This window comes from Adiantum capillus-veneris, chromosome 15 (assembly GCF_014529385.1).
Source record: "Adiantum capillus-veneris isolate H3 chromosome 15, ASM1452938v2, whole genome shotgun sequence".
NCBI classification, from domain to species: Eukaryota; Viridiplantae; Streptophyta; class Polypodiopsida; order Polypodiales; family Pteridaceae; genus Adiantum; species Adiantum capillus-veneris.
Window position 1 is genome coordinate 123,474,589 of NC_140945.1, and position 144,179 is coordinate 123,618,767.

Genomic DNA, 144,179 nt, shown 5'->3' on the forward strand with positions numbered 1-144,179 from the left:
GAGTTGCGCGCACTTGCAATGGAGAATGGTACTTTAAGAGTTCTCGTTGTGGAGAATGAGCACCTCAAGAAGGTTCTTGAAATGCAAACAACGCGCTTGATGCACCTTGAGAATGAAGTTCAAGAATGTAAACGCTCTCTTATGGACATGAATGTAGTGAAAGAGCGCTTGAGCAAAGTTGAGAGTGATCATGTATTGAAAGAGGAAACGATAGATACAATACGACATGATGTATGTGAGATGAGAAATGCATCCAAATCATGGGCTGATATATGTAAGGATAATGTGGTTTCTACATCTCCTATCACGCAAGCCGTTGTCCAAGCAAAGAATGTAGAGAATGTGGACACTCAAGAATTGCAAGAACGACAAAAACGCTCAAAGAACATCGTCATTCGTGGAATCAAGGAGGAAAGCATGGAAACACCCCAATCTCTTGCGGTTGCTATTGAAGAGTTTTTTGCTACACACTTTGGCATGTCAGGAATCATGGCTTATGGTGCACATCGAGTTGGAAAACAAGGAGTCCCTCGCTCGGGAGAAAGACCTATTGTATGTACCATGGCTGATGAGGTAAAGAGAAAGATCATCATTGACAATGGTTGGATCTACCTCAAAGGAACGGGTTGTAATGTATATGAGGATCGCACTCTTATGCAACAAAATGTACGTCGCAAAGCATACGAGGAAAGAAGCAAGAAGGTTAAGGTATCATCTCAAGAAGAAAAGGCACTTGAGGAGGATGCAAGTCCACCCAACAAATAGGGACACATGATCTATGAGACCAACTCACGCTTGCGAATAAGCTTTTGGAATTGTAACGGGTATCCATGCAATGCGGGAATTGGCATTGATGAGCTTACCAATGACTCCGATGTGATACTTCTTGTCGAAACATGGGAGCATGATGCGCAACGAATTCTTGGATTTGACAAATACGATGTACATTCTTTGATGTGGGCCAAAAATGCAAAGCAACGAAGAGGCCAAGGAGGCATAGCATGTATGACCAAAAAGGGTTTGAAAGATGTTTCCATTGTCAAAGAAGATAAGTATAAACGCTACTTATGGCTGAAAATCAGCCCACCAAGTGGTCAAGTCATGTTTGTGGCCGGCTGCTACATTCCTCACTATGACTCCAACTTTTATGCTCGCTTGAATATGGATAGAGATCAGCCCTTTGTTGAACTAGAGGAAGACATTGCTTATTACAAGGATCAAGGTGAAGTCATTGTTTTTGGAGACATGAATGCTCGCACAAATATGTTACAACACGACACACAACAAGTCGACATGCCGCATGTATCAAGAAGAGCGGATGACTCATACATGTATAATCGAAGTTCTAATGATGCAAAAGAAGTGGATCACTATGGAAAGTCACTTCTACATATGTGCAATAGTACCGGAATGCTCATTGCAAATGGTGTATCTCTATGGCAAGGCACCAATGACTTTACATGTAGAAAGCACAATGGTGCTAGCGTGATTGACTATATGTTGTTCTCAGAAGCCACTCTAGAATGCATACAAAGCTTTACACTTGGTGAATGGAATCCGGAATCGGATCATAGGATGTTATGTATTGACCTCAAGTGTGGTAAACGGCCCGAGCATGTAGCCTCCAATCATGATGTGAATCATTTGTACCTACGTCTAGACTTCAAACGAGCACTTATATATGCTGATATGGTGGACCAAATGTTAAGCATGATAGAGCATCAAGGGAGCCCAACATTAGAATGCAAGTGGAAAGTTTTCAAAGAAGTAATTTTCTCTTGTGCGAAGGAATGCTTTTCGGCGAAACACATGTCTTGCAAAAGGTCTAAGAAGGGTAGCACCAAGAAGAAATGGTTTGACATGGAATGTAGTCAAGCCCGAAAACACTTGCTAAGATTGGATGCAATCAAAGACAAGGAAGTTTACTTGGAATGTTCACACACATACAAAGCACTTGTTCAAAAGAAGAGGAGAAGGTGGGAAGTCGAAAAACAACTTCTTTTAGCACAAGAGAAAGCACATGCATGTGGCAAGTTTTGGCAAAATCTAAAAGGCAAGCGCGTTGAGAGCTTTGGTGACTTGACTCTTGAGGATATGTATATGCATTGTAAGAACCTCTATGAGCAACCCAATGTTGATAAGATGGAGGGTTGTAGCTCCCTTCCATTTATGTCTCCCTTCTTTACCATTGAAGATGTATGCCGCGCGCTTGAGAAACTTGCTACTCGCAAGGCAGGTGACCTTCAAGGTGTCAAGGCTGAAATGATTAAATGGACAAGTAAGAAAACACGATATTGGATATGCGATATGTTTAACCTTGCGCTTCAGTATGGCATGCCTCATGATTGGAGTGCAAATTGGATCAAACCTTTGCACAAAGGAGGCGATGTAAACAATGTGAACAACTATCGCACTATAATGGTTGGTTCTTTGATGGCAAAGTTATTTGGATGTATCATGGAGATGAAGATAAGTGAATGGGCTGAAAAGAATGGCAAACGTGCGCTTGGCCAAGCAGGTTTTCGAAAGCATCATAGCACTATTGATCACCTTGTCACTCTTCGAGTTCTTATGGAAGCGTCTCGATTGAAAGGAAAAAAGTTGTATTGTTGCTTTGTGGATTTCAAGAAAGCTTTTGACATGGTACCGCGAGGAAATCTTTGGAGACGTATGCAAAGCCTTCAAGTGCCGAGAGAATTTATGCATGCAGTCTTTCGCATCTACCAAAAAGTGATATGTCGATTACGTATGGGAGATGGAATTTCAGAATTTTTTGCAAGCACTATTGGTGTCAAACAAGGATGCCCACTTTCCCCAACCCTCTTTGGGCTACTCATTGATGAATTGGAATACATGGTTCTTGATTTTATGCAGCAAGAAGGCATAGAAGAGGTTAAGATTGGAAATGCGGTGATCATGCTTTTGCTTTATGCCGATGATGTAGTGCTCTTGGCACATACCTTAGAAGATGCACAAAAGCTTATGAGTGTCTTGGAACGCTTTTGCCTACATAGCGGACTGATCGTGAATGGATCCAAAACCAAGGTTATGCTTGTAAAGACCCTCAATGACGAAAATCCATGCATTGTATACAACAATGAGAAACTTGAAGTGGTAGATCACTTCAAGTACCTTGGCCTTGAGGTTCCATCCAATCATAAATGGAAGGATTGTGCAATGCGTCGCTTGGAAGCCGGAAAGAGGGCTTATTATGCATTTGAGAACATGTGCAATGCAGGAGAGATCAAGTGTTGGGCTCTCAAAAAGTACCTCTTTGACACATTGGTGACACCGGTGCTTCTTTATGGAGTGGAGGTGTGGGGTGGAAGCATCGGGAAGTCTACTTGGAAAGAGTTTGAGAATGTCCAAAAGCGTTTTCTCACCAACTTTCTCCAAGTCAAGACACAAACACCCTACATGCTCTTACTTCTTGAGTCCGGATCGCTTCCCATTGAGGTCTTGGGCATGGAAAGGGTTGTGGAGTACATGCGTAAGACACAACGTAGCCCTTTGCATCGACTTCCTAGAATCGCATATGAAGCAAGTCAAAAGGTTCAAAAGACATGCAAGAGCAAAATACTAAGTTCGGGGTGGATGCTTGATATCAAGAAATGGTTTGGAAGATGGGATGCATGTCACTTGGTCAAGGATGCGTCGATCGACTCCCAAGTTAATGAGGCCTTCTTACAACGCCAATGTATCATGGCTTGGGAGAAATCTGGAGGTTCTCGCTTCAGCCATTACACCACACACGTTGCCCCAAACTACAAATCTCTCTTCTTCTCGGAACGAGGTAACCGAACCCATTCCTACATCCTTGAGCCCATCCCGTTGAGTGCGATCCGCACCATTGCCTCCATTCGTCTTAGCTCCCATTCTCTATGCTGCGAGACAGGACGTTGGGGCACTGGCGAGTCGTGTCATCGACTTTGCACCTTATGCCCTCGTCAAGTGCGAGAGAGTGAGTACCACACACTACTTGAGTGCTCAGCTTTTGACCACATTAGGTCCTCTTTTCCCCATATATTCAGCCATGAGCTCTCCCTACATACCTTCCTCTCCCAACCACGATGTGGACTCTCTATTGCGACGCTCATTTCAGCCATTTTTGAGCATCGAGAGTCACTTATGAACTCCACTCACACCACGTGACATGTTCATTTGGTCCCATAGGTCATATTTGACCTCCCAGGACGATAATAGAACTATCTATCTATCTATCTATCTCACTTCACGCCTGAAAATCCTCTCTCTCTCTCTCTCTCTCTCTCTCTCTCTCTCTCTCTCTCTCTCTCTCTCTCTCTCTCTCTCTCTCTCTCTCTCTATGTGTGTGTGTGTGTGTGCGTGTGTGTGTGCGCACAATTGGGAAGCCCTACAAGTACGTACACTCCATGATATTGTCCTATTTCTTGGGCGCTGAGAGGTAGCTCCTCTCTCTCTCTCCCTCTCTCTCTCTCTCTCTCTCTCTCTCTCTCTCTCTCTCTCTCTCTCTCTCTCTCTCTTTTCCTTCGCACCAAAGTTGTCATAGACTAGAAAAATTTTAATGTGCATGTCTCTCTCTTTGCACCAAAGTTGTCATACTAGACTAGAAGAATTCTAATGTGCATGTCTCTCTCTTCGCACCAACAATGTTGTCATAGACCAGAAGAATTGTAATGTGCATGTGTCACACATGCACATTACAATTCTTCTACTCTATGAGAACTTTAGAGAGAGAGAGAGAGAGGTTTGCCTTATAATTGGCGCAGGCTTCTTAGTGAATTTGTTATTACGGAGTTGTGGGCACATGCAGCCATGCTCCCCAGCATGTAGTGCCTAATGTGTTCTTGACTTTTGACACCAAGTAGCCCACAGGCTGCTTCAACGATCGACGTATATAGTGCGACCGACTACACAATTTCTTTGATGTACTTCGATAGCTTTCCATTGCCTTGCCTCGAAATCAGGTCTATTGCTGTAAATCTTACCATTGGAGAAAATTTAATTTTGCATCTTACGACTCAGGATTTTACGACAGCACAACGAAGCATTGATGTCTTAACCATGACTCAATAGGTGGACTTTTTTAGTTGGAGTAAGTTGGCAACCAAACTGGACAACCAATGCAACCAGCATTGCGAGTGAAGTTTGTTATGCAGTGAATGCTAGTGTGAGTGAAGCTTTTTATGCAGTCAGCGCTGGCAGAACCACTACATTAATCTTCGAATGAGACTTCTTTACACCGCTACCCAGTCAGCCAATCATCCTCAACCTGCAGACCAAGTTCACTCAGAACCTCTACTCCTTTCATAGTGTCCAATTTCCACCCATCTCAGGCTACCATTTAACTTCTTTCAAATAACCTCCATGTGGCCATCGAGATTGCCCTTGTGTCATGTGTCTGGCTTGTGTGTTGATTTTTTATGCAGAGAGAGAAGCTCCAGAAAGGATTTCTTCTGCAACCCCCTATTAACCACAAGGTCATTCTCAATGAAAAATCCAAAATGTTTTTCTAGCTCAATTAGTATGTGTACTCTATTCTTGATCTAAATTTTTTATTAGCTCACAGAGAGAGAGAGAGAGAGAGAGAGAGAGAGAGAGAGAGAGAGAGAGAGAGAGAGAGAGAGAGAGAGAGAGAGAGAGAGAGAGAGAGAGAGAGAAGCTTCATTCGCAAGTATTAGTGTAGCTGAGACCGAGGACAAGAGCTCTGAGCTTTGGTGCAAGGGAGCCATGGAGGTGCACATCCAAATTAGAAATCTCATAACATGGAGCTCCAGATTGGAACTAGGAGAAGGATGTATGTCATTAGAGGGAACCCTTTGAAGCTAATTCAGATGGGGTTCTGCATTGTGTTAAAAAAAAGCTTATAAGAGGGCACAGTCATCTAGAGAGAGGGAGTCCGCATGTGATTCAAGACCCACAAGTAGAAGTGTCAATGCAGTATGGAGGAAGGTCAAGGGCAATGTGGTATGTGGGGATGAGCTAGCAAAGGAGGCTGTCATACCCAACAATAGCAAAGATGAGCTACAATGGCCCGTGCCACCTCTGCTCTTTGTTAATTACTCCTCAATCATAAGCGAATTGCATTACCAATTAATGGAGAAGATTTTTGTAGAGAACGTATTTCTTCACAAGGAGATTAGGGAGCGAGGCCTCAATCCTATGCTTAAGACTTCTTCTGCATCATTTTCCTGTACTACTGAACATAGATCTAGCTGCATAGGCACAAACTTGGAGAGAGAGAGAGAGAGAGAGAGAGAGAGAGAGAGAGAGAGAGAGAGAGAGAGAGAGTGAGAGATGTAGTAGCAAGAAAGCTCAAGCAACAACTTTGAGAGAGAAAGAAACAAATATCTAAAAAATAAAAACAATATTGAATTGCACACACACACACACACACACACACACATATATATATATATAGAGAGAGAGAGAGAGAGAGATTTTGAGGAAAATATTTCAAAGTTGAATATAAGAGAGAGAAGGCAAAATGGATTTCTGAATAGAAACAACAAAATTTGAATTAAAGAGAAATAAAATGAAAAATGTTTATTTGCAATATCCCTCTCTCATGAGAGAAAGATACAATTGTAGACTTCAATCAATGAGCAGCATGCAACATAGTCATCAGGCAACACATATACCAAATTAAGCAAGGAAGTAGGCCCGGGCCCCAATCTCAGAAAAAGAAAAAGGTATGTGCAATATCATTGAAGGTTCCAAATCAAATGCAAATGGTAGTCATATCGTGAAGAAACTGGAAGGTGGAAAGCGTTGAAGAATTTAGAACGTTGCAGCTTGAAATGGGTACTAGCAAAAAAACTATTCATGATATTTTTTCTAAGGGTGCCTAACTACGAGTCAACGGGAGGCCAAGAGAGAAGTAAGACGAAGGTCAAGGGACAAGGCGGCACACAACGGAGGACCAAGGTGGTAGAGTGGCACTCAACTGAGGACCAAGGCGGCAAGGGCTTGCTGCAGGACAACCTTAGCAAAGGCATCATCGGAGTAGAAATCGAGCACAATGAGCTGAAGGGCAAAGGACACAGGGCAAAGCACTTGCACGAACAACGACGTACGTAAAAGGCGAGGATGAACGTAGAAGCAATCCAGCACAACAACGGCCAATTCTTTGACACAAAAGCTGGTGTGCACAATAGCACGCAATCCAATTAATGCAATAGCCTTAGATGAGAGAGAGAGAGAGAGAGAGATCCTCAACTTACGCTCGCCATACAGACAGAGAGGAATGGGAGTTGGGATGCTTTCTTTGGAGATGAAGAGCATGAAATATCCTACTTGCAAAAAACTGAATTTCGTTGGGCCTTTCATGCTCGTAGAACATGGCACACTGAAGGAAACGCTAATTGGAAAGTGTTTGGATAGTAGTGAAGAGTTCATGCTACTTCGAGTGTTTTAGCCTTTTAATTTTTTTTAAATCCATTAGGAATTATCTATAGGTAGAGGAGAAGGTTTAGCAAGAGAGAACAAAAGTGGTAGACCATTGTGGGTGGTGGAAACGTGTAGCATAGATATGAAGGAGATCAAAATACTTGCATGAATTTTTGTTTGTAAGGTTGTGGTCTACCATTCCTTGCCACAATATAGTCGTTTGCTACTATAGTGCATGGGGGCCCCTTGGGAGAAGGTGACTCAAATCCGTCTGAAGTGGGCCGCTTCTCATGTGTCATGTTCTCTCATATACCAGTTTGCAGCCAGTAATTGGTGATCCTTGCTATTGGCTTACTATGCACACTGCCGCATCATATTGTGGTTGCAAAGTCTACTTCATTATCTACACCCAATTGATAGTGTAGCAATGGCCAACGATACTCTCTCTCTCTCTCTCTCTCTCTCTCTCTCTCTCTCTCTCTCTCTCTCACACACACACACACACACACACACACCATGTGTCTCTATTGCTTCTTGACAAGAGGGAGAAGATAGCTCTATTGAGATACGCTCTCTCTCTTCTCCAAACATACATTTTCTTTACATTCATGTGTTGGTGTAAGATGCCTTCTCAAAATCTTCATCCCTGTTTGCAACCAAGCAAGTTTTCTTTTTGCACTTTTATACCCAACGCAATCATATATGCTTGCATCTTAACATGATGTGAAATTTTTAGCAAGATGATAAAATCAAAGAATTGCATGATGAGGGTGTTAGCCTTGGCCTCCTTTAAAAAAATCATTTCATTTTTAGGACTGTTTTCTCTATACCAGGGCTGTAGGATACATACATATATTTGTGACAAGGGTTCACTTTAGATACACTTGCAAGCTGGTAAGTACATATGCACATAAAGTGTAGCATATTTTGGGTTGCTTCAGTTTACTAAAGTAGGATGTTGTTTCTTGGAACCACTTATTGCAAGGCATGTTGTATGTAGTGTATTTTGGGTTGCTTTAGTTTAGAATGTTGTTTATTAGAAGCACTTATTGCACGGTACATACAACATTGGCAAGGTAGAGAAACTATGTGTTGATCCAAAGTAAGGGCCCATATATGATGCTTGCATCATTTGTGAACCTATGCATGATGAAATTATTGGTGAGCAGCAACGCTTTGTCCCACATGTATGTCAATGTTTGTTGAGTTTCCTGCTTGCAATGTGCTCTCTTGAAATGCAATGTTTGCATGACTTGCCCATTAAGGGCAAGGCCAAGCAGCATTGTGTGAATATATATCCATGCTTAGGGACACACATTTTTCAATATGTATGCACTTTGTAGTGTATCTTGGAGTGCTTTTTATTGATGATATTCTATTTTGGGTGGCATGACGAGATTTCTATTGTAACCTCATTAAAATCCAAGTGTGATGCACCTTCAAGACCAGAACATGTGGTTGAGGAGCTAACATGGGCAGGACAAAGAAGCTCTTGGTCTTATTTCAAGTTACCTCTTCGTGCATCTCTACACGCATGTGGCTTTATGCAAGAATTAGGAAAAAGATGTTGTGCTCAACATATACGCTATCGAGAATGTCATCGATTATGAGTGCATTTTTGGTAGGAAATTCCCAACATCTTTGAGGCAAGAGTGGACTAAAGCTGCTTCATTGTGGATGCATGTGGCATTATCCAAAATTTCATGATGAGTTTGTTAGTGTGGGCATGAATCATACACACAAACATCATTATCCCGACTTTTTTCTCTTCAAGAAGTTTCATAGGGAACCAATCTTTTCATGAGGTTGGAATAGCAGTCTTCTTGGGATCAATTTCTTTGTACCAACACAGCAAGATACATCCGGATATTTGTGATAGTTGGTACCTCAGGAGGAAGCATGCTCATTCGTCAGTATGTATGCCCCCCAGTTTAGGATATTTTTCAAGAGTACACTTATTGCATTCTATTTCAAGGTCTCATAGGGAAGACAAGGTATTGGTTGATGCAAAGTGAGTGCTCCTCTCCTATGCTTGCATCTCGGTGGACACATGTATGGTCCGATGAATGAAGAGGGGAAATGCTTTGGTCCACACATTTTCCGATGTGATGTACTCTTTAAAACCTAAAAATACCTTTAATGAGATCCATGTCCATAATGTGCTCACTTGAAACTCAGTGTTCACACAACATATGCAATAAGGGTAAAGGCAAGAAGCATTGACTATGTTATAGTTCATGCCTAGGGAACAAATTGGTCAATATGTATACCAATTGCAACGTATCTTGGACAATTTTTTAAAATTTTTGTTTCTTGGAAGGCACGAGAAGCTTTCTTTTATAGCATGTCATTGAAGAGCTACATTCAAGGATGTATGCTTTTTATGGCACATATTGTAGGCTGAGTGCAACATGGGCAGGATAAAGAATCTCTCGCTCTTTTTTTATGAATATAGAATGAGGGCCATTTAGAAAATATGATTCTCTATGATTGCATCTTAGTGACATTTGGCATATGAAAGAAGTGAGAAAAGATCGTTGTGTTAATTGAAGACCAATTAAGAGGGAATTGTATGTCATCTTTGCTCAAATCAAGTGAGTAAGAGAGAGAGAATATCCTTTTCTTTTTTCTCAAAGAGGCAAATATCATATCCATGGCATAGAATAGACCCTCTACAATGCACACTACGACATCAATTATATCCACTACCTAGCCCAACACATAGACGAGGGGTTCAATAAACTGACATCTTTATGATCAATTACTTTGAGACTAATGTCTTCCTTTTTATAAAAAAAATTTAATGTTTGAGCATCCCCTTTCCCTTGTGTGTGTGTGTGTGTGTGTGTGTGTGTGTGTGTGTGTGTGTGAGAGAGAGAGAGAGAGAGAGAGAGAGAGAGAGAGAGAGAGAGAGAGAGAGAGAGAGGGACAAAGAGATGAACTCATACATTAGCTATAGAACAACAAAAAATGGTGGCAAGGATTGTGTAAATGCATTTGACATATTCCATGTTGTATCGAGTGTTGTAGTGTTGTATGCATCTTCAAATTGTTATAGCGTATACACCAAGTTTATTGTTGTTATACACCATATCTACAAACCCTAAAAGCATTGGGTCATGCTAGGGGCTGCAGGTTGTAGCTTTATACTTTAACAATGATATAAAAACAAGTTAAATTGGCTCTTAGTTGGATTGTCTTTTGAGAGTTTCTAAATGCCTTCGCCTCTCTGCTTCATAAGATGTCAAAGATAGTTAGATGGAGCATTGCATTAGAGATTTGGAGAATGATCAAATTTAATAAAGAAGCATCAAAGATATTATACTTTTCACTATGCATAAAGCTAGAATGTTGTCACCAAGGCCACCAAAATTGGGCCTTGCCTCTTCTTGGCCGCAACAACGCGCGGGTCACATACTAGTACTAGCACTAGATATAATGCAGCTTAAAAATTCTAAGGAAGGAGAGAGCTTTCAAGTATCATTGGTTCACTTCGAAAAACAATTTACAAAACATCTAATTTAAAGTGCAAAAGTGATAAAATTTCTAAGGAAGGAGAGAGCTTTCAAGTGTCACTCATTGGTTCACTTCAAAGAACAATTTACAAAACATCTAATCTAAAGTGCAAAAGTGAAGGGGTCATTGTTGCTAGAATGACCTTTTGACAATCCTTTTGACAATGGAAGGTCAAAAAACTTACTTTCTTTCTTTAGCCAAGAGACTTTTTACTCTACACAGGGTAAATGTATCATGCTAAATATGCATCCTAGAAAATACGTAAATTGGAGGGGAATTTTACTTCTCAATGGAAAATTGACTTTTGAATTTGAAGATATATTTGGATTTTTTTCAAGGGATTTTTCAAGACCAATATTGATATTATTTTAACAAATTGTGTAATTTTGTATTCTAAAAATTTTGAACACTTATTCTAAAGAGGCACTCCTATACTCTTTCTTAAAATTCTTGAACAATTGACACCTCCATGTGTCGTGCGCAAATGTGCTACCCTTCCCCTCTCCCACCGCGTTGTTGATTGTTGCAATGAGTGTGTGTATGCACGAGACAGAGAGAGAGAGAGAGAGAGAGAGAGAGAGAGAGAGAGAGAGAGACTCAAAGGTTGAGCATGTTTTTATGAATAGACGGGGGTTTGCTTGCTTATCGCAAAGTTGAGCCAACCACATGCTAGCTCCAAATATAGTTCAAGTTTATCACTAGAGAGAGAGAGAGAGAGAGAGAGAGAGAGAGAGTTGGTAAAGAGAGGAGGTTTGTGGAAAGGCCATTATCATATTCGACAAGAGTGCCTTTCCTTGTGTGAATCTGCTTCTAAGATCATGGGTAGGCCACTACCAATGCACGAGCATGCATGTGTGTGTGTGTGTGCGTGTGTGTGTGTGTGTGTGTGAGAGAGAGAGAGAGAGAGAGAGAGAGAGAGAGAGAGATCAAAGGGGATCACTCAATGAGAAGAAGAGAGTAGAGAGAGATTGTGTGTGTTAAGTGAGAGAGCCAATCAACGAGAAGAAGAGAGAAAAGAGATGTTGTGTGATATATATATATATATATATATATATATATATAGATAGATAGATAGATAGATAGAGAGAGAGAGAGAGATTAAATTTGATATCCCCTCTTAGAGAACCATATATTGACACTTGACCAAACTATACAAGAAATAAAAGACAATAGACAATAGCCAGAGACAAAATGGACAGAAGACAAAATTCATTATTTCATGTTGGTACATTCGGTTCTGGTAGGAGAGCAATTGAGCTTCAGAACCCATGAAAGAATAGACCTATACTTGTCACCATCCAACACAAGCAGCCAGTTAGAGCATGGGCAACCTTGATGGGAAGACAGGTATCCAAACAGCTTATTCTGCTTGTTATTGTTGTCCCATATCCCTAAACCCCTTCACTCTCCTTATATGCATTTCGAATAAGTTTTTCTTTGCTTCTTTATCCGGCATGATCCATTTTTTAACGGTATTTTCTACAATATGTTTGTTTGGTAGACTTAATTTCAGTTGATACACCGGTTGTTTCTGGTTTGATTATGAAGACTGATTTGCATCCTTCCGGAAAATCACGTATGGCGGTTGGGCGTGGCTTTCCATTGGATAGGTAACACCTCTTGCGAGTTTTTGGGCTCGCATTCTCAAAGGATGGTATATCCCCCATAGTTTGGCTTCCGATAGAAAGCATCATACCTTGTAGTACAATTTCATAAATCAGATTCTGTCTATTAGTGGTCCATGCTAGATGCTAGCTTCTAGGAGTAGCTGGAGAAAACTAAGGCGGAAAGTAATATTTTTGTATAGTGATTACATGTGAAATTGAAAAACCTACCCCTCAAGTGGATAGAGTGAGGGCTTGAGAGGATAAAAAGAAAGATAAAGAGAGAAAAAGAGATAGAAAAGGAGCCTCATTTTGGGGTTATGTAGATTATCTGTTTAAATAGATAAGATATATACTACTTTTAAATAATAAGTAATGTATTTTGCCAAAATTTTGGTACAGTTTCGTTTGTAAGTAGACCCATTTTTCAAAAAGTAAACCGGCACTCCTTTTTTAGGAGCCTCGCATGAGGATTGTGTTTTAAATGATAAATCTAGAATTACCTGACATTGTACGTATGCAGTTTTGAAGACCCATTTAAGTCAGATTTTTAGAACTTAGAACAATCTTTTCCCTTTTGTCAAAATTTAGGCAGAGTTTTGTATTGTAATTAAACATGTTTTTCAAAAATAAACTTGCCCTCCTCTCTGAGGAGCTTCACGTCAGGATTTTCTTTTCAAAAAACCATTTTGGAAATCTTTCCCAAAAAAGTACATCAATAAGCATTAAAAAACAACTTCCTTCACTACAAGAGGCTATTCATATTAGCGACGCTCACACAGCGACGCTCAAAAAAAATATTCCCGGCGTCGCTATAAGCGTCGTAAATTTACAAGTAAATTTGCGACGCTCATAGCGACGCCGGCTGGGCTAAAAAAAATAACAGAGAGCGCCCAAAAACTCAGATCTCAGATCTGAGTTTTTCGGCGCCCTCAAGCAAGGAGCAGGTAACGCTCTCCCTCTCTCTCTCTCTCTCTCTCTCTTTCTTCTCCACACACACACACACACACACACACACACACACACACGAGGAGAGGAAGGAGAGCCAGGTATGCTCCTTCCCTCTCCTCACTCTCATGTTCCCTTCCCCTCTTTCTCTCTCCCTCTCTCTCTCTCTCTCTCTCTCACACACACACACACACATAGTGTTTTTGAGAGAGAGAGAGAGAGAGAGAGAAAGAGTACAAACATAAACAAAAACGCACACACACATACATAAACAAAGAATGCACACACACATTGAGAGAGGAAAAGAGAGAGAGAGCATGCATAAACAAAAAACGCACACATTGAGAGAGGAAAAGAGAGAGAGAACATGCATAAACAAAAAACCGAACATTGAGAGAGGAAAAGAGAGAGAAAACATGCATAAACAAAAAAACGCACACACATTGAGAGAGAAAGAGAGAGAAACTAATTTAACGTCGTAGGAAACTAATTAAAATTAAAAGACCTAAAGATCTAGCCGACGAGGAGTTGAACTCAAGACCTATTATTCAAGAGGGAAATGGCATAACCAATCTATCATACTTGGCATGGGTGATAGAAAGGTTATACCATTTATCTCTTTTTATTGGCACACACATCCACACACGTGCACACACACAAGAAGAAGAGAGTTATAACGTCGTAGGAAACTATCCTAAAAGACGTTAAAGATTAGGTTAGATGTAGACTTACGTTAAATTAGATTTAGGTTTATTTAAGTTAAATTAGATTAGATTTAGGTTTATTTTTAGTTAGATTTACGTTTATTTATGCTAGATTTAGATTTTCGTTATATTAGATTAGATTTAGGTCTCCATAGACTACGATGCCTGCATGAAGCGGGTGAAGAAAGCCCTCAATGGAATATAGGGTATTGCTGCCTTCACTCATGGTGGGTCCGTCGATCCAAAAGTACTGGTGAAATGTCTTCAGAAGATAGGGAAGAAGGTGGATCTTCAGGGCGGCAAGAGTCACTACATCCCCGACAATGACCATCTAGACAACCTCTAGTCATTCAACAGCAACTTCAAAGTTAGTAACAAGAGCAAGAACGGTCCAAAGGGCCAATTGCTGTCGTCAGATGTGGATGGAGATGAGGCAGCATCACCGCCGGAAGTTAACTCTCACATCTTTAGTGATGAGAATGCCAACTCTTGGCGAGTTATGTGAAAAATTATGTGTTAAATCAGTTTTAAGGTTCTTATAATCCCTGTTAGTTTAGTTCTTTGTTTTTAATATAACATAATTTACGTTAGATTTAGATTTATGTTATATTAGATTAGACTTAGGTTTATTTAGGTTTACCCACACACACACACACACACACACACACACACACAAGAAGAAGAGAGTTTTAACGTCGTAGGAAACTATCCCAAAAGACGTTAAAGATTAGGTTAGATGTAGACTTACGTTAAATTAAATTTAGGTTTATTTCTAGTTAGATTTACGTTTCTTTAGATTTATGCTTATTTACGTTAGATCGAGTCCACGCAAGAATTACTTACGGTTTAGGGTTTAGAGTTAGACGAACAGTGAAAAGATCTACTGTGAAAAGATGTTAAGATGCTGTGAAGTGCTACAGCTAGAGAAGAGGCAAAGGGGTTTTGTCCACTACATGCAGTATCATGTAGACGTGGGTCTGTAGATTTCTTGTACCCACAAATATAGGTATTGACCAATAAAGACGAGATTATAACCCGGTGGTTCTGATCTCCATGCACCTCTAGATCGAGGTGTGCGGGGATTGGACATGACTAGAGAATGTGAGGTAGAGAGAGAGAGAGAGAGAGAGAGAGAGATAAGACGAAGAATGCCAATAGAATATTAAATTTGTTGTCCAGGTTATAAGATTTTTATCCTCGTTATGAGTAGTGACGAGGATGTGGGACCGTCCAACCGAAACACCTATCTCTCAACGAGGGTCTTATGTCCTTGTAATCAATGCAAGCATGTTGTGCGACGGACAAGACGTGTTTCTTTGCAGCACGTTCGCGAATTTGGCGAGTTTGATCCATCACTTGCTTGATCCAATGCACATATTCAAGAATGTGGGTAATCTACTATGGGACCATCTGACCGACAAGAAAGATACTTTGGGAGCCAGAGTTGACCTTAGAAATGTGGATCGTATGGAGCAATATTGGCCGCAAACAGCGTCTGATGGATCGATAAAACTCCCTAAAGCACCATGGATTTTCACAGGAGCCCAAGAATGCAAAGTAAAAGAGACCATTCGATCTTTGCAGACCCCCACTGGCGTAATGCACTCGCTCCGAACGTGTTTTACTAAAGAAGGAAAGCTTACCGGTTTGAAGTCACACGATTGGCATAAAATGTGTCAGGTACGTTCATAGTGGACTTTAATATCATTGCATAAAATGTGGACTTTAATATCATTGCTGCACATACTTTATAGTTTATTTTACCGGTTGCCATTGAGGGATGTTTGTCTCTCGACATCCGTAACACAATCTACAAACTTGCAAAGCTAGTGCAATGGATCTCACAAAAGGAGATCAACGTAGACTCCATACCATTCTCCAAACTAAATGCTGCGGAGCTTGTGTGCATGTTTGAGAAACATTTTCCTACTACCATGCTAACCATTCAGGTGCATCTTCTTGTTCACATAGTTGATGAGGTGGAAATAGCTGGCACAGTTCATTCCAGATGGATGTTCTTCTTAGAACGTTTCATGAAAACGCTTAAGGGATATGTGCGTCAAAAGGCACGTCCGGAGGGTAGCATGGCAGAAGGTTGGTTGGTATCAGAGTCCCTAGTGTACATTGGAGAGTGGCAAGACGGATTTGATAAAGCCCGGGACATGCTATGGAGAACCATAGATGATGAGCAAATATCTGGGATTGTCATGTGCAATCTCGGTGTTGAGAAGAAGATGACGGAAGATCTAGAGGCTAAAATCAACCGATTTTGCATGCTTCACAATCCAGTGATGCAAAAGTGGATTTCACAATATGAGGATGCAAAGCAAGAGTGACAAAGGGCACGAATCGAGTGGAGACGGGGAAGACGACCACCGATGTACTATCCGATGGGTCTGGAGAGCCTACCAACATTCATGAGCTTAAGATGGTTGCACAACCAATTGAAAAGCGCACAACAATGCGGTGACAAAGTGACTAAGGAAGAGTGGGAGTACTCTCCGGGTTGCGCGACCAAGGTAAGTTTGCAATGCACGACTAGCTAGTGACTTTATTCTAAACGTTTGAACGGCCACTCATAATCTTTGTTCGTTGTAGTATAAGTCATACACAGCAACATGGTGTAAAGGTCGACATTTTAGGGTGGAACGGATCGACAAAAAGCGTTTTACTCAACGCTTTTAGGGTCGCAACGCTACTGTGCGTAGAGGAGAGTCTGGTTTTCTTGAGGTGGATTCTACTAAGAAATGGACTGACCTAAGAGACACTTTCGTACTACCCGAGCATCGTGAACAAGTAAGTATGTAAATAGTTAACATCCCCCTTTTACAAGTTATGTGCTTGAAAGCTCTCATGTAAGTTATGTGGCTCTGGCAGGTAATATTTCATCCTACAAAGTCTACATCAAACTGGTGGTACGTCATAGAGGTAGCCCCTCGTACTGCAAGGACGTATGAAGGCTACCATGTGCCAATCACAACGGCATCAATGGAGGAGATCAGAGAAGATGCTCAATCAGAAGCCCCTGCGGTGGTGCCAGACGAGCATCAAGATGCTACTACTCTATATGGGGTGCATGCAGAGGAGCTACAAAATGAAACAGAGGATATGTGTTTAAACGGAGAGCTCTATATAGATATAGGAAGTTATGCTGAGTTATGCGAGGATGAGAGAGAGATCTCTTAAAGCCACAAATATTGTATTTGAACAATTTTTTTCCGTGTTGTAAAAGCTGTGGCTCTCTAAGTACTTTCCATGGTGTATAACCCTCTTTTCTACTCGCGCTCACATCTTTTGATTGAAAATTCTAAGTTTTGGACTTGCCTCTTCTATCACTCAATTCATTGCGTCATTGTATTTATCTTTGCGTCATTGTCTACTCTATTCATTCAATGCAGGTATGGATGATGAGGAGTTTCTTTCTTCTTTGTCACCGCAGCAGAGACAGTGGTACGTGGAGCGTCATCGCTCTAGCGCATCATCGCGCGTTCCTACTCCATCCGCATCTCCCTCTCTTTCGGAGCATTCGGCGCGCTCCGAAGCTTCGGCGTCGACGAGACGATCTTCACACTCGGCTAGACACCGGCGCTCTAGTGGTGGCGGTGGCGGTTGTTGTGGGGATTCCGCCGCCGATGCCTCCACACCGCCTCGTGTTCGACGAGGCTATTTACCCTCCCCTTCTTTGCCCGCCCCCACACCAGCCACAGCATCGCCATCTACGCCAGGTTTTGCGCGGCTGACTGTTCCTAGCAGCTACACACCTCTACCTACTCCGCCAGGAGCCACCCCACTCGACACTCCTCGCTTCGGGGCCCAGACGCCGGTGGAGACACGTAACATCCGTACCCCCATCGACACGCCGCTAGAGACCCCTGCCGGGACACCCAGGTTCACGCGTCACAGGCCAGAGGGCTTGCCTTACTCCGTCGACTTCAGCGGCGGCATCATCATGGATGATGACGGCAAGAAGGTGATCTCGCGCATGCGTGGTCTTTGCTCTCAGCTGTTTAGACACTACATACTAAACAAATGGAGTGAAGTACCAAGTGATTTAAAAAACAGAGTCATCAGCATACTTCATGATAAGTTTCCCGTTCCAACACGGGATCAGCGCTTCAATGAAGACCTGATGAAGATTCGAATGCGCGAATACTGCAAACACAAGCGTTCCGAAGTGCAAAAAGCAATCAAGCATGGGTGGAACAGGCCAGATTGGCTGGCCAAAGAAGATTGGAAGAATGCGAAGAAAGCAGCGTGCGAGAATCCCGATAAGAGGAAGCAACAAAAGGATGCAGCCAGAGTGCGAGTAGAGGCAGGGAGCTTGCACCACTTGGGGAGCGGTGGATGGGCATCATTTGAGGCCGATTTTGTAAGTGTTTTCGCATTGCTCTTTATGTTCGATAGTTTAGGGTTTATGAGTTTTTTAATTCTAACATAATGAAATCTTTGTATGTTTTGACAGTGGTCGATGACAGGACGTGATCCCACACCGTACGAGCGCGAGTACGCAGGCAGGAAGGGCTTAAACGCCCTGATGGACATTCTCAGTTCCATGGTTAGTATTAGGGTTTACTCTTTTCTATTTTTTGTATTGTTTTATAAATGTCGTTATATGTTTATACTTACTGAAAGCTGTCTTATTGTCTTTTTTTGCAGAATCCGACAGATACGCCGCTTGGACGCGATGAGACGTCTGACTAGACGACGTCAATTTAGCCGTAGCTAGATAGCATTAGTTTAGGGTTTCTCATAGCTTATGTATCATGAGACGGATTTTATACGTCTTTTTGAACCATGTATATTATTACATTTGTCACCGCAGTTCATTTTGCCAATGAATTCTTTATGCCTATGATGTTGTACAATTGTCATTATTACATTTGCCAATCAATTCATTTTGCCTATGATGTGTACAATTGTCAATTTTACGCTTGTCAATTTTGCAAACAATGCGTCTTGTGGGTGACTATTTTGGGTCTATTATCTACCCTTGCACTTTTTTTAAAAAGTGAATCAAGTACAATATGGTTGATGGGTGGCAGGGCATTCAATGCCCTGTCACCAAAAAAAATTCTCTCGGGCGTCGCTATAACCGTCGCTATTTATGGCTCTGTAGCGTCGCTATGACCGTCGCTATAGACTCCTGTGTAAACGTCGCTATGAGCGTCTCTATATAGCGACGCTCTCGTAGCGACGCTATTAGCGACGCTATTAGCGACGGTTTTAGCGACGCCGGGGGTTATAAAAACCCAGTGTATTTCCGTCGCTAACAGCGTCACAAGAGCACACAACCTCTTGTAGTGCTTTTCAAGTAATTAAATCAATCCTTGAAGTGTAAGACAATCCCTTTTCCCATTTTCAAGATCAATTTCACTTAATAGTTTGTTCTATAAACTTAGTGTAAAAAATCAATAAGAAACTATTTTAAATATTGGTTGAACATCCTCTCAGTAGACTAAAAGCCTACCAAAAATCTCAGGGTCGTCATCCATATACTTTGTTTTGAGACCGTGCCAAATGATTTTCGATGTGAGGGTGCAAAATAGACCATACAAGATGCTATTTCATGAGCAAATGTTCATTATTATGTGACTTACAGTCACCCATTGTTCAAAAAAGTTTCTTTAGTTACGACCCATTATGTATATACTTATTTGCCAAGTTCTTCTCAAGATAATTCTTATTATCTTTCTGACTTTGTGTACTACCCAAAACAAACCAAAAAACTGGTATCTCATACGCATGCTCATGGATTTAAAAACATATATCCTAGTACACAATGCTAGCCTTTTTTGCATTACTTTATGATTGTTTTTCGGCTAGAGTGTTCTTTTCTTTATTGAATGTTTTGTTTTGGGAACTCAAGAGCTCTTTTGGCTTGCTACTTGCCTGTTTTTCTATCATCTATGTATCCCCAGCAAGTGTCTATTGTCATGCCGATGAGCGGTTCATTATACAGTGTTCCCGACTATGTGGATTATATAGTGTTCCGAATCATGTGGTCAGTGCTTCATACCATGCGGTTTTTTACCCATAGATTAATTCCCCCTGCTTATGCCTTTATTTGAATACTGAATAATTATAATGAACGCTAAGACAAACAAAGTCAATTTTCAGTTTACACAAAATCTATTAACTACAAAGTGTTAAAAGAACATAACATGAAAAAAAATTGTCTGATTACCTATGAGGAGTAGCACCAAGCCTTTATGTGTTGCAGTGCCACGACTCAAGGATGCTACCAATCAATGTTGGATGATTCCCTAGTTTTTTTGCGGTGAGGTAGAATGCTACAAGATGTGTGCAAAGTCCTTGTGTGTGTGTGTGTTTTTACGTACTGCAAAAGAGAAGAGCTGGGTATCAATCGCTTTGTGTGTGTGTGTGTGTGTGTGTGTGTGTGTGTGTGTGTGTGTGTGTGTGTGTGTGTGTGTGTGTGTGTGTGTGTGTGTGTGTGTGTGTGTGAGAGAGAGAGAGAGAGGATACTGCTACGTGCGTGGGTTAGAAGAGAGCCTTCAGGTACAACACTATGTGTGATTAGCACTATGCCTGTGCGTATGATCTTCTTGGTGGATTTTCGGTACTCCAGACTTGCATTTTTATAAGTGCAGCGCACCAGTTTCCAAAATGGTTCCTTCAATACAACCATGTGCTCAAGAGATTGAGTTAAAGGCGCCAGCGATTATATATTCCTTATCAGGCATGCACCATCCACAGTAAGTGATCCACTTGTAGTAAGGTAACATTCATTTTTAGCTTTGGATTTCCAATGTGTAAGAAAGAGAGAGAGAGAGAGAGAGAGGGAGAACAGCGGATGTAATAACACTTTTACCTTTTTTAAGAACTGTATTTTCAAAAAGTATTGACATAGATTTATCTCAGCAACGATACTCCGAGATAGAGATGGAGAGAGATGAACAAAGATAGATATAGAGCTAGACCAAAAAAATTTCTTTGCTAGTGTTTGTAAGTCGCCTAATATCATCCAAAAATGGATACAGTGAGATAACCAAGGGGGGTTTTTTAATACGGATATAACACCAGAAGTTTTGGCTAACAATTCTAGAGAGAGAGAGAGGGTAAAAAAGAAGGTACTGCTTATAATGCTAACATCCGGGATTGAGAGAGAGAGAGAGAGAGAGAGAGAGAGAGAGAGAGAGAGGCCCACCCCCCACCCTGGGAGTATGCCCACTTGGTGGGGGATAGCCCACCACGTGGACATATCCCCCGCCAATGCTTAAATTCGAGTTGTCTTTATGAATTTCTAACTTTCAATTCTTAAGTGACCTGTTTACTTGATAATGTATCAATCTTTCCTTTTCTTTCCAGACTCTGGTATTTTGGCAAATTATAATTTATCCAATAGTATACCGTATCCATGACTATGAAAACCATACTGTCCTCCATGACTAGTATTGTAACACATTAGGTGACAAATTGTCTTGCAATGTTTACTTTTTAGGAAAAAACTTTTGTACATATGTCATGGTATCCATTCCATTCTCCAAAGAAAATGTATGGTTATATACCAAACTTTTATTGAAAAAAAGGACATTAAACCATTACAAATGGGATAAAATGATGCCATCATGTTGTGTATTGGAACGATATGTATGCCCGTCATTCTTTCTTTTCATTGTGTGTCCTCGCTTTGCTGATTACTCCCCTGTATTCAAACTAGTTGTTTCAGAGATATTTGTCACAGTATTACCAGAATTATGTGTATCATGTTCTATTTCTTGTTCGTTTAGTAGATTTATCAAATATCTGGCCTTGAATTTTAAACCAGGGAAGTTACCTTTTAAGAGAAATTGTGTGATTAATGTTTTGATGCGGGCTTTTTTGAATCTTTTCGAAGTAGACATAAAGCTCAGCCATTGTAAATCATTAAATGTTGTAACTACGCATGAAGCATTATAAATGATGGGTAAGATCTGTGACACACACACACACACACTTTGTATGCTAATTATGTAGGGCAATTGCTGGCTGCCTGTATGAAAGTTACTTGGTGTCCTGGTAATGCGTCTTTTTTCCATGTTGTTTCCGTAGTATATTTCTCGATGAAAGGTCTTTGTAGAATTATTTTTGTGTTCAAATATGTAGAGCCAAACCTTGTATGAGTTGGTTTAACTGAAATGATATCCGATGGATATATTGTAAAGGGGTCCTCACGGGACAAAGGTTTGTTGTGATTCCTGCATTGCGTAATATATGTGTTATTAACGAATAGAAGATCATCCATATACCGATTAGAATGTATAAAAGCTAAAAGATATCAGTTTTTTTGAGTCTGGATAATTTTCTAACATACTCTAGCTCAAACCAAGCAAGGTATAGATTACACCATAAAGGAGAACATGAGTATCCCATTGGGATTCCTTTAGTTTGTCCGTATATATCCAACCCTAACCGTGAGAAGCAATTGTCTAACACAAAGCTATTTAAAGCATCAAAGAATTCGAACGACTATTTAACTTCCGATTTCTTTTTCGTAAGGTTCATTTTACTTCTAGATGGTTTAAAACCTTTATAACCTTGAGTAGTTATTAATCTTTTAATGTTTCTCAAAGAATCCATCGGGCTATGCTTCCCATGGTGAGGAATTGCTTCATAACAAGCTTTAATATTATATGTATGTAGAGAAAAAATCAATTTAGGAAGGTATATTAAAACTTTGTACTGGTTGTTAATCATCCAGTACGCGTTTGTTTTAACCTTTGAGAATGATTGAAGGTTTTTTTGAAAGTTCTTGATATATTCAATAAGCCCGCTAGATAAACCTTGCAAAAAATTAGTGATCATACTAGCCACTGGGGAGAAAACAAAATCATGGGCATTTGTTATCCAACAAAACTCTGATTTGTGAATTTTATAGTTTCCCATAATGTAGGGAAGGCTTTTATTAGGAGAAGGTATAACACCAAACTCTTTGCATCATGAATTAATGAGTGAGACGATGGTGTCATTGCATTCGTGTATAGACATGAATTTCAAAGAATTCAATATGTTCTTTGCATGCAATCTAATGATTCAATTACAAATAAAGACAGGAGTTTGGGCTGATTTGTCCAAACCACATATAAAAATGTGTTTTTGGATAAATTCTAATTTGTCTAAGATATCTTTTTCCATGAACCAGGGGATTTGGTTATGCCTATAGTTTGGGAAGGTGGACTGGAAAGAGTTTTCTAGTCTTTCTTCAATTAACTGAAAGTGAGATGGTGTACAATTCATATTTAGCAGTTGGCATAATTTTGCCCAACCTTCTTGAACTCGACCTTAACTGAATGCAGATGTACAGGGACAAGGGGGATATGGTTAAGGCCTTTGGATAAGTTAACCCTTAATGTGTGATGTCTAATGAAAGTTAGCTTAGTAAGAACATGCTCACCTAGATGGTCAAAATTTTCCAAGAAATTTTTAAATCGTTTTTGGGTATGGCACACACAAGGTTCACTAATATCAAAAGGTACCGCAAATGTGTCAAGTGGTTTATATACATATTGGCACGTGTTGTTCGTGTATTTCCATCCAAATTTTATGTGAAAGTGTTCAAGATTATTTTTTATTCCAATATCCTTTAACAATTTCTCAAAAAAAGTGTGGGGGTGCACAAACTCCATAAATTTATTCGTGAAAGTTAGGTGAATAAATCGATGTCTTCTTTTTTTACCTTGTTTAAACCATTGTAAATCATTAGTTCTAGTAATTAAATGTCATACCTTGTCATCTGTACTGTACTCTAGCATTCTTGGAGTTTTGCCAAAGTCCTCAGATCCGCGAAATTGTCGAGGTTGTTTTGATGATGATGTTGTATTGCTTGGTGTGCTAGCAATACGCTTTAGTTGTTCCCTACTTTTAAAAGGCTTGAAAATGGTGTCGATGGTCAAACCAACTGGGTGATGTTGGACTCGAGAGAGGAATGGAGTTCCTGGTGTATATAATACTAAACCTTTTGCTGCATCAATCAAATGTTCATGAAGAGCGTAAAAAACCACTACTGCATGTTGAACCTCAATGGGGAAGGATGTTACCCATCCAATGAAAGCATACACTTTTGTGGGTCCACAGGACTACGGAAAGAACCTTGGGAGATTTTGAAACACAAACCATAGAAGGCGATCAAACCATATGATCGTTGCTGGGCAGCTTGAAGCAGGGTTCTTCTTACAAGTGCACTTGATGAATGGTCTGTATGTGTTCCATCAATTCTTCAAGAACTTCTGAATGTCGTTTTCTTTCTCATTGATTGATAGTCACTTTGTACGGGCTACCATGGAAGTATTAGAGCACTTTTTACTGTCAATGTCTGACAGTTTTATTTGTTTTAGTGTAAAAGGTTTATCCTATGATAGTAGATGCTTAGATTGAAGTGTCGATGTTTTGCATTGTTCTACCACATCAAGCGGTAGACTACAACGAAGAGCTAAAGAATCAATAGTGAAAGGAGCACATTGATTCAGTATCTCAAAATCCCAGAGTTTGTTTTCAAGGCAAACAACATCAAGCTCAATTTGTCTGAAAGGGAGTAGTGGAATGACTTCAGAAAAATGTATGGGCATATACCTGTCAACTTTTTGACAAGAAGGGTCATTAGTTAGGCCTAGGTCTTCCTTTTATTATTGATCTAAAAGCTCTAGATCTAGAAGAGGGTTCACAATCTCTTGAGAATGTTTGATTGCAAGAGGAAGGATAGGGAGATTATTAATGAAATAAATAAATCTTATTAACTATGGAAGGTAGTGATGAGAAATAGAAGTCTAAATCCGAGCAATCTTGAGCATCAATAAAGCATAATGATAATAAAAAAGAGTTTAGTGCATTAATGAGTTGTGCAGGATCTTTTCTGGCAAGGGCTAAGAGTTTTAACCAATCATTAACAAAAGTTGTTTTTAAAGCTGAAACTTCTTGTTCTTGGATTGACTTTTTCTCATAGTCAAGAAGACTTTTATGAAAGTCAGTCCCCTTGAAGCAAGAGAGCAGGCATTGTGTACCAATAGGAGGGATATGAATCCTTTTATCATCGGAATACCCAAAACATGTAAAAGATACAATCTAGCCAACCTGAAGGATGTTTTCTAAAAAAAGAGACAAAATTAAACATGGTGTAGAATGAAGGCAAGTTCAATATATGGTAGTTGTCCAACCAAGGACAACTCGGGAAATAGAAAGAGAGAGATTAAATTTGATATCCCCTCTTAGAGAACCATATATTGACACTTGACCAAATTATACAAGAAATAAAAGACAGTAGACAATAGCTAGAGATAAAATAGGCAGAAGACAAAATTCATTATTTCATGTTGGTACATTCGGTTCTGGTAGGAGAACAATTGAGCTTTAGAACCCATGAAAGAATAGACCTATACTTGTCACCATCCAACACAAGCAGCCAGTTAGAGCATGGGCAACCTTGATGGGAAGACAGGTATCCCAACAGTCTATTTTGCTACTTATTGTTGTCCCATAGCCCTAAACCCCTTCACTCTCCTTATATGCATTTCGAGGAATTCTTTCTTTGCTTCTCTATCCGGTATGATCCGTTTTTTAAGGGTATTTTCTACAATATGTTTGTTTGGTAGACTTTCCTCTACCATAATTTCAGTTGATACACTGGTTCTTTCTGGTTTGATTATGAAGACTGATTTGCATCCTTCCAGAAAATCATGTATGGCGGTTGGACATGGCTTTCCATTGGATAGGTAACACCTCTTGCGAGTTTCTGGGCTCGCATTCTCAAAGGATGGTATATCCCCCATAGTTTGGCTTCCGATAGAAAGCATCATACCTTGTAGTACAATTTCATAAATCAGATTCTGTCTATTAGTGGTCCATGCTAGATGCTAGCTTCTAGGAGTAGCTGGAGAAAACTAAGGCGGAAAGTAATAATTTTGAATAGTGATTACATGTTAAATTGGAAAACCTACCCCTCAAGTGGATAGAGTGAGGGCCTGAGAGGATAAAAAGCAAGATAAAGAGAGATAGAGAGAAAAAGAGATAGAAAAGGAGCCTCATTTTGGGGTTATGTAGATTATCTGTTTAAAAAGATAAGATATATACTACTTTTAAATAATAAGTAATGTATTTTGCCAAAATTTTGGCAGAGTTTCATTTGTAAGTAGACCCATTTTTCAAAAAGTAAACCGGCACTCCTTTTTTAGGAGCCTCACATCAGGATTTTGTTTTAAATGATAAATCTAGAACTAACCAACAAAGTACGTACGCAGTTTTAAAGACCCGTTTATGTCAGACTTTTAAAACCTAGAACAATCTTTTCCCTTTTGTGAAAATTTAGGCAAAGTTTTGTTTGTAATTAGACATGTTTTTCAAAATAAACTTGCCCCCTCTTTGAGGAGCCTCACATGAGGATTTTCTTTTCAAAAAAACATTTTGGAAAGTTTTCCCAAAAAAGTACATCAATAAGCATAAAAAACAACTTCCTTTTCAAGTAATTAGATCAATCCTTGAAGTGTAAAACTATCCCTTTTCCCATTTTCAAGATCAATTTCACTTAATAGTTTTTTTTATAACCTTAGTGTAAAAAATCAGTAAGAAACTATTCTTAATATTGGTTGAACATCCTCTCAGTAGACTGAAAGTATACCTTAAATCTCGGGGTCGCCATCTGTATGCTTTGTGTTGAGACCGTGCCGAATGATTTCCAATGTGAGGCTGCAAAATAGACCATACAAGATGCTATTTCATGAGAAAATGTTAACCATTATGTGACTTACAGTCAACCATTGTTCAAAAAAGTCTCTTTAGTTATGACCTATTATGTATATACTTATTTTCCAAGTTCTTCTCAAAATAATTCTTATTATCTTTCTAACTTTGTGTAATACCCAAAACAAACAAAAGAATCTGGTATCTCATACGCATGCTCATGGATTTTTAGTACACAATGCTGGTCTTTTTTGCATTACTTTATAATTGTTTTTGCGACCAGAGTGTTCTTTTCTTTGTTGAATGTTTTCTTTTGGAACTCAAGAGATCTTTCGGCTTGCTACTTGCCTGTTTTTCTATCATCTATGTATCCCTAGCAAGTGTCTATTGTCATGCCGATGAGTGATTCATTATACAGTGTTCCGGACTATGCAGATTATATAGTGTTCTGGATCATGTGGTCAGTGTTCATACCATGCGGTTTTTTACCGATAGATTAATTCACCTCGCTTATGCCTTATATGAATACTTAACAAGTATACTGAATGCTAAGCCAAACAAAGTCGATTTCCCACTTTATCATAAGCTAATGGACATGTATTACACAAAATCTATTAACTGCAAAGTGTTAAAAGAACATAACATAAAAAACATTGTCTGATTACCTATGAGGAGTAGCACCAAGCCTTTATGTGTTGCAGTGCCGCGACTTAAGGATGCTACCAATCAATGCTGGATGATTCCCTGGTTTTTTTGTGCTGAGGTAGAATGCTGCAAGATGTGTGCAAAGTGCTTGTGTGTGTGTGTGTGTGTGTGTGTGTGTGTGTGTGTGTGTGTGTGTGTGTGTGTGTGTGTGTGTGTGTGTGTGTTTCACGTACTGTGAAAGAGAAGAGCCGGGTATCAATCGCCTTGTGTGTGTGTGTGTGTGTGTGTGTGTGTGTGTGTGTGTGTGTGTGTGTGTGTGTGTGTGTGTGTGTGTGTGTGTGTGTGTGTGTGTGTGTGTGTGTGTGTGTGTGTGTGTGTGTGTGTGTGTGTGTGTGAGAGAGAGAGAGAGAGAGAGAGGATACTGCTATTGATAGTCATTTTTCGGCTCTCTGTGATTGCCATAGTGAGTTATCCCCCCCTATCAAATCACTCAAACACTGTGGTTACCCTCACCCTTTCACTGTATATAGGTACGTGTGAGTTAGGGGACTTTTCCCATATCTCCTTACTGAAATAAAAAACCTTCAATTAGCTAGGCATTGGGCTAGTTGAACCAAAAAAATAAAAAATATAAAAAATATAAGTATAGTATGACCCATGCATATGTAAATATTTCTTTGTATATAGGGCCTAAATAAAAGATTTTTTCATAATTATTTTGGTATTTATTTAAATATTTTTACCTAGGTGTGTGTTATTTATGCTCTGTACATTGTCTCACCATTACCACAATTTTTCTTACCATTTTTCATACTCTTTATTCCATATAGAAATTTTTTCATGTAAGCTTCTCTTATATTTGGTGTAACTCCACCCCAACAAAAATCCAAAAAAACTAGTTTTATTTATGTGTATATTTTTTCACTATTGTGATTTTTCCCTTCCTACATCTATTTTGTTTTTTTTTCTAAAAAATTAGAACACCAAAAATATTTATCTTTTTATGGTAGCCTCATAATGAGAGAGATTTTTTTTGACCCCTTTATACTTTTTCCACTTATATTATTTATATTTGACATGTACATATTTTTTAGACCCCTCAATATTTGATTTTCTTAGTTGTACTATTCACTTATATCATGATCTCAACAATATATTCAATTATAGATCTACCAAATAAGGTCAAGGGTAGGTGGCATGCATACATGCACTATGGAGGGCTCACTCTTGGAGGTATTCAAAAGAATCATCCAAAGAAGGACCCCACAAGGACCTTGTGCAGTGGAAAAAAAGGTCGGTTTTGCTGAATTTTTAAAGTTCACTTGCTCTCCGAATTTGAAAAGGTGATACAAACAAAAGTTGTAGCTCGTGGGCTGAACTTTTGCCTCAAATTTTTTCATATTTTTTTGAGCTACGAGCTGTGAGCTATGATTTTATTAGTGGACCCCAGTTTTCCCATGCTATGCAGCCACACTCTCTCTTCCACTTTATCATTTTCCTCTTTCACACACACTTCTCCACTCATCATCCCCACCTCTCTCACCACTCCTCTCTGCACCCTACTCACCTTCTCCTCAACCTTGAAGAATAAGAGAAACCATGGTGAACTCATACCTCCCACACACAATTCCATTCCAAAATTGACCACCTATTCTCATTTTTCCTCCTCCAATTTACCCATATCTATCAAAAAAACCACAAAATTCAGCCTCTTCTCTTAAAAGACAGCATCATGGTGGTTGATTACTCAGCTTCAATTACCTTGTCTCTCAAGGAAGGTCAAGAGTGGAGAAAAAATGTACCGTCAAAGCTAGTGGACCGTCAACAAGCGTCAAAATTGGCCCTACTCAAGACACTTGGAGCATCAACCTTGTAAGAAATCCACCTTTTCTTACCTCTTAAGAGTTTTTCTTCCTTATTTGTATCCTACATGGATACTCCCATTGTAAATATCCAATTCCATTTGTAAATTAATACTAACTCTACTAACACTAACCCACTATGAAAAGTCTTATCACCTCCATTTCTCTCCTCTCTCTTTCCCCACCAACTTCTTGATAATTCCAAGCAAAAGAAATTAGATAAATTGCTGAAAATCTAACCCAACCATGGTTAGAGGAGTAACCCTAGCCTTCAAAATTGCTATAAAAGGAGGGTGTAGCTAGCACAAAAGGGAGATCCATAAGCAAGAGCACTATGCTATAGCTTGAGAAGCCAAGCTCAACCTCTCTAGAAGGAGCTCTTGAGTGGAAGCTCATTGTCTTATGCATGTGCATGTGTTGTAATAGGAGATTAGCAAGGGAACTCTATGCCATTGTAAGAGAGAGAGTGATCACTCAATTGAGAGTAGGAAATCTATCATTTCTCCTACTAGTGTAAGCCCAACATTTGCTGAATCAAGGAGGGTGGATTTGGACTAAGCTTGGATACTTTGTCTCTCTTCCCACGTGAAGTAATGGACAACAATGATGTGTAAGTGTCTTGGTGTTTTTTTTTGTTAAGTTCTTGATAGCTTGTCTCTAGTGTTGTCATCAATTTAGCCATAAATCCCACATACTGTAAGAGGGCGACAGGGTGGAGAGGACTCCCCTGGCCTTAAGACAGTGAGTGGGGTGGCTTTTCTTGTGATGTGTTGTGATGTAATTTACTCAAGCTATGTTGAACAAATACTAATATCACTTTGATTGGTCATGACAGATTTGTAAGAAGGTATTAGTGCAACAAACACCCCCTCCCCCTTCTCTCTCTTTCTTACATATATAATTGTGTTTGCTTGATCATTGTCAATACGTTTCAAAGTAGTCCGAGCACTATCTCTCTCTCTCTCTCTCTCTCTCTCTCTCTCTCTCTCTCTCTCTCTCTCTCTCTACGCGTCCTAGTTCGCATCCAAAACTAGGTGGTGCCCCAAATTTGTGTAGGGTTAGGTTGCGGGTTTGTGTGTGTGTTGTTGTTTTTCCAACCCCAACCCAATTGAGCAGCACGGGAGCCTTGAAGGGTGTCTAGAGGTTGCTCTTCTTGTTGCTCGTCCCGGACCGCCTCAAATTGGTGCCCCCACTGAGGAAAGGCTTGTGTATGTTTTGTGAAGGCTCAACCTTTAGCATAATCAAGTAGCTTGCATGAATCATGAGAATTTGTATGATCCCTTCATTCCCATTGCAAGGCAAAAGGTACACATAAGTGTTAGTACTAAGTTGCAATTTCAGCGAGTAATTCGTAGAATTTTAGGTCCTCTTAGGTTGGTAGAGATAAACGCATCAGTAAATCCTTTTATTTTGCCTCTCATTAGGTACGACCTTAGTTTGGACGTCTATATTTTTGTTTTGTTTTAAGAATTAGGTCATGCATAGACCATGGATAATGGCCCAGGAATACAGGTTTTTCCCTTTCATTTCACTCCACACATTAGAGTAAACATTGCAATTAGTAGAAAAATCCATTTTCAACAACGTATGGTATTCATGTTTGGTGCCCAAAGAGTAGGAGAAATTCTCGCATCACCAAACCCTGTCATTCTACCTCTTATTGATTATCATAGGTCATTTGATGTGAATATTTTTATTTTGTTGTAGAATAGATTGCAATTGAGAAAATATTATTGTGTAAATCTTTTAAAGAAAGAAAAAACAAAAACGCGTCACTTTGAAATCAATTCAATGGAGAGCCAACGCCAAATGTCTAGATATCCTCTTTTCTTTGGAGAGCCTGGAGAGGATGCAGAATTATTTCTAGCGAATTTCAAGATGTCTTGCCGTATCAAGAAGATAGTAACTGATCAAGAACGTGTAGAAATGTTTGAGGTGGTCCTTAGGAAAGATGCTAGCACTTGGTTTGACTCTTTGCCTGAGGAAGTTAAAGGGAATTACACGGAAGTTTTGAATCGTTTCAAGAAATACTTCTTTGATCCCCAAAACACTCAGAAATTATGGCAAGACATTGTTTCTCATAAGCAAAAAGACTTAGATGACTACTACTTGTACAAGCAAGAGTTTCTACGTCTTTGGGCTCTATGGATACGAAATGTTGCTAACCCTGGTGATGGTGCAGAATTTTAAAGAAGGAGAGGTTCATAGCCGGACTCTTTCCTGACCTTAAGGTAAAAGTTGAGGCGGGTGCACCTGCTACTTTTGATGCAACGGAAACTAGGGCTGCTGAGAAGTATAGGAAACTCAAGTGCTTAAGGGGAGAGGTTCCAATAGAAGGTCTTAGACCCAAAGGTAAGTCACAAGCATCAACATCTAGGGAGCTTCCTGAGGTAACGGCTGAAGTGATTGAGAAGTTAAATGAATCTTTAAGCAGCCTATCAATTCACCTTGCACAAGCTGTAGGTCCAAAGGGACAAGCAAAGAAGTCAGAAGAGAGAGAGCCACGAACTAGGAGAGTCTTGCAATGTTGGAATTGCAGAGAGTCTGGACATGGGATGTATAATTGTCCTTAGCCCCATGGAGAGCCAGGGAGACCTAACTTGAATTACCCAATGATGAATGCAGGAGAAGGAGCTAGTCAACAACCAAGGCTTCTACAAAGGCCAAATGGACCAAGACCACCTCCACAAGGGGTAGAAGGAGTTCCACCTTTGCCAGATCCAAATGTGCATGTGGTAGAGGTGACAAACTCAAATGAAGTTGACATGGAAGCAAATGGCATTAAGCGTGGCCGAGGAAAAGGTAAAGAGAAAGAGGGTGTCCCATCACAGAGTGGCCATGGACAAGGCAAGAAGGCAAAGGAGACCAAGGAAGATAAGAGGACTCGACATCGTATCAATCTCCAAGACTTCCCTCTTGGACATGGTATGGCTCCATACAACCTGTTGGAAGACATGCGAGGTAAGGGTCCTGATATCTCATGGCCTCAGTTTCTTGCATTATGCCCACAAGTTAGGAGGGATTTAACAAAGGCAGTTAGCACTACGAGAAAGGTAAAAGAGAGTTTTCCTGTTGTAAAAATTGCACATGCTGAAATGAACGAGGATATTACACCTGTGCTAGATTGTTACATAAAAGGAAGATTGGTTAAGAAAGGTCTAGTGGATGGGGGTGCACAAATTTGCATCATGACAGAAGGGCTCATGCAAAGACTAGGCATGCACATCCATGAGACACCTGAAATCAAAGTGAAAATGGCAAACAATAGCAAGGCTAGGTGCGTAGGCATTTGTAAAAATGTTTTTGTGGAGGCCTTTGGCATTAAGAAGGCAGTGGATTTTTATGTTATGTCGACCAAGGGAAGTGGTTATCCATTTATCCTAGGAAGACCATGGCTAATGAAAATGCGAGCTTTGCAGGATTGGGAGAGTGGGAAATTAATTTGCAGGAATGACAATCATAAGAAGGTTGTCTTTGACATGAAGGAGCAACGCCAAGAGGAGCTCCATGAAGAATCATCTCAAAGTGAGACGGAAGAAGGTTGGACCGATATCACTTCAGAAGAAGAAAGTAGCAGCAGCATTACTGAAGAGGAGTCTTCCATCGAAGTCATGGGGGTAAGGTTTAAGCCAAGCAACCAAGAGACCTCTTGTCGAGGTTTGGAAGAGGTAGGTTCCCAAGAGAACCAAAAGGTGGAAGATGAAGGAATGTTAGAAGGTATGTTGTCTACAACACTTACAAAGGATGAAAGAGAGGAGTTCAAATGTGTGCTAAGGAAGTTTCCTAGGCTTTTTGCTAAAGACTACACCGACGTGCGTGGGGTAGATGTTGTTCAACACAAGATTGAGTTAAAGCCTGATGCCACACCTAAAGCTTAGAAGCTACGAAGGCTAGGAGTTATAAAGGAACAGGCTCTACTCAAGGAGGTAAGGAAGCTTCTAGCAGCAGGTTTCATTTATCCAGTGGAGAATTCAGAGTGGGTCTCTCCTGTTGTTGTCACTCCTAAGAAAAATGGCAAGTGGAGGGTGTGTGTGGATTACCGTCCCCTCAATGAGGCAACAAAAAGAGATCACTTTCCCCTCCCATTTCAGGATGAGATACTAAATGAGGTAGCTGGTCATGAGAAGTACACTGTGTGTGATGGCTACTCAGGTTACTTTCAAATAGGGATTGCATTGGAGGATCAATTGAAAACAACCTTTATCACTCCTTGGGGTTGTTATGCTTTTAGAGTCATGCCATTTGGTCTAACAAATGCTCCTGCAACATTCCAACGTTTCATGAACATGGTGTTTCAAGCATTCTTTGGAAAGTCAATTAGGGTGTTCATTGATGATTTCTGTATTTATAGCTCAAAATCATTGCATCTACAAAGGGTAGAAGAAGGTTTAAAGAAGCTCTACGACATGGGAGGTCAACTCAACCCTGACAAGTGCCACATAGGTGAGGATGAAGTGATCTTGCTCGGTCACAAGGTTTCCTATAAAGGCATTGAGGTGGATCCTTCAAAGGAAAAGGCTCTTATTGAGCTCCCATCACCGAAGAGTCTTAAGGAGGTCATCTCTTTCATTCAGAAGGTGAAGTATATGTCACGCTTCATTCACTTAGCCTCGGAGTTGCTTCATCCTTTGCAAAAGTTGACACAATAAGTAGAATTTGCATGGTCTGATGAGCTTGAAGAGTATTTTTGTAACATTAAAGTCATTTTGTCAGAGCTACCAACACTCATGCCTCCTTGTTGGGAGTACACATTCTTTGTTAGCTCTAGTGTTGGAAGGGAAACAATTGGTGCTGTGTTGCTACAACAAGATCCCCACAGTACAAGGATGCGACCCATCTACTTTGCTAGTAGGGTCATGAATGCTTTGGAGAGAGACTACACAGAAGCAGAACTCATGATGCTTTCTCTCATGTTTGCGGTAAGAAAGTTTAGATCCTACCTGCTACCAAAACCTTTTGTAATTCTCACTGCAGAAAATTTGTTCCCTTGGGTGTCATCTCAAATGAATCTTAGTACTAGGATCTCAAAGTGGATTATGGAGTTGCAAGAGTTTCAATACTCTTTCAAGGTAGAAGATAGTGTGCGTGCACAATTGGCAAGGATTCTCACTTATAGGGTACATGAGAAGGAAATTAAGGTGCCTCAAGTAAAGACCCTACCATTGCCACCACCAAAAAGTATTCCTAATGCTTTTACCTTGTTCTTTGATGGAGCTTTTCGTCGAGCCACAGGGAAAGCAGGGGGAGGGCTAGTATTGCTCAACCCAAGTGGAGAGGTGGTCATGAAAGAGAAGGTCAATCTACCAGGTTCAACTAGCAACAATGAAGCAGAATATGACACACTACTTCATGGTTTAAAAATATGTATTGGCCATGGTATACAACGTCTCATGGTAAAAGGGGATGCACTTCTCATTGTGAAGCAGATTTTAGGTATCTGGGCATGCAAAAATGAAAGACTAAGGGCCAAAGTTCATACCATCCGTAGGCTATTTAATCAATTTGAGGAGGTGCAATTATATCATATTCCTAGGAAACAAAATGAAGATGCTGATTTACTTGCACAACAAGCCGTTGCATGTGTAAAGAAAGAAGTGCAGGTCATCATGGTGGCGGCTGCTGTGAAGCAACCGAGGTACCAGGGATTGGAGTCATTGGCTCCCATCATTGGCTACATTTTGGAGGGTGAGTTTCCACCAGACTTCACAAAAGCTCAGAAGAGGAGACTCATGAAGAAGGCAAGCGCATATCTCTTCCTAGAAGGCTCCCTCTATCAAAGAGGGAGGGATCAAGTATGCAGAAGAGTACCAACTATTGAGGAAATTCCAGCCATTCTAAAAGGTTTGCATGAAGAAGCATGTGGTGGTCATTTTGCCCAAGAATTAACTGTGAAGAAGATTTTGCTTGCGGGGTATGTTTGGCCAAGTATGCATGTGGATGTTCAACATTGGTGTAAAAGCTGTCACAATTGTCAGATAAATGGAAATAGAAGATTGGTGCATGGCCCGAGGCAAATAGTGCTTGCAAATGGACCCTTTGAAAAGTGGGGCATTGATGCTATGGGTCCTCTGCCTAGGACAAAAAATGGTAAACTCTACATTCTAGTGGCTGTAGACTATATGACTAGGTGGGTGGAAGCTCAAAGTGTGGCAAGAGTGAATGAGAGGACAGTTAGCAAGTTTGTGTACAATCACATTTGTTGTAGATTTGGCACACCTTTGGAGATTGTTTCTGATAATGGTCCAGGGTTTAGAAAGGGATTGCTCACAGAAGTCTGTGAAGAACTTCGCATTCTACATCTTCACAGTACACCCTACTATCCCCAATCAAATGGTTTGGTAGAAAAAGCTAATGGTGTCATTGAAGGCATCATTAGAAAGATGGTGAAAAACAAGACAAAGTTGTGGGATGACTTCTTGGATGGTGTCTTGTGGGTGTATCTAACCACATATAGGGAAGCCACGGAGTTCACACCATTTCACTTGGTCTATGGTCAAGAGGCTTTACAGTCAGTTGAACTAAACATTCCAACAATGCGACTTCATGGCAAATCAGCACAAGATGATCAAGAAGCATGGATGGATCGACTTCTTACCTTACCTGAGCTTGAGTGGAAAAGAGAAGCAGCATACGAGTGCTATAAGAGGAAAGCCACACAGACAAAGGAGAAGCTTGATAAGAAACTGAAGGACAAAGGCATCAATGAAGGAGATCTTGTGCTAAGGTATGACAATCGACTCGATAATCGTTTTGATGCCAAATTTGAAACAAGATGGCAGGGGCCATACATAGTCAAGAAGGCTTTCAATTCAAGTTACTATCAACTTATGGACTTGAATGGGAAAGAGCACTCCAGGAAGGTAAACGGCTATCGCTTGAAGCCTTACTTGAGTCGCCTTCTACCAAAGGATCTACCAGAGCAAAAAGCAACTATCTCATGTAAGTATTGTTACATGAAGCATGAGTGTAACACAAACCAAAATTCCAAGGGGCCAAACAATGAAGATCTTGTCAAGGACACTGAAGCACTCTCTTTGGAAAAGATTCTTTATGATGGTACATGAATATACCATCATCCTGGGGGAGGGCTAATGATAGCCGTTTTTCGGCTCTCTGTGATTGCCATAGTGAGTTATCCCCCCCTATCAAATCACTCAAACACTGTGGTTACCCTCACCCTTTCACTGTATATAGGTACGTGTGAGTTAGGGGACTTTTCCCATATCTCCTTACTGAAATAAAAAACCCTCAATTAGCTAGGCATTGGGCTAGTTGAGCCAAAAAAATAAAAAATATAAAAAATATAAGTATATTATGGCCCACGCGTATGTAAATATTTCTTTGTATATAGGGCCTAAATAAAAGATTTTTTCATAATTATTTTGGTATTTATTTAAATATTTTTACCTAGGTGTGTGTTATTTATGCTCTGTACATTGTCTCACCATTACCACAATTTTTCTTACCATTTTTCATACTCTTTATTCCATATAGAAATTTTTTCATGTAAGCTTCTCTTATATTTGGTGTAACTCCACCCCAACAAAAATCCAAAAAAACTAGTTTTATTTATGTGTATATTTTTTCACTATTGTGATTTTTCCCTTCCTACATCTATTTTGTTTTTTTTTTCTAAAAAATTAGAACACCAAAAATATTTATCTTTTTATGGTAGCGTCATAATGAGAGAGATTTTTTTTGACCCCTTTATATTTTTTCCACTTATATTATTTATATTTGACATGTACATATTTTTTAGACCCCTCAATATTTGATTTTCTTAGTTGTACTATTCACTTATATCATGATCTCAACAATATCTTCAATTATAGATCTACCAAATAAGGTCAAGGGTAGGTGGCATGCATACATGCACTATGGAGGGCTCACTCTTGGAGGTATTCAAAAGAATCATCCAAAGAAGGACCCCACAAGGACCTTGTGCAGTGGAAAAAAAGGTCGGTTTTGCTGAATTTTTAAAGTTCACTTGCTCTCCGAATTTGAAAAGGTGATAGAAACAAAAGTTGTAGCTCGTGGGCTGAACTTTTGCCTCAAATTTTTTCATATTTTTTTGAGCTACGAGCTGTGAGCTATGATTTTATTAGTGGACCCCAATTTTCCCATGCTATGTAGCCACACTCTCTCTTCCACTTTATCATTTTCCTCTTTCACACACACTTCTCCACTCATCATCACCACCTTTCTCACCACTCCTCTCTGCACCCTACTCACCTTCTCCTCAACCTTGAAGAATAAGAGAAACCATGGTGAACTCATACCTCCCACACACAATTCCATCCCAAAATTAACCACCTATTCTCATTTTTCCTCCTCCAATTTACCCATATCTATCAAAAAAACCACAAAATTCAGCCTCTTCTCTTAAAAGACAGCATCATGGTGGTTGATTACTCAGCTTCAATTACCTTGTCTCTCAAGGAAGGTCAAGAGTGAAGAAAAAATGTACCGTCAAATCTAGTGGACCGTCAACAAGCATCAAAATTGGCCCTACTCAAGACACTTGGAGCATCAACCTTGTAAGAAATCCACCTTTTCTTATCTCTTAAGAGTTTTTCTTCCTTATTTGTATCCTACATGGATACTCCCATTGTAAATATCCAATTCCATTTGTAAATTAATACTAACTCTACTAACACTAACCCACTATGAAAAGTCTTATCACCTCCATTTCTCTCCTCTCTCTTTCCCCACCAACTTCTTGATAATTCCAAGCAAAAGAAATTAGATAAATTGCTGAAAATCTAACCCAACCATGGTTAGAGGAGTAACCCTAGCCTTCAAAATTGCTATAAAAGGAGGGTGTAGCTAGCACAAAAGGGAGAGCCATAAGCAAAAGCACTATGCTATAGCTTGAGAAGCCAAGGTCAACCTCTCTAGAAGGAGCTCTTGAGTGGAAGCTCATTGTCTTATGCATGTGCATGTGTTGTAATAGGAGATTAGCAAGGGAACTCTATGCCATTGTAAGAGAGAGAGTGATCACTCAATTGAGAGTAGGAAATCTATCATTTCTCCTACTAGTGTAAGCCCAACATTTGCTGAATCAAGGAGGGTGGATTTGGACTAAGCTTGGATACTTTGTCTCTCTTCCCACGTGAAGTAATGGACAACAATGATGTGTAAGTGTCTTGGTGTTTTTTTTTGTTAAGTTCTTGATAGCTTGTCTCTAGTGTTGTCATCAATTTAGCCATAAATCCCACATACTGTAAGAGGGCGACAGGGTGGAGAGGACTCCCCTAGCCTTAAGACAGTGAGTGGGGTGGCTTTTCTTGTGATGTGTTGTGGTGTAATTTACTCAAGCTATGTTGAACAAATACTAATATCACTTTGATTGGTCATGACAGATTTGTAAGAAGGTATTAGTGCAACAAACACCCCCTCCCCCTTCTCTCTCTTTCTTACATATATAATTGTGTTTGCTTGATCATTGTCAATACGTTTCAAAGTAGTCCGAGCACTATCTCTCTCTCTCTCTCTCTCTCTCTCTCTCTCTCTCTCTCTCTCTCTCTCTCTCTCTCTCTCTCTCTCTCTCTTTACGCGTCCTAGTTCGCATCCAAAACTAGGTGGTGCCCCAAATTTGTGTAGGGTTAGGTTGCGGGTTTGTGTGTGTGTTGTTTTTTTTCCAACCCCAACCCAATTGAGCAGCACGGGAGCCTTGAAGGGTGTCTAGAGGTTGCTCTTCTTGTTGCCCGCCCCGGACCGCTTCACTATGTGCGTGGGTTAGAAGAGAGCCTTCATGTACAACACTATGTGTGATTAGCGCTATGCCTGTGCTTATGGGCTTCTTGGTGGATTTTCGGTAATCCAGATTTGCATTTTTATAAGTGCACCACACCAGTTTCCAAAACGGTGCCTTCAATTACAACCATGCGCATAAGAGACTGAGTTAAAGGCGCGAGCAATTATATATTCCTTATCATGCATGCGCCTCAGAAAATCTGTTTAACTTTTTTAGTTCGTCCCCATCCACTGTAAGTGAGCCACTTGTAGTAAGGTTTCATTTATTTTTAGCTTTGGATTTCCAATGTGTAAGAGAGAGAGATAGATAGATAGATAGATAGTTCTATTATCGTCCTGGGAGGTCAAATATGACCTATGGGACCAAATGAACATGTCACGTGGTGTGAGTGGAGTTCATAAGTGACTCTCGATGCTCAAAAATGGCTGAAATGAGCGTCGCAATAGAGAGTCCACATCGTGGTTGGGAGAGGAAGGTATGTAGGGAGAGCTCATGGCTGAATATATGGGGAAAAGAGGACCTAATGTGGTCAAAAGCTGAGCACTCAAGTAGTGTGTGGTACTCACTCTCTCGCACTTGACGAGGGCATAAGGTGCAAAGTCGATGACACGACTCGCCAGTGCCCCAACGTCCTGTCTCGCAGCGTAGAGAATGGGAGCTAAGACGAATGGAGGCAATGGTGCGGATCGCACTCAACGGGATGGGCTCAAGGATGTAGGAATGGGTTCGGTTACCTCGTTCCGAGAAGAAGAGAGATTTGTAGTTTGGGGCAACGTGTGTGGTGTAATGGCTGAAGCGAGAACCTCCGGATTTCTCCCAAGCCATGATACATTGGCGTTGTAAGAAGGCCTCATTAACTTGGGAGTCGATCGACGCATCCTTGACCAAGTGACATGCATCCCATCTTCCAAACCATTTCTTGATATCAAGCATCCACCCCGAACTTAGTATTTTGCTCTTGCATGTCTTTTGAACCTTTTGACTTGCTTCATATGCGATTCTAGGAAGTCGATGCAAAGGGCTACGTTGTGTCTTACGCATGTACTCCACAACCCTTTCCATGCCCAAGACCTCAATGGGAAGCGATCCGGACTCAAGAAGTAAGAGCATGTAGGGTGTTTGTGTCTTGACTTGGAGAAAGTTGGTGAGAAAACGCTTTTGGACATTCTCAAACTCTTTCCAAGTAGACTTCCCGATGCTTCCACCCCACACCTCCACTCCATAAAGAAGCACCGGTGTCACCAATGTGTCAAAGAGGTACTTTTTGAGAGCCCAACACTTGATCTCTCCTGCATTGCACATGTTCTCAAATGCATAATAAGCCCTCTTTCCTGCTTCCAAGCGACGCATTGCACAATCCTTCCATTTATGATTGGATGGAACCTCAAGGCCAAGGTACTTGAAGTGATCTACCACTTCAAGTTTCTCATTGTTGTATACAATGCATGGATTTTCGTCATTGAGGGTCTTTACAAGCATAACCTTGGTTTTGGATCCATTCACGATCAGCCCGCTATGTAGGCAAAAGCGTTCCAAGACACTCATAAGCTTTTGTGCATCTTCTAAGGTATGTGCCAAGAGCACTACATCATCGGCATAAAGCAAAAGCATGATCACCGCATTTCCAATCTTAACCTCTTCTATGCCTTCTTGCTGCATAAAATCAAGAACCATGTATTCCAATTCATCAATGAGTAGCCCAAAGAGGGTTGGGGAAAGTGGGCATCCTTGTTTGACACCAATAGTGCTTGCAAAAAATTCTGAAATTCCATCTCCCATACGTAATCGACATATCACTTTTTGGTAGATGCGAAAGACTGCATGCATAAATTCTCTCGGCACTTGAAGGCTTTGCATACGTCTCCAAAGATTTCCTCGCGGTACCATGTCAAAAGCTTTCTTGAAATCCACAAAGCAACAATACAACTTTTTTCCTTTCAATCGAGACGCTTCCATAAGAACTCGAAGAGTGACAAGGTGATCAATAGTGCTATGATGCTTTCGAAAACCTGCTTGGCCAAGCGCACGTTTGCCATTCTTTTCAGCCCATTCACTTATCTTCATCTCCATGATACATCCAAATAACTTTGCCATCAAAGAACCAACCATTATAGTGCGATAGTTGTTCACATTGTTTACATCTCCTCCTTTGTGCAAAGGTTTGATCCAATTTGCACTCCAATCATGAGGCATGCCATACTGAAGTGCAAGGTTAAACATATCGCATATCCAATATCGTGTTTTCTTGCTTGTCCATTTAATCATTTCAGCCTTGACACCTTGAAGGTCACCTGCCTTGCGAGTAGCAAGTTTCTCAAGCGCGCGGCATACATCTTCAATGGTAAAGAAGGGAGACATAAATGGAAGGGAGCTACAACCCTCCATCTTATCAACATTGGGTTGCTCATAGAGGTTCTTACAATGCATATACATATCCTCAAGAGTCAAGTCACCAAAGCTCTCAACGCGCTTGCCTTTTAGATTTTGCCAAAACTTGCCACATGCATGTGCTTTCTCTTGTGCTAAAAGAAGTTGTTTTTCGACTTCCCACCTTCTCCTCTTCTTTTGAACAAGTGCTTTGTATGTGTGTGAACATTCCAAGTAAACTTCCTTGTCTTTGATTGCATCCAATCTTAGCAAGTGTTTTCGGGCTTGACTACATTCCATGTCAAACCATTTCTTCTTGGTGAGAGAGAGAGAGAGAGAGAGAGAGAGAGAGAGAGAGAGAGAGAGAGAGAGAACCACGGATGTAATAACACTTTTATCTTTTTTAAGAATTGTATTTCCAAAAAGTATTGACATAGATTTATCTTGGCAAGGATAATCCTAGATAAAGACGAAGAGAGATGACAGAGACAAATATAATGCTAGACCAAGAAAAATTCTTTGCTAGTGTTTGTAAGTCGCCTAATACCATCCAAAAATGGATACAGTGAGATAACAAGGGGTTTTTTTTAATATGGAGATAACACCGGATGTTTTGGCTAGCAATTCTAGAGAGAGAGAGAGAGAGAGAGAGAGAGAGATAGAGAGGGGGTAAAAAAGAAGGTAATGCTTATAATGCTAACATCCGGGATTGAGAGAGAGAGAGATCATAGAGACATTGATTTTCAACAACTAGTTACATCAAAGTATCCTCAATTTTTAGTGAGAGAGAGAGAGAGAGAGAGAGGAATAAGAAGAAGAAGAAGATTAGTTATACCTCCACTAAATTTGGGACACTCAATCTAATCTTTAAAAGGGAATTTGGATAACCAATCTACTACATGTAGGCAATAAAAAGAAATTTTCAACCTCTCTCTCTCTCTCTCTCTCTCTCTCTCTCTCTCAAAAGAGGCTTATTCATATTATTTGAAACATCTCTGAGAATGCCCAGATGATGACAAATTTGAGAGAATTAAAACAACAAATTGGAACTGTGAGAACCAAGTACAACTAGCTACATGCACAAAAAAACCAAAAAGTACAAGAAAAGCCTCTCCTAAAGATAGTAAAATTTGCCATGGTAAGCTAAATGGAGAGAAGATGACAACATGCTTGAAAGATAGGCTGCTCCACCAAAACCACACTCACCAAAAACTCTCTCTCTCTCTCTTTATATATATATCCACATATGTGTGTGTGTGTACACACACACACACACATATATGTAATAAAATGTAACTCTAACTTTACCAAATGACTTTCTCATATTAAACTGATCACTTAATATGGGAAGATAAAAGGAGAATAAGAGTTAGGATATATATATATATACATATATATATATATATATATATATATATATATATATATATATATATATATGTATGTATATATATACATATATGCTTCTAGACCTATCTCAATAGAGGACCAAAAGAAGAAATGGTTGCATCTCAATAGGGGTCCAAAAGGAGACGGTCTACTAAAGAACAATGTGCAATAAGTGCTTCTAGATTTACCTCAGTAAGGGACCAAGAAGAGAGATGGTTACATGTCAAAAGTGGTCCAAACGGAGGTAGTCTATCAAAGAACAATGTGCATCTAGTGGAGCTTAAAATACCTTAGGGTGAGTTTCATTAAAAACCTCCAAAAGTTAGTGTTAAAAAGTCGTTTGACCTTACGTAAGCTAGGGCTAATCTCAAGGTGGGAATCCTACTCAAGCATGAGATGCTAAGATGCTTAAAGTGGTTGTGGGAACCTTGCCCAAAGCTTGAGGTGATTTTTAGGCATAAAATTACTAAGGTTTTTGAAATGTTAAATTCAAAGATAAAGTCTCAAGAGGCATAAAAAGTTCAATGCTTGATTGACTAAAGCTTGAAGTATTCAATTAAAAAAAAATGACTTAAGAAGCATAAAAGACACATGCTTGCTTGATTGACTAAGTCCTTGAAGTATTCAATTCAACCAAATGACTTAATACGCATAAAAGACACATGTTCAAATGATCCTCCATATGGAACCTCATGATGTGCTTGAATGCTATTGGTTAGGTTTTAAAGGGTCCAATGAGAATTTAAATACATAAAAATAAATAATTAAGTTCTTTTTCTCAAGGAGGAAAAAGAGGACACATGTCCAAATGAAAAATTTAAATATTACTAGGGAGAGAGAGAGAGAGGGGGGGGGCGGGGGGTTTACTCTCCCACATACACACATACACACATATTCTCTCATTGTGTGGAGTGCAAAGTGCATGAGCTCCATCTCCATCTCCTTCTCCAACCTTGTTGAGAAGTGGAGAGCCTACACCAACACTGTTGGCTATGGAATGAAAATCCCACCAAGAGCCATGCTTCAAATGCTTAAGTTTGCCATCTTCTTCATCTTCATTACTATGCTATTATGCTACGCTAAGCAAGAAGAGTGATGATAAGTGAGGAACTATTTCTTTCTCCTATGGAATGTTTCTTCTTCCTCTTCCCTACCCTCATTCCCCGCTAGCTCTCTCTACCTTCGAAGGTGTTTGAGGCCTTGGGACTGAGGCTTGGGATAGTTAATGCTTTTTGCAAAGTTTATGTTAAGCTCGTGATGCATGAAGCTGTACATCTAATTCATAGAATCACTAAGGTCACAAGGAACACAAAGATTGTATTGTAACAAAGTCTCTCTTGATGGGAGAATCTATAATACAAACGTCTTTTGGAGGGGGGACCGGCTCCAAGAAAATCCGGTCCTTAACTATTGTCATGTTCTCTAATACTCCCTCTCTTGCAAAAGTATTGTTCATGCTAAGTTAATTAAGTACTATGTTTATATTGCTACCATCAATTAAGTTCACTCTCTATGTTTTCAAAGTGATCTAACAAAAATGCTCACCTTAATTCTCTTAATTCCGCTATTCTCAAAGTTCATAGGCCATTCCCATTATGTTGGTATCAGAGCATTTGGTTTCTCTTTTCTTGCTTAAGAAGAGAGGCCCTTAAGTAGCGTATTAATGGTTGATTTTGGTAATTATATTACGGTAAGTGAGACTAGGATACACACCTCGGGAGCTTTGTTCTTAATAATGGTGTCTTTTTAGAGTTGCCTACGGCTTTACCATTATTGAGCCATAAGAAGTCCGAAAGGAGCTATCCCTCAATGATTCTGCTATGTTAGACTTACTCCACTACTCTCTATAATTAACCAATTCGATCCGTGGGTGTAGATACTTAAGTGCTTATTTTCAAAGGCTAAGATAAGTAGCAACTAAGGTTTTGAATTGCCAAAGGATACACTAATTAAACACATAAGTTTAATTAGCATGGCTGACAATAACGAAGAGAGTAGAATGAACATTGATAAGTTTGATTTTGCACATGAAGGTGCTAATGATGATGCCCCCATGTTTATCAATTATCTTGTTACTAGGTTCCTCTATCTATGGGCAATCCTACTTTGCAAGCCGAAGTTACCCGACAACTTCGTGATTATGGGATTTCCCTTCCTCCCGAAGAGGAGAGAGAGTTTAGGATGTCTCTTGATGAGACTCTTAAAAGAAGGTTCTCTCCCTTAAGAGAGGAGGAATCCAAAGAATGACAAAGAAATGAATCCCTAAGTTCCTCTAAAGATGTGGCTCCATGAAGATGGCGGTCTAGACTATCATCAACTCCTCCCAAGAGGAAATAGTCAACCCATAGTCCTTCTCCTCGTCATTCCAAAAAGGGAAGAGAAGAAATAAAGGAAGCAAAAGGCAAGAAAGAGGTCACCCGCTTCTCATTCTTCTTCACCTTCCTCCTCTTCCGACGAAAGCAATAGTTATTCTCCTAGAGAATACAAGAGGAGAGGACATTGCAAAACTTAACTCGCATGGCGAAGGTCCCAAAAGCTTAAGAAATTCAAAGGGGGAGGAAAGAGTATCTCTTTTCTCACCTATGATGGTACCTTTGGTGCCACCAACAAAGTATTGGTCTTCATCCAACAATTTGATGAGACCTTTGGAGACAAGGGCTTCACGGAGTCCTCCAAGCTACACCATGTAGCTATGCACTTCCAGAAATCTTCTCATCAATGGTGGGCTAGCCTTCATGGCAATGGCAAGGCCCCAAAGACATGGAAAACTCTATGAGTTTCCATCATAAAGCATTCCTTGCAAGCGATACAAAGGACAAAGTGCTCACCGAATGGCAAAGTTTGAAGCTACTCTTCAACGAGTCTATCTACAAATATGTAGTCAAGTTTTGGGATTTACATCTCAAAGCCACAGTCTTTCAAAAGATAGAATTCTCCAAACAAAAGCAACAATTTTGTGTGGTATTACCTGAAGAAATGGCCGAGTATGTCAACTCACAATGGCCTATCACTATCACCGAAGCCATCCACCACACTATGGTTGCTTCAAGGATCAATTTACAACAAGGGGTGAGAATAAATTTCAAGCCCATGGAAAACAAGGATCGAAATGAAGGTAAAGGAAAGAGCAATGCTCAAAACTCTTCCCAAGGCAACACCAACACAACAAGGCCAAGAAGAAAGGAGGTTGTAAAGGGAAAAATAAGCTCTCTCCAAATAATTAGAGGCCTTTCATAAAGACTATAAATGCTTTAAGTGTGGGGAGTAAGAACATGGTTATCGTTATTGCCGCAAAAGAATGTACTCAATGACACTCCTAGAGCTTCCATGGTTGAAGCTCCAAAGAGGATACTCATTACAAACTCTCATACCTCTCCTATGCTTGGGAAAAACTAAGGAAGCATGAAGCCCTTATTCTCTTTGACCTTGGGTCTACTCCTAACTTCATATCAACGGAGTTGGCCACTAAGTTGGGCACTCAAGCTTTTGAGATGGGAAATAGTGTAACTGCCGATGCAGCTTTCAAGGGATAGCAAGCTTTCATTACTCCCTTGATTAGGAATTAAGGCTTCATGTCCAAAGCTACGTCGACAAAGAAGACTTTTTTTATCTCTCCTCTCCAACATGACGATGTTATCCTAGGGGCACCATGGTTCAACCGCATGGCTGCAAACATGAAGTTCCTTGAAAGGAGAATCTACTTCACCTACATGGAAAACAGTATATACATAGATGCTAATAACTCGGGGAACGCCATATCCTTGGTAAATACGCTTGCTTTTGATAAGTCAATGAAAAGCTCTATTTTTACGTATATGTTTTTTGTTAGAGAATCTGTAAATGATTCTAATGTTTTCACAAGTAGCAAAGGGAAGAAGGAATTAGAGTTGTCTAATTTCCTAAATGGATTCCAAGTTCTTTTCATTGATGACATCCATAGTGAGCTACCTCCAAAATGAGGGGATGATGACCATGCAATAGAGCGTCTACTAGGAAGCTCACCACCTAATAAATCTTCTTATTGGTTTCACAAGCTCAACAAGAGGAGATCATGAGGCAAGTGCATGAATTGGTGGAAAAAAGGGATGGTGAGGCCTAGCTCCTCTCCATTCTGTTCACCAGTAGTTTTAGTGTAAAAGAAAGATGGCACATATCACATGCGTGTTGACTATAGAGCACTAAGTATTATATTAAAAAAAATCTTGTGGCACGGGTAGAAGATCTATTTGATACATTTCAAGTTTTGGCCTGCAAATGCTCCAACTGCATTCAAACTCACGATGGACAAAAATCTTCAGGCCATTCAAATTCTCTTGAGGAGTAGAAGTGACACCTCCAGGTAATCTTTCAAGTTGTGAGAGAGAATACGCTTTTCATTAATAAAAAAACCAGTGATTTTTTTCTACAAGAGATTCAATATGCAGGTCACATTATCTCTCAAGATGGTATCCGTATAGATCCATCAAAGTTGTAGGTAATAAAAGCATGGCCTAATCCAAGGAATCTACATGAGCTAAGAAGCTTTATTGGTATGTGTGCATACTATAGACGCTTCATAGCAAAATTCTCTCAAATAGTAGGACCATTGTATGACTTAACAAGGAAGAACATTAAGTACTCATGGACTGCTAAAGAACAAAATTCTTTTGGTAAGCTCAAAGAGAAGCTTATCTCTAACCAGTCCTCATGATTCCGGATCTTTCAAAGCCATTTGAGGTCTAATGTGATGCTTGTGGTGATTGCCTTGGAGCAGTCTTGCTTCAAGAAGGGCGTGCCATAGCATATGAGAGTCGAAGGCTCAATGTCAATGAACGGGTCTTGGGCATATACGAAAATGAGCTTCTAGCTATTCTACATGCCCTAGACACATAGAAGCACTATCCCTTGGGGGCTCCATTCATCCTACGAATGAATCACAAAGCCTCAAGAACTTCATGATGCAAACCAAGCTTTCCGACAAACAAATGAGGTGGGCAAATTTTCTTTCGCAATTTAAATTTCATATTGCTCACATTGCCGGAAAGCACAATCAAGTGGTCGATGCAGTTTCACAACTGCCAACGGTAAATGTGGTGTCTATAGCAACTCACAATGATCTATCTTTTATGATAGATGAGTATGCTATTGACCAAGACTTTAAGTAGGTAATTACAGCCTTTGCATTAGGGAAGAAAAAAAGAACCATTCACCTTGAAGGATGGTTATCTTCCAAATGGCAATAGGCTATGTGTTACTCACCAATACAATAAGAAAGTCATGTATGAATCCCATACTTCTCCTTGTGCGGGGCAAAGAGGGATTCCATGATCTACTCTTCGGGGAGTAGAAATGTATTTTTGTTGGTCTACCATGAAATGTAAACATACAAGATTATGTTTCAAAATGCGTGGTATACCAAAAATTGAAATTTGATTGAGGGAAGCAACTTGGATTGTTTCAGTCGACAAGCTTAGCAAGAAAACATGCTCTATGCCTGTCAAAAAGACTATTAAGGCACATCAAATGGCAACCCTTTTTAGATCTCAAATTTTCAAGTATCATGGCTCGCCAACATCCATAGCGTCGAACAAAGATCCTAGAATGACCAGTAGATTAAATTTCTCTTTCGGCCTATCATCCACAAACGGATGACCAAAGTGCAATAGCTAATCTAACGATTCTTAAATCTACTAAAAGCCTATGTCATGGAAGTAGATAAACGTTCTCAATGAGAGAAGTACCTACCTCTTATAGAGTATGCATACAAAGACATTCTACATACTTCTATAGGAAAAGCACCTTTCGAGATTAAAGAGGGAAGATCCAAAAATCCCTTACTACTTAAAATATATGGGGAGATCTTTGCTATTTATGAATATAGTCGAGACTTACAAGAATCGCTTCCAAAGATTAAAAAGGTTATATCCATCTCATAGAAAAGGCAAAAAGGGGGTTGCTGCTAATAAGCACAGAAGAACCTTAGCCTTTAAGAAAAATGATTGGGTCTTGCTAAAGTTTCTTAAGGCTCATCTAAGGCATACTACGAGTAAGATTCCTACGGACCACCAAGAGTATTATGCTAACCTAGCAAAAAGATAGTATGGTCCTTTTCAAATTCTGAAGCCAATCAATGAGATGGCTTATCAATTAAAGCTGCCCAACCATTGGCTCATTCACAATGTTAACCATGTGAGCGTACTCAAGCCTTACAAAGGAGAGCCACAAAAAGAACCAATAATGGAGGACCCTCTAGAGATCGAGGATCAAGAAGAGGTGTTGCAACCCGAATGGATTCTTCGACACGAAGACAAGGTACTAAGAAACGGTAAGATTATCCAATGATATCTTGTTAAGTTCAAAGCCCCTGTTGGGTCACACTCTAGAGGGACACCTTGTGCTCACCTGGTGTTCATGTTGCTAGGGCTCTTGCCCTTGGACACTCGAGTGCATCCTCCTCCTGGGGTGGGTCACCCGAGGAGGAGGCTCCTAGCTGTTCGCTACGAGTTCTCTCCATTGTTCCCAGCATGTGGTGCATCAATTAGGTGGCCATGGTAATGCCTACGCGTGGCTCTTGCACGATGGTACGCGGCCCTTGCCCGACATGTAACATGGCTAATATTTGGAAGGGATAATCACCTCCCCCTTGTGGGCCCTATGGTGTGTCGAAAAAAAAGTTTAAGAATTATCCTTTTAAAGATGCTAGATGGATGCAAGAACCTAGCTTAAGGATAATACGAACCTTGTCAAGCTTACAATCCTACACGAGGGTAAGCAAATGAAAATGCATTTTAAATGAACAATTTTTTTGTCTTATAAGACTCATTCTCTTTCTTTTATTGTGCACAAAATTTAAGAAATATGCATGCTTAGGATCGTTTGTGGTGACGACGTCTCTCAAACACTAAGTAGAACTTGTCAGTCTACTTTGGAATCATGATATGGACTAAAGAGCAAACATGCTTGCGACGGCAGCTAAGCCTCTCGAGCACCAAATGGATTAGTCGTCCATTCTGGAATGATGTCGTAGGGTAAAAAGGGATCCTCTACCCGCTAAGAAACATGGACTAATGACTAGGCTTTATCTCACTACCTCATAATCGAGGATGACTATGATTTCAAGAGAGAGGTAATGTCATAAAATATAACTGTAACTTTACCAAATGACTTTCTCATATAAAACTGATCACTTAATATGGGAAGATAAAAGGGGAACAAGAGTTAGGATACATATTTGTGCTTTTAGACCTATCTCAACAGAGGACCAAAAGGAGAAATGGTTGCATCTCAATAGGGGTCCAAAAGGAAATGGTCTACCAAAGAGCAATGTGCAATAAGTGCTTTTAGATTTATCTCAGCAAGGGACCAAGAGGAGAGATGGTTACATCTCAAAAGGGGTCCAAATGGAGGTAGTCTATCAAAGAGCAAAGTGCATCTAATGGAGCTTAGAAGACCTTAGGGTTAGCTTCATTAAAGACCTCCAAAAGTTAGTGTTAAAAAGTCCTTTGACCTTACACAAGCTAGGACTAACCTTGAGGTGGGAATCCTACCCAAGCATGCGATGCTAAGATGCTTAAAGTGGTTGTGGGAACCTTGCCCAAATCTTGAGGTGATTTTTATGTATAAAATTACTAAGGTTTTTGAAATGTTGAATTCAAAGATAAAGTCTCAAGAGGCATAAAACGTTGCTTGATTCACTAAAGCTTGAAGTATTCAATTCAAAACAAATGACTTAAGAAGCATAAAAGACACATGCTTGCTTAATTGACTAAGTCCTTGAAGTATTCAATTCAACCAAATGACTTAATAAGCATAAAAGACACGTGTTCAAAGGATCCTCCACATGGACCCTCATGATGTGCTTGAATGCTATTGGTTAGGTTTTAAATGGGTCCAATGAGAATTTAAATAAATAAAAATAAATAATTAAGTTCTTTCTCTCGAAGAGAAAAAAGAGGACACGTGTCCAAATGAAATAATTAAATATTACTATAGAGAGAGAGAGAGAGAGGTGTGGACCAAGCATGAGAGGGGGGTATACTCTCCCACACACACACACACACACACACACACACACACACACACACATTCTCTCTGTGTGGAGTCCAAAGTGCAAGAGCTCTATCTCCTTCTCCAAGCTTGTTGAGAAGTGGAGAGCATACACCAACACTCTTGGCTATGGAATGCAAATCCCTCCAAGAGCTTAAGTTTTCCATCTTCTTCATCTTCATTACTATGTATTATGCTATGCTAAGCAAGAAGAGCGATGATAAGTGAGGAACTATTTATTTCTCCTATGGAATGTTTCTTCTTCCTCTTCCTTACCCTCATTTCCCGCTAGCTCTCTCCACCTTCGAAGGTGTTTGAGGCCTTGGGACTGAGGCTTGGGATAGTTAATTCTTTCTGCAAAGTTTATGTTAAGCTCATGATGCATGAAGCTTTCCATCTTCATAGCATCACCAAGGTCACACAGAACACAAAGATTGTATTGTAACAAAGTCTCTCTTGATGCGAGAATCTATACTACAAACGCCTTTTGAAGGGGGGACCGGCTCCAAGTAAATACGGTCCTCAACTATTGTCATGTTCTCTAATACTCTCTCTCTTGCAAAATTATTGTTCATGCCAAGTTAATTAATTAATATTTTTATGTTGCTACCATCAATTAAGTTCACTTTCTATGTTCTCAAAGTGATCTCACAAAAATGTTCACCTTAATTCTCTTAATTCCGCTATTCTCAAAGTTCATAGGCCATTCCCATTACATTGGTATAAGAGCATTTGGTTTCTCTTTTCTTGCTTAAGAAGAGAGGTCCTTAAGTAGCCTATTAATGGTTGATTTTGTTAATTATATTAGGGTAAGTGGGATCGGTATCTATTATCGGTTTTGTTGAGCCCACTATGTGAGATATGGTGCACACCTCGGGAGCTTTGGTATTAATAATGGGGTCTTTTTAGAGTTTCCTATGGCTTTACCATTATTGAGCCATAACAAGTCCGAAAGGAGCTATCCCTCAACGATTCTGCTATGTTAGACTCACTCCACTACTCGCTATAATTAACCAATTCGAGCAGTGGGTGTAGATAAAGTGCTTATTTTCAAAGACTAAGAGGAGTAGCAACTAAGGTTTTGAATTGCCAAAGGATACACTAAGTAAACACATAAGTATAATTAGCATGGCTGACAATAACCAAGAGAGTAGAATGAACATTGATAACTTTGATTTTGCACATGAAGGTGCTAATGATGATGCCCCCATGTTTATCAATTATCTTATTTCTAGGTTGCATTAAGCTATGGGCAATCCTACTTTGCAAGCCGAAGTTACCCGACAACTTCGTGCTTATGGGATTTCCCTTCCTCCCCAAGAGGAAAGAGAGTTTAGGAGGTCTCTTGATGAGACTCTTGAAAGAAGACTCTCTCCCATAAGAGAGGAGGAATCCAAAGAGAGAGTTTAGGAGGTCTCTTGATGAGTTTAGGAGGTCTCTTGATGAGACTCTTAAAAGAAGACTCTCTCCCATAAGAGAGGAGGAATCCAAAGAACGAGAAAGAAATGAATCCCTAAGTTCCTCTAAAGATGTGGCTCCATGAAGACGGCGGCTTATACTATCGTGAACTTCTCCCAAGAAGAAACGGTCAACCCATAGTCCTTCTCCTCGTCATTCCAAAAAGGGAAGAGAAGAAATAAAGGAAGCAAAAGGCAAGAAAGAGGTCACCCTCTTCTCCTTCTTCTTCACCTTCCTCCTCTTCCGACAAAAGCAATAGTTATTCTCCTAGAGAATACAAGAGGAGAGGACATTGCAAAACTTACCCTGCATGGCGAAGGTCCCAAAAGCTTAAGAAATTCAAAGGGGGAGGAAAGAGTATCTCTTTTCTCACCTATGATGGTACCTTTGGTGCCACCAACAAAGTATTGGCCTTCATCCAACAATTTGATGAGACCTTTGGAGATGAGGGCTTCACGGAATCCTCCAAGCTACACCATGTAGCTATGCACTTCCAAAAATCTGCAAAAAATTCTCTCGATTTTTTTTTTTCAAATATATCTTCAAATTCAATAGTCAATTTTGCATTGAGGAGTAAAATTTTCCTTCAATTTACGTATTTTCTGTGATGCATATTTAACATGATACATTTACCCGATGTAGAGTAACAAGTGATAAAATCACAAGGCCTGCCTGTTAGAAGATACATGTATATATATATATATATATATATAGGATATATGTAAATAGAAATAATAATTTTACAAAAAATTCTGCAAGAAATTACATTGCATCCACTACATGCTCTTGGCAAGGTTCATTCAAGGAATGTGCAAAGGCATTTATTCATCAACCAAGTCAGAACTTAGCATATGCACAAAGACAAGGCTTGTCCTCGTCACAACAAAAGCTTCAGGATTAGTGCCAAAACTAGTGCCAGGGCCCAGCACGATTGGACAAATAATTTCAGGAATAGAGCCAGAACAATCAGACATTACCCACTCTATGAGGAGTTTGAACAAAAACCCGTAACATACTTTGTAAGGATTTTGTAGAAATTGCCTGGCTAACTTTTTGACTTCTTTAGGCCAAGTTGCACTCCAAAATAAAGTCTGTCTGTCAGGTCGAATCTGCAGATGCCAACAATCAGAACAAAGGAGAGATTTATGATAAACAAGCCTTGTCATTCAAAGTTTTTATATTTCATTCAAACATGGGAAACAATTTTCCTGATTCGAGGTTCAAAACCCATGTCCAACATTCGATCTGCCTCATCAGGGACAAGATATGTAACCCTACGAAGGTTGGTTTGTTTACCATCAAGCGTATCAATCAAGTGGCCTGGTGTGGCTATAACTATCTCCACACCTGATTAAAAGACTTTTCCTTTGCCTCTGTGTGTGTGTGTGTGTGTGTGTGTGTGTGTGTGTGTGTGTGTGTGTGTGTGTGTGTGTGTGTGTGTGTGTGCCTATATATATACCTTTTAAAGATCCCTTATCTGCGGTCCTTTGGTCCACCCCCATAAACGCATGTATTCTTTGATGAAGCCCCAAACTTTGTTGCCTCTTGTTGAATTTGGACAGCAAGCTCTCTAGTGGGTGCTAAGATGAGAACAATCGGACCATCACCTGGTGCTGCACTTTCACAAACATACAAGTGAATCCACGTTATTTCTAAGACAATGTATATTTCAAAACAAGCTGGACATACATAATGCACGCTGGGCATTGACATGTAAAGTTGCTGGTAATAGGTAGGCAAGTGTTTTCCCTAACCCAGTTACCGCAAGCCCAATAAGATCTCTTCCTTTCAAGGCCATCGGCCAGCCCTGAGGTTGGATTGTTGTTGGCTCTTTGAAACCAGCTCTGATGATGCCTCCAAGAACATAATCTATACATCAAAACATATTAAAACACCCAGAGATCATGTAAATGCTCCATTCTTGGTGAATGTCACAACTGATGCACATAAAACAGGGAGCAATGTTGAGACGAACCAGGAAATGAAGCTTCCTCAAAGGAGCGAACCCACAAGCGCCTCCTCATACCAAACCTTTGAGCTACGAAATCGGAGAGCGCGCCTCCAAAGGGCCTTTTCACAAAATTGGCAAGTCCAAAGATGGAGGCCATCACACCAGCTACAAATAATGTTAGCTTGAACTTGTCGAAAAAGTACTCTGCTATCACATTGTGTACTATTAGCTCCACACCAAAACAGAACCCATGTATCATGCCGAGCACCCACGTCCTATATTTCTTCACCCCGTTAATAATGACCTCTTATGGGCACAACAAAAAATCAGGATAAGATCATGCTATCAATTGATCTGAAAGCTCCATTAATACGCGAGTGCAGTCAAATCCATAAGACATCCACCGGCAGATTTGGAAGGTGGTCATAAGGAGAGGTATAGATGACCAACATAATATATAAGGAGTAGCGCCATATGGGAGAGGCATTTACAGAAGTCATTCCCTTAAGCCAACCATCTAGAAAGCTGTTCAGATTGGTAATGTGTACCTTGACATAGTTGTCTTTGATGCGATTGCCCTTTCTTTGGGGTTGGCAGTAGTTTTCGAGCGGAGTGTCTTGGGTGCAGGCAAGCATAATGATCCCTATTACGACTTGCAAGATACCCGGGATGAAAAACGATAAGCGCCAGGCTATATTGAAATCTAGCGAACCAATAAATCTTGGACTTGCAATCAGATCGAAGAGAACAGGCATAAGGAGCTGTGCAACGCCACCCCCCAAGTTTCCACACCCAATTGTGATCCCTGTGGTAAGACCAACGATTGGTGCACTGAAGATGGAGGCCATCCAGAATTGACATGTCACAAATGTTGCAAGCGAGAACACGATGAAGAACCTACATTTGCATGAAATCTTTAAATTTTCCATAGAGTTGAATGGAAACTATCTTGCTTCATGTGCTTATATGAAGGTGTTAAGTTGTAGCATGAGCGAATTCACACAATTTTGATTCGAGCAAGAAAATATAGGAAAATACCTACACAGAATGAAGCCTGTTGAAGTGGACACTGTTTCCATGTAGAAGACGGCTGGTGCCGTCAACAATATAGCACATGCACCTGCATATCTCGGTTCCACCATATCACACGCGAATCCCATGACAAGTTGTGATGCAATGGAGCCACACACTGATGCAATCCCCGCTTTCCCAACCTCCTCCTTTCGGAGATTGAGATATCACGGGTAGCAGAGGGCCTGCTACAAAGCTAGATACAAAACATACAAAGAAGGAGAACTAGGAGATATGGAAACTCCTCAAATATGGTTGGGCCAAGGACAAGAGCTTGATCCTCTTGGCCTTGTATTCTGAATCCACAGGCAAGGGGAATTTGGTTAAGTGAGGCTCTACGTCATGCAGATTTGACTCCAAGGACACAGCTACATCTGTAGTAAGCACCTTGTTGTCATCGGCGGGAAGGTGATTTGAGGCCGATGCTGCAATTGGAGGGAGCTTGAGCTCGTGTGAGTTATGATCTGCAAGCTCGAAGATGCCGTTGGAGTGCTTGGAGGGTTGATGTCACCAAAGCTGAGAGATCTCTTCATCTTGGCAAGAGGGATTATTGGGGAGTCTAAAGTGGATCTGCCTCACGATGATGATGACGATGGAATTAACTAGTGCACGTAGTGTCCTGGAAAGTCTATTTCCAAGTCTTACGTGCAGCAATGCAGCAGGCTGCGAGGCACGTGCAATTGGAAGAGTGCAGGAAGCTGAGCTGTAGAGGATCCTCAATACCCGCGTCGTGCGGACACGCCCATAATTACACACCACTTTCTCTCAAGGACATCAGAACTGGCAATCATAACTCAAGGTGGAAATTTACAATAAGGCTATGGTCACGCGAGGCGAGGCTTAGTTCTCCGTAGATCAACCGACAGGCCCTGACGCATGGCAGCTTTCCAAAGCTTCTCACCGGCTTAGTACGCCAACTATGCCTATTTAGGCATAGTCACAAAATTATGCCGGTGTACTCCCGGTCAACTCTTTCTCTCTCTCTCTCTCTCCTACCTGCGCCTTTGTTGGGGTATAAAGCCCAATGTGGTCGCCCAGGTAAGTGGGCGGGCCGCCAGGTATGTACACATATTCTTTTGTAAAAACCTAATAAGAACTCACTATGCTCTACACATTACAGTAGAAGGGCTAGGTGTTCTCAGAATTTCATTCTGAGGTCATCTCGGCCAGCGTTCGGCTTCGACAAAGTTCTGCGCCGGCCATTTTCGACTACGTGGTCTCGGCGGGTGCAGATCCGACTCTGCAAATTTGGGGTTTTGGCCTACGACTGCAGCCAAGAGCTGAGGATATTGGCACTCCCAGAGTGTTGATTTGTGGCTGTCTACACATCGAAGGACGGCTCACAGTTCTTGGAGGCGTGTCACATACGACATGGGCACATCTACACACAGACTGTAGGCGACATCCACTAGTTCATCAGGTAGCTTGTGTTTGCTGCTTGATATTCCAGATTTCATCCTGACATTGCAGGTACTTCCACATGGGATGTATTGTCAAAGATGATGTATGTATGTTGAGGGTTTGCTGGCTGTGAGTCACGCAGCAAACAACTACCGCAACGGTTACAATATATAGTGGGAAATTTGTGGATGTATGATTTTATGGGAAGTCTATGTATTGTCAGATTCACTGCAGCCTTTGTTGAGGGTCGAGTGAGGTTTTATTGAGCTGGGGGATTCTCGAATGTTGAGATCCTTTCGGTGATACAGGTCTTGGAGCGATCCCTCGAGCACCCTTAGATAGGCATCTAGGATGTATTGACTGTGAGTTAGACAGTTGGGATTGCATCTTTGCTTTACTGCCGTTGAGGCATTGTCACAGTCTATGCTTACAGGACAGTGACAGGATAGTGAGAGACAGTACAGGTGCATGACATGTTTACCCGCAGCTTACAGTGTCAGAGAGACAGTGTTTTTTGAGTTGTTTTTGGTCTGTTTTTTGAGTACACCAGAGCCATTTTACAAAGGAGACTCTGCCGAAATTTCTGCAGAATCTGAAGCTTTCTTGGTTCATTTGACAGGTTGATATTGGTTCAGAGGTCAGTTTACAAGGGAAACTCTGCCGAATTTTTCCCAGAAAAGTAAACTATTGTGAAGCGTAGCTATGGCTGGATCACAGGACACTGCTCTTTACAATATCAAGAAGGTGGATGGAACCAATTTCCCATTGTGGAAGAAGCAGATTTGGCACGTGTTGGTACAAAAGAAGCAGACAAAACCTATAAAGCTCAAGGGGATAAAACCAGAAGATATGGACGAAGATGAATGGAGTGAAATGGATGAATTGGCACTTTCTACCATTATGCTGACTTTGGCAGAAAGCGTTTACTTCAATGTAGCAGACGAGATGTCGGCTTATCAAGCATGGACAAAGCTGAGTGATCTTTATGAGAAGTAGAGTGCAGCTTCACAGGTATACTGGCTTAAGAAGCTTGTTGACTTGAGGATGAAAGAAGGGACACCTATGTCCAATCATTTGAATGAATTCAACACCATCTATAGTCAGTTGTCAGCTCAAGGTGTCAAGTTTGATGAACCTGTTAGAGCTATGTTCCTATTGATCACATTGACGAAAAGTTGGGACACTTTTCGCACAGCTTTGAGTAATTCTGCACCTTCGGATGGTTTGACCATAGAAGGTGTAGAAGGAAGTTTGCTTATTGAAGAAACCAATAGAAAGACAATGGACAAAGGCAAAGGAACAACCTTAGTTGTCAGGGGAAGGACCAAAGAAAAGTACAAAGGTGGAAAGAGGAACCAGTCTCGTAGCAAGTCGCGCAGTGCTAAAGGCAAGAGTGACATAGAACGCTACCATTGTGGCAAGAAGGGTCACATGAAAAGAGACTGCAGAGAATGGAAAGCAGAAAAAGGCAAAGAGAAAGCTGAAGACCATGGTGAGAAGAACAAGTCCTCAGTGAAGATTCAAGAAATAAATGTGACAAACACTGTTGCAGAGGATGATAGTCTAGTGTCAGGAGACATTTACTTCTTGAAAAATACAATGGACTCAACTCTTCTTACAGCACCTGATGGAAATGCACTGAGTGACTGGATTATAGACTCAGGGGCATCACTTCATGTGTCTCCAAACAAGGAGTGGTTTACCTCTTATGTGACCACTAAAGATCATGTTCGGCTAGGCAATGGGCAGACATGTGAGATCTTAGGTGTTGGAGACGTTCAATTGAAGTTTCAGAATGGCTCTTCTTTCATGCTGAAGAATGTGAGACATGTTCCCGCAATTACAAAGAGCTTGATCAGCACAGGTTTACTTGATGATGTTGGCTACGTCACCATTTTTGGACAGAATATGTGGAACATATCCAAGGGTTCTATGACAGTAGCACATGGAGTAAAGTCTGGAGGACTTTACATGATTTATGCATCAAATGTCTCTAAAAATGTAATCAATGTAACCGAGCAGCCGAACGTTTCTTTGTGGCATAGCCGGTTAGGACATATGTCCAAGAAGGGAATGGAAATCTTGTCTCGTTCTGGTTATTTTCCTGGCTTGTCATTTAATGATTTTGAATTCTGTGAACATTGTCTGTATGGTAAGCAAACACTGCAGCCACATAAGCATAGAAGCAGTAGAAGAGATACACAGTTGGCACTTGTTCATAATGATTTGTGTGGACCTATGCCTAACCTATCTCTAGGGGGAGCTTCTTACTTTATGACATTTATAGATGATTACTCGAGGAAAGTATGGGTTTACTTTCTCAAGCACAAGGATGAAGCGTTTAGTGTTTTCAAAACGTTTGTGACACTTGTGGAGAATCAGAGTGGCAAGAAGCTTAAATGCTTACGCACTGACAATGGTGGAGAGTATGTTTCAAAGGCCTTTCAGGACTTTTGTGAGTCAAAAGGTATAAAACGTGAACTTACTGCTCCTTACAATCCTCCTCAAAATGGTGTTGCTGAGAGGATGAATAGGACCATACAAGAGAAGGTCATAAGTATGTTGTCTAATGCACAACTGCCAAATGGGTTTTGGGCTGAAGCTGTATCAACAGCTGTTCATCTTATAAATAGATCTCCTAGTAAGGTTTTGCAGAAGGATTCAGTGGCAGAGATGGTATGGTCAGGCAAAATGCCCTCATACAAGCATCTCAGAGTCTTTGGCTGTGAGGCATATACTCATGTTCCAAAGGAATTTAGGAACAGACTTGAGCCAAAGAGTAGAAAGTGCATCTTTCTAGGCTATGGTAATTCTGGTGAGATGGGGTACAGACTTTGGGATCCCGAATCCAGAAAGGTTATGCGCAGCAATGATGTTCACTTTAATGAAGCCAAATATCATTCTAAACCAGAGAGGGTTGAGGAGATTAGAAGAGTTGTCTTCCAAGAAGATGGACTTGCACGTGCAAGACAAAATGTCAGGGCTCAAGAGGAGCAAGGACAGGATAGATTGGAACCACAGGTTGTGGCTGAGCCTGAGCCACCTATTTTGCGTAGATCTGGACGTATCACGCGACCTCCTAATTGGTTTGTTCCATCTATGTGTTGGGATTAAAGCCCAAGTGGCCTCTTATGCGGATATGGCCGGCCGCCCGCCTAACTCACTTACCTCTAACTCTTTGTATATACTAACATATTCTTTGTGAATACTAAGGATTTGGGAGATAACCCTTCTAACATCTCTCTGCGTACTGTACTGTGTAAGCTCACTGTGTGTGTGTGTGTGAGAGAGAGTCGACCCACGCTCCGCTCCGCGACTTCAATTGGTATCAGAGCCTTGGTTCAGTGCGGATTTGCGCAATCGCGCGCGCGCACTTTTCCGGCAGATTCTGGATCCGGAGTTCGAAAATTCACACTCGGCGTTCCGGGAGCGTTTCCAGCAGGCGACCTGGGGTTTTACCCCCCTTTCGAAGCCGTTTATGCCCTCAGAATTTCGTTCTGAGCACTACAGCAGAAGATAGATTTCAGCCGCAAAGAAATCCGTCTTGTGTAGATTGGCAAGCAGGAGGTGGTCGACATCAATATCGACATCGACATACATCACTTATTCGTCTTCAGAGCATCATCTATAGACCAGGTACACATATATATCATCAGATATATATATTGCAGTCTGCATTGCTACTTCTTGTGCTTGCCAGGTTCCAGGGGAGGTGTGGCCATACGACGGCTTGACACCACTGGCATGTATTGCAGATTGATGTACTGTGATTGTGGGTCTGCTAGTTGTGAGTCACGCTAGCAGACAGACCGCCGCAGCGGTCATAGGACAGTGATTGGTCTATTATAGGATGTATGCTAGTTCTGGGCAGTTTGCTGAGCCATCTGAGAGGGTCGTGTGTGAGGTTTTTTGAAGCCAAGCACTGGGGGCTGGGTTACCCAGTGTGAGGTGGATTAGGTTGCTGGAGTTCCCCTCTACACGCATCCTCTTCGGCAACTTTTATCCCTTAGGATGTATGACTTTGTGTAGACACTGGATTGCATCTTATGCGTCAGGCCGTTGAGGCATTGTTCAGGGTTCAGTCTTGAGACAGATACAGGTTCTGTCATCGCCCAGAGAGGAGACAGTGTATGCTTACAGGACAGCATATTACAGGGATTTTTTAGATTTGTCATTGGTCAGCTATTTATGATTGTTTCTTGAGCTATCTTTTGGTTCCCAGAGCTCAGTTTACAGGGGAGACTCTGTCAAAAATTTTCAAAAATACTGACAGTTCCTGAGGAGAGGTGTTCAGCTTGTTGATTATAGCTTGTTTACTGTGTACAGAGGCCAGTTTACAGGGGAAACTCTGCCGGATTTTTCTCAGGAGTAAACAGTTTGGCAGATATGGCATCTTCTCACAGTGAGACTCTTTACAACATAAAGAAGCTGGATGGCACAAACTTTCCATTCTGGAAGAAGCAGATTTGGCAGGTTTTGGTGCAGAAAAAACAAGTGAAGCCACTGAAGCTCAAAGGGGAGAGACCAGAAGGTATGGCTGAAGATGAGTGGGAAGAGCTTGACGAGTTAGCTTGTTCCACAATCATGCTGACACTGGCAGAAAATGTTTACTTCAACGTAGCAGAAGAGACTACAGCGTATGGCGTATGGCAAAAGCTATGTGATATGTACGAGAAACAAAGTGCTGCTTCTCAGATTTACTGGCTCAAGAAATTGGTGGATTTGAAGATGAAGGAAGGGACAGCCATGTCAAATCATCTGAATGAATTTCACTCAATTTTCAGCCAGTTAACAGCACAAGAGATAGTCTTTCCAGATTCAGTGAAGGCTATGTTTCTCTTAATCACTTTGCCAGACAGTTGGGATACTTTTCGTACAGCGTTAAGTAATTCTGTCGCGCCAGAAGGTCTTACAAGTGCCAATGTAGAAGGCAGCTTGCTCACAGAGGAAGTGAACAGGAAGAACATTGACAAAGGCAAAGGCAATAGTGCTTTGGTCGTTCGAGGGAGACAACAGTTTAAAGAGAAGAAGGGTAAGAAGGCACAAAACCGAAGTAAGTCTCGTGATTCGAAGTCAAAGGATGACATAGAATGCTACCATTGTGGCAAGAAGGGTCACATGAAGCGAGACTGTACGAAGTGGAAACAAGAAAAAGGCAAAACAAAGAGTTTTGAGCAAGATGAAAAGAAGAGTTCAGTGAAGATTGAAGAGGTGAATGTCACAGGATCTGGTTCAGACAGTGATTCTGGTATAGCAGCTGGTGACATCTTCCTTACAAGCAATCTTGATTCTGTTTTCTTGACTGCAGAGGATGGACATGCTATGAGTGATTGGATTATCGACTCAGGGGCATCTTTACATGTTTCTCCGCACAAAGAGTGGTTTACATCATATGTGGCTACTAAAGACTATGTCAGACTTGGCAATGAGCAGGTTTGTGACATACTTGGAGTGGGAGATGTGCAGTTGAAGTTTCAGAATGGCTCTTCTTTATGGCTCAAGAATGTCAGACATGTTCCAGCAATCCGAAAGAGCTTGATTAGTACAGGGAAGTTGGATGATGCGGGTTATGTGACAGTTTTTGGGAACAGCGCTTGGAAGATCTCCAAAGGTTCGATGACTGTAGCACATGGCAGCAAGTCAGGAACTCTGTACACTTTACATGTTTCAGAGGTTAAAAACCATGTAATTAATGTGATTGAGCAGCCAAGTGTGTCATTGTGGCATCGTAGGTTGGGACATATGTCAAAAAGAGGAATGGAAATACTTTCTCATTATGGTTATTTGCCTGGCTTTTCATTTCAAGATTTCGAGTTTTGTGAGCATTGTGTTTATGGTAAGCAAACACAGGAACCGCACAGATCAAAGAGGAATCGTAGGGACGAACGGTTAGCTCTTGTACACAGTGACCTATGCGGACCAATGCCTAGTTTGTCACTAGGGGGAGCAGCGTACTTTTGTACATTCATAGATGACTATTCTCGCAAAGTATGGGTTTACTTCTTGAAGCACAAGGATGAGGTGCTCAAGGTCTTTAAGACATTCTTGCAGCTGGTGGAGAATCAGAGTGGTCAGAAGCTGAAGTGCTTGAGAACTGACAATGGTGGAGAGTACGTTTCCAAAGCTTTTCAAGACTTTTGTGAAGCAAAAGGGATTAAGCGGGAACTTACTGCACCATATAATCCTTCACAGAATGGGGTTGCAGAACGTATGAATAGGACCATACAAGAGAAGGTCAGAAGCATGTTGTCAAATGCTGAGTTGCCTGATGGATTTTGGGCGGAAGCAGTGGCTACAGCAGTCCATTTGATCAACAGGTCTCCTAGTAGGGTTCTGGATAAGAGTGCAGTGGCCGAGATGCTATGGACAGGCAAGGCACCTTCGTATAAGCATCTCAGAGTCTTTGGTTGTGAAGCTTATAGCCATATTCCTAAGGAGTTCATAAATAAGTTAGAACCAAAGAGCAAGAAGTGTATATTTCTTGGCTACGGAGAATCGGGCGAGATGGGTTACCGGCTTTGGGATCCTGAGTCCAGAAAGCTTATTCGTAGCAATGATGTGCATTTCAATGAAGCCAAGTTTCACGCTAAGCCAGAGAAGACAGAGGAGATCAGAAGAGTTGTCTTCAGGGAAGATGGACCTAGTGCTAGCACATCAAGACAGCATGGTCAGGCTCAGGAACAGCCTATAGTGGCTAGAGAGGCAGAATCAGTTGTGGTGAGACGTTCTGAGCGTGTCTCCAAACCACCTGATCGTTATATGCCATCTCTAAATTATGTCATGCTCACAGATTGCGGAGAACCATCTTGTTACAAGGAAGCATTACAAGTGGTTGACTCGAAAAAATGGCAGTTGGCCATGCAGTCAGAGATGACAGCTCTGCATAAAAACCAGACATGGAAGTTGGTTAAATTACCACAGGGCAAAAAGGCTCTACCTTGTAAATGGGTTTACAGGTATAAGATCACCGCTCATGATAGTCAGCCAAAGTACAAAGCAAGGCTTGTTGCCAAGGGCTTTAAGCAAGAACAAGGCATTGACTTTGATGAAGTCTTCTCTCCAGTGGTCAAGATGACTACATTGAGATGCTTTCTTGCATTGGTTGCTATATTGGATTTGGTGTTGCACCAAATGGATGTCAAGACAGCGTTCTTGCATGGTGATTTAGATGTGGAAATTTACATGCAGCAGCCAGAAGGGTTTGTTGAGAAAGGCATGGAACATTTGGTATGCCAGTTGTTAAAGAGTCTTTATGGCTTAAAACAATCACCGAGGGCATGGTACCATAAGTTCCACCAGTTTATGCTTTCTCAAGGCTACAAACGTAGTGAGTTCGATCACTGTCTATATACAAAGAAGGCTAAGGATGGCAGTTGGCTGATCCTTATTTTGTATGTGGATGACATGTTGATTGCCGGCAAACACTTGGAAGAAATTTCAGCTTTGAAGTCAAAGATGGCAAAATCGTTTGACATGAAAGACATGGGTGAGGCAAGTCATATACTTGGTATGCGCATTGAGAGAGACAGATCAAAGAAGTTGATTTGGTTATCTCAAACAGAGTATATTGACAAGGTTTTGCAACGTTTCAATATGGAGAAGGGAAAGGCATTGAGTGTTCCATTGCCACCATATGTGAAACTTAGCAAACAAGATTGTCCTATGTCTGAGGAAGAAAAGGCTGAAATGGATAAGATTCCATATGCGTCTGCAGTGGATAGTTTGATAAATGGTGCAAAAATGTCACTTATTAATAAGTTGATGAACTATTAACAAGAGGTGAGTCACATGCACATAAATACGTAGGTTGAGGACTAATGCAACTGTATGGGAACACTCTGTACAGTGTGAGCTTTGTCCTAAAGTGTGAGTCAAGGAGAGAAGAGTGGAATTATCCCACATGCTGTGCAACAAGGCTGTAGAGCTACTTAAAGCTCATTTCATGAATGAATAAAAACAACTCTATTTTGCACTACATGCTTGTCTATGCTGAGCCTGTGTTAAGCTAAGTCAATACTCAAGATTGTGTTTATGAGTCCAAGCTAATTCTATCTTGGAACCTAATTCACTTGAGTGATAATCTTGCTTACACACACACTCACACACTTGCACTATGTTTCTCTCTCATCCACCCTAACTAGCAGTCTACTACAGAAGCTGAGTATGTTGCAGCAAATGAGGCATGCAAAGAAGCTATTTGGCTTGGTAGATTGGTTGCAGACTTGGGAATCAATGCAGATATGCCAGAGTTATATTGTGATAGTCAAAGTGCTATACAATTGGCAAAGAATCCAGTGTTCCATTCGAAGACTAAGCATATTGATGTGAAGTATCACTTCATTAGGGAAGTACTTGAAGACAAGCAGATACAACTGCTGAAGATCCACACCAAGGACAATCCTGCTGATCTACTCACAAAGGGACTTCCAGGAGAGGGCTTTGTGCATTGTCGTGAGTTATTGGGCATTGGATAGATGGCAGCCATGTAAATCTTTGTACATTTATGTTCATAGATTTACAGTTACTTAAAGTGCCACATTGGACTTTAAGTGGGAGGTTGTTGGGATTAAAGCCCAAGTGGCCTCTTATGCGGATATGGCCGGCCGCCCGCCTAACTCACTTACCTCTAACTCTTTGTATATACTAACATATTCTTTGTGAATACTAAGGATTTGGGAGATAACCCTTCTAACATCTCTCTGCGTACTGTACTGTGTAAGCTCACTGTGTGTGTGTGTGAGAGAGAGAGTCGACCCACGCTCCGCTTCGCGACTTCACTATGAACTATGTCATGTTGACTGATTGCAATGAACCTTCATGTTACAAGGAAGCAGTGCAAATGAAGGACTCCGGGAATTGGCAATTGGCCATGCAGTCAGAGATGACAGCTCTGCATAAAAACCAGACATGGAAGCTAGTTAAATTACCATAGGGAAAAAAGGCTCTACCTTGTAAATGGGTTTACAGGTATAAGATCACCGCTCATGATAGTCAGCCAAAGTACAAAGCAAGGCTTGTTGCCAAGGGCTTTAAGCAAGAACAAGGCATTGACTTTGATGAAGTCTTCTCTCCGGTGGTCAAGATGACTACATTGAGATGCTTTCTTGCATTGGTTGCCATATTAGATTTGGTGTTGCACCAAATGGATGTCAAGACAGCGTTCTTGCATGGTGATTTAGATGTGGAAATTTACATGCAGCAGCCAGAAGGGTTTATTGAGAAAGGCAAGGAAGATTTGGTATGCCAGTTGTTAAAGAGTCTTTATGGCTTAAAACAATCACCGAGGGCATGGTACCATAAGTTCCACAAGTTTATGCTTTCTCAAGGCTACAAACGTAGTGAGTTCGATCCCTGTCTATATACAAAGAAGGCTAAGGATGGCAGTTGGCTGATCCTTATTTTGTATGTGGATGACATGTTGATTGCTGGCAAGCACTTGGAAGAAATTTCAGCTTTGAAGTCAAAGATGGCAAAATCGTTTGACATGAAAGACATGGGTGAGGCAAGTCATATACTTGGTATGCGCATTGAGAGAGACAGATCAAACAAGTTGATTTGGTTATCTCAAACAGAGTATATTGACAAGGTTTTGCAACGTTTCAATATGGAGAAGGGAAAGGCATTGAGTGTTCCATTGCCACCATATGTGAAACTTAGCAAACAAGATTGTCCTGTGTCTGAGGAAGAACAGGCTGAAATGGATAAGATTCCATATGCGTCTGCAGTGGGTAGTTTAATGTATGCAATGATTGCTACTCGCCCAGACATTGCATTTGCAGTGGGAGTAGTAAGTCGATACATATCAAACCCAGGCAAGAAACATTGGGAGGTAGTGAAAGGAATATTGAGATACCTGAAAGCTACAAAGAGTATGCGCATATGCTGTGGGAGTCAGGAGCTAAGTGTAAAGGGTTTTACAGACTCAGATTATGCAGGTGACTTAGACAACCGAAGGTCTACGTCAGGGTATGTCTTTACATTGGCTGGTGGAACAGTATCATGGCGTTCTAGATTACAAGATTGTGTTACTCAGTCTACTACAGAGGCTGAATATGTTGCAGCATCAGAGGCATGCAAAGAATCAATTTGGCTTAATTGACTAGTAACAGATTTGGGAATCAAAGAAGAGATGCCTGTGTTATATTGTGATAGTCAAAGTGCTATACAGTTGGCTCACAATCCAGTTTATCACTCAAAGACAAAGCATGTGGATGTGAAGTATCATTTCATCAGGGAAATGCTCGAGGATAAGCAACTTCAGCTTGTCAAAGTTCACACCACAAAAAATCCTGCTGATCTACTTACAAAAGGACTTCCCTCAGAGAGCTTTGTGCATTTTCGCAAGCAGTTAGGTGTAGGGTAGTACATCTCTTGTATATTAGCTTGTATAGTAGCTTCTCTCACACTTAAAGTACCACATTGGACTTTAAGTGGGAGGTTGTTGGGGTATAAGCCCAATGTGGTCGCCCAGATAAGTGGACGGGCCGCCAGGTATGTACACATATTATTTTGTAAAAACCTAATAAGAACTCACTATGCTCTACACATTATAGTAGAGCGAGTTCACCATATCGTCGTGCTCTTCTTCTCTCACTCTCTCTTGCGTCGCACTTCTGCTCGTACTCCTTCAGCCTTGCTCTTTCTTTCTCTACCTGCATAAGCTTTAGATCCCTATGCTCTACACCCCACTTTAAAAATTCTACATTTTTAAGCTCTATAGCCCTTTTTACAAATTTAAAACTGTAGATCCTTAAGTTGTAAATCCCACTTTAAAAGCTTTAAAGTTCTAAGTCCTAAAACTCTAGCGTCTCGGGGTGACCCTCCCCTTACTTGTAGATCCATGTAACATTTTCACTTTCTTTAATTCAAAGTTTTACCTTCTAATTAAAAAAAAACTATAGATCCTCATTGGATCATTGAAGACTTTACTTTAAAAGTTCTACATCTTTAAGTTCTAAACTTAGCTTTAAAATCTCTAAAAATAAAAATAAAAACTTTTTAAAGGTTAAAGCCCTAAATGATAAATTCCTTCCATAAAGTTTTAACTAACAAAAATGTCAACTTTAGTCTATTACCTCAAGTTTCAAGGGGTGAACCAAATTCTCAAAATGAAAAGGTGGGTAACTCAAATTTCAAAATGAAAAGGTGACTCTTGGGATTTGTGGAGCCTCTAAGGCTTTATCATTTAACATGTACACCTAGGCGACCCGGTTTCATTTTTTGAGATGGGCAATCAGTGCTCAGAGCACACAGGTAGGGCCGCAGTTTGCTCGTATATTCACTGCAATATCTGCCGTTCCAGCACGGATAAATAAATTGAAGTCATGAAGGTGGGGTCGTGAGCGGTCAAGGACTCGAGGCCTCTCGAGGGGACTGTGTCTCTTTCGCGCAATATCTCTCTCTCTCTCTCTCACCTGTACCGCCAACGACTACAGAGCACACCGCCTGAGAGAAAGCCGGATGGAGGATTGAGTGCCACGTGTTTGGGGGGGGGAGCCGGAATTCCCTCCCCTTCTATAGATAGTATAGATGTAAGGCTGTCAACGTTTCATGCTTCCAAAGTCATTGGGCAACCCAAAATCTTTTCCTTGATATATGAGAGTTCATTTCATATTTCAAAACTCAAGACGTGTCCATAATTAGATTTACACAATTCATTTCAATGAGTGCCCACTATCTTATTTCAACCAATCAACATTTTTGACATGTCAAAAAATGCTTAAAAATACAACTCAACATTTTTCCTATTTTAGTCAACAAAAAGAGAAGGCAACGCTATAGTCGGCAGGCCAAAAAGTCTTTTGGCAAAAGAAAGAAAGTAAGTCTTTTAACTTTCCATTGTCAAAAGGTCATTCCAGCACTAATGACCCCTTCACTTTTGCACTTAAAATTATATGTTTTATAAATTGTTTTTTGAAGTGAAGCAATGAGTGACAAGTGGAAGCCCTCTCCTTCCTTAAATTTTTAAAGCTGCATTATATTTAGTACTACTACTAGTACTAGTGCTAGTGTAGATTGGTATGTATGTATGTACACACACACACACACACACATATTGCCACCTTGGCAGAAGGTGAGGGAGGAGAGTGCCACTTTTCTCAATCACAGCAATACATGAGTCACATACTACTCTATATATATGTACATGTTGCCACCTTTGGGGGAAGGTGAGGGAGGAGTGCCCCACGATTGCTTCTGTTTAGCTGTAGCAACGCGCGGGTCACAAACTAGTACTTTAATTTAAAAAGCAAAGCTTTCTTTGTGAACTCAAAAGTCTTTTTCTCCTTTCTCTTTGTGCCTCGTCTACAATGGCGAGCAAAATAACCAGCCATGAGTAGGCTTCGAACCTTCGCCCATCACAAACAACAACTTGAAATTGTTCAGCTAACCAACCCAACTCGATTGGCTTTCTGCCTGCGACTGTCACCTCCTCCTTTTAGAAAAAAAACTCATGTCCTGACTTGCGCTGCTCAGCACAGCACCCTACTCTCAATTGTGTCGGAAACCTTGCATGGAGACTAACCTTGTCTTGCGCCCACTCATGCTGGTGGCGTCACTGCCATGCATGTGCTCATTCAACAAAGGCCCTTTCTTTTTTTGCAGCTCCACAATCGGCACCCGTTGAAGATTCGCTGTGTACTTTCTTTTTTGAAAAACGTTGGTACATACTAGTGCTAGTATAGATTGGTACGCATGTATGTACACACACACACACACACACACACACACACACACACACATATGTTGCCACCTTGGACGAAGGTGAGGGAGGAGAGTGCTACTTTTCTCAATTAGAGCAATACATGAGTCACATACTACTCTCTCTCTCTCTCTCTCTCTCTCTCTCTCTCTCTCTATCTATATATATATATATATATATGTTGCCACCTTTGGCGGAAGGTGAGGGAGGAGTGCCCCACGATTGCTTCTGTTGTTTAGCCGTAGCAACACCAGGGTCACATACTAGTACTTTTAATTCAAAAAGCAAAGCTTTCTTTGTAAGTCTTTTCTTCTTTTCCTTTTCTCGTGCCCCAAGGGATCTCAGATTCTCTCTAATACAACTTTTCAACTTTTGTTCAACGTGTTAAATGCCACTAATACCTATCAAATCATATCGAGACCAGGCTGTAAGTTATATCAGAAGGACGTGAAAAGATTACTTAGTGTCTTAGATTAGCTGATTTAGATGGCCTAAAAATATGTTAAAAGGCATAATCATTGCAATGAACTTTGGTTGGAGATCAAGCTGATGACGGTGCCTCCTTGCAGATCATTTGTCAGCCCTTGGAAACCAGGCGTGCTTTTTCTGCTGCTCTAAAAGGCGTGAAAGTATGAACTTTGAAGTGAGAGTTAAACACGGAGTGCTTGTTCTCCAAATGACGGGTATCCCCAACAGTTGGGAGAGCCTTACGAGGCGCACACTCACTTGAAACTTGGAGAAACACACACACACACACACACACACACACACACACACACGAGCGCGTAGAGAAGGGACCCACGGCCTCTTCGACTCGACGCTCGCTGACTACATGATCTTTCGTTTCAGGTGATATTGTCCGTCTGATCTCCTTCCATAGCCGGATAATTTCTGAGTTGCATGCATGCATCGATTATTGAAGTTGATTTCAAATGCATGGCAACACTCTGTGCTGAATGCAGGATAAGAAATCAAATTGTTTTTGGGTGCTTGGTATGGATGGATGCGCTGCCTGAATACTCGCATGGTGCAAGGGCTGAACAGGAAATTGAGATGAACTATCGACAGATTGAAAAAGCTCTATACTATAGAACACATTTATGCACTAAACATCAATATTGAAATTGGAAATTGGCCCCTGTAGAGCACTTTTGGTCTGAGTCTGGAATTATACATTGCCAGTTGATCGATGGTATTGTCTATTGCTGATTGAGGTACACAATTGTTTGAGCTTTGCAAGTTGCTCCTTGATTCTGTTTCTGAAAGCTCATGATCCAACCATAGTTTTGTTTGTTTCCTTGTGAACTTATATGAGCAATTTTCGTAATCATCTCTTTCTGTTCTTTCTTGGCTTTTCGTATCGGACTAGGAAAGCATGATTTGTTCACAAATCAGTTTTAAAAAAACCCCTTGAAAACAACAGGGCTACGGACGATCTACATGAAAAGGAGGAATCAACGCACACCATTTACAGGGGCCAGGTGTAGCTAGCATTTTGGAAGAGAGGCCTGGGGTAGCTAGCATTGTGGAAGAGAGCCTGCTAGCAACAGGCTGCCATCATCAGCGTCTTAAGTAGGTCTCTGTTGGACAGCCGTGGGATTTTCTTGGGCAGCTGGCGATTTCGCAGCCAGCAGCAGCTTTATTCATCAGCATTCCTTGGTAACTCTTCATCCATCTGGCTCAACCCCATCTGGTGTCGTTAGCCGTAGACCCCCAGCTTGGGAAGCTACCCATGTGTGTTGGCGGCCAGTACCATGTGTGGGAGTTGAGGTGCTCTGGGAAGTGTGTGTGCGCGAGCCTGCGGACGCCATAGCTGCATCATGCAATACTGGTATCAGAGCATCGTTTTCCTACAGGGAAGGGTGCCGCTTAGTTTTTCTTCAAGTTAAACTCTTCTGTCAGATCAGCGACCCCATCCTGGCGACGCTGGCCTCAGCTGTGCACTCACGCTGTTGGCTTTGCTGCCCCTCAAAGCGGCCTTCCTCTCTCCTGCAGCCCCTTTGACGGCAAGAACCACTGTATAGCGTGCTGTAGTGCTATCGTCAGAAGTGCTCGAGCTTGGAAAACACCTATCGAAGCCGCTGCCGATTCTTTTCTTCCTCAGACGTATGCTACCATAAAGCTTTGTTTCCACTAAGTACCCACAAAGGCTTGTTCCCTCTTCTAAGGAACGCATATTTACCCCTTTGCTGCCATGTTTGTAACCTACACAATAAGACGAAGTGGGAGCACACTCGGCTGCAACCAGAATAGGTCATTAAACACAGTAATGTCTAATCAAATAAGGAGAAGACTTGCAGCAAAAAGGCGAAACTATCAAAGGTCAAGTATTTTAGCATACTTGGGTATTTCGTGCGTGTTGGGAGATCTTTCTCGCCATAGACACTTTCCATCAGAGCCACCTTTGGCGTTCTTCAAGAAGTGTTATGTATATTTGTGCATAGCTTCCTTAGCTTACTTTTTTCAGTCTTTCTCTTGAGAAGACCCGTCCTCAAAGACATGAAACCTCAATTTAATGGTTAAGAAAAGGATAGAAACAAAGATTCTGTGAAATTCCAAAAAGTCGTCCCGAAAGTTGTCTTGTAGACGTCTCCAGGAGCAATACAGATTTGATGGTAATTACTCTTCATATCAATTTGTAAGTAGAATTCTGAAGTCTGTTGAGTATATCATCGATCCTCGTAATGTGGAAATTTGTTCTGGTTCATTGTTTCTTTATCTTGGCCTCGGGTAACTCTGCAAGGTTGTTGGTTCGGTGGTGTACTACCACTAATCAATCATGTGACCTTCACAACGTAAAGGAGGTAACTCGCTTTGTACGCCTTCCAAGAAACAGTCCGTCTCTATTGCAGAAAAATCTTGTCGTTTCTTTTCGAGGTCAAACATATTTGACCTTAAATCATCATTCAGTTTTCTCAAGAAAAATCGAGTATAGAAACTGAATTTCATCAAGTACAATCACTTTGCCCTTCATTTGTCAAAGTCTCTTTCTCAACCCGATAGTCAACCACGATGTTGTTCTTGTGGTACCAAGGGATTTCGAGGAGGACGTCACTACCTTCCTAAGGGCATTATGTAGAAGTTCTCGTGCTCTAAATACCCCTGACATTGCAAACGAAGATTGCCAATGATCGGTGTAATGGCAACATCCCGTCCGGGTGCCGCTAGAATTGCCTCTGCCTGTGGCCTCAGCCTGTCGGGCGTAATTCCAAGTCGAGCCGCCAGTTCAAGAAGTGGGCCTTGGCTCCTCCATCAAAGAAAAATGAGGGCTTCCTAATCTTTTACTTTGCCCCAAGGGCGGCAAAGCTTTGTCCTCTTGTTGATCTGATTCGGTTCGGGCCCCACTCAATGTGGTATCAGTTCTGCTTTCATCTTTCCTTTTCTTCCGTACTTGGCTGCTGCTCTGTAACTCTTAAGTTCATCTTCTGGTGGTCCTTTGAGTTCTCATCCATCTCTTTCTGCGTGCACAGGTTCCGCTTTTCTGCACTCGTCTGTCCTTCTGGCTTTCCTCCCTACCTAACAGGAGAAGCAATGGCTACATGCCATCTCGAGTAAATCTTATCACTCGGGTAATTCTTCAGGTGTCTCGCCAATCTCAGGTCCCTGGAGTACTTAAATCAATTTGTTCACACATATGCCAATCTGCAGTTGACGTTTGTACTTTGTTCTGGCAAACTTGTTCGTTGAAAAAAAATTGCCCAAATCTTCATTCTTTCCTTTAGTTCCTGTGCCGGATTTTCAACCTTTTTTTGCCTTTCCACTGAGAGGTGTCATCTCTGTTAGATTCTTCACGAGAACCCATGTGTAATCTGGGATTCTTTATGGCTTTATGCTTTGTAAGACACAGAGATGAAGATGGGAGCGCGCCCGATGCGTGATGTATGAAGGGTGGGAGTGCCTAATAAGTCCGGGTCAGGACACGAAGATTCTTTCACAAAAGTCTGCGTGTGTTGCAAAGAGGATCGGATCCTCCGTAGAAGAAAAATCTTTCGGTGCTGTGATACCACTATAACAAACTTGGACACCCAAGTCTAGATTCTACTGCGACACATTAGAGATTCACTTCAAAACAGTTCACAAAGACGACACGGCTCGTCGTAGTTCCCGTGCCAACAGGTATTGGCCCCAAAGACTGGCGTCCCTTTCGGTATTTCTTTTTATATTAATCTGTGTGCAAAGTACAAAGAGAGTGTGTGGGGACTCACACTCAGACTTTGTGTCTAGATGCTTTGAGTAATGAGGCCCAACGAACTTATTTATTGGTACAAGGGGATGCTGTCACAAAACGGGAGCGTACACGAGCACTTAGAAATCTGAAAAATAAAATACTTTGCAAATGTGAGAGAAGGGAGAAGATCGACATAGTATTGGGGACCAGAAGATGGGCTGGTCCCCCCCGTCAAGAGTATTCTTTATTCAGGGAGAATTCGTATACAAGCACAAGGACCCGAGGAAACCCCTCCGTTCTGTAATCTTAGACCCGAAGGTCGTTCTTTCCCGTAAAGGGCTTAGGCACTAGGCCGTACTTTCCCGTAAGGGACTTAGGCACGAAGCCGTACCTTCCCGTAAGGGACTTAGGCGTGAAGCCGTACTTCCGGTGAGAGACTTTCCCGCAAAAAGGGAGATTCCTGCAAAACAAACCACACAAAGCAACAACTCGCAATGCGTATCAACAAATTATACCTGTCGCTCCTTGCTCGGAAAGGCGACCTCCGTACTCCGTCGTCATTGAGCACTTGCTGAATTTCCTTCGCAATGACTGCTCCAACTCTCAGCGCTAACTCCTCCTGCTGCTCCTGGTGTGTGTAAAACTGGAATGCTAACTGCCCTTTTATAGGCCCTTGCACCCGGCGGGAATAGGAGCCGAAAAGCAAAAGCCTGGCGCCCCTTGCGAGAGGAGAGAGAGAGATCGTTGAATTCAGCCAGCCTTGCATAGGCTTTTTTTGTAGAGTTTTAACGTAGGATTGCTTTTTTAAGTGACCAGCCAATTTATAAAATAAAGTGTTAACTTGTTTAAACTTTAAAAACTCACTCAGTTAGTGAAAACAATGCTACACGAACACATTCCAGGCATCCCCGGGTGCAAAACACGGCACAGATGCATTGCAGACATAGCTTCCTCGCGGGAAAGCTTCTACCCTCCTGCGAAAGTTCCTGCTTTTCGTAAAAAGCTTCTTTGAACCCATCTTTATACTTGTGCTTGCGTTCTTACGCGTATTTTCTTACTCAATTCGGATTTCCTTCTCAGTCTACGGAATGCCCCCTTTCTGATGCACCCGTCACCCATCATGTGACGCATCAGGGGCATTCGTAACCCGGCCCTTTCCATTGAACTTACAGAAACTCCTTCGCGATGTTTACCGTCACCCATCAAATGACACATCAGAGTTGTCCGTTCTTGATGGCATTTCCTGTAGCTACAATCTTTTAACAGTTCTTAGTGTACACAATAAAATATCCTAGAAATTAATCATTAAAAATAAGAAAATAGTCCGATTAGCAACATCCCTCCGGCTTCTAAATAGTTGACCTCAACTGTAGTGCTTGAACATATACCTCTAGTATCTCGGGATAAGCTGCTAATTCCTCCTGCGTCATCCATTGAGAATCTAGATTCGAATAGTTCTTAAACTTAACCAAATACTTCCGTGTTATTTTTTCGGACTTGAGGGGCCGCTCTTGATGACTTACTATCTGCTCCGGTTGGAGTATTTCTTCTGTTTCCTCAACCTCAGGAGGTTCCTCAGCACTAGGCTGACTCGGAGGCGATCCCACATACGGCCGGAGTAAACTGACATTATTGATCCTCCAATTAGGCGGTAGCTCTAATCGGAAGGTGACATCATTCACTTGCTCAGTGATCTTAAACGGCCCATAATAACGGGTAGAAAGTTTTACCACCTTCCCCTTATGAGACGCTTGTTTCTTAAGTCTTGCCTTCTCAAACTTGAGCAAGACTAACTGTCCGACTGTTAAGTCTAGATTCCTCCTGTGCTTGTCTGTAGCTTTCTTATGCTTTTCTTGAGATCGTAGAATAGCTCTCCTAACTTGCCCGTAGGCTGTGTCCAAATCCCGGACAAATTCATCTGCTGCAAAGATCTTATCCTTAGTTAAAAGGATCGGTGGAAGCAAAGGCTTACCATAGAGAATCTCAAAAGGTGCTTTCCCCGTCGATGAGTGTATGGTATTGTTATACGCATACTCGACAAGAGGCAAATATTTCTCCCAGTCAGATTGCCGGTCTGACACATCAGCTTTTAACATATCCAATACTGTGGAATTGGCTATCTCACTTTGCCCGTCCGTTTGAGGATGGTAGGCAGATGAAATATTCAACTTTGTACCAAGATTATCCATCAAGGCACGCAAAAAATTTCCGGTCATGCGAGGATCTCGATCACTCACAATAGACTTAGGCATTCCATGATGCTTAAAGATCTAGCCATATGATCTGCTTTGATCGTTTTCTTGACTGGTATAAAGTGTGCTTGCTTGCTAAACCTGTCCACAATGGTCCAGATCGCGTCATTTCCAGTTTGAGTACTAGGGAGGTCCATGATGAAGTCCATGGCAATACTTTCCCAAGGTTCATTAGGCCAGGCAATGGTTGTAGCAACCCAGGCGTCTTATGCCGATCATACTTCACTTTTTGGCAAACCAAGCATTCCCTGACATACTTATCAATGTCTGCTTTAAGGCTAGGCCAAAAGAAATATCTTTCCATTGCTAAGGTCGTAGGGAGAATACCCCGATGACCCGCATAAGGCAAAGCGCGTGCTTCATCCATGATCTTCTTTCTTAATGGTTCCGCCACACATATGGTCTGATGGTGGTAGAGATAACCGTCCCGAATGGAATAGGGAAACTCATTCTCTCCACGATGTAGCTTTTCCCAAACGGTGGAGAAGTTTGGGTCACTCGGATACAACTCCGGTAGTGCTTCTAATTCTTGGTGATACACCGAAGTGATAGCGTTCACCCTTGGCCGCCTAGACAATGCGTCCGCGACCACATTCTTACTCCCAGCCGCGTGAAGGATATGGAATTGAAACATAGACAAAAAGTTTGCCCATCTCATCTGCTTCTCAGATAGTTTCCTTTGCGTAAGAAAATACCGCAAACTCTGGTGATCAGTCTTGATCACAAAATCCGCTCCTAGAAGATAGTGCTTCCAGTTGGATAAGGCGTGAATCACAGCCATGAGTTCCTTTTCGTAAATTGATGCATGCAACTCTGCATCCTTAAGCCGTCTGCTTTCGTAGGCCACTGCATGGTCTTCTTGGTTTAACACTGCTCCGATGCAATCACCTGAAGCATCGCAGTGAACCTCGAATGGTTTCCTTAAGTCGGGCACTATCAAAATAGGTCCATGGCTTAGCAAGTACTTGAGCCGATCAAAAGCTCCTTGTTGTCTCGATCCCCATCTGAAAGGAATCTCCTTTTTTGTCAAGTCATGAAGTGGTCCTGCTACATGGGCAAATCCTCGGACAAACCTTCGATAATACGAACATAATCCCAGGAAGCTACGTACATCATGTACCGAAGTGGGAATAGGCCAATCTTCTACCACTCGGATCTTGGCAGGATCCATACTCACTTGATTGTGAGAGACTATGTGGCCGAGATAGTGTATCTCTGAGAGAAAGAACTCGCTCTTCTTTGCATTCACATGCAACTCATGCTTTCGCAATTCTTGAAACACTAGGTCCAAGTGCTTCCGATGTTCCTCTTCTGACTTAGAGAAGATGAGTATGTCATCAAAGATTACTCTCGTAAAAGCTCGATACGGGCTGAAAATGCGGTACATCATGCGATTGAACATCGCAGGAGCATTGGTCAAGCCGAAAGGCATTACCAAAAATTCATATAGTCCAAAGGTTGTGCGGAAAGCAGTCTTATGGACATCCTCAGGGGCGATCCGTATCCGATGATACCCACTCTTTAAGTCTATGCGACTAAAGACACTTGCACCTTGCAACTTATCAAGTATATCATCAATCCGGGGGATCGGAAAGCGATTCTTGACCGTGGTCTTGTTTAAAGACCTATAGTCTATGCACATTCGAAACGTGCCATCTTTCTTTTGCACCAGTAGAACTGGAGAGCAGTAGGGTGAAGCAATTGGCCGTACTAACCCTTTCTCTAGAAGCTCGTTGACTTGCTTCAAAATTTCCTCTTGCTGAGCAAGACTCACCCGATAAGGGGGTTGATTGGGAGGCGAGCTACCCGGTATGAGATCTATGCGGTGATCTTCTGGGCGTATCGGAGGTAGTTCATCAGGGAGTGTTTCTGTGAAACAATCTTTGTACTTTTCAATAAATTGAAAACGCTTAATTTCCAGACTAGAGAGTGAATCCCCACTAGTTTTATCCCTCTCACGTGCAAAAATCAAGTAAGCAGAAACACACTTCTTCATTTCTTTCTTAATGGAGATATGGCTTACAATTGGGAACTGCCAATCTCCTACATCAGCATGAATCTTTATTTTCTTACCCCCATGATCAAAAGTGAGGGTCTTTTCCACATAATCGGGGACAGGTGTCATGTGGAAGTGCCATGGCATACCCAAGATGATATCACATCCCTCGATGGGTGCCATCAAAAATGATTCGTGGTCCTTGTACTCACCAATCCGAAGATTGAGCTGTCCTTGCACGGGAGTTGCATTGGTTGTCAACCCCTCGAATGCCGAACCGGATGTAACCGGTGTGCCAAGCTGAGCCGGGGTGAGGCACAAACGTTCCGCAGTATCCAGGGAGATGAAGTTATCCGTGGATCCTGGATCATAAAGAATCAGTACTCGTTGGTTGTTCAGAGACCCCCAGCCCTTCAGAAGCTGACGCTTCCCTTTCTCCGTTTCTGTGTATCCTTGAACATCTGGAATAGAGTTCGAGCTTGGTGGAGCGGGTTCCTTCCTTGCTTTATCTTGCCTCGTAGAGGCTTGTTCTTGCCGTTGCTGCTTTAGAGGGCAGTCCGGCTTCATATGTCCTTTCTCTCCACAGTAGAAGCATCTTCCTTCCTCTCTGAAGGTTTGGAGTTGAGTAGGAGAGAGATACTTAGTTCGCTTGCCATTGCCCTCTGGCTTCTTGGAATGATCATGGTCCCTAGATGGAGGACATTTTCTTCCTTGGCCCCCTTGGTCATCGTAGACCCCTCTTTGTCTCGCACGGTAAGTGCTATGCTCCATTTTTCTGGGCGTCCCAGTTGAGTGCAAATCCTCAGCAATGATTGCTGACTCCATCATCCTCTGAAGAGTGTCATGCGGATACACTTTCATACTCTTTCGAAGCTGTGGTTGGAGACCCGCTTCGAACTTTCGTTTCTTTTCCTCGTCGGCAATCTTCATGAAGGGAGTGACCTTCAGAAGAACCGACCAATACTTGTCCACATAGGTCGTTACTCTCTCATGTTCCTTCTGGGCGAGCCAGTCCCATTCCTTCCGTATGTCCTGCTCGAAGTCAGGTGGAAGAAACTGTTCATATAATTCAGATTTGAATCTCTCCCAAGTTCTGGCCTGAGAACCTTCCAGAATCTTGGCTAACCACCAATTATTGGCCGTTTCCTTGAGGTGCATCCCCACATGGCGCAATTTGGATCTTTCTGTGAAGTGCCCATTGGTAAAGGCGACTTCAAACTGTCTGATGAAGGACAGTGCTTTGGAGATATCTCTCCGTCCGTTGTAGGTTTCGAACTTGATGTCCTTGTCGCCCGATTTGAAGACTCTCATGCGATGTTGAGACTTGCGACCATGTTTCTTGAATTGAGGCTTATCTTTAGGTTGATGTAGGGTAGTAGTAGTAGCGGCTTCCTTCTTCTGGCGAGAAGATTGAGAAGTAGAAGTATAATCAGGGGAGTAAGATGGAGATGTCCTTGCTCTCGTCTAGCAAAGAGAGCGCTTTTTCCTGGCCTTTCCTTGGAGTAGGCCGTTCATTCCGATCCGACGATCTTTTGTGCACCTCGGCACGTTCTTCTTCTCTTTCTTCCTGTGGTCTCACGCCAACAGTGTGGTGTGGATGCCCGGTTGCATCGGTTCCATTCCTTCTCTTCATTCCGCCCAAGATCTTTTGGACATCTGGCAATAGTAAGACTTGTTGCAGATCCGCAAGCTGAGCTCGCACTTGTCGAAGCTCCTCTTGAACGCTTCTCCCTTGGCTCGACATGGTTCTTCCCGTTCTTCCCGGAATCGTCCTTCTTTGCAGAGAAAGAGAGGAGTCCGAGCTCTGATACCACTGTCACAAAACGGGAGCGTACACGAGCACTTAGAAATCTGAAAAATAAAATACTTTGCAAATGTGAGAGAAGGGAGAAGATCGACACAGTATTGGGGACCAGAAGATGGGCTGGTCCTCCCCCCCCCCGTCAAGAGTATTCTTTATTCAGGGAGAATACGTATACAAGCACAAGGACCCGAGGAAACCCCTCCGTTCTGTAATCTTAGACCCGAAGGTCGTTCTTTCCCGTAAAGGGCTTAGGCACTAGGCCGTACTTTCCCGTAAGGGACTTAGGCGCGAAGCCGTACCTTCCCGTAAGGGACTTAGGCGTGAAGCCGTACTTCCGGTGAGGGACTTTCCCGTAAAAAGGGAGATTCCTGCAAAACAAACCACACAAAGCAACAACTCGCAATGCATATCAACAAATTATACCTGTCGCTCCTTGCTCGGAAAGGCGACCTCCGTACTCCGTCGTCACTGAGCACTTGCTGAATTTCCTTCGCAATGACTGCTCCAACTCTCAGCGCTAACTCCTCCTGCTGCTCCTGGTGTGTGTAAAACTGGAACGCTAATTGCCCTTTTATAGGCCCTTGCACCCGGCGGGAATAGGAGCCGAAAAGTAAAAGCCTGGCGCCCCTAGCGAGAGGAGAGAGAGAGATCGCTGAATTCAGCCAGCCTTGCATAGGCTTTTTTTGTAGAGTTTTAACGTAGGATTGCTTTTTTAAGTGACCAGCCACTTTATAAAATAAAGTGTGAACTTGTTTAAACTTTAAAAACTCACTCAGTTAGTGAAAACAATGCTATACAAACACATTCCAGGCATCCCCGGGTGCAGAACACGGCACAGATGCAATGCTGACATAGCTTCCTCGCGGGAAAGCTTCTACCCTCCTGTGAAAGTTCCTGCTTTTCGTAAAAAGCTTCTTTGAACCCATCTTTATTCTTGTGCTTGCGTTCTTACGCGTATTTTCTTACTCAGTTCGGATTTCCTCCTCAGCCTACGGAATGCTCCCTTTTTGATGCACCCGTCACCCATCATGTGACGCATCAGGGGCATTCGTAACCCGGCCCTTTCCACCGAACTTACGGAAACTCCTTCGTGATGTTTACCGTCACCCATCAAATGACACATCAGAGTTGTCTGTTCTTGATGGCATTTCTTGTAGCTACAATCTTTTAACAGTTCTTAGTGTACACAATAAAATATCCTAGAAATTAATCATTAAAAATAAGAAAATAGTCCGATTAGCAACAGATGCCCAAAAGCAGAGCCCCAAAAATCGAACTCAAAAGCTTTTGAAACTCCAAAAGCTTCTAAAAATTCAAAGCATAATGCCCAAAAGCTTCTCAGCGTAATTTTTGGAAATCCGTACGGCTGTCAGCGCAAAAAGCGGAACGTCTGTACTGCTGTCCGTACGGCCTGCCACGTCAGCATGTCAACACATTTTCCGGTGGGATATCCGTTGGCCTGCTGCCACGTCAGCCTGTCGACGCATTTCACGAGAGTCCGCCAAGTCATCAGTTTATGACAATTGCCATATGGTGTCTGTGCTCTGCCTCACTCTTGGAGAAGACAATGATGTCGTTGAAAAAGGTGCCCACAAATGACCTATACTCTCGAAAATCCTGCCTGTCATCGTATTGAACACTGCAGGAGCATTTGTGAGACCGAAAGACATCACCAAATACTCGCACAATCAAAAGGACGTCCTGAACGCGGTCTTGTATACATCTCCAAGAGCGATCCTGATTTGACGATAGCCACTTTTCACGTCGATTCTACTGAAACATGTAGAACCTTGTAGCCTGTCCATATATTATCGATCTTGGGTATTGGAAACTTGTTCTTGATGGTGAGTTTGTTGAGAGCCCTGTAGTCAATGTACATTCTCCAAGATCCATCTTTCTTTAAGACTAATAACATTGGTGAACAATAAGGTGAAGTACTGCTAGGCTGAATGAGACTCTTGTCTAGAAACTCTTTCACTTGGTTCATAATTTCCTTGTTTTGGGCTTGGCCTACTCCATAAGGTGGCCAGTTCAGTGGCATGCTGTCGGGAATCAAATCAATGGTGTGATCTTCGAGACGCTGAGGAGGTACTCTCCTTGTAAGCCTTCAGAGAAACAATCAGCCTAAGCTTGCAAAAATTCTTATTGTTCCTTCTCAAGGTCTGACAAATTTGACGTTTTCTTGTCATCTTACTCATGTAAGTAGATCAAGTAAACAAATAGACCGGATTTTATTAATTTGGAAATGGCCGAAGCCGATACAAGTGGAACGGACTCCCTTTAGTTTTACACCATGAATTATATCTCTACCCTTCTCATTCTTCAAATTTGCTTTGCCCTGTAGTCGACCACAAAATTGTTCGTGCCCTAAATACCCCCGACAATGCAACCGAAGTTTTCCCATGACAGGTGTAATGGCAACATCTCGTCTAGGTGCCGCTAGAATTGCCTCAGCCGATGGTCCCATTTCCTCTGGCGTAATTCCAAGTCGAGCCACCAATTCAGTCGAGATGAAGTTGGACTTGGGTCCTTTGTCGAAGAAGATGAGGGCTTATTGATTTCGTACTTTGCCGCACGCTCTGCAGAGCTCCATACTTTCGTCCATTTGTTTAGGGTCCGTCTCCACAAAATCTGCTACCAGTTCTGCTTTTGTCTTTCCTTTCGTTGCTCGCTCCTCTGTTGCTTTGGAACTCTCTGGCTTGTCCTCTGAGTGTTCTTTAGGTGTTTTTTTGGGGCACCTGGCAAGTACATGCCCTTGTTCCCTGCAACCGTAACTTTTACTCTCTTTGTAATATTCGGTGCGTTGCTCTGCTGATAATCGAGGTCTTAAAAGGATTCTTTTTATGTTGTTTTCCCTTCCCTAGGGTAATGTTGTTCAATTCTTGTCCGGTCCGAACTGCTACAAGCTTGTCTGTAGGGTACATAAGAGTGCCCCCGTGCATTGCAAACCCTTGTTTGGTATGTCCCATTAGTCAGTGCATGGACTTGGAAGTCTGCAGCAGACAATAATCCCGTATCTCTTTAGGTAGCCTACAACAAAATCGCTCAATCTGCCGCTTGAAGGTGATTTTCTTGAAAGAAGAGGCCGGTGGCAAAATATCCCAAAATCTTTGAGAGTAGACATCCTCCTTGGTCATCCTTAGATTATTCCAGCTGTGATCACATCGCGTTCGTATTCCTAGGTGAGCCATGAAGAAGTGAAAACTCACTTGAACTGTAGCCACTTCGTTGGTGCTTCCCTCCGTAGAAGTAGGGTAGACCACTAGGTTTGTGCGTTCCCCTTGAGGTATGACGCCGCCCTCCGGACCTTGGAATGCTCTGAATAGCATCCTTCAGAGTAAGCTATGTCAAACTGTTTGATAAAAGCGAGGGCCTTGTGGGTATCCTTAAAGCTGGAAAACGTATCGAACTTTAATGCTTACCCACCCTCCTTGAAATTCTTGGGCTTTTTGCCCTTATCCTCGAGATCATAGTACTAGTTGACTTTGTATAGGTACTCTCTTTGTTGCAAACATCGGCTCATCAGAATCCGAGCTCTCGTAGGAGGAAGAGTCCTCATCTGAACCGTCAAAGTACTTCCGAGATCTTCTATTTGTTGACTTTGTATAGGTACTTTCTCTTTGTTGCAAACATCAGCTCATCAGAATCCGAGCTCTCGTAGGAGGAAGAGTCCTCATCCGAACCGTCAAAGTACTTCCGAGATCTTCTGCGGGATCTGCTCTTCTTTGCCTTCTTCTTGTCTTTGCTATGTCTCTGTCCTTCTCCACTTCCTGCTCTTTCTATCCTTTGTCACTAGAATCAAAGGAAGAACTCTCCGAACTGTCAGAAGAGGATGACGATGATTTGGAAACACCCTCGAATCCAGACGTTCTTTGTCTTTCGGCCATTCTCAAAAGTAGATTTTCGACCCAAGTAGCTAGGATAGTCTACTGCTCGACTCTGTTTCCACGGTTGCCTCTTGGTCTTCATGAGTCTGTTGACTCGCCGTTCTACTGCTTCATCGAATTCATCCTTTGAGTACACTCTTTTAAGTTGGTGCTGTTGGTGTAGTTGTCTTCTTCAAAGATGACTTTAGAGGTGAACGGATGGCGGTACGCCATCGAGAATGCATCTCGTCAAGTGGGTGCTTAGTCAAAAATCTGCACCTCCGATCATATACCACATGCTAGAATCTTCAAGTTGCTACGGAAAGTCCAAAGAACGGGACAACCATAGCTATTGAGAAATCAATTGTCCGATGATGAAGAACCAAAGAATTCCACCAACCACCATATTCAATGATGAACTGCAAAGTGTATCTGAAGGAACTTCATTGGAACTGAGAGTGAAACTGCGATTAATCTTCATCTGTCTAGAACACATCCCGAGTAGATATCACCCCACTCTCAAAGTGAATCGGGAACTAACATCCTTCAGAAAGGAACACACATCAATATTGAGAAATAAAAAATTTCGCATACCTTGAATTATTGAAGCATCTGTTGAGCACATGCATCGACCTGTTGTTGATGCTGCATCTGCATTCTTTCATATTCGATAGGTGGAGACGGGCTGTACTCTTCTAAATCTTCAGAAAGTGGTCGATGTCCGTTTGAATCTCCATTATTCTCTCCCAAACTTGAGAGGTCGTGTGCCACAGTTTCCTCCTGGCTGGATTCTTCAATTGAATCCATGTGTGCTGCAAGTAAAGGGATCGGATACTTCGTAGAAGAAGAATCGTCTGAGCTTTGATACCATTGTAATAGACTTGGACACTCCAAGTCGAAGATCTAGTTCATTAAGTTTTCTCTCGTGTGTTGCACTGAACAAAACTAAGAGAAATGACACGGCACGGCGAAGTTCCACTCCTAAAGAGACTGGCCCCAAAGAGTGGTACCCCTTCTCGGTATTTCTTTATTATTATGCTTCACAAAGTACAATGTCCCATAGTTACTTGGAATGGGAAATCGGAACGGGGAACGCGTAACGGCAACATGCGTGAAATGCCATTCCTTGTTTCGGAAACTCACGTTTGAAACACGGAACGGGGATCCGGAACGGGAAATTGGGATAGGAATGGGGAACGGGGACCTGAAAATGGCCATTCCTTGTAACTATGTAATGTCCGAGGGTCCTCTTCTCTCAGGAATGAGCTAATGCTAGGAAAGAGGCCCTTGCAATTCTTATAAAGGCCCTTGGCCAAAAGCAATACATGAAAAGCATCAAGTCTAAAAGCATCTGGCCCCACAAGCTATCTCTACAGGCTGCTAGCATGTTTAACAGAAATCCATATAGCTGCCACATCATCAGCTCAAAACGCGGGGTCCGTACAACTTGCCACATCATCAACGCATATTGCAGGCGTCCGTACAGTTGCCATGTCAGCACGTTGATGCACCATCTTTGAGTGTGTGAGAGTGGGTCTATTTTATTTCAAGGCCTAGTGTCCCTAGGCCCCATCAGACAGGGCCCCATAAGTTGGTGGGAACTGATCTTTGAAAATAGGCCCCTCGGCAAGACTTTTAAGTTAACTTCTTCGCTAGGGTTTTGACCCCTCTCTCTCTCGAGTCCGGCCTTTAGGTCCCATGTCATCACTTAGTGACACTGGAATATGTGTCATACATGAGTGTTGTAGGCACCTGACTCAGAACCTTAGAGTGAGGCTTCACAAAGGTCCCATTGGGTGTACTAAAAATAAGAGCACCTGTAGCATGAAAGTGAGTACTACGCTCTCTGTGAAGTGGGGTCACCTTTGTGAAGTATTTTGAAGCCTCACTCACTCAAGATAGTAAAGGCACAATAGACAAACAAGATACACCACACATCAAAGTAGATGAACACTAGAGAACCTAAGAGAATACACAGGGTTCCGACTCTAGACTAAGAATGAGATTGAAACTAGTACCAACTTTGAGGAGATACTCACTCAAGATGATACCACACTTAACTCTAACCGACTTAGTGACTAGTGACTCAGTTTACTGACAAGATTGATCACTCCTACATCCATCCGCTGAAGATATATCCCCTTAAAATATCTGAGGTGTAGTGTGGTTGCAACTGTAGCTTCCAAAGGCTGAGAATAAGATAGGTGTGGGCCAACCAGTCCATCTTCCGGTACCTTGGTCCACATGGCTAGACGTTGGTCCTTTGTGCGCACGGCTAGGTCTTGGTCCTTAGTCCTAAATTGTACAAAAATGATTGGAGTGCAGAATTGTTTAATGCCCTCTTGTCTAGAGTAAATTGCCTTTTAAACATGGCGTTCTTTTGTAAGTAATCTATTTAGAACGGCCACACACACACACACACACACACACACACACTTTTTTTTTGTAAATCAGTTTGATTAATTTATTGGTGGGAAACCTCGAAGCGAGGAAAACTTACCGAAAGGGTAATATACAAGGGAAAGAACACATAATTGTTTGGCTGTATAATATGGCTAAATGCATGCATAGGAAAGCTGATGGTCCTCTGCAGTGATATCACCAACTTCCATGGCGAACCGTAAAGATTGCTTGCGAGAAAGCTTGAAGAACGGGAGGGGATCTGCATGCATGTGATGGAACATATAGCCATTATGCTGACGCCATAGGGTCGAGTAAGCCCAATATCTGACCCACACAAAGAAGAACGCGAAATGCTGTAATGTCGGCGGTGAGAAAATGCCAAATGCCCAGAACCTTTTGTGGAAGACCATTCCTGGAAAACGGAGCCGCATATAAGCGGATACGTGGCGAAGGAAATCTCTAGTAAAGCAGCAATCCCACAAGAAGTGGCAAACATTCTCTTCCATAGTCGAGCAACGGACACAAGAAGGAGGGCGGATATGACGTGCGCCCTAAGAAAAGTGCCGACCGGGAGCAGACCAAGGAAGCAACGCCAAAGAAACAGTCGCTCCTTCAAAGGCAAGTGGCTTTTCCATAGAGTAGAGATAAGCTTCCTCCACCAGATATCAGATTTATGCATGTGCCAAAGGGCATTACAATGATCAGCAAGCTTTGGCAGTGTTCTGTATCACTCAAGGAAAGAACCACAAGAATCACAAGAATTTTTTTTGCTTGTTGCGGTCGCACGAACCCAAGTTCGCTTGGGGGTGTCGATTCCTAATCATGTTTTTGAAGAGTGACAGGACTCCCAGGAAAGAAGGGCTTGTCCAGCCTCCCCTTGTGCCTCTTTTCACTCATTGAGAGCAGACCGTGCACTTAGCGGCCGGCCAATCGATGTGAGGTGGGAAAAAACAACCTTGGTGTGAGCGCAAGGCCGCCAAGGGGTGCACCCGCGGAAAAGAGCAGAACTCGGGTGAAGAGAAGATCCTTCTCTAACACAGATTGCAAGCGAAAGAAGAACCTCAAGAACCCCAAGAACCAAGACCCACAAGAACCCAAGTTCCTCGTGAACTTAAGAACCCAAGACCACAAGAACCCACAAGCACCCACGACTTCAGTGGATAGTCATCACTCGTTGCGGAATGGCTACTTCGCTTGGAGGTGATGAGCATGAGAGAGGCGAAGAAGAATTTTCCCCACGAGGAGGTTTTTCCGACCCTCCCCCTTCCTCATCTACGTCAAGGGTTGCACTAACTCCTATGGAGGCTTTCGACAAGATGGTGATGGACATGAAGTTAGACCGCGAAGCACGAAAAGCAGAAAGAGAAGCAGACAGAAAGGCCTACGAAGAAGAAATGGCAGCCATAGAGCGTAATTACGACTTGGAAGAAAAAGAAAGTCAAGCCAAATTTGATCACGAGAACTAAGCAAGAAAAGAAAAGAGCGACCAACACATGAAAGAGTTCTTGCGACTCTTTTCTTAAGTGCAGGCGAAGATTGAACGGATTCAGAAGAAGGAGACTCTCTCACGCTCTTCTTCTCCAAAGCATGACACACAGGATTTGCATGATGATAAGCATGCTGACTTGAATGATAATGATGAGCATGATGATTTGCATGATCAAGATGTGATTTCTCACAAGCATGATGATTTGCATGACCAAGATGTGATTTCTCACAAGCATGATGAGTTGCATGACGAAGATGTGATTGTTCACAAGAAGGATGATGTGTTAGTTGAGACTTTCTCTAAGTGAAGCTAACCTCATTGCAAAGACGATCAATCACAAAGAACCGATCTTGGCTCTCAAGTTGAGGTCCAAAGAACCCGCATAGGACGATTCGACTAATCAGGAAGAACCGATCTTGGCTTTCGGGCCTAGGTCCAAAGAACCATTACCGGAAGTATTATGTGTTCGCATGATTCATACGCACTCATTGTTCGAGTGTTTCATTCGTGATCGGTTCTTGTATTTTTGTTAGCGTCTCTATGTGATCCCTTTTCCTAGGCATGCCATATTGTACGTTGAGCACGTTCCACTCATGAATGAACACGAATGTATGCGGATTGCTCATGAAAAGCTGAAAAGTATGCATTCAAGGAAGTCACATTCCATGTCTCTTCCTTGGCATGACACATTTGCAGAAAGAGCACATGAAAGTATGAGCACCAGGCATGGGCATTTCCGTTGTGAATTGCCACATTTGATTTTTGTAGATCAGAAGAGAAAGATTCGATCTCATTGTTTCTGTGTGTGTGGTGAACTGTTTGTCACTCTGTCTCTTTGTTCATGTACATTGCATGCACAGTCTTTTAGGAAGACAATATTTTTTCCAGTCACTTTAAATGGAATAGGTATGTTCATGTTTTTGTGTTGGAAGTGGTTTAAGGAATTTTCAGCCATGGAGATTCTTGAAGAAGAAAGAAGCATGACACTCGACAAAGTTGAAGCATTGAAGGAGCCAGACAAGACTTCGTCGCTTTTGGCGCGGCCCAAAGAAGCAAGCGTTGCAGACCTTTATGAAGTTCAAGTACCGCACGACCGACACATCGGAGTGGGCCGGCGAAGAGTCCCTTCCAGGATTCCGGATGCTATTGGCGATCTCCCTCGACGCCATACAGTTCGGTACCAGTACCTCACTTTGAAAAGGAGGGGATGTCACGTGACACATCCAACCCTATGTGTCCATGGACAAGCTACAACACGACAAGGGTTCAGTTCTGTCAAGCCAGTCTAGAATAGGAAGTGATCTGGCACTTTTGTGAATCTGTTCGCAGACCGTGCATGCCCAGGCACTTAGTGTAGATGCATATCCTTTGGCTGCACACAACATGATCATAAGCATTCCCATAAGAATCCATCTTCTTCAGGAGAATTTTCCAGTGCATTTAGCCTATTTTTCCTATTTTTTACATTTTTCACTAGTTACTTTAAAGTGACTTTTGTTGGAAAGTAGGTAGGGCAAATTGAGTAAGTTTGTATATAAGCAAACCTAGACTAGCACTAACTGGCAGAAGAGGCAGCAGGAGCACCTTGCTCAACAGGCAACTTCTCAGCAAGACCAACCCCTGTGACAACTCTGGCGTTTTCTCTCAACAGAAGGCCTAGCGTTTTTGCACCAGATCAGCCAGCGTTTTTGCACTTGCAGATTCCTGGCGACAGTAGACAACAGATCAGCCCTAGTGTTAGCAGATTCCCACAGCAACACAACAGATTTTCTAGTGTTAACAGATTTCCCCGCAAGGTCAGTTTTCAGCCCTAACGTTTTTGGTTTGCAGAACAACCTCAGCGTTTTTGCAGATTATCGCGACAGAATCAACCATAGGATCAGCGTTTTCAGTTTTCAGCCTTTAGCACTCGCAGAACAAGTTCCGAACCTCGTAGATCTCACCTTCCCGCAACAGTTCCTCGCCGCACAGTGGGATCCATCGAAGTTTGCAGTTTCAGCCCGAAAAACGCAGATTTCAGCATCTGCGTTTTCAGCGCCTCGTTGTTGCATCGTCGCCATCGACATCGTCACCAACATAGAGTCATAATTTAGCAGATACAAGATTTGCAGATTTCAGCCCTTAGCGTTTTCAGATTTCAGCCTGTCTCGTCGTCGTCCTCATCGTCGTCGACATCGACGGCAAGTCCAAGCATTGTAGAGATTTGTGCAATCATAATTAGACCACTCTCTCCATAGAGAGTGGGGCCTTCGGAGGAGGGTTTTACAACGTCTCTGGTGTCGTATTCTCTTCTCTATCTCTCAGTCTCATGCACTTCCATTCACAGTGTCCATTCACTTTGTTCGTGTCCATTGCACTCTCTCATTAAAGGAACGGAAGGCTCTCCCTTCCATAAGAACAAAAGGAACCTTGAGCACAGTTTGGAGCACTCATCTTGAGCAAAGTTCAAACATTCATTCCGCTGCACCTTACAATGCAATGGCCAAATGGATAGTTTCCAGTAATGAAATTTGACATTCAAGCGTTGCATAACCCAATCCACTTTGTGAGAGTGAGTGACATATTCTGTAAAGCGGAACTCCTATAACACCCGGTATTTCTTTACCTCTATTAGTGTAATGCATTGCTTGGCTTTGGATTGATCCATGTTGAGTGTTTTACTTTTAATATAGCGATCAATGTGCATCCCATAACTTATCAATCCCAAAGGGTGATATAACATAGAGTGTGTGTAAAAAACAACAACTGACATTGGGTACTTACCTGCACAATTTGTGTAGCATCCGTTCCTAAAGTAGACCACTATAATGCTTGAAATTTGATGAGCCTAACCATTTGGTCTCATGCCAAGTGCTAACCATAGGGGAGCACATGAGCACTCTACAAGAAATGAACATACTCGTTTGGACACGGCACTCGCTTCAAAACTAGATCAAAATCTTTGTAATAAAAATGACCCACTATCAGCACAAAAGCAATGGGTAGACCTCACAACTTTATAGCCTTGCTCTACAAAAGATGGTTAGAAAAACCACATCTGTAGATGATTGCTTGTCCAACCATGTTAAGTATTGTTACGTATGGTTATAAATTAGCAGTACTTTTTTCTTCTATGTATAAATTGTACAGTGGCATTCCTTCACAAAAAAATCCAAAAGTTTTTTTGTGCCTATAAACAGGCTGTAAACGAATTATTTGAAGAAAATGTTACGAATTTGGAAAACATGTTTCAAGAGGAAGTATTTCCTATGGTGGACTTTGCTCGGGGTGGCAGTTGGGATTAGTCTTGGTGCAGGTCTATACAACTTGAACTGCTCAAAGTTGGTCATTGAGCTAATAGGTAAATAAGACCGAGTTTTGTTTAGCTTTGGGTCATCAAAAACAGTAATTCTTTCAGAGGAGTTTAATAACATGCGTTAATTAACCCCATGAATTTTAAAAACTGAAATGTAGGCTATCCTGGAGAACTTATGATTCGAGCGTTGGAAGAGATTGTCTTGCCTTTGATAATGCTTGCATTGATGACTGGTGTATTCAGCTTAAGAAGCACTAACAGTGGGTAAGGCTGGTTTACAAGAGCTGTAGAACTTTGATTATATGGTCATATATTCTTATATGATTTTGTAGTCGGTTGTTATTGGCAGAACTGGACGCATAACTAGATGGTCTATGCTCTACTATCTACTGTCCATGCTATTGGCCGTGGGCCTGGGCATCAGTCTTGTCTACTCCATCAGGCCAGGTAGAGGGGCCCCTCTTGATGATGGTGGAATTTCAAGTTGCTCTAGTGGAAACTCAACGTATATTATCAAACTTTCACTTCTTTGTTTGCACCTAAAGAATATCAGTCTTGTGAATATTATCTCTCACACTTAAAAGTTGTAGTCACCCATGCACCTGAAGTACGTGATTTTTGTGAATATCATATCCCTCCCCTGCAAGTTTTAATCGTCCATGTGCATAATTTTCTGGATCTCATGAGCCACTGGATGCTCATTGTTGAAATTGTGTAGATATTTGGGTTAATTTAGACATCATATGTGGGAGTTGAATCAGGCTTTCCTCATTAATTGACTTGATCGCTCATTGCATGGAATTGTCTTGCCAGTTTTTTGATCCTATTAATATCATGGATGGATAGTTTCTCCCTTATCTTACCTTGAAAAGTTTTTCGAGAGCCCCTTGTAAGCTTGGATTTTTGAAAATTGGTTGGCCAAGTGCTCTCTTGATCGACCTTTTTAAGCACTGTCTATTGGTGTTCAAGGAAAAACTTCTGCTAGATGTACCTTCTGCTAAAGAAGTGTAAGCAAGTTGATGTGGACTTTGTGATGACAGGGTGCCAACAAGCGCTGCAGACCATTCAACTGTAGGGTCGCTTTTGAATATTGGAAGGAATGCCATCCCTACAAATATTGTCTCAGCAGCGGCCTCGTCAAACTTTCTGGGAATTATCACCTTTTCTGTCATCTTTGCCTTTACGCTCATGACACTCGGTAAACTTTGACACTTTGGTTTACACCTAAGATTCTAATCACAGCATTATGATGAACCTGTTCTCCAATGTAACTGCCACATCGAAGGAGTTCGTTTTTCACCTTTAGTGAAGCTAGCCTAGTTGCTGCAGCTACACTGCAAAGTATCTTTGTTGTAACAAGATTACACCATGTTATTAGTTCAATTGGGTCTCGCTGTCCAGAGAAATTTCTGGTTTATTATCCAGCGGGGGTAATCAGTCTTGAAATTGAGTCATGGCTTTCCAAGTCTTATGACCATGAGTTTTTATATGTTTTACTGCCTTAGCTAAAACCCATGTCGACTCTCTCTGTGAGTTAAGTCGAATGAAAGCTATAAAAGTGTAAAGGCATGTGTACCTACTTTCCTTGTCTCAAATATGTCATGCATAAGGTTTGACCATAATCAATGGCAAAACTGATACTATGTGCAGGTGACAAAGCGGAGGTCGTTGTCAAGCTAATTGAGGTTTGCAATGCGGCTGTGATGAAAATAGTAAGTAGTTATCACTAGTTTTTAGCTCTAGGAAAATTACTTCCATGATCTTATGTGGTCACTTGGTTAGTTGCAATTCATCATTCTTGCAGTGTTTTATTCCCCCTGTGGTCTGATTGTTTCTTTCTTTTCTTGAATAATCAGGTGTTAGTACTGATCCTTTTCACTCCTGTTGGAGTGGCATCGCTGATTGCCAAAACAATCTTGAACGCATGCAGCATTCACCTTTTGCTGAAGTCTTTGGGATTGTACATAGTGACAGTCTTGAGTGGTCTAGTGATCCATTCCTTCATCATATTACCCCTTACTGTATTCATCTTATCACGACGGAACCCTGTGCGTGTTTTCAGGTTAGTGATTGCATTTTCATTTGAAATGCTCAATCTTGAGGGCATTTTCATTTCTCAAGCATTCTCCCATCTCGATCTATTTGTGGCTGTGAAAAATCAGTAAAGACATCATTATTCTAACCTCAGTTTCAAATAGGAAGCAGCATCACAGCATAGGCACTCAGTTAATCACAAGATAACTAGCAGCTTCAAAGCTCGAGGCAGGTTTGAATCATCCAAAGGATGGGAACTTCCAAATAAAAAATCTACAATAGACTATATCAAATGGCATGGATAATTTTCTATCAAAATCCCAGGCATTGCAAATGCAGAATGGCTCTCATGTTTCTCGTTTCCCGAGTTTGCAAATATGTAGGAACTTAAAATTCTTCCTGAGACTTTTGAGTTAGTATAAATTAACTCAGGCTTTAATACTGTGCCGCTGACTTACTGTTTCTGATTGACAAATGGATGTAGTAGCTTTAACTTTTACTGGATTCTACTTCTAGTCGTTTTATATGGTTAGGACATAACCTATATAAAATCGCAGATAGGGTAGTACATATTCTCTACTCATTTAAGAAAGAAACTACTAAGACGTTCCTAACACTGTTAGATTACCCTGATGATAGCATAAATTAGGATCCCGACTTGGGCGTATCTGCAGCTGGCATTTAGCTCAATATAGTATGGTATAATATTGATACAATGCCTGACCACCCGATTTAATCTAGGAATTACATGTAAAAATTAGATCACCTTTGAGTTGGAGCTTTTACATATTTTACCCTGTGATAGGTTTAATTCGGGTCACTTAGGGGTTATAATGAGAATGTTTTACCTTTTTTTTGACAAACCATTCTAACTAGCTGATTATGGTATGCATACTGCAGTGACGGATATTTTAGAACCTGGCTAGTGCTGGGGATTTGTCTAGGAATGATAAAAACTTTAACATTGGTAGCTTATGAACTGTGCGTTCCTAAAACTATATAGTGGTATTGCACTCTATGGATTGCATTGATTTTTATAAGGTGGATCAAATCTTAAATGGATTTGGTCTAAAATCAGGGAAATGCAGCTACTGGTTTTTTGGAGTTTTCGTACTATTGGGAGCTTTTTTGGTTTAACTCTCTGTTAAAGTCATCATTCATTTAAATAGGCACTGTGGGTTTACAAATCATCTTGTTTTGTTGTCTCATACAAACAAACAAACGATGGAGTAAGGTACTAGTTGGTTAAAGATCCTACTTGGGACATGTGTAAAATCTTAGATTTATAAAAAAACATTTGAAATTACAATTTTTTTAAAAATAAAATAAAAAAATAAAAAAATAAAAAAATATAAAGGATCTCACTTAGATCAGAAGGGGTGGCGGCCTTCTGACCACAAACTATTTAAAATCTTTTAAAATATATGGGGTAACTTTTGAAAAACACACCTTAAATACTTTACACTTGATTTGGAGGGGTAATGGCCTTCTGATCTCAAAACTGTGGTAGCTTTATACCATTTTTTGCTCAGAATGGATACTTGCCTCTATTTTACACTATATGGATGGTAGATTTAAGTTAAAAAGTTTTGAAGTAAGACATGGATAACATTTGATAGGGGTCGTTGACACATGTAAAACGAATTCAAGGCTAATGAATCTGTTGTCTTGTTTATATGGATGCAAGTGAGAATTCTATCTTTACTTAGGAGCTTTTTGGCTTAGCTGCTATCCGGTACTAAAGAACTTGGCTTTTTTTCGAGAAAAAGATCCCTCTATCAGTTAATAGAAGTGCCCTCTGTAGAACGTATTCAAGGCTAATGAATCTGTTGTTTTGTTTATATGGATGCAAGTGAGAATTCTATCTTTACTTAAGAGCTTTTTGGCTTAGCTGCTGTCCGACACTAAAGAACTTGGCTTCCTCTACTTTTTTATCCAAGAAGAAGATCCCTCCATCAGTTAGTAAAACTGTCCATAGGGCTACAATCACCTCTACTAGAGAGGTCTATATCAACAGAAGGGGAGACTCTCCCAATAAAAAACGGAATATGTACAATGGGGGCTAAATCACGAGATAGGAGGAGGAAAGAGCCACTCAGGTGGACGGTAGTGCCATCCGGGTGCACCCTAGACCATGGTGAAGAAGGGCCTTGGGCGCCAGAGTCACAAGAAAGCCTCTCTATGCTCCCGCATGCGGTCGGAACTGCCATGAGTCTCTTGAGTTGGTCCCTGAGAGTGTGGATTAGCTCCTACCAAAAATCACGAACAGTCTCTGCCGATGGAACAGGACGAGCCTCGAAGATGCGGAAGCAGTGAGCCCGCCAAATGAACCAGAGTGTGAGGCCACAGATGAGCTCCCACCACACCTCTCACTGCACCACTCTTGGGGGGTAAGCTCTATGGCAAGCTGAAGTGTAGGTCGACCCCCCTGGATCATTATCATCCTGCTGGTGGAAGCCTACTCAAACTAGAGCGCAGGCCCGTAAGAGTGGACCAGGCTGCAGCACCCCAAGTGTACTGTTGAGCTGTGGAAAGAGCTGGTATCAGCCGAAGAAGCCGAAGCCAAACTTCTAAAAACTTGACAAGAACTCAGCTGTGAGACCCTCCTCTTGCCAATGAAGTGGTGCAATAGAACGAGCCTCCCTCCGCGCTGCCAGTATGTGACACCCTAGTCGAACTGTTTATTGAAAGAATGGGATCCCAAGGTGATCGGTTGAAGAGAAAGGGTCTCTCCAGAACCACTCTCCAGGGCCCCACTGCACTCATGCCAAAGGGCAACTCTCCTAAGTCCAAAGCCGCCAGTGGCCTGCCTCAAGATCTGCAGGGTTAGGATCTAAGACACAGGTCCTCCCCTTGATGCTCAAAACTCGAATCCTCTAAAAACAACACTCTGCAGCTTGTGGAGCCTCTAATGGGACCCTATGAAGGTGACCCTCTCCGTGAACCTCAAAGAACATGTGGGGTATGGACTCCGGAGTCCGAGCAAGCCCGAATTGCGATGAGGACCTCCAGTCGCGTGAAGGCCCCCATCCATCTTGGAGCTACTGTCTCAAGAGGGGTGAGCCACTCCGCTGGTAAAGCCTCTGTAATGTCTTGGCACATGCTCTGCACCCCTCGCATGCCTCGTAGCTGGATGCTCTGACCCTCCTCGGACAAACTTGAAAACTGAAGGTAGTCATTGAGAGTGCGGGCTGGACCCTCTGCCATGGGACCCCAAGAAACATGAGGCCTACTACCAACCAGGTGGCCTCTCTGCATGCTGACCATGGGATTCCAAACAAGGGGCTGCCTCAAGCGCTCCTCCGTGCAAGTGGGCTGATGCTGCTTAAGGCCACTCCTCCTAGGATCTAAGCAGGCTGGCAGCAAAACGGTCCTCTAACCTCTTGCTCAGACCAACTCTGCGCATCCGAAAATTCATGTGATGGAAGGGCTCCAAGGGCCTCCTGCATGAGGCACCCGAGCTCGAAGTCAGTGAAGCAACAACTCAAGAAGGGCTCTTCTCTGCTGTGTTGGGTCAATGATCCCCAGCCCCCCCCCCGAGAACATGGGAAGGTGATGACTTGCCAGGCTACTTTGGCCCTGGCGCGAACTGGGTGTCACGCCCTGACCAAAGAAGTTTCCTGACCAGCCTCTCCAACAGGCTGATACAGGAGCTCGAGAAGATCCAACAAGACGTGGTGTACCACATAGTGGCCAACAGCACTTGGTTGGCCATTACAACTCTGCCTGTCAAAGAGAGCCGTGCCGAACTCCAATGCAACAACTTCCTCCTAATGGACAGGAGGAGGGGAGCAGTCTGCTGCTCGGGGGACAAGTCCAGGCCAACCTGACAACCCAAGTATCGAACTGCAGTGCCTTGGGGAATCCATCTAAAACCCTCACCTGTCGACCAGTGGCTTCCTCTACTTTAAAACTATTTTTTTTGATATCTTATGTATAAATGCATTGGAATGATACTTCATTCTCACTTTGATGTACAAAAATGAATTTGATACCGAGTCATTTTTGTGCTAATCTCTGTCCTTTGTCTAAAGCCAGCTATCTTTTGAACTTTTATGTTTGGTTGTGTATAAGTTTAATACAACAACACACACTTTTTTTTGTAAATCAATTTGATTTATCTATCTGTGGGAAACCTCAAAGAGAGGAAAACCCACCAAAAAGATGAAGTACAAGCGAAGGAACACAAAAGTGTTCGATTGTACAAAACAGCTAAAAGCATTCATAAGAAAACTGATGTATCTCTACAGTGATATCACCAACTTCCAAGGCGAACCGTAAAGACTGCCTAAGGGAAAGTTTGAAGAAAGGCAGGGGATCTGCATGAATTCGATGAAACATATGGCCATTACGTTGTCGCCACAGGCTCCAGTAAGCCCAAAACCTGACCCACGTGAAGAAGACTGCAAAGCGCTGTTAACGCCGGTGAGAAGATACCAAAAGCCCAAAACCGTTTATGGAAGACCGTCGAGGGAAAACGGAGCCGCATACACGCAGATACCCGATGAAGAAAGTCTCGAGTAACAAACAATCCCACAAGAGGTGACAAACATCCTCCTCGGCAGATAAGCAACAGACACAGGATGAAGGGCGGATATAGCGCATCCTAAGAAAGGTACCCACAGGGAGCACACCAAGTAAACAACGCCAAAGAAACAAACGCTCCTTCAACGGCAAACGGCTTTCCCATAATGCAGATAGAAGCCTTCTCCACCAAATATCTGATTTATGCATGTGCCAAAGAGCGTTGCAATGATCAGCAAAGCCATGGTTGAGGCAAAAGAAGAGCATATGCCCGACCAACAGAAATATCCTGAAATGGCATTTCCCAAAGATTCCAGTCAGACATGCGATCACCATCAGCCAAGGGTGAAATGGGCAAAAAACCAACCAACATTCGCTGCAATTCTCTCCAGAACTGGCGATAGTGCATGCCTAATCCAAAACGGCGAGCGGCAAATGGAAACTCCAAAGTGAAACCAGCTGCATCCACCACATCCTCAACCACTCGAATGCCACGGCATGAGAGGAAATACGCTTGGTGAGGCGAGCGGTCAACCAAGGTAAGAGAAAAGGCCCGGCTCCAATGAAGACTCTCCAAGCGAAGGGAGTTTCCTTGCGTTCGAGCATTCCACGATAGATGATTCGTAACCTGTTTCCAGGCAGAGAGCAAGGTGGAAGCAAGCGGGCATCCAGGAATAAGGCCATCCATCTTACCAAACACCACCTCCCAAATAGATGGTTGCCAATGACCAAACGAGGACGTAACCACATGCTGGCTCAAGTGGCAAACATAAGAGTCCAAGGCTGAAATTGTTGCGTAAGGGTAGGCAATAGCATAGCCTTCCTATCCAGGACACGCCTACGCAGGTCCAAAATATTCAGACCACCAAAGCGCTTTGGTGTACAAAGTTTTGTCATTGACATCAGACGCAGGCCTTTTTTGTGTGCATGAGTTCGCCACAAATGAGACAATATGGCCGACATGAGAGAGTCAAGACAGTGACGAGGCTAGTGCAACAGTGGCAAAAAGAATTGAACATATGCCATGAGGATACTGTGAACGATTCTCAGGCGAAGATGTAGCGGCCAAGTAGAAAGCTTCTAGTAATATAGTTTAACATTCAAGCGTTGCATAACCCAGTCTACTTTTTGCGTGTGAGTGACGTTCCATCCAATTGGATAACCCAAATGCTTGGTGATCACATTTGGAGGAACAATCTCTCCTGGCCACAGCAGAGCATGCCAATCACAAGAACGGAGTGGTAAAAGCTTGGATTTACGGAAGTTGACTTTAAGACCAGCCGCAATCGCAAACAATTCCAAAGCTTCCATAATCACTTGAACATCGCTTTGTTGATTGCGGGGCATAAACAACGAGTCATCTGCATTAGCCTGTCCAATAAATGAATGACTCGATGGCAACTGCAAACCATGAAGACACTGCGCAGATGTCAAGTGATCAAGGTACATCAACATAGGATGAGTGGCAATAGCATACAACAAAGCGCTAAGGGGGCAACCTTGCCTAACCGAACAACCAAGCGGCCACGATTCGGTCAATTCCCCTTCCAGGATCCTTGAAGACGTGCTGCAAGCATACAAGAAATAAACCACATTGGCCAATTTAGGACCAAACCCGAGACACCTCATTGTGGCAACAATAAAATCCCATTGCATAGTGTCAAAGGCCTTTTCAATGTTAACTTGCATGACCAGCACATCCTGTTGCGTGTACTTAGCATCCTCCATACCAATCAAAACAGCCAAATTGTCAATGATTTGACGACAAGGAATAAAACCATACTGAGCCTGATGAAGTCCTGTAAACAAGCAGTCCTTAATGCGATGGACCAACATTTTAGCCAATAACTTGTAAACCACCGGCATCAAAGTTATGGGCCGCCAATGAGAGAATTTCTCGCAGAGTGCTTGCTTGGGCAATAATTTAAGTAAACCCTCTTTCCATGATACTGGCAAATCCTGTTTTTCCCATGTGGCATTTACCATGAAAAGTAGGGGATGTTTAAGAGCATCCCAAAAGAAGAGGAAAAATTCCACAGTAAGTCCATCCCAACCGGGAGATCTCCAACGACCCAATGTAAGCAGGGCACCATGCAATTCCGAAGCAGAGAAAGAATCCTCAAAGCATTGTGCCTCCCGCGAAGACATGATCGGAGGAACATAAGAAAGCAACAATTGACGCGCTCGACAAGCTGTCGAAGATGGCTGAGGTGGGGTTGCAAACACCTGACAATAGTGTGAAACCATAACCTCTGCAAGTTCCCACTTCGAAGAGGTCCAAGCCCCTGGGGGAAGCATAACCCGCTTAATTGATTGCGAGACCCTTGAATGATGCAGATGCTTTAAAAATTTCTTCGAAGCATAGCCTTTGTCCATAAAAGCCTGTTGACGTGCACGCGTCTGCCATTTAGCAATTTTCCGCTTATCATTTTGCTGAATACATAAATTAGCTTCACATAGCTCCATCATTTCAGAGTCAGACAAGGGCAGGAATCAGCTAACTGTTTAGGCGTTGACTAACCCGTTTCGCATCAAGGACATTCCCCCGAATGAGCTGCATATACTGCGTACCATAGTCACAAATGACACTTTGTACTCTCATGATAAAACGATACCAGGTAGCATCCAAGTCAATATGCATATGGGCCAACAACGGGGAATTATATCGGCAATCATGTGTCGGAATTTGGAAAGCTTCATGAGTAAGGTAGGCATTGTTAACATGCAACAAGCGTTTCCTATAAAGAGGCCGATCACAAAGACACTGTCCTAAAGACAAAGACAGTAGAAGAGGATAATGGTCTGATAGCGGCAGGGCATAATCTATCCTCATAGCATATACAAATTCTTCATACTGTTATCCATTAAGCAAGTACCAGCGATCCAATCGTGCTCTAGAAGATGAATGAGCGGCATGTTGGAAAGTGAAACCAGAAGCATCAGGATGCAAACAACGCCATACATCAATCATTTGTGCAGAGGCAAAAAGAAGATCCCATTCACGCTTCTCCACAAGCAACACACACGCACACACGCACACACGCGCGCACGCACACACACACACACGCACGCACACACACACACACACACACACACACACACACACACACAACACACACACACACACACATACATGCGCGCGCACACACACCCCACTAGAGCAAAAAGGTGTGCTGCTGCCATTTTTTTGACTTGCCTGAATTCTTACCTGATTCACTCCCCTGAGCTCTACCAAGGTCGGTTCACTGCCCGATTCACCTGTGAGCTCGACTTGCTTTGTGGCCCGATTCTCCGCTCGCTTCCAATTCCTACCTCAAAGCTCGGTTTTCCCCCGACATACTCAATTTGCTGCAGATTCTGAGAATTGGCCCAAAGGGCTCTTTTAAACTTACAAGGGATGCCCAAAAGCATGAGTTCTAAAAGCACAAACTCCCAAAAGCATCCGGTCTCAAAGGCTCACATGAAAAGCTGCCCAAAACAGCAACTGCAAATCATGGAAATCCATCTAGCTTGCCACGTCATCAATCAGCGCAATTTACGGAAATCGGACCCAGATGTCAAGCTTTTGATATTTTAGGTTTTAGGCCCCTCAGCCGGTGCTCCATAAGTTGGTAGGGGTTAGAAATTAAAATTCTAACCCCTTAGGCCCCTTGGCCCATCTTCTGAATTCAATTTCTCTTGTCCTCTTGGCCAAATCTTTCTCTTTCCAGTTGGGCACGCCACGTCATCACTTTGCGTCAGATTGGATCCTGTGTAGAAGAAGAATTGACTGGATCTCTGTAATAGGCTTGGCATTGACAAGGCGGTAAGTCCACAACAACACACTAACAGAACTGAGAAAACTTTAGCTCTTGAACTCTTCCACTTCTTGATGCTTTGGCCTCATTGTGTCGGGCTCCTCTGTTTGGGTATTGGTTAGACACGTCATCACTTTGTGACAGTCTGGACACACGGGCCAGAAAACACTTGGATAAGTCATGGCCAGGATGAGAAACTACCTCACACATAGCTGTGTACAGCCACAAAATAACCACCCCTATACCTGTTTGTGGCAGGTAGTGAAGCATACCTGCAATACCGTAAAGGAAGTGAATGACTTATCGGGCGGTACAGCTAAAATTTTAAAATGGGATTTGAAACACCTACAACAGCAGCCGAAAGTTTCTGTACTGATAGTGAGGAACAAGGACTTGGTAGAGGAATCTGTAAAATGATAGTTCTTTGCAGGTGAACTTCTACTAAACATAGGAAACAACAGAAGAGTAGTAAGACTGCAAAATGAAACCCTTTAGAGACAAAGGGCTGCTTGTTTTGGATTTTTAGCCCTTGACCAAACAAACTACTTCTGATCACTCTCTCTTCGAAAGCATCATTCAAAGCGAAAACTCAATCAACTTCCCACATCATTCACACATAAAGGTTGTTGGGCGTCATCTAAGCACAGTTTATTACAATGCTAGGTGAGCAAAATCGCTTGCTAAATTAACTCTTGTATGCACCACCTTAAATCATGTGCTCTTCTTAATTTTATCTGGGCTTTTTGGTCAGTCTTGATATTAGCTTTTACAAGTATTGAGTTAGATAACATTTAAACGTAGCTCTCTGAAGAGCCTCTATTTTGATCTAAAAGGTGGGGGTGTCTGAGTAGTTTTCTAATGTTGAGAACTGCAAAAGGAGAATGCTGGAGGCAATATATATTCCGTCTTTATCTGTATTAATTTCTGGTTTTTTTATAAACACAGGTCGTTTCTCCCCGCTCTAGTCATGGGATTTAGCACATCTTCAGGTGCTGCCACCATGCCTGTGACAATGCAGTGTGGTGAAGATTATGGATGTGAGAAAAGCATTGTGCAGTTTGTTGTGCCACTTGGAACAAACATAAATCGAGACGGAACCGCTTTATACGAGGCTGTAGCCGTAATATTTATTTGTCAGGTGAACAGCCTATCCTTTAAGAGTTATGGTTGGAAGACCATTCATGGAAATTTAAACATATGCATAATTTTAGTAAGTGTTTTATCTATGCAGATAGTTTGCAAGTAAGTGTGTGCACGTGTGTGTGCGTGCGTGCGTATGTGTGTGTAAGCGGACATAGTGGTTCTTCAAGAACATAACCGGCATCAATTTGCTGGGCCAGACTTCTTACTTTGCAGGCTATTGGATAGCCTATGCAAGATCGGCTGGCTATTCTAAAGTGCTTATGCTTGTTCGACATGAGCTCTTCCCGACTTTGGTCTTCAATGACCGGGCTGGGAGATGGATGGTCATCCGATGTATTGTTAATAGGGAAGTCTTCGAATTTGGCGGATTATATGCATACACATCTTCTACTAATCAGCTGCGGTTGTGGAGTGCCGTCTCCTCATATTGTTGGCGCTCTAATGCATTTCTCTGTGGGGATTTTAATAATGCACCAAACCTTGCGGATAATTCTAGTGGGCACTCTGACATGCTTCATATGGAACGACAATCTTGGGATCAATTTATGCTTGCATGCGATGGGTTGGATTTGTGGCCCCTTTTGCATGCGATGATCCAGGATTCACTTTTCAACATAATGCTCGATGTATGTAATGCGCTCGACTGGATCGCTGGTATCTTTTTCACATGTAGTAGTACGATGACTTTTTATGTAAGATGAGGATTGATTATGCTATGTGTCTCTTGGATCATTTTCCCGCAAGCTTGGAACTCCATTTTGGCTCCTTTTTTATCGATGGCTCCCTACCCAGGAAGAGACTTTTGCATGTCAATAATGGTGATCTCAAACATGAGCTTTTTCACACTATGATTGTGGATATCATCCCGCCTTTGACCTCTTAGAGGCATGTTCATATGGACACGGCTTGGTTTTGTTTTGTTATGCGTGTTCAATGTGTTATCCAAGATTATGGCAAGTATTATTTGTACAATTAAGGGAACAGGTTAAACAGGCAAAGGATACTTGTAGCGGATTAATGCACTTGGCCAACAATTTTACTCTTACTGAGACTCAAATGTCCGCGTTGCTCTCTGCTTGCACTATGTTACGGCATAACGATGAGAGGAATTGCGAAATGGAAAACTCGAGCTCGTCAACAGGCTTTTGCAGATAAAGGATGTGCTTCTAAACACCGGCATCACTCTAGGCAGTCTCAAGCTATACAGAGAGTTAACCTATCTTCAGGGGAGTGGACCTCCTCCATACGGGAGCTAGCACAAGCCTTGCACTCTCATTACAGCAAGATCTTTGAGGCTCCTTCTTCTCCCACGCAAGAAGCTCGCCAAGCGTGTCACTTGTTTCTATCACGTGTTACTCCATTCTTTCAATGCATGTTACTCCATGTCACATGTTTCTTATTGAGTCAGAATTGTATGCCAGCTTGCTTGATGTGGGCCGGTGGAAAGCTCCCGGTTGGGATGGTCTTTCTGTGGAATTTTTCTGGTCTTTTTGGGACTATTTAAAGCTGCCACTGTTGATCATGATGAATACGGCCTAGGAGCAGCAGGAATTGCCTTCCTCTTGGAAAGAAGGTTTGCTCAAGTTGATACCAAGCATGCATTATGTGTTCCTGATGCGTCACAACGTGGTTGACGGGTGCATCGGAAAGGGAATATCTACAGTCAGGAGGAAATTCCGAACTGTGTTAGAATTGTGCACAAGGAAAAGCAAGCACTTGAATGAAGATGGGTTCAAAGGAAACTTTGAAGAAATACAAATGCTTTCTGAGAAAGCTGGTTGCTTTTTGGGAAAGCAGATGCTTTCCCGCGAGGAAGTCTATGTTTGCATTGCAACTGTGCATGTGACTGCATCCAGGGACGCCTGTAAAGTATTGTTTTCAACTTATAAGGTTTTATTGAGTTTTTGGGCAGATTCAGACTATTTTTAAAAAATACGTTGGCCGATCACTTAATAAGTGGGCAGTCACCTAGAAAATAAAGCAGCAAAAACCAGCCAACGATTTCTCTCTCTTTTTCTGGCAGAAGAGGCAAAAAAAAAGAACAAAAAAAATGTTGCGATCTTTACGCGAGCAGCCAGCGCTCAACTATTCTTGCCATGGCAAGGGAGCTATAAAAGCATCACGCCCTCTCTCAGAGGAGGAGTTGCCAGCGTCAGCAAGAGGAGACTCTGCTGCAAGAAGACGCAAGAGATCGCGAGAATATGAAGCACGGAGGTCGCTTTTCCCACACAAAGAGCGAGAGGTATCAATTGTGGATTCGCCATACGAAATGTTGTTCCGTGTTTGTGTGTGTTTGCAGGTGTACTTCCTCTTCAAAAGGCATGAGTCTTTGCAGGAGAAGCGCTCTAAGGAACTAGATCCAGATCAGCCCAAGGGTTTCGTACCCGAGTTTGGGAAGTAGAGCCACGAATCAGAGAGAGGTAGTCTCTCGAGTTGTGATCCGGAAGTGGGGATTCCCAAGTAAGGACTCCGTGTCCGGGAAAGTAGAGTTGTTTTGCAAGAAGAGGACTCTGGGAACAGAGTTGGAAAAAAGAGTTGCACGGATGCCACGCCTTGAGTGTGGAAGGTGAGATACAGAGGCAAGAACCTTGGTTCTCGAGGATTTAGAATAAGGAACGGAAGTTCCTTGGAATAGGATTTTGCCCTAGGAATAAGAAGCCAACGCTTCCGGGAAACATCAAGTCTTATTTTAGAACGAACGTGGTAATACGTTCGGTTCAAGTGCTTGTATAGACTTTTCCTCAGTAATAAAGATACTATTACCGGGGGGCCCGGGGGGGGGGTGTGTGTGGACCAACCCATCTTCTGGTCCCACTACTGTGCGGATCTTCTCACTCTCTATATATCCTCTAGCTTCAGTATTAAGTGATAAATTGTATTTATCCGAGTATATTTTATATTGCTATGCACTCCCATTTGTGACAGTGACATCAGAGCATGATCTGCTCTCTTTCTCTGTAAAGGAGGACGACTCTGGGAAGATACGGGAAGAAGCCATGATAAGCCAAGAGAGAAGTAAGCAGGCGGAACCCTAAGGCCTGCAGGAAAAGCTTACAGAGTTGGAAAAAATTTTCTCTCTGCAAGAAGTCGACACAAGACTTGGGATTCTCTAAGAAGGCAACAAGGGCATGATGCTCAAGAACCTAGAGAATCCAAGGAGCGGAATGCTCAAGGTCCTTAAGAATCTAGAAAATATCCATGAACATCAATGCAGAACCATAGCCAAGAAATCCCGTCATTCCCAGAAGGATATGACAAAGGTCTCTAGACCTAGGAACACTCCAATTAAGTTTGATACTTTTGACGAAGGGAAGATATCCCGAAAGCTATTGCTTTTATTCAACAGTTTGAAGTTGCCTTTGCAAACGGCAATTTTTGAAAAGCGTGGAAGGTAAGACATGTGACCAAACACCTCAAGGGGCATTGCAACTTTGCAAGTACTTGGTGGTATACCAAAGCTATGCAAGGGACTTACAACAAGACTTGGATTCAATTCAAGGCTGAAATTTTCAACAAATTTTTTTTTTTTCCCCTCTATGCTTTGAGGAAGGCATCCAAGAAGATTGGGATCGGTTTGCCCAATAGAAACACGAGTGAGTCAAAGCAAGTAGTGGTTCACTCTTGCCGAGGTATCTCCACTCTTGATCCTCTCTGAGGAAGGAGAGATGAAGAAATTCAACAAAGGACTTTTACCTGAATTTTGTAGACGCATTTGCAAGATAATTTTTAGCAGACGAGGGAGTTAGCGATAAAAGCTGAAAGTATACACCTTAGTGTACATAGAATCTAATCCCCAAAGTGGGACGATAATTATTAAACATAGAAACAACGAATTTTTGTTACCTCTCCCCGACGGATATGTGGTTATCCGAAGAACGTTTGGAGTAAGGGCATTCAAATTGACTCCTGAGATGAACAGAAGACCCTCGAACTTTAAGTGAGAGAGGAGGTCTTTGATCAAAGTTAAATCTTTGAGGAACTCATAAATTGCGTATTGCTTTTATCATAGTTACAGGGGACGGGGGGGACGGGCCCTAGGGCCGGGGAATGGCTGGGAACGCCGAGGGACGGACGGAAAACGGGCCGGACGAGCGGGTCGCAGGGGGGACGGACCGGGGACGGCCGGGTCCGGGTCCGGACCGGGGTCGGACGGACCGGACGGGGACGGCAGGGGTCGGCCGGGGTTGGATTCAAAAAAATGGCCATTTTTGACCGTTTGCAACGGCTCTGTGCAGCCCCAACTGCCATATTTTTTAAGCCTTGGCCCTTGGGAGGCTATAAAAGGCTCCCTTGGGCCTCTTAATACTCATAGTCTCAATGCTCAATGCTCATTCCATTTCCCTCAAGCTCAAGGCTCAAGCTCATTCCATTTCCCTCAAGCTCAAGGCTCAAGTTTGAACTTTGAAGCTCTCCTCTCCCTCTTCTACCCACTTTGAAGCACTCCTTTACTCTCTCTCCACACAAGCTCTCCTCTAACCCTTCTAACTTCTAAGCTCTACTCTCTCGAGTCTCTCCACCATCATGTCATCTCAAGCCAACTCCACTTCTCAAGCCGCTTCTTCTCGAAGGAGGCCCGCCGTGCAAACGTGGTCGTGGTGGGATGAAGTCGACTTTAGCTCGCGTGGCAAAGGTGGCGGTGCAAGACCATGGACGTGCAAGCTATGTCCATACAAGAGATCGGGTGGTTCAAACAAAGTGCGAGCCCATCTTCTTCATGAACCTGGTCACGAGGTGAAGTTTTGCCCTCATGTAGCTCCCGAGAAGAGGTTGGATCTTCTTGAGAAACTCACGGTGTATGAGGTTGCGGAAGCGGCCAAGAGGGGCCGTTTTGTTGCCGTTGATCCCTCCGCCACGGCGACACCGCGAGAGCAAAGGGAAGCCAACCTTGACGACATCTCTCGAACCTTCAAGAGCCATGGATCTACACCGTCCTCTTCCCTTCCGCATCGCTTTTTGACTCTTGAGCCCTTGTGGCATGCACTTCTCATTTTGTATCCATCGATCATCGATGTTTTATTAGCACATTTCAGCCTATATGACTCGTGTTCTTTGGTCTATTTAGTGTAAATTTATGGTCAAAGTGATGCTCTATGTGTGGCATGTGTGTAGGTCAAAAAATGCCAAAAAAACTCTCTTCTTTTTTTTGCCGTTCCGACCCCCGTCCCCGTTTCTTGACTTTTGCCGTCCCGACCCTGTTCCCGACCCCGTTCTCGACCCCGACCCGCCGTCCCATGTAACTATGGCTTTTATGCACGAGATATGCATGTGTCTACCCAGGACAAATTACTCTCGAGTATTTATGAGAGTAGGATCAAGTTGGAACATTGTTCTATGAGATGAACTGGTTTGCTAACCATCCAGAAGGTCAATAATTGATCTGGTATCCGGTAGTTACCTCCTATTGTGGGTAGGATGGTAGAAAGGAAATTCCGAAATTTAAAGCAGAGTAAAGCTTTCGCTAAGCTTGAAGCCTTAACCAATTAATGGAAGCTATGGTAGTGCTTTTCGCACAAGTGAATGAACACTCTCTTTACGAGGGAAGGAACAAGCGACAGCTACGGCCTGGCTCAAGCAATCCAAGGATTGAAATCCTAGTTTATTTGATGAGCGGATTTTTCTCTAAGATCGAGCCAAGGGATCGTCAGGTTGAGGGTTTCGCTTTAAGGATCTTATGAAGGGAAGGTAATTTCCGAGGTTCATTGAAACTCTAACACAACTTAAGAATTATGTACTCCTTTGGGTACATGGATAACACGAAGATGCAGATCTATGCCAAGGAACTGGACGAGAGTTTGTTATACTCTCTTGAGCGCTTTTTGCACGCAAGGATATTACAACACAAGAATCTCTTTGTCAAATGTGTTCAGTTGCTTTGAATTTCTCTATTGAGAAATAGTCGATGATCATCAAGTACGCTACTACAGTAGCAAGTTATGGCTGTAGCATACGCGTCTCCATAAGCATGTCAAGTACCATTAGCATACTGCTAGTATGAACATGAGCTATTTTGTTTGTGCATGTAATGATCGGCCGACTATTCCAAGAAGAAAAGAAAGACCTTAACCACAAATGGAAGAACATCCTTGAGATCCAAAGTGTGTTGCCTCGATTGTGAACCAAGTTTGAACATACGTTCAGAAAATACTATGGCTAGAATCTTATCTGCCGAAGATTTGGCAAGGCGTCATTGATGCTTGCAAGGTGAAATGTTTTTGATGGACTCCGCAAGGAAGAGACGCTAATGGCCATCAGGAAAACACTGTTGGTGGTAATAACTCGCAAGAGGGAAAGATTGGAAGGAAGTGCCGCCGTGTACAAGGAATCTGCAGATTGGAACCGTCCGCCTACGTTGAGTGACGGCCCGGAAAAAGAACCTTCTTTAATGTGATCGTAGACTCTGTTTGTGAAAGAAAGACATCGAGATTAATGCTCTACGATTTGGGCATTCCCTATGTGGGAGGACACAAGAGGTTTAATACCCTTTGGACTAACAACGCAGGATTACGCATAAGGACAAATACCTAGATTGATTTCTAGGAGGATTATTCTTCTCGAGGTTAAGAAGGTGAAAGTGAGTTAACAGATTCTCGGATGAGAAAACTTCCAATCTGTTGGAAAGACGCAAATGACGAGTTCTTACATGGCTCGTAAGCTTGATGATTGGTGAAGGATATCCTCGAGATACTAGAGGAACGACATAAATCGGTAAGGTAAGTATTTAATTATTGAATTTTTGTTGAATTTAATTTTTAAGTTCTCTTTTGAGAAAGGACTAGCTCAACTCACCATTGAGCAAGATCTGGAATTTTTCTGGTTTCTCTTCTGTAGTTCAGTCGGACCACTACAGTTGAGGAAACTGTTTATAAGTGAGAGGGATGTTGCTAAATTGGCTTTATCTAACAGAAAAATAATATTAAATGAATTTTTGGATTTATAAGTGAGAGGGTTTTCTCGCTTAGAACACCAGGAAATGAATTATTGGAATTTTAAGTGAGAGGATTTTTCTCACTGGACATCCGAGTACAGATATTTCTAGTGCGTCATTCAAAGTGATGACATAAGCACTGTGAAAGGGAATATCTATAAGGCCACCAGAAACGGGTACTTCTGATGCGTCACATCGGATGGGTGACAGGGAGCATTGGGGAAGAAGTATTCGACCATCCGGGAACGGACTGTAAGGTGCAGCGGAAGTGAATGTTGAACTTTGCTCAAGATGAGTGCTTCGAACTGTGCTCAAGGTTCCTTTTACTTACGGAAGGGAGAGCCTTCTGTTCTTTTAGTGAGAGAGTGCAAATGATCACAAACAAAGTGGATAAACAATGTGAATGAAGGTACTGAGACTGAGAGATAGAATAGGACACCAGAATATTGTCAAACCCTCCTCCGAAGGCCCCACTCTCTATGGCGAGAGCGGTCTACTATTGATTGCACAAATCTCTACAATGCTTGGACTTGCCGACAATGTCGACGACGATGGGACAAACTGAAATCTGAAAACGTTGAGGACTAGAATCTGCAAATCTTTATCTGCTGAATTCTGACTCCATGTTGGTGACGACGGCGATGACGACGATGCAACGATGACGCGCTGAAAATGCAGATACTGAAATCTGCGTTTTCTGGGCTGAATCTGCAAACTTCGGTGGATCTGACCGTGCAGCGAGATCTGCTGCGGGAAGGTGAGATTTGCAAGGTTCGGGACTTCTACTGCGGTGTCTTGGTGCTAAAAACTGAAAACGCTGATGCTAATCTGGGTTCTATCGCCGAGGAACTGCAAAACGCTGGGCTGCTGTGCTGCTCCAAAAACGCTAGGGCTGAATTGGGGTCTGTTGCAAAAACGCTAGGCTTCTGTTGTGTTCTGCTGTCGCCAGGCTGCTGCAAATGCAAAATCTGGGCTGATCTGCAAACTGAAGAAAACGCTGGCTTTTCTTGGCTGAAAACGGTAAGTCTCTTGCCCGGGGGGTCCTTGCTGAGACGGTGCACTGTCGAATACGCGGTTCCTGTTGCTTCTTCTGCCAGATTATGCTAGTGCTGGGTTTTCTTATATACTTGTTCTGCCAGATTATGCTAGTGCTGGGTTTTCTTATATACTTGGCTATCAAAAATGCCCTACCTAGTTCCCAACAAAAGTCACTTAAAAATAATAAGTGAAAAATGGCTAAAATAGGAAAAGGTTTTCTGTACTGTAAAATGCTCTTGATGGGTTCTGATTGAAATCTGATGGTCATGTTGTGTGCAACTAGAGGATATGCATCTATTCTAAGTGTCTGGACATGCACATTCTGCGAACAGACTCACAAAGGTGCCAGAACACTTCCTAGGCTAGACTGACTGAACCCTTGTCATGAAGTAGCTTGTCCACGTACACATAGGGTTAGATGTGCACGTGACATCCCCTCCTTTTCAAAGTGAGGTACTGGTACCGAACTGTATGGCGTCAAGGGAGATCGCCAATAGCGTTTGGATGAATCCTGGAAAGGACTCGTCGCCGGCCCACTCTGATGTGTGGGTCGTGTGATACTTGAACTTCATAAGGGTCTACCACGCTTGCTTCTTTGGGCCGCGCCAAAAGCTACACAAAGTCATCTATGGCTCCTTCCATGCTTCAACTTTGTCTATGGTCATGCGTGTACCTTCTTCAAGAATCTTCGAGGATGAAAATTCCTGAAACCACGTAGATGAACATAGAGACGGAGTGCCAAACCGGTCATCAAACACATGCAAACAATGGGGTCGAATCTTGACTTTCTAATCTAAATCAATCAACTGTGGCAAAACACAATGGAAATGCCGATGCTTGATGCTCAATCCTTGTTGTGCTTTTTTCGGATACTCTGTCATGTCAAGGAAGAGACATGGAATGTGAATTCCTTGGGTGTAAACATTTCACCTTTTCATGAGTAATCAGCATACATCCGTACTCATTCATGAGTGAATCGTGTTCATCATACAATATGTCATGCCTATGAAAAGGGATCACATAAGGACGATGACTAAAATATAGGAAAGCATCACGAATGAAACACTCTAACAATGCGTACTGACTAATCATTCTCACACATAGTACTTCCTGTGGGGGTTCTTGGGACCTCGACTCGAGAGCCAAGATCGGTTCTTCGTGATTGATCAAAACTGCAATGAGGTTAGTTTCGCTAGAAAAAGTATCAATTAAACCGTCATCCTTGTGAACAATCACATCTTTATCATGCAATTCATCATGCTTGTCATTATCATCCAATCATGTGTGTCTTGCTTGGGAGAAGACGAGACTGAGAGAGTCTCCTTCTCTTGATTCTTGTCAATTTGCACTTGCACACTAGAAAAGAGTCGGAACAATGCGGCTTTCCTTTCGTTGTGCTCAAGCTCCATTTCGGTTCTCCTTTCTTTGGTCTCCAAGCATGCTTGCTCGTGCTCACGCTCTATGGCTGCCCTTCTTTCTTCGCGTTCACGTGCTATGGCTTCCATTCTTTCTTGGTACTTACGATCAATTGCTGCCTTTCTTTCTGCTATTCTTTCTTCGCGTTCTAACTTCCTCTCCATCATCATCTTGTCGAAAGCCTCCATAGGAGTTACGGCAATCCTTAGCGTAGATGGGGAAGGGGGAGGGTCAGAAAAACCTCCTGGTGGGGAAAATTCTTCTTTGCCACTGCCATGTTCATCACCTCCAAGTGAAGTATCCATTCCGCTTCGGGTAATGACCATACACTGAAGTCTTGGGTTCTTAAGTTCACGAGGAACTTGAGTTCTTGTGGGTCTTGGTTCTTGAGGGTCTTGAGTCTTGAGGTTCTTGAGGGTCTTGAGGTTCTTCTTCATCTTGCAATCTGTGTTAGAGAAGGATCTTCTCTTTACCCGAGCTCTTCTCTTTCCCGTGTGCGCACCCCTTGGCGGCCTTGCACTCACATCAAGGTTGCTTTTTCCCACCTCACATCGATTGGCCGGCCGCTAAGTGCACGGTCCGCTCTCAATGAGTGAAAAGAAAAACAAGCGGTTGGACAATCCCTTCTTTCTTGGGTTTCCTGTCACTCTTCAAAAACACGATTAGGAATCGACACGCCCAAGAGGACTTGGGTTACGTGCGACCGCAACAAGCAAAAAAAATTCTTGCGGTTCTTTCCTTGAGTGATACAGAACACTGCCAAAGCTCTGATACCAATTTAAGGTGCAGCGGAAGTGAATGCTGAACTTTGCTCAAGATGAGTGCTCCGAACTGTGCTCAAGGTTCCTTTTACTTATGGGAGGGAGAGCCTTCCGTTCTTTTAGTGAGAGTGTGCAAATGATCACAAACAAATTGGATAAACACTGTGAATGAAGGTGCCGAGACTGAGAGATAGAGAGAGAAGAATACGACACCAGAATTTTGTCAAATCCTCCTCTGAAGGCCCCACTCTCTATGGCGAGAGAGATCTTCTATTGATTGCACAAATCTCTACAATGCTTGGACTTGCCGACGATGTAGACGACGATGAGACAGGCTGAAATCCGAAAATGCTAAGGCCTGAAATTTGCAAATCGTTTTCTGCTGAATTCTGACTCTATGTCGGTGAGGACGGCGATGATGAGGATGCAACGACGACGCCCTGAAAACGCAGATGCTGAAATCTGCATTTTCCGGGCTGAATCTACAAACTTCGGTGTATCTGACCGTGCGGCGAGGATCTGTTGCGGGAAGGTGAGATCTGCGAGATTCGGGACTTCTACTGCGGTGTCTTGATGCTGAAAACTGAAAACGCTGATGCTAATCTGGGTTCTATCGCCGAGGAACTGCAAAACGCTGGGCTGATGTGCTGCTCCAAAAACGCTAGGGCTGAATTGGGGTTTGTTGCAAAAACGCTAGGCTTCTGCTGTGTTCCGGTGTCGCCAGGCTGCTGCAAATGCAAAACATTGGGCTGATTTGCAAACTCAAGAAAACGCTTGTTCTTGGCTGAAAACGCTATGTCTCCTGCCCGGGGGGGGGGTTCTTGTTGAGAAGGTGCATTGTCGAACACGCGGTTCTTGCAGCCTCTTCTGCCAGAGTATGCTAGCACTGGGTTTTCTTATATACTTGGCTATCAAAATTGCCCTACCTAGTTCCCAACAAAAGTCACTTAAAAATAATAAGTGAAAAATGGCTAAAATAGGGAGATTAGGTTTTTAGCGCTGTAAAATGCTCCTGATGGGTTCTGACTGAAATTTGATGGTCATGCTGTGTGCAACCAAAGGATATGCGTCTATTCTAAGTGTTTGGACATGCACGGTCTGCGAACAGACTCACAAAGGTGCCATAACATTTCCTAGGCTAGACTGACTGAACCTTTGTCATGAAGTAGCTTGCCACGTACACATAGGGTTAGATGTGCACGTGACACGGACATCTCTAATGCGTCATAGGATGGATGACATAGAGCATCGCGAAGGAGATTGTACCGTAAGTTCGGTAGGAAAGGACTAGGTGATGGGTATTCCTGATGCGTCACAAGGTGGGTGACGGGTGCATCGGAAAGGGAATATCTATAGTCGGGAGGAAATTCCGAACTGTGTTAGAATTATGCACAAGGAAAAGCAAGCACTTGAATGAAGATGGGTTGGCAATATGCCTCTCATTAGGAAAAATATGAACCGCAAAAGGGCCCTTTAGCTTAAGGGGTGATTAAGCATGGACCAATAGGAAGAGGGTGGTGGCCATAGCTATACCCTCTTTTGCTTTTAGTTAACTACAATTTTGCAGGATGTTTTGGACATGGACCTGTGGGCGAGCTAGAAGGGGGGAGAGCGCACGGTGTTTGGGCCTCAGGCAGCCCTAGCACACTACATTGGCAAACTACCAATGTAGGATGTGTGCATCATACATAAGGATTTCTTTCCGAACGGCCATTTTGTTTTGTGGATGCTTAAGGCCGCAAGTAAACTCCTATGCTTAGCCACCATTCCTCAAACAACCCATGTAATTATTCTGGTGAAAATATCACTTGCAATTGCCACTTTTGGCATTGGCTTTCGCGGCAAGGTCATGACACGCATAGCTCTTTGTCAAGCCCTGGGGGTTGACAGTGCCCAAGCTATAGCTGCTTCTGTACTTACATCCATTCTACCCAACGCTATAGAACGTTGTAGAGAGATCGCAAAGTGCCTCCTATCAAAAGATAGTTAAGCTGGATGTACAAGCTTTTAAATGAAAATTATCTCTCTTGTCCATGATCTTTTGCAAAATTCAATTTTTTGATTTGATCATGCTCAGTGACAAGGCAAAGTGTGAAAATTCTACCCATTTGTAATATGTATTAACTATTTGAATGTTGATTTTGTACATTGAAAATAATTTGTCCAAAAAATAGCATATAAATTGTTTTTCTGTACTAGTTGTGCCCTGTATTTGACATATTATGCAATTTTGTATGTGTCCACAAGGCAGCGAGAATGTGTCCTGCAAGCTTGCTGTCTTGCCAAATCTCGCTGCCTTGTGGACACAACTAATTTGACTAGTTTTGCAATATTTTGGCATATAGAGAGCAAAACTTTTACCTAGTGGACAATTTCAAGCCAACCAAAAAATTTATTTAGCTTTAGTTGCCATCATCTAAGCAATGCCTACCAACTGGAGAACCTTTTGTACAGTTGATTATCATCCCACCTTCAATCATTTAACAAAATAAATGTAGATAAATATAGACATTAAAAGTGGACATTAAGTTTACATAGAGCGACAAAAAGAGACGTATTGTATTTGTCGCAAAGTGAAAATACATTGAGTTCACAAGAAAACTTGCATCCAGTACAAGGGTTCCAAAGTAAATTGATTTCAATACAACAACTAGTTACAAAAAGAGGTTTTGACGTCAGAGGGTATCAATTATACCTTAGGTGACGTGCAAGTTGCATGTCCTTAGCCATGATTGTTACACGCTTGGCATGGACAGCACATAAGAACGTGTCCTCAAAGAGACTGACTAAATAAGCTTGTGCAGCCTCTTGAATTGATTCGAGGGCAATTGCAGACATCCGAAGCTTTGTGCTACAGCTTTGTAGCACTTCCTTACATGTCCTACGAATGGTGCTTTCCTAATAAGCACGTCCGCTGTCTTATGGTAATGCTGAATTTCAGCAAACGCTCGACAAAACCGTCGTGCTCTTTGAGGTTGGCGTTGTGGGGACCTCTGAGCTCCTTGTGGCTTTGCTCTCTGCGGCTTCCTGTAGAATTTTGACTTTCGACGGCGTTTGGGAGGTGGCTGGGGAGCATCTTCATCCGGATCATAATCCTCGTCATCACTGCTACGCTCATTATTGTTGGGTTGATCAGAAGGCATGGCACCCATTCCTCTGGGCAGTGACTTGCCGGCCACAATGTGGCGACCTGGGCCAGATGGTATCGCGGCCATGTGGCCTGGCGACGTCTTTCCGCCCACCCTATGATTCACTGGGATGTCCTCCCCTTCCCACAACGGACGCTCATCGGATGTGTCCGTCTCTGTGCGTTCCGAGTCAGCTAGCTCTTTTGGTTGCCGGTTTGCACGCATCTTTTGCTTTTTGCGCGCCTCAATGGTCTTCGGATTCTTCTTTGCAGTCTGTTTGGTCCTTGCCATCTAGAAAGTGCGTTTGGGGGGCTTCTCAGAGCTTGTGGTGTTCGGTGAGGGAAGGAGTGTTATGTGTTTGTGAAAGGGGGGGGGGGGGCTACCTCTTTATATAGGGTGGCCATATAAGGGTGGGTTCACATGGTGGAAAAGAGCCGCTAAAAGCACGAGAAAATAACCTTTTGAATTTTAAAACCGTCCGATGGTCAAACTAATCAGTTAGCCTTCGATGTTTTGAAGGCCTATGTGCATGATCAACAGTCTCATTGGGAGATAATCCTTTGATGTTTTGAAGGCCTATGTGCATGATCAATAGTCTCATTGGGAGCATTATCTCTCGTTAGTACAAGCAATTTCGAACGATTCCTACTCCAGTGCCATTAGTAGAACTCCGTATGAGGTAGCATTTGGCCGTTGATTCGAGTCTTTGTTGTCTAGATAGGTCAGTCAATTGTGTGATGCCAATGCTGAGAGCCAGACCTTGAATTTCCGGCTTCTAGCCTCCCCCCTTAACAGTAGCTTACATCACTATAGGTAGCTGGTATGCATTTTCCAATGTACCCTCCACCTCCTGGTTTTGGGACTTATCCGGCACCTTACCTTACACGGGGCCTCTTCTTTAGACCATGAGTAGCATGGAGGTATTATTTCATCGTCTATACCCATTGCGTTCTAGGGTTTGTAGCAGTTTTGTTTGATAGCTTCACTCATTGGGATTCGGGATTGTAAGTGGTCTTGTGGCGGGTAACCTGTAGCAGGGCTACAATGTCACTTGCATTGGATAGGCAGTCACAATTGTTCTCCTGGGTTCACACTTGACAGACACTCTCGACTAGTGGACAGGACCGTGCCGGTGGTCTAGTGGACCAGAGGTGCTTGGCGGGACACCGAGGAGTGGTAGTCGAGTCGACACTGTGGCCAGCCTACCACCACCACTACAATCCACAGATATGTGCAGCTCTCATTTCAGAAATATTTGCTAGATTTATGGAGATGTATAGCCATTGTATATAGGATCAATTTGGCATGTGTTTCGTACCAGTCTTTTGTCCAGAGTCTAGTCTTTGCACGCAAAACACTCCCTGCACAGTCTGAGGCTCGACACTTCTTTGTATCCTGTGAGCACCTGATCTGGAGCAGTGTGTGCTGCCAGTCAGAGTCTGTAGCTGATACCTTGAGAGTACTTACCTTGGGCTTGGAGTCTATCTGCCTTATTGTTTTGAGGACGTTTCTGTTCTATGTTCCATTTCAGTTGTCTAGTTTGTGCCATGGAGTGAGGTTTCTTGCATAGTGAGCTCCCACAGTAGAGATTATTTTCCGTTACATAAAGGAGCTTTGAGGAAAAGGAAAACTGAAGATTGCGCACAACGTACAACAAAAATTACAGAGAGGCTTGAGTTTGAATAGCCATAGCCTGCACAAGGAAAGAGAGAGAGCATTGGGTCGAGAGAGGCATTGAGCTTTGAAGAGAAAGACGACGTCTCAGCAACGTCATAGATACGCCTCCCTCACTGCTATGTCATTGCTGTCAGCATTGGGCAGCATTTTTGTCCTCCAACAAGCTGAGCTAGCCAGCATCTGTAGCTGCCGCCTTGATCGCCTTACAGCAGCGAGGCTGACCTAGCCAATGTCTGCTGCTGCCTTCGTCACCTTACAGCAGAGTCTCCCAGAGTCCCCCTAGTTGCCGACACATTACTCTTAATGCCCAACACTTTGGCTGCCACCTGCATGTGCTGCTAGCACAAAGATGTACTGGTTGGCACTCGCTGTCCATGGACCACTGCAGCCTACAGGGGTTGACATCTACAGTGTCCTGAACCACAGCTCTGTGCCTCTCAAGATTGCACGGCTGCTGTCAAAGCCGACATGGCATGATGCTCTGTTGGTTCTGGCGGGTCGAAGACTGCTATTTCAGCAACCACTACCTGCCGCCAAAGAGTGCTGCCCAGCTCTGCCAAATTGCAGATGAAATTACCCCCATCATGCAGACCTATGGACCGACCTTTAGCCACCAGATTTGCAGCTCTGTGAAGAGATGGGGGAAAGGACACCCGATGCAGCCTTTGTGCCATGAGAAGGATGACCAAGGGGCATGTCTGCCACCACCATACAAGGCATTAAGTCATTTTTTTCTGTCAAAAGTCAAGGGAGGGGATACCAGTGAGGGGTACATACATATATGTATATATATACACACACATATATACATACATGTATAAATATAAGGTAAAACGGTGTTTTAAATGTGTCTTACTCTGCTCAGAATTATGTGTATGTATAAGAATGGGCAAGGTAAGCACAATTCATCATTTGCATGCATAGAGGCATATTGCATTTTAAGGAGGTATCCGTGTTAATGCCACTTGGTCTTTTTTTTGTAGGCTCATGGAGTGAGCCTCTCAATTGGAAGCGTAATTGTGATTGCAATTAGTGCAACTTTGGCAGCAATAGGAACTGCTTCAATTCCAAATGCTGCTCTGGTTTCCTTTGTGACAGTGCTTCAGGTAATTTTTCTGCTTGTCTTTAGCAATCTTTTCGTTAGGAAGGGTTCAAATGTTTGTTTCTTATTTGTCGAGCTTGTGCTCTAGCATGGTTACTTGTTGCACATACCATATACACACCGGTCAACCTTTCAAAAATACCTATAGCATGTGCGTTCAAGAGTTAATATAAAACCCCTCTACACACACACTTTACGATGAACTAAAAGACCCCCGTTTCTTTCATGAACCTAGAGGTATAAATAAAACCCCTCTGCACACACTTTAACATGAATTAAAAGACTTCTTTACTTTCATAAACTTGTAACTTTTTTGAAAACTATCATTTTTAAACCCCTCTCATACATGTAATTCTGTAACTCTTTGAAATATAAAACACCCCTCTAGGTGAACTTGTGTTCTACACTTACATACTTTGAGGGGTACACCCATGCCACTTGCTAGGTACTGGAGCCCACATCATTGATGTACACACAACTTTGCACATGTAGTTCAGAAGATCTTTCCTTGCATGCTTCCTATCTGAATGCAGAGCTTTCATGCACATTTATGTGTGCACATAAATCGGTGTATGTGGTCCTGAAAAATGTTTTTTGTGCATGTTTCCTATCTGACTGCACATATTCCATGCAAATGTGGTTGTATGGTACGTATCCTGCTAGACTACTTTCGATCACATAATATGCGGTGCATTTTTTGTGTGTGGGCACATGAATACATCAAAATTGTCCAGCTCAATTTTTGGACTTTTATAGTTTAAGCTCGTTTTTGTGATCGATGCAGGCGGTGTCCTTACCTCAATACATAAGTGACATATCAATTCTTTTTGCGGTTGATTGGATACTTGGCATGGTTCGCACATCAGTAAACATATGGGGCGATGCTTGTGCATGTGTGATAGTAGACAAATGGGAGAAGAGCCGGTCAAAAACAACGAGTAGCCTTCCAAAATATGTAAGATGAGTCCTACATAATTTACCTTCATAGAAGGAATGCTGAGAATGTGTTTAATTTGTTGTTTTGGCATGCTATATGGTCAGGCTGAAGATAAGTCATCTCCTAGCCATGAAGATGGAGTACATGCAGGCTCAGAGCTCACAGTGAGGTCCACAAATTATTAGGACCATAAAAATTCATTATACACATCACTTTACCGATATCATGAAAGGGGACGGGGTCTTTCCATTGTAAAGAATGCATTTTTAAGTGGGGTACTCTTATCCATTCCTCATCTGTAAAGGGAAATAAAGAAGACCCAGCTTGGAGACCAGTGGCATTCCCCATTGTCACCTCTGGTCCTCATCTTCCCAAATTATCTAATATTGTAATAAGTGGATCGCTTAAATCTCAAAAAATTCTTTTTTGTATTGGCATGCACATTCATCATCTGTAAAGGTAATAAGAAGTCCCAGCTTGAAGACCAGTGGCATTCCCCACTCTCACCTCTGGTCCTCATCTTCCCAAATTATCTAATATTGTGATAAGTGGATTGCTTAAATCTTTTTTGTATCGGCATGCACACTCTGCAATGGTCTTGTCTCTTGGAAGGCAACTTTTTGAGAAAGCTATTTGATATAGAAATTAAGCCTAGTATTGTGCTTCAAAGGGAAAGAGCAAAGGGGAGCAAAGGGGAGGAAAATATACTATGTAGGATAGGATAATTGATGCAAGACTTGTGATAAGTGGATAATTCAGCCAATGGAAAATTTGAGGATGCAAAAATTTTTAGATGAATGAAAATCATGAGATTTGATTGGCCTGATTGCTTCTATATTTAGTTCTTCTTTAGCTGGAAGCCTAACCATGTCAGAAAGCAATTCTGAGAGATCCTCGTGTTTTGCCCCGATTGTCATGGTCGAGGGTCATTGAGACTCCCGACATCATAAGGTGAAGCAAGATGCTAAGAAAACAATCACTGATGCTTGAACAAGAGGGTCGCCATGACTAGCAGAGAGAGCTCGATATGAATGTTCATGTGACATCCCAACCTTTGGTCCTTGACCATGAGCTTGTTAGAATTTAAGACAGCCGGTTGAGAGGAGGGTGAAAAGGGAAAATTTTACTTGGATTTTGCAAGAAAATAGTGTAGATATTTAATTTGCAAGATTTCCGCTTAGATTTGTGTTTGGGATATAGGTTTTTCTCTAACAAGAGGGGCCACCAAATCATATTGAGTGTACTATATGACAAATCCAGGTATAGGAAGGTTGAGTTATTTGGAACAAATGAGCACATCCTCTAGTGGACAAGGAGACAATCACAACTAGGACTAGGATTACAAGGAAGAAATCTTCTGCACCCACTTGCAAACTTTACCTGCCATACCTCTCATGGATGGGGACAACCTTTAAATAGATGAAGGGGATCTTTGACAACTGCTTTACACCTTGAGCAGAGGCTCGTGTCTATCCCTATGGCTTTCACCTTTACCCAGTTTGGTATTGCCCCCCATAGCTTCCACATGAAGAACTTCATTATGCTAGGTCATGGAGGATTCTAGATGTTACCCGCAACTACCACCCATTTTGCCTCACACCACAACTTCCATTGTTTGTTGAGCAGAGAGAACCAATCTGCTTTGTACATGTATGTTCCCCTAGTTTGTGGAAGATTTTTAAAAAAATTCTTGGCACTGCCAAACTTTCCAATCAAATTTTTCCTCACAAACTAACGCTAGAACATTGCTCATGTGTTCAACGACTCTATTGACTAGTAGACTTTTTAGTGACGTTGAGATTGAAATGGGTAGTGATCTGGTCCACTTCTTTCCAACTTAGGCTGCTTCGGTCCGAAAACTAAGCTAAATGTATTAATCCTTTGTTGTTGATTTTTCTAGCCACTTCTCTCCAAAGGGGCTTGAGTGAATCACCTCCTATCTTAGAGAGCCAGGATGACCAGTGGATAATGGAGTTTTTAAAGTATCTGGTTGTGTCCCCCTATTCAAGTGCTTCTGATACTTTAGCATAGAAGTATGCTCTCCCCTTATTCAAGTGCTTTTGATGCTTTAGCATAGAAGTATTTGGTTGTCTCCCCCTATTCAAGTGCTTCTGATGCTTTAGCACATTTTCGCACCAGCTCACCAGTGTTGCCACCTAGCTTCACATTAGCCAAGGTTGGTGCGAGCAATTTGCCGTGAGCACCTACCTCTTTCCATGGGCCCCCTTGGGAGCAAAGGTTTACCTTGTCTATCATATCTCATGACATAATGGTCCAAGCCTGATATTGGTTTGCCAATGACACCACAAAAATTGGCACACTAGGCCTCTGCATGTATTTCCGCGTTGAGTATTCGAATCCTCCCTCCTCTTTGTGTCTAGCAACCCACTCCCATTTTCCCCACCATCAAGGAATCACATTTGAGTTTTTTTTCCATACAAATTGTTTCAAAGGTTTCAGGAACTCTTTTGGTCATTTTGAGAATTGGCAAGAAGAAGGATAAGTACATGATTATGAACAAATTGACCACCTTTACTTTGCTATGGAAGGGGAGAAGCACATACTCCCATCTTCTCATCTTGCTCCTAATTTTATGCACGACCCACTGAACCTCTTTTTCGCAAGCAAACCCCACCCCAAGTGGGGTCCCAAGGTGGTGAAACACCTTTTCTTTAGAGATAATTTCTCCTAACAAATCCGGCGGGACAAATGAATCATCTTCTGAAAGGGAGACCGGCCTTGACTTCTCAATGTTGCATTTAGATCCGGAGGTTGTGGCAAACATTTGAACTATCTCAGGAGTCTTTTTGAGTATGTGAGGGAAGACTTTCAGGAATAGCAAAGAATCATTGGCCAGGAGTTGTTTGTTACCTTGGAAAGATAGGTCTTGGATGCCCAATGTTTTTTTGAGCGTGGTGACCAAGGGATGAGAACCACTAACAAAGAAGAGAGGGGCCATAGGGAAGCCTTGTTTAATTGACCTTTTGACTTCAAAGGCACTCATAACTATCTTGTTAAACAGAAGTTCTGATGAGGAGTTACCTGCTCCTAGAATGCACACCATCTGACACATACGGGGACCAAAGCCCAGAGCCTTCGTGACGTCTTTTATATATGCCCAAGAAATAAGCTTTGTCAAGGTCATGTTCGTGGGAAGTGATCACCTGATCCAATATTGGAGATAGCCTAAGAGTGATAACTTTAGCAATGATTTTGTAAGCAGCCAACATCAGTGTTATTGATCGTCAGTGCTTTAGCTAGGAGCAACACACTTGCTTAGGTATAGGCTTGACAAGATCTCTTTTCACACTTGGATCTAGCACTCCCTATAAAAGGGCTTTGTGTGCCAAGCGGATAATGGAGGTTCTTAGGTCATTCTAGAACTCTTTGAAATATGTTGATGTCATGCCATCCCATCTTGGCAATTTCTCCTTGCCCACGGATTACAAGGCCATCAAACATTCTTCTTCATTGATGCTTTTTTCAAGGTGGTCTGCTTTATTGGGTGTTACAGCTTGATTGACATTGTTGAGAATTAAGGCTCTTGCTTCTTGGACCTCTGTGACAATTCCTCTGGCTGCACTAGGATATAGCCATCTTGGTCATGCACTTCATCTCCCGCATTGTCTGTGATTGTTGTGATGATACCACGTCTTCTTTTGGTCTTAAGAGCTCTCAAAAAGTGCGCTTGATTGGCAGCCTTGGGTTTAAAATAGATCTCCCTAGACCAAATTCTTGCCTTTCTTACTTAGTTTTGAAGAAGGATACATACTCCACTTGAATCTGCTAAAACATGAGGAAATTACGTGCTCTCCACACTGTTCATAGAACCCAAAATCTAACCTAGCCAAAAAAGTATGCATACGGCCGAAGTAATGGCGGAAGAACTCCAAATAGCCAAAAAATCCTACCAAAATGTATCCCAGGGAAACGCGTGCAAAGAGCTGTAGAGATGAAATCCAAAAACTGTTGTGTACGAGAACAATACCACAATAATCTTAATGCCCGCACCACAACAAACACATCGCGAGGAGGCCAATCTTCTAGAGCGCAAAAATCTGCCCACTAGGAGCACTCCAATTATGCATCTCCACATAAACAATCGCTCCTTTAAAGGTAGCTTTGCATGCCACACTTTCATAACTTTACTTTGCCACCATGTAGCATCCTTATTCATATTCCACACCTTGTTACAGTGTTCTTGTATCCAGGAGGATGACTGTAAATGGCAATACACCTTCTTTGAAAATATAGAGTGAAACGAAGAACCAACGTAATGCCAGTCAAAGATTTGATCCTCCGCAACCAACAATAGGATAGGAGATATACAATCAAACATATCCTTAATGGTGCTCCACATGTGCCTGTAGTGCATTCCAAGTCCAAAATTAACAGCAGCATGTCTGAATAAGAGCACCTATCCATCCGCGTCAAGCACATCTTCAATACCTTTCGGGAGAGAAAGTAAGCTTGTCTAGGAGACCGTTGAACTGATGAAAAACCCGACTCCAATGCAGACTCTCCAATCGAAGGGAATTGCCACTCACATCATCTCTACCATGCCACAACAAGTCATGCGTAACTATTTTCCAAAATCAGCCACAAGACTGGAAGCAAGGGGGAATCCAGGTATTTTGGCTTCAAATTTACCAAAGATCACATCCCAGTATGAAGGCTTCCAATGGCCACACACACACACACACACACACACACAACACACACTGTGGTACTTTTTGGAGTTCTAAAAGTACCACAATGTGTGTTGTGTGTGTGTGTTTGGATTCCAGATTTACAAAAAAAAAGTGTTTGGATTCCAATGGTCACACACACACACACACACACACACACACTATGGTACTTTTAGCACTCCTAGCTTATTTTTTAAACTCCTAAAGCCTCACTTCAAAAAAAGTCCACACCATGGGACTTAGCCCATCTTAAGGGACCTGTTGGGGTAGGGTTTCTACCGGGGTTGAGTATCACACACACACACACACACACACACACACACACACACACACACACACACACACACACACACACACACACACACTTTAACACCGCCCTATTAAGCAATCCCGAGCTTACTTTTCTCTTGGGATTCCTCTGAAATTCACCACCTATGGCCTTCACCATGGGGCATGGCCCTTGTAATAACTTGAGTGCTGCATCATGGTATTACCTCCGGCTAAACCCGACCATGATAACACTTGGATGGCCTCTTCATTACACCTTGCAAGAGGCCTTCACCATCTCTGATGGGGATATCTCCACTCATGGAAATTTGTGCGCGATGCAACTATGGCGACCTCTCTCCTTCCACTATTTAAAAGGTGGGGGCGCATCTTTGCCCCTCACTTAGCTTTGTTTGTGCTCTGTTTTTTGCATAAAGAAAGTGACTGCATGACTGTATCTCTATTGCATCAAAACATGGAGCTCTCAACTCAAGTAACACAGGTCGGCAACTTTTTTTCATGGTTTTTTTTTCACACCTACTTTCTGGCAGTATGTTTGTGCTGTGTCGGAGGGCATGGTACCTTGAGGGGATTTTTACTCAGTATAGTAAGAAACAATGGGTTATTTTTTTCCTCAATGATTCAATCCCAATATTGGGGTTCTGATCTGTGTTGCATTTTTTCTGTTAAGGATGTCGTATTGGTGGTTCTTTTTATTATAGCTTACTGCCTACTGTCGCTATTAAACCCTAGTTTCTCTATCTTAATGCAAATCTTCCTACTAACTACTGTTCGGTGGTTAGACCACTAGTTTGGTTATGGATTTTGCCCTGGTAACTGGTACAAACATACATTTTTTGGATGCTTCTAATTTGTTTGCAAGCTGGTTGGCTAACCGGTGCCTTGATACATGGGTTATTGCTCTATGACTGATTAAACCATAATTGTTTATTGATGGTAAACATTGAAAAAGGGGGGTGTGTTGTTCCACCCTCTGCACACCAATTGTGAATATATTCTTGGGCCAGGTGGCATGTTACTGCTGTCTCTAAACATATCTGTATAACCAAGGTATGGTCAATATTTTACGTTTTTTGCGTGCCCATTAGCAGTTGGTGTTCCCTTTGGTACTTGATATTTGTCATTGGGCCGCTGCTGACTGCTGCTTAGGTTGGGTTTTTTTGAACAGAAAAGGGTTTTTATCATTGCACAATGTTGTTTAACATCATTATGGTAACGAAAGTTGCCAGGACTACATTTCGTTACGTCTTTTTGACGGTTCCCAAATTCTGGCAGATGTACTGGTTTTTTTCGATATTTACATGGGCATTATGGTTTTGTAATTACGGTGAAAATAGGGCTTGACCCTACTGCATACGGGGGTTTGATGGTTCTTTTTTGGCCCTACTTCTTTTTGTTGAAAGGCTAAAAATTTCATGATAAAAGTGCTACAAGGATCTCCTTCTTTCATTCACATAAGGAATTGGTTAATGTATAGCATAAACTTTTGTAGAGTCATGTTCTTAACTTGATTCAGCAAGGGATTCTTGCCACCTGGGTTGCCCATAAGAATGTATAAGGTTGGTGACTTGCAAACTGGTGAGTTCGGATAACATGGTGGGCCTAAACTTTACCCAACTTAAAACAAACATTGAACCAGCCTATGGCTGGATCGGAACTAGTATAGGAATTCTTTTATATATACTAAAGAAAACCTATTGCATAAACTTCATATATTGGTGCTTTCATTAATCTAGGAAGATGAATTGTGATAATAAAAGTGGGGGAATTCTGACACTTGGATTAGAAGGGGTGATGGCCTTCTAATCAGAATGATGCAAAATTCTTCTCTAAATTAGAAATTTGTGGGTCTTTTAGAAAAAAAAAACATGTACTATGGACTTAGCTTGTAAAAGGTAAAAAAAGTTTGTAAGATGGACATGGATAACAATTGGTATAGTCCATTGATACCTGTAAGACACATCCAAGGCTAACAGACATCCAAGGCTAACATATCTGTTGTCTTGTTTGGATGGATGTAGGTAAGGACTCTATCTTATCTTGGAAGGTTTTTTTGACTTTGGCAAGTTGTCCTACACTGGATTACACACTCACTTACTATTTGGGAAGTTCATTTGCTACTGTATACTGGAATGAGACCTCATTCCTACAAACATTGTACAAAAATAATTCTAAGACTGAGTTATTTTTGTACTTATCTTTTCGTTTTTCTAAAGCCAACTGTCTTTTGAATGTAAAAGTTCAATTATGTCTTATTATTTATGGTTAAACAGCTACACACACACACACACACACACACACACACACACACACACTTATATCACTATTGGATAGGATCTGTTTTCTTTCAGACTTGAACATGTTCAGGCACTATCCCTTGGCAGCCTTTTGAGAACTTATACCCTTAGCTTAATCCATTCTTGGGCTACTACCAGGCTAGTGAATGAAACTTCCCCTCGGTTTTTCCCAATCATTGTGTGTGAACAAACCCCTATATTGGGGATACAACTTGACTCCTATGTTGGGGCATCTCTTGGGCCTCTTACTTTTTTGGTGAAACAACTTGGCCCTTGGTGTTTATTAATACTCCACCCCCCTCTTAACCACATGTGGATACTCAAACCTTTTGTGTTCTGCCATGGTATGATGGCTATGTACACTGCATTTATTGCCCTAGCGGGTGTTTCCTAACCCCCCATACTCTGCAAACTTCCTATGTTGCCTTCACGATTTCATGCGCTCTCTCTCACCCACCATACACTTGCTCTAAGGATCTGCAAATGATCACCATGGCGTGCCCTCTTGGGCGCTATGTGGATCTCATCAACTAATTTGGTGGGGGTTTCTGTCTGACCACTAGAGATGGCTCCCCTATTTAAAAGGTGAGGGAAACACTTTCCCCTCACCTAGCCTTTGATTGCGTTGTGTGTGCATGTGAAAGAGAGGACCGAGGGTGTTTTGTTACTTTGGCATCAAAGTGCTTGAATATTGACATCATGGATATAATCGAGCATGACACTGTTTCTCACGTTGGTGCTGAGCCCTGCTTGGGTATTTTTGTGATATGAACGACATGATCTTAAAGTTTTTTGAGCTTACTGGTTTTTTATGCAAACATTAGGATGTACTGTGAATTTATGTGTGTAATTTCTAAAAACTATTAGCTGATTGGATTCTTTCTCCTCCTGGGATGGTACTTCATAAGCGGGACCCGTGTTCTTAACGCTGTAAATGGCCTTTTATGGTATTTTATTACTATGTACTCTTGTGATCTACTAGTTTTTTCGGATTGAACATGGAAAGCACTTCCTCTGGTTTGGTTTTTTGAAGCCATGAGAGTGATTGAGCAATATATAGCTCCTTCTCCTCACATGGTTATGCAGACAAAAGAGCAAGATTTTCGTACGCTATTGATTTTAAAACTCATATTTCTTTTAGAAATATAAAGGATAGGAGGACTATTTTTTTAAAAACAGATTGATTTTTTCATTAGGAGAAATTTAGACTTAATTTTTGGCCCTGTAAGAAACGCCAACTCAGCATAGAGAGAGGCAATCCTGGAAAATGCAAAAGTAGTTTTTTGGAATTCTATTTGTCATAGTACATACGTAAAAGTTTTCTCAATCACTTATATGCATGCTCATACAAAATGCTTTTCAGAGCCCAACTTAAGTGTGCACAAAAATCCATGTCTGTGAATCTTAATGAGTAATGTGCAATGAGAGAAAAAACATAAGATATGTTTTCAAAATACAAAAAGAATACCATGGATGTATCTGAAACGTCCAAAACTTTAGGATAGCATTTTAAAACACTAAAATATGACGTCTCTAGCTCAAGATATAGCCTTTTTAAGCCTAGGGCATCATGACGTCAAAACCAAGCAAATAGAGGCCCAAGAGACCCCTCATGGGTATTTATTCGCTTGGTTCTGACCCCTTCATAGTCTTAAATAGTACCTATCAATCTCTATCAATTACAATCCGTTTGAATTTGAATTGCGAATAGCTCATAAAGAGGTGATTGATGCTTGTGCGAGATGCACACGTACAAGTACCTCACTTTATAGGATAGCAACAACGGGTCATATAAAGGTGCTTGGCGCTTGTGCAAGGTGTCGCTATCAAGCACCTTATTTTTTTGGTGACAGTGACAATTTCACCAAAATGGTTTTCATGGACATTTTCAAAAATGAGAAAAAAAGCTTTTTCTATGTAACGTTAGCCTTCTTCCTATTGGCTAAAGAGCATTCTCTCACTAGAGTTGAAAGGCTAAAAAATGAGTCCATTTATTTTCCTAATGCTTCCCCAGGGCTAGGAAAATTAACCAAACTGTGGCATATGATGATCAAAAGAATATATTGCTTTACTAGCTTTGATACGAAAGTCCTTTAATCAGTTCTTGTTATCTAGGGAATGCCTCTTTTGTTTGAACATCTTTTTTGGGCATGTACTTGGGTTTTTGTTTTAGAGAGAGAGAGAGAGAGAGAGAGAGAGAGAGAGGGAGAGTGAGAAACGTAATTGCCGAATATTTTTAAGAATTGCATGGGAAGTTTTTGGTTAAAGTAAACTGTTGTAATTGGTTGCTTTTTTAGCACCCACCATTGATGTCTTTAGCAGACACTAAAACTTTCAAGATCACAAGTTTCCGTGCTTAAATATTAAGTGAGACACTGTGGTGATGCAATTGGCAAACATTGACTTTGAAGGTAGTGCCTTTTTTTACCCAAAAAATTAGAGAAAGACTGCATAGCCACATAAAACACAAAGACCTATGTGACAAACATATGGGTAAAAAACTTGCATCAGAAGGGGTAGTGACCTTCTGATCAGAACTTAACCTAAATAAATATTAAAGGTCTTAAATAATACGGATAAATAGTAACCTTATTTATAACCTAGTAACTTACTTGAATCTTAAAGGAGTGACGACCTTTTCGACTTCAAGGAAAATATGAATTAAAAAAAAAAACCCCAAAAACACACACACACCTTGTACTTAAAACAATGGCTTTTTTATGACAAAAAGAAGTAAAATTGCTCCAGTGATTTACAATCATTTTGCATCGTTTGCTTAAGTTAAAAAAGGTTGTAAAATGGACATGGATAACAATTGATAGGGTTCGTCGACACCTGTAATATGTATTCAAGGCTAACAAATTTGTTGTCTTGTTTGGATGGATGCACGTGAGGACTCTATCCTTTTTTAGGATTTTTTTTGCTTACTTGCTTTCCGTCACTAATGTACCTTACCCTCTCCTTATTGTAGAAAATCATTACAGATTGCCCCATGTACAAAAACACTAGAATGAGACATCATTCTCATATCTATGTACAAAAATGATTCAAAGACTGAGTTGTTTTTGTGCTACTCCTTGTCCCTTGTATAAAGCCAGCTATCTTTTGAACTATTATGTTCTTTTGAGTATCAGTATTTATTTAAAACAACAACAAAACACACACACACACACACACACACACACACACACACACACACACACACACACACACACACACACACACACACACACACACGTGCGCACGCTCAATGCAGTAACCATATCAGATCCTTTCTAAATTCCATACATAGTGGCATTGCTTGATGATGTAGCTAGACGTGCGATGTAATCTTCTCTGGATGGGTTCTTTGGTTATAATCAAATCATGATGGCTCCAAAGGACTAGGAATAAATGGCTTTCAGAGTAGAATGGTTTTCTTTATTTCTAAAGTAGTGACCTTTGGGTTGAAGAGTGCCCAAGCTTTGATTCAAAGAGCAACATTGACACTATTTGAGCCCTTCGTGATCAATTTTATGCACATCTTATCAATGATTTCACTATGTTTGGCACCCAAAAAAAAATTCACGGAGCATTTGAAGCAATGTCTCACCAAGGCCAAGAATCTCACTTTAGTTGGAATTCACTAAGCTGTGCATTTTGAGTTGAGCCACACACTGCTGGGGCATATAGTGTTTGCCCAAGGAATAAATGTAGCTCCCAAAAAAGTCAAGGAGATTCGTCTTGCTAAAACACCTAAGTCAATAAAGGATATGCTTTGGTTCTTGGATCAAGTCAGGTGGCATGGAATAGCACTTTTCTTTTTAGCCGATATCCTAGCACCATCAAATGAACATCTAAAGCATAAGAAGTTGGAGTGGACAATGAATGTTACCAAGCTTTCACATCTCTAAAATAAATATTAAGGCATTGATAGCTCAACCCCCTCAATTGGATCTACCATTTCATGTTTTTATAGATTCTTCAGATGTGGCTATTGGAGTTGTGCTCATGCAAGAAAAGATTGAGAAGTGGGATAGGCATGCATATTATGCAAGTCAAAAGTTTCCCCATGTTGAGTGTAATTATTCAGTTATCGAAAGAGAGAAACTGGGTATGATATACTTAGCTAACAAGTTTTGGTACTACTTGCTTACTAGAAAATTTGTTTTCCATGTAGATCATTTGGCATTGATGTATTTGGTGGCCAAGCAAACTTTATATGGAAGGTTCGCATGCTTGATGATCATTTTGATGAAATAGTGATGCTGAATTTTTTTATCTCGAATCGAGGTTGGAGAAGATGTTCAATTAGTTGAAGTTGATTTTGTATACGTAGCTTAATTGTGGTCATAATACACAGGGATCAATTGGCATGAGGATATGATGGTTTCCCATGTAGACATGACTCTTTCCATAACATTTCAATAGAGATCAAAGAAAGAAATGGCTTCACAAAGTCAGAATTTTGAAATAGTTGCATAGCAATCGTATCAACGTTGTGCCAATGATATTCTTTGGCACAGCTCACCATGCGCAATAAGCAGCGATCGGGTAGGCCCATGAAGAAATCCATGTCGGTTGTTCACTTTGCATGAGAAGCAACAACATGAAATGTGTTGTATGTAGGAATTTGGTGGCTAATAGTATTCAAAGATGCAATCTTTTTATTTTTTGTTGGCAAAACTCAAAATAGTGAGTGATATTATATTAATCCTTAAAAAGAACTACAAAGAAACCCTGCACAGACCGTGCCAGGGCACCAAAGGAAGACAACAACCTGCCATACATCGGCTAAGAACAGGAGCCACCCAGCATGAACAATCATAATCCCAACATGACCAAGAACACGGCTAGATGGGGAACCACCTAGAAAAACACGAGAGGGAAACATAAGTCCGCAGAAGAGGGGAGTCAGACTCCATCACTTGAGGCACAAGGCCAGCTATGCCGAGGAGAAAACCGGCATGGGGATGCCACCATACGAGGTAAGTTGTCACCTCCACCACGCATGTCCACCGTACCGTCGAAAAGGGTCAAAACCAGCCAAGAAGCCATCCCTCAAAGCATCCATTTGTCCCACAGTCGAACACGAGAAACATCACCAGGATTGAACATGCATCGTCCAGCCACCCCAAGGAAACCATGCCCGATCCGCCATCAGAACAAAGCAGCCCTTCTTTAAGATGTTACATACTCTGCATGCCAAGTTCAATGATGCTCCGGCAGCAGAGGCCAAGTCGAAAGCCAGAAGCCCCCAAACTCGAACAACTTTGCCTGCTTCCTGTTGTTCAGCTGCTACCTATGAAGAGAGCTCCGTCCGGAGCTCGACGCAAGCACCACTGCTAGTGATGCAGCACAGTTTCTCACGTTGCCACGAGTGGCCCCCATGGCGTCATCTTTCCAAAAAGCGAGAGTCGAGGGAGGAGAACAGGGAGAGTCGGGGACGTCCAGCCAGGGTTCCCCCTCCCGGGAGCACCCCTGTAATGAGGGCCTTTCCCATCCCCATCCCCATCCCCATCCCCCTGTTTGAGCTCATGTGAACCCTAGAAATTTAGCATGGAAGAATGTGTGATCCTTGTTAGAGCCGGGTCGCACCCCAGGCCAGTGGGGGGACTGGGAAGCATTGAGTCGCACCCAAACAGCGCTTGGCGCAAAACAGCCTAGCTCAATACAGACGCGCGTGTGTGCTCTTCCACGATTGGCTCAGAAGCTCCTACACTGACGGAAAAAGGAAATCCTCCTTAACCCTCGCTTAATACCCTCCTTTTTCAAAACGTTAGTGGGGTTATTGGCAGTATTCGGATTTTCTGCCAGCCATTTCGGAATACCCAAAAATGGTATGCATCCTCCCCCCACTCCCACTGGGTGCGACCCGGCTCTTAGAGAATAGAATAGCCTAACCAGCCAACCCTCTTCTTTGCGCTCATGTTCACTATATTTAGGACCCCTTTACCTTACAACCATAGATTTTTCCAAGGACCTTTGCCCTTACATTACTCCCTCCATAAAGGAGAGTTTTTTTTTCCCTCAAAAAAGAAAAAGAAAAGGAAGGAGACCTCTTACAAAGATCACCAATGTTTCCCCAATTGGACTCTTCTTTAAGCCTATCTTTCCACTTGACTAGAACTTTTTGACAATGTGATTTTTAGTTCATAAACTATGATCATTCAAAATATTCTCTGGTTCTTGAGGTTGAGGGGGTGGCTCATTTATGTCAACCAAAATATTTGGATCAACAATTTTGCCATCTTCTTCTAATTGCTTGCATAAATGTGTAGCATGAAAAACAAGATGAACACAAGAATGTGCTAGTAAATCCAATTTATAAGTTACATGCTCCCCAATCTTCTAAATATTCTAGGAAAGAATCACAATACCATGGTGAAATCCTAGGTATAGTTCTAGCTTTTAGAATGTTTGAATGTTTTGGAACCTTCAAAAATACCAAGTCTTACTCCTTGAAGGGGAATTGTCAACGTTTCTCATCTACAACAAAATTTAGTAACCTTGAGCTTGCCTATAATTTCTCTTATCCTTTTAAGAAATCTTTAGCCAAATTTATGCGTTCATTGGCCAAACCTGTGGTAGCTCAAATTGACATTGATAACCATACAATAGCACAAATGGACTAAGTCCCATGAAAACATGTTTTGAAATGTTGCAAGGAAATTCCAAGATGGGCAAATAGTATTCCCAATCTATCTACTTCCTATTGGCATAAGTTCATAGCATATCTTCTAGTACCTGATTTACCTCTTATCCTTTTAAGAAATCTTTAGCCATATTTATGTGTTCATTGGCCAAACCTATGGTAGCTCAAATTGACATTGATAACCATACAATAGCACAAATGGACTAAGTCCCATGACAGCATGTTTTGAAATGTTGTAAAGAAATTCCAAGATGGAAAAATAGTATTCCCAATCTATCTACTTTCTATTGACATAAGTTAATATCATATCTTCTAGTACCTTATTTACCTGATTAGTCTATCCATCAGTCTAAGAATGATTAGCTCTACTCAAACTATAAGTAGTTCCTAACTTGCAAAATACTACTCTCCAAAAATGGCCATCAAATTTTATGTCTTAATTACTAACAATATTAGATGAAAGTCTATATAACTTGTACACATTCTCCATGAACAACTTTGAAAGTTCTAGCGCCTTGATTGTAGTGTTTGTAGGAATAAACCTACACTTGTTGATCAAATGGTCTACAACTACCCAAAAAGAGTCATCGTAGAAAAAATCATAGGTAGACAATAATAAAATCCATAGAGATGCTCTACCATTAGGGATTTGTAAACACTAGTTCTATAATTGGACACCGAGGATTTCCAATCAATGAGCAAAGAAAACCGAGCAAAGCCAATTTTCGAGCAAATAGGAGCAATACCCTTCACAAATTGATGCATGAACAAGGTATATTGAAGAAAATAATCATGTCAAGTTGGATTCAACCAGCATCTCAACACAAAAGGGCCATACATCTAAAAGGGCCAAGCTCTTTTTCTTGCAGGCTAGTGATAGCAATCAACATCGAGGGAGCTTGGACGAGCATCCAACTTCCTTTAACTCTTTCAGGGCTTGCAAACTGCAACTTTAATGTACTTGTCATACATGCACGCACACCCCCTCCCCCTACACACACACATAAAGAGAGAGAGAGAGAGAGAGAGAGAGAGAGAGAGAGAGAGAGAGAGAGAGAGAGAGAGAGAGAGAGTTATATATCCCCTTGATATCACAATGAGATTCATCGTTGGTTCTCCTTGTTGTCCTGCAATGAGCCCACCGAGCGTCCCGTGGATCCTCTATTGTGGCGAGGTATCCCAATTTTAAGGCCGGAGTCCTCATGGTTGGTCTAACCATGCCTCGTTCTTCCATTAAGATGTAGACCCTTCTTGCATGCAGATTTTCTTGACCCTCCTTGACATGCCATTCTTGTAGATGCCGATGTTGATGGCAATGCAACCATCATTGAGGTCTTCCTTGGGAACTTGGATGTTGCAAAACCTGTTTGGTGGAAGTTCAACCCACCTAGGCCCTACACCTTTTAGGTGTTACCCACCCAGCATGTCATGCTCTTGCTACTCCCAATCTTGCTATTGGTAAAGCGGCTTGCATGCCTCCAAGCTCTCAAATGTTTGAGCAATACGTCCTCCCTAATAATCAAGCTTATCCAAGGCTATTTGAAACTTTAGTTTTTGATGACTCTAGTTCTGACCCTGAGCCACCTTCTCCTCCAACTCCTTCTATTGCTACTTCCTTCTCTGCATGGCTAGATAAGCCATACCAATAGTGTTTCTTAGAAGGTACATGGCTATTCCTTGACATTTAAATATGCCTCATGCTATGCATGCATTTCAGTTGTGTTTTCTCACTCTAGCTTCATCTCATAGTCATGAAGAGTGCATTCAAAGGTAATTTCCTCTAGGTCGAGTAGAAGAATGTTGAGGCATAACTGATGTTGAAGAAGGCTATTCAGTTGCGTTAGCGGTTTGAAAAGGTGCATACTAAATTTCAAGAAAAATTGTAGTAGCTCCACAGAGCTTATCAAAATGGATTTAAGCTTCCGAACATGGTACCAACTTCTCGATCAAACAGATAAAGGAACAAAGCTTGTCCCACACATGTTGCTCTTGGAACACATTCATAAAATTATCAAAGCTCACTTATTACTACCTCCATCTCTCACCGTCTCTAAACTCTAGGCAATAGACGTCTCTCTCTCTCTCTCTCTCTCTCTCTCTCTCTCTCTCTCTCTCTCTCTCTCTCTCTCTCTCTCTCTCTCTCTCTCTCACACACACACACACACACACACCCACACACACCCACACACACTTACACTCATAGCAGGCAGTCGATCTCTCTCTCTCTCTCTCTCTCTCTCTCTCTCTCTCTCTCTCTCTCTCTCTCTCTCTCTCTCTCTCTCTCTCTCTCTCTCTCTCTTGAGGTCTCTTGGGATAGTTTCCTACGACCTTAAAATCCTCTTCTTCTTCTTCTTCTCTCTCTCTCTCTCTCTCTCTCTCTCTCTCTCTCTCTCTCTCTCTCTCTCTCTCTCTCTCTCTCTCTCTCTCTCTCTCATATGAAGAAGATAGGGCGAGGAGCCAACTCAAAATAAAACTCTCCGAAAGCAAGGCGCCACAATCTGCAATTTGAGCACGCTGCGCTACACACGTTCAAAAATTCCCAAGCCCAGGTTCTACCAAATGATCTCAATAAAAAGAGCAGGCAAAGTCTCGCCTTGGTATAAAATATTGCAAAAAGATCAGCGACCGAGTGTCTTTACAAAGACTGATAGCTGGAGATTAAGGGCCTGCTCAAACATTTCGTTGCCCAAGCGTCTGCTTGCCGAGAGAGAGAGAGAGAGAGAGAGAGAGAGAGAGAGAGAGAGAGAGAGAGAGAGAGAGAGAGAGAGAGAGAGAGAGAGAGAGAGAGAGAGAGAGAGAGAGAGAGAGAGAGAGCCTCCTCATGCATGATGCAGGGCAACCTTGCACAGTCCCCCTCCCTCTGCCATCCTCCTGCCCGCCTCCTCCCTAAGTATGGGCAAATTTGACTGCAGATAAACGACAAAGAGACGAGCAAAGAGACACTCTCCATGGCATTCCACATAGCAAACAAGACATTTGTGGGTGTTTTGGTTCTGGCGGCCATGAGGGTGCTGTGGAGCAAGGCATGATTTCCATATTGATGTAGGCTCTTGTGAAACCTATCGAAACCAGTCCGCACCGGCGCGGACTGGTTCCAATAGGTTTAGCTTGATATTTTATCATCTCCTCAACACGATATACAAAGCCGTCTTTTTGTGCCCCACCCGTGCCTCCTCATGCATGGATGCAGGGCAGCCTTGCACAGCCCCCTCCTCCTGCCATCCTCCTTCAAGTTTGGCTGCAGATAAACGACAAAGAGACGAGCAAAGAGACACTTCTCCATGGCGTTCCACAGAGCTAGCGAGAGAGTTGCGGGTGTTTTGGTTCTGGCGGCCATGAGGGTGCTGTGGAGCAAGGCATTGTTTCCATGTTGATGTAGAGTAGGGTAGTGATGCAGAGCAAGTTCGTGATGGTGGCGGCACACGATGGTTTCGCAAATGAAATACAACTCATCTTCGTGGAGACTCTTGTGAAACCTATCGAAACCAGTCCGCGCCGGCAATCAACAAGCGAATCCAAATCTTTTTCATCATGATGCAAGATAGGTCAGGCGAGCCAGTGAACAATTTGATGGCACCTGTTAGGGTTTTCACCATGTATTGCTCACTTATTCTCTCGCCTGCCTTCAAGCCCGGCAGCTTTGAGTAATTCAACCAAGTGGGTTGGTTTCTTTGCAAGGGCTCATGGGCCTTCCACGTCCCCATCCTTGGTCGAGGGCAGAAACTTAGGTTATCTCTGATCACATTAGGCGCCTCTACCAGATGGATTAGATACTGAGGATACTTTGTCAGCCATGCCTTTCTCCACCTGGATTGAGAGTCGACTATCAACTTGACCCCTTCAGGCTTGGAGATGCCTGCTTTGTACAGTGGCACTGTTGGCTCCTCTTTGATTTGCTTGTTGATTGTGGCAGCTTCATATTTCAGCAGAGGATATGGGAGAGAGGGCTGTAGCCATTCACGCCGAAGGTTGCTGGCATCTATCTTCTGAATAGTAGTCATTGATTTAAAGACCCTTTGCTCCCATTCCAAAGCTTCTCTAGTTGTGTCTTTGACTGCTGCTTCCATTGCCTTTTGCAGCTTCTCTTCTTCTTCTTGTGTTAGATCTTGTGGCTCTTGTGAGGGTCCTACAAGGATTTCCTCTTGCATGGTGGTGTCCAATGGATCTGCCACATTCTCTATGTCTATTCCCTCCATGGCTGTTGGCCCAGTGCTAAACTGCTCTTCTGTTTGCTGCTGGCCTCTCAGCTCTTCTATTTGCTTCTGAAATGTCTTCTTTTCTGCTTCAGCTTGTTCTCCCATATTCACAAGGAGGTCGTTCAGATCGGCATTTAGCTTTTCAGCCTCCTCTAGCTTTCTTTTGATGGTTTCTAGCTCATTCTGCATGGCTTTGTGCTCTTCTTCCAATCGGTTCTACATTACTACAGAGCCCTCGGCCATCATCAGCCTTTGCCGCTTCTCCAATGTTAACTCCTATTGGAGCTCCTTCATTTGCTCTTCATATAAATCCGTCTCTAAAGTAGTGTGAGTCGAGCTAGCAACTCTGACTCTGGCAGGAGATGCCCGTAGCCGTTGGATGGTTTGTTCTTTGACTTTCATCTGGTCTTTAAGCTCGATGACCTCATCCTGGCTAGCTTCCTGCTCTATCTCTGCCTTCCCTTTGGCATTCCTCAGGGCTTCCACCTCCTTGGATTTTTCAGCAAGTTGGAGGGTTAGGTTGTCCCTTTCCCTTTCTGCATCTGTCAATGACTTGTTGAGTTTTCTGTATTCTTCTTCAGCTCTTTGAATTCTCTGATCTGCTGCCTGATTCTCTCGTTCCATCTCCTGGCATCTTTGCAATGTTGTGGCCAGAGTGGCTTGCAGCTCTGCTTGTTTCTCTATCTGCTCTTGGCTCTATCTTTGTAGTGTGTCTACTTTGGATTTGATAAAAACTTCATTGGATTTGAGATTGTCAATCTCACTTTCCGTGGCCAATGATTTTGCCCTGAGCCCGGTTAGCTTGTGCATCACCACATCCCAGTCATTTGGCGGTGGCTGTAGGTCCACTGTATCAGTGGCCATCTCTTTTAGTTCCACTAACCGCCGCAGGCTCGGCTTCTATTCCTTGGGCCTTGTGCTTGGTAGCTCAAATGCCACAGTGGCTGCCTCTTCTCTTGAATACCCAGCTGCTAGTAGATCAAGGAATGTTTTGAAATTCCTTTCTTATGGATCTACCTTTTTCTCTTTCTGTTCATCATCTTCTTTCTGCTCTTGGCTCGTTTCTTGCTTAGAATCTTTGTGTTCCTCCTCCTTTTGTTGGGTTTGAGGTGGGCTAAAAGTAGGTGGTGATGGCGGTGGGCTGGGCTCCGGGCTTGGTGGTGGAGTTGCTGGCTTCTTCTTGAAGTCCCTATCCGCCTTTGTCTTTCTCTCTCTCTCTCTCTCTCTCTCTTGGCCTTCCTACTCTTCTAGCAGTTGCCGTCGTACTTCATCCACTTCTTCTTCTGTAAAAGGGACATTTGGGATATTTTCTGTTGTAGCGTCCAGGATCTCGAAGTTTTTGATGTAATCTTCAAATCTATCTCTGTGCACCCTTCGGGATGATCCTGACATGGCCTCTAGTGGGGGCTTCCACAACTCGCTTAGATCTCCTTTCAGTGCTCTTTCGGCTCTGAAGCTTTCCATTAATCTTTCGAGCCATGCCGCTTTCTGCGATTTGGTCTCCTTGATTGGCACTTGTAAACTTTCTTTCTTTCCTTTCTTCAACTCTGGTTGCTCCTCTTGCACGGTCTCTAACCGGAACTTCAACCTTGTGGCTACTCGGGGTGCTTTGGGCGGTTCCTCTTCTTTATCTTCTTTGAGCCTTAGCCAGTCATTCTGTGATGGAGGGTCAGGCCAGTTTCCTTTGGCGTGCAATGCTCCATAAAACACTTTTGTTATCAATTCACCTGGCACAATGTAGGTGGGATTCTTGTTGCCCATCTTCACCAGATTGTCATGGATATAGGCAGCATAGTTGATCACCTTCGGCTTGCTCTTCTACATTGCCCAGGTGAAGGTGGTAGCAATGGCTCCTGGCGGCATTTTGTACTTCTGTGGCTGCTTTGTACACATGTGGAAATACTGGTTGTAGAGTTGGCTCATGACCGCCACTTTAGGGTTTGCAATGTCTTCAAAGGTGTAGTTGTTCTTCTTTTCAGTGTACACCTTGACTTCATCTCGGCACTTTGTCACAATATCCCCTTTGTTGGAGATGTCTAGTGCTGTTGCCACCACTCTTTCTGTGATTACAATCATAGTGTCTGGCTTGCGCTGCAGATCAGTGACTCTCTCAACTCCATCTTCTTTGATCGTGGTTACAAATTCCCACACTCGTTTTATGTCAATTCTTGTTGGCAGTGCTTCAAAATAGTTATGGACATCTATCTTCTCCAAGTACTCTCCCATCTTGCTTCTGACAAACTCATTGATCTCCCGTGGTATCATGGGTAGCTCTACTGCGTTTCCTTCAGGATCCTTAAACACACCTTGGTAGATATTCAAGTCATTGGACCCTAACAAATCGTCTTGAATCCATGTGCTGGTTGGCTTTAGAGTTCCTTCTGGGATGACAAAGGGCTCTACTTCTTCCAAGTGATCTTTTATGGTCATCGTCTTCTTCTTTGCCGGTGATTTTGCGGCTGCCATAGATCCTGTTGCACTCAGTAGTCCGAAGTTAGCTTTTTTTTCATATTAGCTGAGAAACTGAGTTCGAACTATCCAAATGACTTGAAAATTGAAGATAAAACTTAAAAGGAGCTTGGGAAACCCTGCATGTGCTCACAGTATCATTCTGGCCAAAATTTATCATTTAGACATCCTACGTGTAGGATGTCTTTTTCATCAGTTTTTGGTGAAACTTGGCAGGCTGGTGGCCCTTGGCCTGTACAACATGGCTATGTGATTGGAATTGGGTTTGGGCATCAAAAAGTGCATATCTGGACAGATTCAGGCTTTAGGCTCACAAATTGGTAGGATGTCCACAACAGGTGGCAAAAGATATTCAAATGGGTTGAAATTTGATATATGAGCTTCTTGCACCATGGTAATGGTTCCCATGAGGTCATTTCTTGCACAGAAGTTCAAAATCATGCTGGAGACATCCTACGCGTAGGATGTCTTTTTCATCAAAATAGCTTGAGATTTGTTCTGTGGGTAGCTCTTGGCATGTGGAACATGGCCCTGCTCTTGAATTTTGATTTGGACAAGAATTGGTGTTGGTAAGAGCATGTGTATTGATTTAGGCCCAAAATTTGCATCTTGGACGTGTTGGGGGCCAAATGTGATGGGAATGGCTTGAAACTTGATATATGAGCTCATGAAGGGGTAATAAAGAGATCTGGAACTGAAAAATGCAAGCTGGGGCCAAAAATGTCATTTAGACATCCAACGCGTAGGATGTCTATTTCATCATTTTTTACATGTGACCACACAGATAGCTTGGCAATGTGCTCAGGAATGTATTGTGCAAGTTTCATGTGATTTGGACAAGTTTTGGTAGGTCTATGCCCCATTATTGCCTCTATGCCCTGACTTTGCGTTTTTTGGTGCACATGAGGTCAATTTTTGTCCAAATGTGATGAAACTTGGTGGCTAGCATGTAAAGACTATTCAGAATCTCTGTGTGATGAGAAATGTTAGGTTTGGTACTCAGATTTGGCCTTGAGACATCCTACGTGATCCTACGCGTAGGATGTCTCCTGATGAAATTTTTGTTGGAGGTGCTACTGGTGCCTGCTCTGAGCCCCCCTGAGTCCCTTTTAAGCATTATTTCAACAAAAAAGTCAATTTGATAGAAAGAAACTCCCTGTGTGGATTTCAGAGCCTCCGAGCCATTTTTTGACTTTTGGAGTGCTTTTCGGCGATGAAATTTCTCGATGTTGGTCTCCATAGCTTCACGATCTCTTGGGGATCCTCGCCATATGGTTTTTGTCGACTTTGGCTTCACCGGAGCTCCATTTGGCAATTTGTCACTCTAGAAGCGCTCGTGGTTTCGTTTTCAAGTCGTCGATGACTTGTGGTGGTCTACCACCATAGGACTTGGTTGTTGATGGTCTAGGAAAGCCGCTCGTGAAGTTTGGTGGCAAACAGACATGCGGTTTGGCCGCGAGAGCTATTTGACGCTTTGTGTTTCTGATGTTGTTTCTGAAGTTCGGTGCCGCTTCGGGTCACCTTTTGGTCATGTGGGCTACATAGACTTGTCGAGCATGTCGAGATGCTCCTCCCCAAGAGTTTTGGTAGCATTTGGGCGCCTTTCCGCCAATTCCCCATTTGGTGGCCTCTTGCGGGGCTCTAGGAATTAGGGTTTTTTTGATGGTTTTCTACTGCCTTTGGGCATCCAGAAGTGGTCTCCTATGCTAGGGTAATCTGCTGATGAAGTCTCATTGATTTTGGGTTAGCCGTTAGGTGGTCACTCTCTTTGTAGGTCTCTACTGCTCGTTTTCTGTGTGAACCCTACGCTAGTTTTCGCGACAAAACAACAAACATGCGCGAAAAGCTCAAGTTGGTGAGCCTACCTCTCATGTCTGGAGCCTGTCGAGTAGTCGTGCGCATCATAGAAGCTACTGGAAGTTCCGTTCGCTCTAGGTGGCAGAAGCTCTCTCTCAACGGGCAATAGTGAAAATGAGCTTAAAATGAAGTGAAAATTTCTTATGATGGGGGTCCCCGAACCACTTTTCATGAAATTTGACATGTGCTCCCAACTTCTTGCGAGATGTTGTTTAGGCTCAAAAATTTCTTCATTTGGACTCCATCCAGTTTCCGAGAAATTGGACGTTTCGGTCAAAATCTGACCAAAACACGCTTTCCGCTCCATTCTCATAATTGCACCTCCACTGTACCATAGGTTGTCCTATAGTCACTGATCATCCCCATATTTTTTTGCTTTTCATTACGACCGTTTTTCACTTGCTTTTTGTATTTTTGAAGTTTTTCTGTCGAAAATTAGTAAAATTACAAGGAAAATAGCAAATCAAACCCAGAAAATCCCCAAAAATCATAAAAAATCAAAAACATCACCGCAAAACACTATATACACTCACATGCAATTTTTATGGCCGGATTTCTCTGTTTTACCACTATTTTGCCCAAAAAATGGCTAGTTTTACTTATATACACACACCTAGTGATTTGGCGTTTGGTCCCATATACTTATAGATTCATGTTGTGAAAGGGCATATGTACTTGGGTTAGTCTAGAAAATTTTACACTCAAACGACAACCCTTTGAAATAGTCGAAAAACATGCCCTTTTTTTGCTCTTTTTTCCATTGGGTCCGCATTTGAGAATGCCTCCCCCCCTCCTAGCCGGAGTCCTCCCGGACGACAAGGTAGCGCCTCGGTGTATGTACCGTGCATGGATTGAAAAAAATTGTGCTAATGCTTGGCCGTGTAATTTGGCCCTCTATGATGCATACTCGGTCAATGCATGGAAAAATTAATGTTGTGCAAGAGGAGGGTATAAGCAAGATTCTTATTGGCATTCGCCGTCGAGGTTTCCTGTTTGTTGTTGATTTGGTCGGCAGATTTTCTTTGCAAGTAAAAGTTGTAACTCTACCGCTTGCTGTTTGATCGTCTTTCTTGCAAAAGTCGGTTTAGTTGCCGCCATTGTCGATATGGCCGTAGTTGTCTCCTTGGAGAGAATTGTCTTGGTGGAATTGGTCGTATTCTTTGTCTCTTTTGCTTTCCATTTGTAGCTTTGCTTTGGTGGTTTTTGCAGATTTATTGCTACTTTCGCAGTTGTCATTGTTTTGCTGCTGATTGGCACCCACATGGATCGGTTTGCCGGTTTCCTATGTTGTGTTTGTCTGCATGCCGATCTTGCTTGTACTGAAGGGAGTTCCTGTTGCTTCGGTTTTGGGATCCAAATGCGAGTCGCATTTAAGTTGTTACTGAGAATTTTCTTTGGAATCCATATCTGTTTTATTCCCTCGATTTTTGGTTGAACTGTCTGCTTCGGTTGACTTCTTCTGGTGTCTTGTGGTTTGTCTGCCATGTCATTTCTATCCTTCCACACCCATACTTGTTTGTCGCGTGTTGCTAACCTTGATGTTGGAACTGTGGTCTGTTTGGTTGGATGTTTGTAGTGAACATGGTTGGCAGTTCCTTGTTTGTTCGCCATGGGTATCTTGTTGTTTTTTTGTGGCACCCATCCTTGTGGCTCTGTTTTCAGTGTCTGTGTTGCTGGCAACTAATTCTTCTGGGGTTGCTGAGCAAAAGCTACCACTTGTTGTTCTTGTGCATGCTGAATCTTGATTGCATCCGCATTCCAATCTATCCGCACATTGTACTCTTTTTGCCAAGGTTGTCCCAACAACTTGGGGTATTGTGTGCTTTCATCCTCAACCACATAAAACTTGTGTGGGTAAATATATTGATGTATTTGTACATGAAATATAGTCCAGCCCAATGTTTTCAGTAAATGTGATGTACTACTTTCCAGCACTTGTGGTGTAAGATGTAGTTGACCTTTGAGCTTGAGCTGCTTGTATAATCTGTAAGAGATTAGATTTGTTGAGCTCCAGAATCAAGCAATGCCGTCGATTCAACTTGATTGCTACCCACTTTGACTGCAATTATTGGCTCCACTATGTCTTCATCAAAATTTGTTAGTCGAATGGCATTTATTGGCAACGGTGATCCACATTATTGTTGTTGTTGTAGAAGCCTTCTTTTTGCAATGCGCTCTTTTGCTTCTGCTTGGGCTACTTCTCGTACCCTCTGTTTCTCCTTCATCCGTTGTTTTTCTTGATGGATTTGTTGAAGCATATCCTAAGTTAGTGGCAAATGATATTTTTTTAATTGACACCCACTAATCCAATTTGGCATTTCTTCACCTGCTAATGTAGCAAGCTTGACAGCTCCGCTTTGTGATAGGTCACTAATCACAAAGGGTCCCATCCCTCGCTTTTTATGTTTCTTGGCATGTTGCTTCAAGGTATAAACAAGTACATAATCACATGTTTTGAACTCTTTCGTGCGCACATGCTTGTCAAAAACTCTTTTTGTCTTCTCTTTTTAGCATAGATCGAAGCTACAGCTCGCAAGCGAAGTTCATCTAGCTTGTCAAGATC

The 144,179-nt window shown here is 42.3% G+C and overlaps 1 protein-coding gene and 1 pseudogene across 4 annotated transcripts; one reads left to right on the forward strand and one right to left on the reverse strand.

Moving 5' to 3' along the window:
• Positions 1–53,782: 53,782 nt before the first annotated feature.
• Positions 53,783–84,325, reverse strand: LOC147441428 (high affinity nitrate transporter 2.5-like; annotated as a pseudogene).
• On the forward strand, positions 69,931–119,691 carry LOC147441429 (uncharacterized). 4 transcript variants are annotated; one of them, XM_086483073.1, is made up of 12 exons: positions 69,931–70,281; positions 70,395–70,646; positions 90,590–90,750; positions 90,864–90,969; positions 91,055–91,210; positions 91,746–91,903; positions 92,356–92,417; positions 92,562–92,767; positions 102,006–102,198; positions 118,132–118,254; positions 119,035–119,205; positions 119,292–119,691. In XM_086483073.1, exons 3-12 carry the CDS (start codon positions 90,615–90,617, stop codon positions 119,370–119,372), a joined length of 1,392 nt encoding a protein of 463 aa, XP_086339199.1. In that variant the 5' UTR covers positions 69,931–70,281; positions 70,395–70,646; positions 90,590–90,614; the 3' UTR covers positions 119,373–119,691. The 4 variants fall into 4 exon arrangements, with proteins under 4 accessions (XP_086339199.1, XP_086339200.1, XP_086339201.1 ...); XM_086483074.1 differs by having other exon boundaries at positions 70,577–70,646; XM_086483075.1 differs by lacking the exon at positions 70,395–70,646.
• Positions 119,692–144,179: the final 24,488 nt, after the last annotated feature.

Excerpts from the sequence above, each read along its gene's own strand:
- LOC147441429 (XM_086483073.1), top strand. The coding sequence starts at position 90,615 with ATGTTACGAATTTGGAAAACATGTTTCAAGAGGAAGTATTTCCTATGG. Across the intron at positions 91,904-92,355 it reads CTTTACGCTCATGACACTCG|GTGACAAAGCGGAGGTCGTT; the intron begins GTAAACTTTGAC and ends TACTATGTGCAG. Across the intron at positions 92,418-92,561 it reads ATGCGGCTGTGATGAAAATA|GTGTTAGTACTGATCCTTTT; the intron begins GTAAGTAGTTAT and ends TTGAATAATCAG.